This window comes from Coenobita brevimanus, chromosome 61 (assembly GCF_032717465.1).
Source record: "Coenobita brevimanus isolate Jiangsu-jjx chromosome 61, ASM3271746v2, whole genome shotgun sequence".
NCBI classification, from domain to species: domain Eukaryota; kingdom Metazoa; phylum Arthropoda; class Malacostraca; order Decapoda; family Coenobitidae; genus Coenobita; species Coenobita brevimanus.
The window spans coordinates 37307215-37420398 of NC_137014.1; the positions used below are offsets into that span (position 1 = coordinate 37307215).

At 40.3% G+C, this 113184-nt stretch overlaps 3 protein-coding genes, 1 non-coding gene and 1 pseudogene across 7 annotated transcripts; 1 reads left to right on the forward strand and 4 right to left on the reverse strand.

Annotated features, from left to right (window-relative positions):
* Window positions 1–12247: 12247 nt before the first annotated feature.
* On the reverse strand, window positions 12248–34459 carry LOC145403647 (kelch-like protein 28). Its single transcript, XM_080275334.1, has 10 exons — window positions 34420–34459; window positions 28040–28318; window positions 26270–26450; window positions 20033–20169; window positions 17698–17853; window positions 17329–17484; window positions 16326–16486; window positions 15942–16126; window positions 13195–13410; window positions 12248–12817 (listed from the first exon to the last, which is right to left on the reverse strand). Exons 2-10 carry the CDS (start codon window positions 28243–28245, stop codon window positions 12380–12382), a joined length of 1836 nt encoding a protein of 611 aa, XP_080131460.1. The 5' UTR covers window positions 28246–28318; window positions 34420–34459; the 3' UTR covers window positions 12248–12379.
* On the reverse strand, window positions 33350–33466 carry LOC145403834 (5S ribosomal RNA; annotated as a pseudogene).
* Window positions 34460–35792: 1333 nt separating the features above from the next.
* Window positions 35793–76571, forward strand: LOC145403827 (guanine nucleotide-binding protein subunit gamma-1-like). 4 transcript variants are annotated; one of them, XM_080275515.1, is made up of 6 exons: window positions 35793–35922; window positions 38365–38402; window positions 40188–40283; window positions 52298–52396; window positions 57689–57793; window positions 72608–76571. In XM_080275515.1, exons 3-5 carry the CDS (start codon window positions 40272–40274, stop codon window positions 57788–57790), a joined length of 213 nt encoding a protein of 70 aa, XP_080131641.1. In that variant the 5' UTR covers window positions 35793–35922; window positions 38365–38402; window positions 40188–40271; the 3' UTR covers window positions 57791–57793; window positions 72608–76571. The 4 variants fall into 4 exon arrangements, with proteins under 4 accessions (XP_080131641.1, XP_080131642.1, XP_080131643.1 ...); XM_080275516.1 differs by lacking the exon at window positions 57689–57793; XM_080275517.1 differs by lacking the exon at window positions 40188–40283.
* LOC145403873 (5S ribosomal RNA) lies at window positions 44357–44475 on the reverse strand. Its single transcript, XR_013898067.1, has one exon. It is a non-coding gene; the product is annotated as a 5S ribosomal RNA (ribosomal RNA).
* Window positions 76572–80583: 4012 nt separating the features above from the next.
* Window positions 80584–91215, reverse strand: LOC145403758 (uncharacterized). The gene is made up of 7 exons (XM_080275436.1): window positions 91136–91215; window positions 90531–90658; window positions 88522–88636; window positions 86905–87027; window positions 83995–84349; window positions 82806–83128; window positions 80584–80806 (listed from the first exon to the last, which is right to left on the reverse strand). Exons 1-7 carry the CDS (start codon window positions 91213–91215, stop codon window positions 80584–80586), a joined length of 1347 nt encoding a protein of 448 aa, XP_080131562.1.
* Between the last annotated feature and the right edge of the window lie 21969 nt (window positions 91216–113184).

The following is a 113184-nucleotide window of genomic DNA, read 5'->3' on the forward strand; positions in this document are numbered from 1 at the left end:
CGAAGTGGGTGGTTACTGTCCCCCTTGAGCAAGGGGACGGGTGTGTGGGTGTGTGAAGGTCCAGCCTTGCCCTTAGATCGGACTATATGAGCTCTCAGCTCCCTTCCGGGAGGGTAAAAGCTGATGATCACGACCATCAAGTGATCCTGACCGACCCGGTGAATTACACACACACACACACACACACACACACACACACACACACACACACACACACACACACCACTCGCTGGCTCAGTGGAAACGCTCTAGCCTAGCATCTGCTAAGACGGAGGTTGGTGCTTTGTTCGGGATGCGAAAAGTTTCACTGACGAAGTGGGTGGTTACTGTCCCCCTTGAGCAAGGGGACGGGTGTGTGGGTGTGTGAAGGTCCAGCCTTGCCCTTAGATCGGACTATATGAGCTCTCAGCTCCCTTCCGGGAGGGTAAAAGCTGACGATCACGACCATCAAGTGATCCTGACCGACCCGGTAAATTACACACACACATACACCAAACAATCCCAGGGAGGTTTAGAACGACAGTGTCTTCCCTCTCCAATACGGAAAAATCTGTCTTGAGATAAAAAAAAATAAAGTAGTCAATATAGCAGAAAAAAAAAAATCAGACTAAATGGGTTCGTTTTCCTGTAATATTTATCGTTTTATAAAAAATTCATCCACCTAACCATCATCCAGTCCTTTAGAGCCTTATCCGGAGCGTTGGGATCGGGGGCTAGGTTCCTCAGGTCATATATTTAAGGGGAGTGACCAGTCGCTTTTTCCTGAGCGGTATTTTGTGTCAGTGATAAACCCCACTCATTCGTCTGATTTAATTAAGTTTTAGTCTCAACAGATTTGCTACATGTACCAGCAGCAAGGAAAAGGTAGCCCCATTTTTTTTTTTTTTTCAGGCCAAAGATTTTGTATTTTTCATTGCTAAAAAAAAAACTGGTCTTGTTTTAACCCAGGAAGGGGCTAAATTATCCTTATTGGAAATATTATATATGTATGAGCGGCGTAACCCACTAGAACACCAGGCGTCTCTCATGTATATAGCTTCTCGTCTTTCTTGTGCCTAGCTTTTTAACGCCACTTTCAGTCTGCCTTTCCCCAGTTTGGCCTTGTCCTTCAAACGTAATGTGTTTATCTTTGTTTCCTGATACCCTCCATTGTCCTTAAAATATATCTTCTACCACCACCACCATCTCCACTAATAATAATACAGTAATGATAATAATAATAATAATAATAATAATAATAAATCACATGCTTTCCACGTCACGTCCGTCACTGCCCTTTCCCGCCCATAGCATTACTCACATTGACCTTCACCCACGCCCATTGCATACTCATACAGGCCTTCATACTGCCATGGTGCTTATGTCACTGCTTTTGTCGTCATCTTTTTGGTATATGCAGATTATGATAGCGAATGAACTGTATATAAGGCTATGTTTTAGGCCACTTTTTATTATATATTCATTTATTTATTTATTTACAGAGAGAGAGAGAGAGAGAGAGAGAGAGAGAGAGAGAGAGAGAGAGAGAGAGAGAGAGAGAGAGAGAGAGAAGATGAAGGAAAAGAAGAAAGAAGTCAGAAAATCTATTAGTTATACAAGTGCTGCAGAAAAAATATTGTGGCAAAGCTGGAAATAGGCTTTTATGATTCTGCTACGTACACCCGACTTTTCTCGAGTTGCTGATTTCAAGAACTGAAATTTTTTGGGCGGGTGTGTGCAACTTCCGCGCAGGAAGAGGAAATGAAGGGGGAGGCACATGACGGGCTGGGAATGAAGGTTGGTGAGGTGTGTGTGTGTGTGTGTGTGTGTGTGTGTGTGTGTGGGAAGGGAGTCGTGTCTATGTTTGTTGTGGGAGGCAGTTGTTGAGGGCGTTGGTGTGGATGTAAATATATTTGTTTGTGAGTGTGTATGTGTTTTTGTGGAGCATATGTGTTTCTGTGGAGTGTGTGTGTGTTTTTGTGGAGCGTATGTGTGTTTCTGTGGAGCGTATGTGTGTTTCTGTGGAGTGTATGTGTGTTTTTGTGGAGCGTATGTGTGTTTCTGTGGAGGGTATGTGTGTTTTTGCGGAGTGTATGTATGTTTCTGTGGCGTGTATATGTGTTTTTGTGGTGAATGTGTGTGTTTGTGGAGTGTGTGTGTTTTTGTGGGGTGTATGTGTGTTTCTGTGGCGTGTATATGTGTTAGTGTGGTGAATGTGTGTGTTTGTGGAGTGTGTGTGTTCTGGTTAGTACTTGGATGGGTGACCGCCTGGGAACACCAGATGCTGTTGGCATCCCTACGTGTCAAGTGGGGTTGGTGGAGGATTAGTGCCCCTCCCTGTAAAACAATTAACTCTAAGCCCTTGGCCACCCCGTTTGGGATAAATGGCGTCTGGCAATGAATGAACGAAATGTGTGTGTTTGTGAGGTGTATTTGTTTTTGTGATTACGGGTGTGTTTCTTCTTGTTTTCAGACCACTGAGTTGGGGAAGGGATCGTTGCTAGTTCGGAACAGAAATGCTAGTCGGCCTTTTTCTTCGAGCTCACCTCCATGCTCAGAATTCATTGTTTGGAAATACAAAAGAACACTGGAGGGAGGAAGGAGTGTTGCTGAGTGTAGATGGGAAAGTTTTGAGGTCTTTCTGTTCTTTTTATTTTTTTATTTTTTTTTGCCCTCCCCTGCAGGATCTCATCTAAAACAATAGGTGGATAGATAGACAGACGAATAGATAGATACATAGACAGGAACAGATAACTGGGAGGAAGGAAGGGTCGAAACTAAAATGGGACCTGTAAGCATTAAGTTGAGGTTACGCCATGCAGGACGTGGTGATTGATGAATATAAAAACAGATTAACCCCTCGAATCTAGTTGGTCTTTTATTGATTTATTCTTGTTGCTTCCAGACGATTTTATTCAGCCTCAGGGAGATTATCAACGTTTCATAGTTAGGTATAGCGTTCATTAACCTGTTTCGTATGGAGGCTGCTAGAACATAGAAAAAAAATCGGATTCAGCCGTTTAAACAGCTGGTGTGGACAGACCAAGAGGGTTGGTCATCTGGGTTTGGGTGGGTCATACCTAAACCATACAGTGCGGTCAGGAGGTCAAGCCTGTTGATTTTCAAGGCTCCATGTCCTCCCCATCACATGTTGGGTTATGGGCACAGTACTTCAATAACTACGTACGTTATGTGTAACCTTGTGACAGCGTTTCTTATATAACCATGTGCCAGTGTTTATGTAACCCAATGCCAGTGTTCCCTGTGCAACCTTCTACCATTGTTTATGTAACCTTGTACCAGTGTTTCTTAATCTTTTTTACGCCTTTTTGTACTGGTAATATATCCAGATTTATACCGATAATGATGATGAACTGAATGAACGGTAATGTGTTCATCATAAACTAACTTAATATGTCTACCCTGAAATATTATAATCACCTAATACTTTTCCATAGTGTCTTCGTAATGCAGTTCTTTATGCAGATGTTTAGCTTTTAAAAATGTTCATGTAGACTATAATACAGTACAGTATTTTCGTCTCCATCCTGTCCTCATGAGTAAACCAGTTCACACACACACACACACACACACAAATGTCGTCACCGGATCAGTGGGAATCTTTAGCTTCTTTTTTCATTTTTCTTGGCGGAATAGGAAACGGTGACGCTGCGTGGGTGGTGATGTGTGGTGGCGTGGGCGATATATCCTGAGAGGCAGTGTCCACCGCCCTTCACGCTCTACATGTGGCTCCCTCAAGGTCTGGGCTTTTAAAGTCTCATTGACACCCTATTTCATTATACCCTCGCTAAGGTGGATATTATGATTTACACAGTGTGTGTGTGTGTGTGTGTGTGTGTGTGTGTGTAACAAAACTTTTTCATCCGATCTTAACCGAACTTGGTGGAAGGGTTGAGAGTTAGCCAAGGGATTTCCCTAGTGCCTTAGAGAGCAATAGGTCAAAGGCCAAGGTCACAGGTCTGTCAAACTGACCTAGCAAAATTAGCATAAACTATTATTATCCAAATTCAACCAAACTCAGTGGAAGGGTTAAGGGTAAGGCAAGATCCAAGTGAGTCAGTTTTTAGAATATTCAAAGGTCAAGGTCACAGGGACAGTATTCAATCCTTGTGTCTGTGAGCAAAATAGCTCAAACACTTTTGATCTTTTTTGGAACAAATTTCGTGGAAAGGGTTGATGTTCAGCCAAGGAGGGTTGACCTACAGCTTTTTAGAACAATAGCTCAAATGTAAAGGTCACATGCCAAGGTCAACTTAGTTTTTATCTGATTTAGACCAGCCTTGTCGAAGGGTTCAGGTAATGTGAGAAGAGAGGAATTCAGTTTTGAAAAGTTATGTCAAGGTCACAGGAAAAAGACAAAGGTCAAGGTCGCATGGAAAGGTCAGCTTAAATAGTTTCCATCTGATTTAGGCCCAACTTTGTGGGAGAGTTTGGAGTGAAGCAAGGATGACAGAACTTGATTTTGAGAGCAGTCAGTTAAAAGTCAGGATCACGGTCATAGTCAAATATTCATCCCTTAGACCAGTTGGTGGGCATGCCAGTAGTGTACTGATCACTCCCTTTTGTTTTGTTTTAACAAAAATTGCACAGTCATATTCACTGAAAGATAACTCACAGGTCACAGTTGGTTGTACTGTAGTCTCTCCCAGTTTATAGTTTATTTAAGTTCAATATTATCCCATTCTGACCCTTTTTCATTTTGTCTGAGCTACCGCCACATGACTTTACCTGCCTATAGAATACGGCAACTCAGTTCTTGGTGGGATATACAGTACAGTTAGCAGTTTTTTTTAAAGGACTTAAGATTGCTGTAAAATGTCCACCATACTTTGTCAGAGATTTATATCGTGCAGATTCTTAACCACAGCTACGTCCTTTCCATAGCACTTTATTGTGACTGGCATCAAATTCTACAGTTAATCTTTTGTTACACTTCAGCATTCAAGATATAGAGAAGGCAATTTTAGGCCAAGTTAAAGTGGTTTGAGTATAACAGTATTTTAGTACAGAAACTCACTTAGGGATACACAAGGACAAGAGGAGGAATAATGGTCATGATGTTTTCTTTTGTTTCTCTGATTATGAAAGTGTTTGACCATGCCCATGTACCATGAGTTTAATAGTTTAAATGTTACAGGATCATTAAGTTTATGTGGAATGCTCTGACTTATTCTTGTATTCCAGACTTGAGTAGTATGAATTCTTAACACTCTGACTGCATTTTTTGTTTCATTACTAACTACAGTACAGTACAGTACTGGAAATTTATCGGTTATATATCTCTTCCAGGGCTCTACTGACAGCCTGAAAAGCTGACTTTCTCGCTTATAAAGTAGAATACATTTGTTCCATTTTTCCCTTCACTGAAAGCTCCAATTTGTGAGGTTTTAATGTTTATCACCACTTTTGCCCCCTGTCTTCTCTTTGCTTCTCCTTCAAGTCTTCAAAATTATCTGTTCCAACCCAAAGGCATCAGTCCATCCAAATATATACTCTGAGGATTAAATTGCTCTCATTCCATCAACTGCCAAGTAAGCTATATCTATGACACTGCATTGTTTTTACCTGTACAAGTTACAGTATTGTATGAAGGACTCATTGCCATAAGTTTCCTTGGTCTGTTACTAGGTACAAAAACAAATCAATAAATCCTTGGCAACTTCTATTTTCATTAACATGTGGAAAATAACAAATGTTATGTATTGCAGATGAACAGCAGGAATATGAAAAAATCCTTGAGATCTGAAATATTTTACCACAATAAATCAGACACACACTCACACACAGCACTGACAGTGGCTTGAATTCTGTTTGAAAGTGTATTGCAATGAACCTATATGTTAAATCTGATATGAATGAATTGCATAAAACTCAAATGCTTGAAGTTTATAAATATGCTGCCTTTATGTGTGTGTGTGTTCATTCATTATCAGTCTGACCATGTTTCCACACGGACTAGGAAGATCTGATGCTTGACTCTTTGCTCTCTTTTGATATATGAATCAGAGGAGCACCATAGAGTCTCCCACATTCTGTCATAGGAACAAAGAGGTGTTTGTAAAATAAATACTGAGCAGTGAGGTTATTATATCCCTATGGGAGTACAGATGGAAGAAGGGTCCACTCCATACTCCCACCCATATTGGTCACATTTTTAATATGCTGGGATTATACATGGAGTCTTCCTGTAACATTTTTTCTCAAGAGCACTTAAATCAATACACAATTGGCAGTCAGTGCTGTAGATAACAATGAAGGCAATGCACATAAAATTTGACTAGTGAGACTTACAGGAGTTCTGGTAACTGGACATTCTATGTCACTTTATCCATATTTAGGTGGTTGCTATGGCAGCTATATTTGATGTGGGTAGCTGATGATTGTGTTCTTTGGTGCGTTCATGTATAGTAACAGAACCCATCCCACCTTGGGGTTATTTTTAATCTGACAAGTCCCTTAATGGGTTGAAGCAAATCAAAATAATGTTAACATGGCAGACACAAGTATCTCTTACAGTAAATCAGAGATATTAGTCACCCTTTTGACACTTTTATGCCTCAGTAAGTTGGAGAAAGTTTGGCTGTTAAAGTTATATTGTCACCCATGAAATTAATTTAACAGTCTCTCCCTATTTACAGTATCAGTTATGAGTAAAAAGTTGGTATTATAGAACACATCCCTGACTTATAATATGGGCTGCCTCTGTCTCCATTTTACAAAATTTATGCATACATTATTCACATACTGTACAGTAATTGGTACTAGCAAACTGTAATAGTGGAATCTTGAGAGTGGTAACCATGCACTGTCAGATATACTGTATTTGCAACATTGTGACAGAATAAATCAGCTGACTGAACCCATGATAAGCTGAAGGAAAGAGTCTGATGTAATGTAATGTAATGCATTAATCACAAATGTGAAAATCAAACTTTCACACTATACAGTAGTTTCCAAGGATATGATAAAAAATAAATGGGTCTCAGTTATCCAGATATACCAAATCCACACTCTCTGGTAGTACAAAGTGTCTGTTTGAAACTTTTATTTGTTTGTCAGCCAAACAGGTTTTTTGCATTCATTATTTTTATTCATAAAGGTTGTGTATATGTGAAGCTACAGAACGTGATGAATTTTTTTTTTTGGCCTATCTGATGGAGCCAGGATTTCGAGGGCTTGAATGATGAGTGAATGGAAGCGTGGCCCACAGAATCGGGCAAACTTTGGCTGTCTGGACGTTGCTACTCCTCACCCTGCCCTGGGGTGGGAAAGGGGATCCGGATGATGATGATGATATATAGTCCAGAAGGAAAGTTTGCCAAAGAATGTACACTCAGTTAAGGCAAATAAGTTGGTTTACAGTCCAACAAACATAATAGGCACATCTTACATATTCTGATACAATACTACTCCTATTACAGGGTTATTAAAAGCATAATACAAATTAAACTGCCTTAATCAAATAAGGAATAATGCCAGTTCCTAATGTGGGTCCAAAAGGGGTAACATGGTGTTACCAATACCCAAGTTATCATGAATACAGTTATTTATTTAACTGTGGAATACAATATTTACAGAATGATAATTCTGTCAGTGTACAGACAAGAAATACAGGAATTTATAATTTCAAATAAAACTCTCATAACTTTGATAAATAATGTTTTACTCCTCTCTCTTATGGTTTCTAAGGGCAAAATATGCTTATGGATACCAAATTAAACATTAAGTTTATAATTTGTTGAAAGGCAAAGTAGAATACAGTACTTGGATTCCACTTTGCAAACTGTATATGTACTTATGCTATGGCAATGTTCAAACCTCGTTGTTGTTTGTTGTTGTTGAGTCAGGCTCATCTGGACATGAACCCAGTCGACTACAGGCTGAGTTGTTCTTTTTCTGCATCCTCCATCCTCTTTTAGGGGTTGGGGAGGCAACTGACAGATGTATAACCAGGCGGTGAATCCCTCTCCAACAACTTATGCTCTTTTCATAATATAAACATATAATATACAAACCAGGTTCTTATTTCTTTCAAGCACATAACTCTGGCCTTAAGAGCAAGTTTTGTTTCAGTGGCCTGAATACACACCAACTGGTGCTGTTCTGTACACATCCAACACAGTTTGTTCACATACCCACTATACATAATAAGAAGGATATCAGTACAAGATTAATGCAGTGATGCAGTGATAATGGCATTTTTATGTGACGTAAATGGCCAAACATAGATAAGGAGTGAAGTTACTGCGGCTCTTTGTTTTCCGAGCCACTGCAATTCACAGGACTGATTCCTCCATTGAGGTGGAGGTTGAACCATACCTTGTCTTCTTGATTAATGATGAATTGTTAAAGACTAGCATAACAGGTGTGGCCATTTCTACCACAACACAATCTAAGTGAACTATAACCCCAGGGCCCTAAAACTAAGGTATGCGGTCAAACTTGCTCAACCATAGTGCCACTAAAAATAGGATATTGGAAATTAATTCAACTTTCACACTACAATTAAAATATTCAGTCCATGGATACTTGATTGCCAGGCAACACCTCTACCAGTGCTCCACATTTGGCACACTTGGCTTCCAATTTGTCTGTTATTTCTGGTTGGGTTAAGAAAGGTTATTGTTTTTAATGCCTCAATACCTCAATTCCTTCATCTTTCAACTGGCCACGTTCTTCCAAGTGACATCCCTTTGCATCAACGTAAACAACTCCATCCTTCACAGGGCCAGACCCTGCACTTTCAAAAAGGAGGGGGTGCGTGATTACTAGCAAAATTACTAAAAATTTGAATTCATGCTGACTCAGTCATCAGTTTCTCAAAATATTATTAATGAGTCCCTTTCTTTCACTGAAATTATTCAATGATAACATTTATGTCACATATTTATTGCATATAACATGGTAACATTATTTTTTTTATTAAAAATAATCAATGATCTGCCAAAAATGGAGGGAATGCTCCTCTCCCCCAAGGCCATGCTTGCTTCATCTCTCAGTACCCTCAGATTCTCTTTTTCACACTCTGCCATGGAATAAGTCCCATTACAGAATTTCCTTTGCAAAATTAGTTTCTTAGAGAATGAGTGTGTTAAATCTGTTCACTGCTTTCCTAAACTCCTCCGCGCTGGGCAGTTTATACCACCATCGCCCTCTCAGTACGGGCATTTTTCCCAATATTGCTTGCGTTCAAACCTTAATATCTCGGAAAGTATAGCAGTTAGGGAAACAAGTTAAAATCCATATTACTTACCAACTCCTCTTCTTGCGAATAAAACCATCCCCAGGTCTGTAGCTGGTCGCATTGATGTGCAAGGATGTGAAGAATATACATATTTTTTGGCCGCGAGGAAGGCTGTATTCGTGCATGTGAGCATGGCACCAACTTTCGCTTTGCTCTCAGCGTGATAACTGCCCCATTACTAGATAAACTAGACATAGTTGCATCCAAGACATGCCCTATGGCACTATCACTTAGCTCATTCCCAGTATCCTTGGAAAGAGGCTTGGCAGGGGTGGATAAGGCATGGGGTCTACGTGAGACGGGAATGGAATCAGACGAGAGGCTTAAGAAGACATGGTCCTACACCTGGCAAAGTTACAGTGACAACTGAGGTATGCATGCCTTGGATGCCAGGAGGCTATCTCCACCCTTTGGTGACGAGATCAAAGGGCAGCCACTTCAAACTGTGGTGCGAAAACACTTGCGGTTACAGCCGTCACCCGGCGGCCATGATCCACCAATTTCGCATCAGATATAACCGTCACCCAGCACTTGGGGGGTTGAAGTTGAACAGTATTGACTTGTTTTCCTTTGTGGGGTGCACACCATATACATAACTTATAATTTTTGGCCGACATTTTCTTCAAGCTCTGGCATCTCAATATTTGCCACTGCATCACTGTATGGAACTGTTTTCCTCAATCTGTCTTTCCCTCTGACTGTGACATTCAGTGTATTCAGGTACTTCAAGATTAACATATCTTGATTCTGGCTCACTTTTCTAGTTTTCTTTTAGAGGACTTTTTGCTGATATTTAGCTTTTGGTGCTTACTTTTTTTTAGCACATGCATGTACACACACACAATATTCAAAATATAAATGGATGCTGAGAGAATCAAGCCTTACATAAATATGATTTGATACTCTGAATGATTGTTTTATGTATTAAAAAATATTAACAAGTACAGTACATATCTATCATGTATTTATAATAGTTCAAGTGATCATCTTGCATTTTTACAATAATGAGGCTGCGTTAAAAAAAATAATAAATAAATAAAATAAAAAATCAGAGTGGTGATAGGAGGCATAAGGATGGAAACTTAACACCAGACAGTATATTTGTCAGTGACTAAGCTTTCATAAATTACAAGAACATTGTAATATGGCAACTGCAACACACTAAGACATATGGTAAGCAACTGTAATTTACATATAGGAAGTAGTTGTGGTAGGTGGGGGCAGTCACCATCCACTCACTCAATGTAGTGCTGCTTTTGGTGTCTGCCCCTTCCTCTTGTCCTTCCTTCCTCTACTTTTGTTCTTTCCTTCATTCTTTCCACTTCCTTCTGCCTACAGGTGACTTTACACTCCCTCATCTGTCTTTCTTAATTTCATTCTTTCCTGTTCCTTCTGCCTGTGGGTGGGTCTACATTGAGTGACAAACCAAATGATTTCCTTTACACCAGGAAACCATTTACTATGCTGGGTGGTAACCATATAACCAAATTATGGCACCTGGTGGTTTAGTGGGTAATTAAGGCGCTCCAATCGGATTGAGCCTATGTAGGTTTAAATCCAAAGGATGGTTGGGGTTTATTGCTCATGTAATGCCACTCAGGAATGAGTGAGGCTGGTCACTCTCATCTTAAATGCCAGCAGCAACTTGCCTAACCCTGGGCTCCTCTGCTCCTCATGGAGCAACATAGGATTGGATGATGGATGGATTATATATATATATATATATATAGATATATATATATATATATAGATATATAGATATATATACTGTATATATATATATATATATATATATATATATATATATATATATATATATATATATATATATATATATACACGCACACACATTTGTTTACAGGAGAAACATGGTGGTTGTTAGCATTTCCCAAATGACATAATAGGTTAGCTTTGATTATATCACATTAGAATGATTAGGTTAAACATTCTGCTCTTGGCGACAAGGTGGCTCAGTGGTAGAGTGCCTGACTCGAGACCAAAGAATCAAGAGTTTGTACCCCACCCAGGTAGCTGCTCTGCTGGGAGAGATAGCACTCTCCTGTCACCAAGTGGGGCTACATGATCTATCAAGGTCTAGCACAGGGTTTCCCCATAAAAAAATTAAATTCAGACATTCTGCTCAGCTCTCTCTCCACCTTGTTTGTGGACTGATTGAATGGGAGCTCCAAGCACGAGAGTTCTCAGACTGTGACACCAGGACCCTCACTTACCCATATGTTCCTTAGCAGAAGGTCTGCTAAGAAATCTTCATCCTCAATTACAATGTTCTAGTATTTGTAAGAATCTTATCTGCATATGGGAATAAACTGGTTATGTAATATCCTCATGATAAACTAGGTATTCAAAAAGTTACAGAAATATCTTGAGTTCTTAACTCTCTGGAACATCAGCACATGAGAGACATGGCCGAGCATTTCTTTACCAAGAGACACCTGACACTGACACATGAAGGAACTGAAATAACATTTGAGAAATAATGTTAGAAACTATGTTTCCCTGACAAGTGTCAGACTCCAGCAGTTGGTGGTTTGGTCATCAACTGCTGGTGGGAAGTGGGCATCTCCTTGCAATGCCTATGGATAGTTTCCCCAAACAAAAATTACTTGAACCTTCTTCATGAAAGCCACATCAAAATGAAGTGACTTTTTTTTTTTTTCTTTTAATTACAGTACTTCAAAATTGTAAGGCATTTAAATTTTCACAATCAGTGGCAAACTCATAAAACTGTGTACCTCTTGAAAACAGTTATTAAAACTGAACTTGAAAGGTGTCTGAAGATTATGTTTCACTGAAAACATAAAAGGCAATCTACAGGTATTTTATTGCTTCATTATGTATTTTGATTATACTGCATGAAAAATCAATAACTTATGAAGATGATACACTTTTGTAAGTGAAAACAAAATTTTAGTTATAAAAATAGGTAAAATAAAAATATGTGATAAAAAGTAGCAGATACCAATATGCAAATTAAGTGCCAAAAATGATATAGGTCAATCCACCAGTTGGTTACAATTAAGAAGCTGTATCTGGACATGAGAAGACAGCAGTACATACAATATATGCCATACATATGTATGTAAAGAGAACCATTTTTGAACGTGGTAATGATGTTTAGTCAGTATTAGAGGTGAGGTCTTGAAGGGCAGCAGAAGGAAGGGTATGAAGAACATAAGTGTGGAAGACATGAGTGCCAGCAGTAAGGATTGAGTCAGCACCAGGTGGGGGACACCAGCCAGATCCATTTGTGATGAAGCATGAAGTACAGGCCACCTCAGAAGGCCGAGAGTTGCCCAAAACAACCAGGTAATTTGGGTGAGCTAGGGCTGCAAGGCATACTGCAGCCTCACTGGGCACATGGTAGTGGCCCAGTTTGGTCCAGCCCATGTTGGAGTCACGGTACAGACCTTCAGTTCCAGTCACCTTCAGCTGACCCTGGGCACTGGGACACTCTATTGGTCGTACACCACCCAGTACAAAGATGTTACCATCCTGACTCACTGCTGCTGAGTTGCATCTTCTTTCCTGCAGCTGGGGTCCTGCCACCCATACCTGTAAGAGTAACATCAGCTGAATGGGTATGCTGCAGCTGCAAAAACATAGCCACTGTCAACTAATGCACAGTACACACCACGAAGGCAAACCCCTGATCTCCCTGCATCCATCAGAAAACTCTCTCATAAAGGACAGGGGATCAGTCACACAACTAAACAAAATCATAGTTGTCTTGTTGTTGCTTTTGTGGTCCCAGTGAACAACTACAGGCAAAAGCTGTCCTTTTTCAGTTCAATCATCCTCCTGTCGATGCATAAGGAGGGAGGTAAGACATGTCTGAATAACCAAGCCACTGTGTGAAGGTATCCCTCTCCACCATCATAGTCAAGTTTAAAGACAACATACCACATATTCAACAGGTACACACAGCTCACCTCCTCTCTGATAAAGAAGATCTCCACAGCATCCAGAACTCTAAAGAAGAGACTACCAACTTGTGGCTCCTGCCATGGAGAGCCACCGATATAATACAGCTTGTCCTCAGATGCTGCCAAAGCTGCCCCTCGCCTCCTATTTGGCACAGGGGGCAGAGACCGCCACTGGTTCCTATACACATCAAACTCCTCCAGCTGGCCTATCTCCAGCTCAACCTGAAAGTAATGTCTTCATTGATATAATCACGGCAATACATATCTTCAGGAAAGTGTATGGGCTAATGACCAGAGTATAATGTACCGGTACTAAGGTGTGTTGAGTGCTGTGAAGAGTATGTACGAGGGAGCTAGGGCTACGGTGCGAGTGGATGGTGAGCTGAGTGAGTTCTTTGATCTCAATGTGGGACTGAAACAGGGGTGTGTAATGTCTCCATGGCTGTTTAATATATATATGGATGGGGTCGTAAAGGAGGTACAAGGTAGGGCAGTGGATGTGGGGGTGGCCCTAATGAATGAGGGTGAGATTTGGAAGCTTCCGGTGTTGCTGTTTGCTGATGATACAGTATTGTTGAGTGAAGATGAATGGGAGTTGCAAGGTTTGGTGAATGAATTTGGGACAGTGTGTAGGAGGAGGAAGCTGAAAGTTAATGTAAACAAAAGTAAAGTTATGGTGTTTGAGAGGAATGAAGTCACAGAGTGTGCAGTGAGGTTGGATGGTGAGGATATGGAGAATGTGAGTGCATTCAAGTACAGTACAATCCCAGCAATCCGGTATCCAGACAAACGGAAAACTCAGAACAACGGGAAAATTCAAGGGCTGGTAAAAATGTCAGTAAGTTATAACTGTGCGCCAATTTGAATGGACCGCCAAACCGCCGTTTGATTGTGTCACACGAGGCTGGGGGAAGTCAGACAAAGCGAGGTGAAGGCATTTCCGGCTGATGTAAATCCCTAGCAAATCCTCTTAACCACCCCTCCTCTCCCCCTCTTTCCCCTACTTGAATTCAGTCATCCTCCACACCTTCCAAAAATCACCAGTCTGCGTTTTGCCACCAGACAGTAAACAAGGTCTCTTGCTATTGTGTTCCTCTGATAGACGGTAATTTGTACACTCTAAAATGTCTAAAGTGCAAACTAAACGTAAGCGTATCGTGCTTACCTTGAAACAGGAGCTGGACATATGCAACAGACTTGAAAAAGGCGAACATTATAAAACACTAATGGCTGAATATAAATGTTAATAGGAATAAAAGTTTACTTTGTTGGAAGAAAAATAAATAAATAATATGCCTGCATTTCATACATACATCATTTATTTTATTTTCTGCAAACCAGCTGAGTGGCGGGTGAGGGGTGCAGTGATGGAGGTCAGGTAGGGAAGAAGAAGAACAGTCGGAAACGTAAACAAACTCACGTGGGGGCACAGGTGTTGTGATAATTCTACAGTGCAGTCTTAACACATCATCAGTTCACTAATAAATGTTCAAGCTTTTATTTCTATATTTTATTTTTCAATTTTTATGAGTACAGTACATATAATGAATACAGTAATTCGGTAAACAATGGACTGGTGTAATTTGCAGTACTGCTAGTTGCTAGACATTGCACACGTGCGTTATGACCATGGTGTGTGTTTACAAGGCAGTTTTTCAGGCGGAATCTCTTAGTGTAACCCCTAATGTGACTGGTGGGTACCTGAACTATATTTACTGCTGTGATAGCCTTTGTATAGATTTGACTTGAAAATCAGAAATACGGGAAAAATCTGTAACCGGGAAGGTAAATTCCCCAAGCCACCCGGTTAACTGGGATTGTACTGTACTTGGGTAGTGTGATGAGTAAGGATGGAACTTTGGGGAATGAAGTACGTGAAAGGGTACAGCAGGGAAGGAAGGTTGTTGGCACACTGAAAGCAGTGATGAGAAATAGGGAGGTGAGTATGGAAGTTAAGAAGTCACTGCATGATGGTATTGTGATCCCTACCCTGACGTATGGAAGCGAGGCGTGGACCTTGCAAGAGGGGAACAAGTCAAGAGTGAGAGCAGTGGAAATGAGTTACTTGAGAGGAGCATGTGGAGTGACATGGAGGGACAGGTTGACGAATGAAGAAGTGAAGGAACGTTGTGGGGTAGATGTGGATGTGGTTGAAAAGATTAGGAGAAATACACTGAGGTGGTTTGGACATGTGGAGAGGATGGAGAATGAAAGACTGACTAAGAGGGTGTATGTAGGTGAGGTGGAGGGAGGGAGAGGGAGGGGTAGACCGAGGATGAGGTGGAGGGATGGAGTTGAGAGGTATATGAGGGAGGGGGGGGTGAGTTGGGGGGAGGGGAGTCAAATGGTGGGTGACAGAGTGACTTGGAGGCGTTTTGTCTGCGGCCACCCTTTGCGGGATTAGGGCGTCGGGCTATAGATAGATAGATAGACTAAGGTGTGTGGTGGGGGTGACTGGTAAATGGAGGGATGGCAGGTGAGAAGAGGCAGTGAAGTGGGGATGGAGATAAGCTATTCTGCTCTAGCCAAATGTTTACATCCTGAAGTGACTAGTTTCATACGTTAACTTACTGTACTTTACCGTGCTAAGACAATGCACATGGCAAAAAGACTATGAAAATACTAAGCAAAATAAAACTAAGGCTTACATATACCAAAAGGAGCTAAATAAGATACAAAGATACATCAGGGAAAGAACAAGTGCATAATGTCCACACAAATGCAAGTAAAATTCTCTTCTAAACTAGTCTCACCTCATCATCATATCCCCCGGTGACATACAGCTTTCCTGCCAATGAGACCACTTTTGGCATGCATGCTGGGTATGGCATGGGAGCCAGAAGTGTCCATGAGTTGGAGGCTGGGTCATAGCGCTGTACATCCCTTTTGGGCTGGTGATCTTCCGGGCTCAGGCCACCCAGTACAAACAAGTATCCCCCTGCCATGAGGATAAAAGCTTGTCGTTATCCAAAATGCAGGACATAATCAATCACAAGGCCTTCTTAAGTGCATTTTTCTGAGTTATTCTGCTGTTCAGTCCACAGTATTAAAAAAAAAAAAAAAAAAAAAAAAAAAATGAGGACAAATTCACTTATATTCATGGTACAGCAACATACCCTAGCAATACCATCACAAACCTTCCACTGCCATTGCAGGTTTGATCCTTGGGACACACATTGGTGGGAGAAGGAAATGTGAACCTGCATGCTTTCCTTGGCTAAAGATATCCACCAAGTATACATGTGCCTGTGCGTCACAGCAGGCTAGCACAGTTTTCTTCCCACGCTCACGGATGCACCTGCAAGGAGTTAGTCTTTATATTAAAGCAAATGTAACTGACATAACCACAAAAACTATCATGAGATAAGCCTGCAGACTGTCACAGTAAAGGAATAAGCTTCCATTTACCTTAAAATGACCACTGATCACATAAGCATACGTAAGTTCTTTCACCTTAAGTAACTCTCCATGTACAGTATTGCCATTTTCAGCCATTTCCCTATTCAATCCCCTAGCACACGAATGTCTCCGCAGGACCTCACCCCATGTCTTACTTGGCCTTTCAGTAGTTTCTCTCTCTCTCTCTCTCCAGCCAATCTTTCTTCCTCCTTTCAGCATGTCCAGACTATGGTATCTCAACCTTCTGGTTTATATTACCTTGTGATGTTTCTTATGCCAAAATTTTTTCACAGCACACAATCTATCACTGTTCATCAGTCACAACACTCTCACTTCTATGAATTCCAATCTGCATGTTTCCTCATTTATAGGTTAAGTCTTGCTCCCACATAGCATAACATTTCTCACATATGTACTGAGCAAGCTATCCTTGGCATGAAATAAGTGCCCATTTATGGTTAGAAGTAATGTTTCCTAAATTTCTTCCAGCCATTTGTCATCCTAGCAATGGAACTGGCTGCTCCTCCTCCCATAGCCAACACATTCACCAGATAACAAAACTCCTTCATGCACTCCTAGTGGCCATCTCCTCCACTGGCACTTCCCATTCTGCTGTCCACAGCCCAGATACCACTACATATCGCATTTTGAGGATAATACTTCCCTCATTTATTCAAGTCTCTTCACATTCACCAGCATATTCAGTAAGTAAATGCAATAATGCAGGATTAATGAACTGACCTGATCCTGCGAGTCCTAGTGAGTGCATCACGAACCCTGGCAGCCCCAGGGGAGTCCCAGGGAGCTTGACCAGCCCGCAGTTCCTGCAGGGCACGCTGGAACTTTGGGTCATAGTTCAGATCGGATGACTCACGCAGGCAGCAGGTAACAAGTGACCTTGAATACAGCATACAGAGTCAGACCTCATATAAATTCATCTCATTCAAAGTTGTTCCTTTACTAAGTTGCTCTCAAATTGACAATTATTCTTCAATTAAATTTGTGATTCATCATGTGATTCTACAGCTCTGTCTTATATTAAACAAATTTATTCTGCTTAGGAGAGATCCCGAGGCTGTTGGGCTTAAATGTATAACTTCATAGCCTTACTCAACATCAGCTGTTGCGTCAGAATTAGCGTTGAGCCAGACCACAAGTGCAGTCAGAATATCAAGCTCTGACCTAACTTCAAGTCCATCCCAGGAGAGAATTTCACTCAGTCGGTCCTCACTCAATCCACGGAATTCCTCCGTTCTCACTATCTGTCTGGGTGAGGAGACCAGGGGGAGAAATTAGATAATATTTTCCATTCCATATGCTGTTACTATTATCCAATGCCTTCAGTACTCTATGAAATGCTGTTCTGATCAACTTACAAATGAAATGTTGAAGGCAATGTACAAGGAGATCCAGATGTCCAGCTCCTGAGGGAAAACTTAGTTTTCAGCCAGCTGGGTAATTCCATTTTATATTTGTGGTGGCTTTGGTAGACTAACGTCTTTCTAAACTTGATATTCACATTTACTGCAGAGGAAATATTTGTCTCCAACTCTGGTATACTGTAGAGTACCCAACCTATACTTGAGGTTCCACAGTCCTAACAGAACACATGGTGAATGCATTTCATATATCACCAAATGAGCACTAACAGCCACCATCCACAATAAATATAGCACATACTTGTTAGTGCTATCTGAATTAGGACTGGTGTAATGGGATTACAGGGATATTTTTATGACATGTTGGTGGGTCTACTGGATGATCAGTCATGAATATTTTAACAAAATTCAAGCCTCCAAACTGTTCCCTGCCCAAGCATTAGACTTACCGTGTGTCCCTTCAAACAACAGTCCAACGCTCTCACTTGTTCCCACTCATTTATACAAGAAAGGCTTGTAGCAGGGCTTGCCATTAACTACCGGTAATATCATCATCCAATCCTACATTGCCCCATGAGGAGCGTAGGGGCTTAGGGCTAGGCAAGTTGGTCCTGACATTTAAGATGAGAATGACCAGCCTCACTCATCCCTGAGTGGCATTACATGAGCAATAACCCCAACCACCCCTTGGATCTAAACCTTCACCAGCTCAATCTGATTGGGGCGCCACAATTACCCACTAAACCACCAGGCGCCATAATTTGGTTATATGGTTACCACTCAGCGTCATAAATGGTTTCCTGGTGTACAGGAAACAATTCAGCTTATCACTCAGTGTACAGTCACCCACAGGCAGAAGGAACAGGAAAGAATGAAGGAAAGAAAGACAAAAGAGGGAAAGTAAAGTTGCCCATTGGCAGAAGGAGGAGGAAAGAATGACATAGAGAAAGACGGAAGAGGAAGGAAGGAAAGGAGGGAGGAGAGGAAAGGGCAGACACCCGAGAGCAGCACTACATCAAGGGAGCGGCTGGTGAGTGCCCCCACCTACCACAAACCCATCATAAATTGTTTATTACTTGTATATGATGTAATATTGTTATCTGGACAGTAAGTCATTAGTCGTTTTACAATGGGGTTACATCAGGTCATGCCTTATCGTATAACGATTTTATCGTAAATCAGGAGATTGAAACCCATTATAAGAGGGGGGTTATGTCAGCTCAACTTCCTAAAGTCACCTAACCAAGAGTGAACCATAAATGACAACCCACCTTCATTCCTTCCTGTGTTGGTCCAAGTCGTCCCCCCCCGAGGCTGGGGGACAGTCTGTGCTTACAGGCACTAGTGGTCAGCCTCTGAGTCAAACAGAAACAGGTTAGGGGGAGGGGAATCCAGCCTATACCTGCACCAACCTTAGCACTGGGACCCATAACTGCACCAACCATAGCACTGAGACCTACACTGGCACTGACCTTACCACTGGGCACACAAATCCACAGTACTGTAGTACGATGTTTGGCTGAGAGGTGACGATAACGGGGGAACACACATGAACAAGTTGAAAAGACAGTTCTTTGGAGGGGTGGCGGGACCTGAACCATAACAATGCGCCGCACACCGGGAGAGCCATCTTGCCTCAGACAAGCGACGGTCCCCTTGCTTGTGCCTGGTGCTTTCCAATGGCAAAATCGTTATAGCGAGAAATTTATTGTAAATCGAATTTTGGGGTAGAACTTTTCTATTATCGTTGTAGCGAATTATCATAAACCAAATCATCGTAAAACGAGTAATGACTGTTTTTGAAAAAACGAGAGAAAACTGCACTAGAATTGGCTACAAAAGCAAGAGGGCATGGAGCTGATTAAAGAATAGATTTAGTTTTAACTCAATGAGACAAATCTGGATTTAGAACACCATGTGTAATGAAGTGTCATACAGATATACTGTATTAAAGAAACAACATATGCTGTATAACACCTAAGACTGTGGTAAATTAATACTCTTGCATTAAGGTACACTACCAATATAGAACCGATAAAGTATTGTACATTACTGGAAAAACAAACCTGTGCTTGAAGTGTTCGCAGATGAAGTCTTTGGCAAAATGTACAAGTCTTGGACAAGAAAACTGCTGAGCAAACTGGAGAATCCCCAAGCAGTTGTCCACATCAGTTCTCTCCATCAGGTACTGAATACAAAGTTCCTAAAATAGACAATCAGAATCTGTCAAGAGAATATCATATTCCTAGTTAACTGAGAGGCAAGAAAGTTTGATATTATTGGTGTTCTGACCTGTGCATTATCACTATAACCTTAGTCGTGTTCCCATACTTGTACAGTATGTACTTCACCCTGGACTAGGAAATCTACCTGGCTATTTTTACCCTTTGTAACATGAAAAGAAAAAGGCATTGTCAGATACACTAACCTATTATAGTATAAAAGCTACTGGGGCCTTAAACTGTTAAAGCGTACAATGAATATTTTGGTGAGAGTTACTGAAAGCTTGATCACTAACGGTGTGAGCTTATGTTGTATGTAGTTCAGCTTCATACCATGCAAGTGATATAAAGTGCTATCTTAAATGCTAGACAACTTCATGAGTTTTTGTCAGAAGAGCTGTTCTTTGTCTTAGCTGAACCTGAGAATGCCTTCAACAAATTATTCAGAGAGGCAATACAGTAGGCTCCAGGGAAGCTGGAAGCTGATGAATGGATTGCCAGAGTGGTCATGAAACTGCACAAGACGGCTAAAAGTTAAAGGAGAATGAGTAGCGAACTAAATTTTCTGTGAAGGAGGGACTTCATCGTGGTCTGTTCTGTCACCTCCTGCTCATTATGGAGTGAGGATTTGTCACTTGAGTTAAGAACTGGAGTGCCTTGGGAGCTGTTATATGCTGAATGCCTTATACTGACTGTCGATAATATCAAACAGCCGAAAGTCTGAGAAACAGAAGAGATGGCATGGAGGCCAAGGATTTCAGGGTAAATGTGAGTAAAACAAAGGTGATGGTCAGCAGGGTATGTGGAGAATGGCCATGTGCTGTATGTAGGAAAGGTGTGGGTAGTATCTCAATCAGTACAGTATACTGGCTGTTGCTGCTGCTGTTGCTGTGACCTCATACTCATCTGGACATGACCTTGCTGGACTGGAAGTTGAAGGTGCCCCTCTCTTTCAGTTCACCACCCTTTCTTTGGGAGGACCGGAAACTGTGGGGGGTATGTATAACTGGGGAACAGAGCTGCCTAATTATTTTCGTACCACAAAATGGAGGCATACCTCTCCAAGTGGTTACATGAGATGCAGCAGTGTGTGGGGAGGGTTGCAAAATATAAACTTCTGACAGTCACATGCTGTATGCATAGGGAATCACATAACTGCTCTTAGGATGAACAATGCTGCTGCTGTTGAGTGACCCGTCTGTCAAGCCAAGCAGACCCATGAACCTCAGGCAGGCAACCACCCCTCCAGGGCCATCCCATGCAGTAAGCTGACATTCCTATGTGGTGGACAATGCCTCGCCACAACAAGACACAGGGAAAGATGTGGAGGTTTGGTTTTTAGATTGATGTTGCATTTGTGTCTTTTCATCCAGTTAACAGGGGGCACCAAAGTAAGCTCTACATCGCCCCATAATCTGGTCATACAGTTACCACCTAGTGTTGTACATGACAGACTATGTTGGTGTTCCCCTGAAGACTGTTAAGGAATTTTGCTCTCTGGGTGATGTGAAGCCATGCTCCACTGCCAAAATCAGTGGTGTCTGGAAGAAGTTTAGGGAAAAGCTCCTTATCATGACAATGAAACGACTGTCACTTCAGACAAAGGGGTATTCTGTCTGTCTGAGAACTGTGATGCTGTATCGTTGTGAAACATGGCCTGTAAAGGATGATGATGTGAAGAGGTTGGGGCAGGCTGAGATGAGGATAGTGAGGTAGATGAGTAATGCCTCTTTAGGGCACAGGTTGGATAGATTTGTCCAGGGGAAACAGCATGGTACAAAGTACAGTACTGTATACAGTACATGTAAGTGATGCGATAAGAGCAGGATGATTGTCGTGGTTTGGACATAAGGAAAATCGAAGAGGTTAACTGGGTGAGGAGAATTATGGATATGAATTCAGCAAGCAGAGTGCCATGAGGCAGGCGTAAGGAGACATGGGGTGAGGTCTTACGGAAAGATCAGATTAAAGGGACTAAGAAGAGATGCTGCAAAAGACTGAGCAGCCTTATCAGATGACCAAAGATTACATGTGTCAGCATGGCCAAAGCATTTAAAAACATAACTGTATGTGTTCAATTTAAGTCAGGACTGAAAGCAAATTTTTCTTACCTGACTTTCAGATAATGTGGCGCTATATTTTTTCCAATAAAAATATAAAACTAAAACAAAATTAAATAATCACTGAAATAAACAATAATAAAAGCTTCATATCAGATTACATTACATTATAAAAAATATGTTTGTCAGAAGGACCATAAGGTGTTCATGGCATTCATGGATCTGGAAAAAGCATTCGACAAAGTAGACAGAGAGAGATTGTGGAAAGTTATGAGCATGTATGGTGTAGATGGTAAGCTGTTAGGTGCTGTCAAGAGTTTTTATGATGGTAGCGAAGTAGTTGTAAGGGTTAATGGGCATCTAAGAGAGTGGTTCACGATCAGTGTGGGCATGCGACAAGGTTGTGTGATGTCCCCTTGGTTGTTCAATATATATACTGTATATGGATGGGGTGATGAGAGAAGTAAAAACACAAGTAATGGAAAGAGGGATGGCACTGGTAATGAATGGTGATAGATGGAATATCTCAAATTTGTTGTATGCTGATGATGCAGTACTGCTTGCAAGTACTGGACAAGAACTCAGTAGGCTAGAGCAGAATTCTGCTGATGTCTGTGAACATCGTACCTTGAGAGGAAATGTAGAGAAGAGTAAAGTGATGGTTACTGAGAGAGAAAGTAACTCCCAATGTAATGTCACAGTGAATGGAGAGAGACTGGAATTGGCAAAAGTGTTCAAATACTTGGGTACAGTGATAGAAAAGAGAGGAAAATGTGCAAAAGAAGTTGAAAGTAGAGTGACACAAGGAAGAAGAGTGGTGCAATGAAGGCCTTGATAAGAAACAAAGGCTTGAGTGTTGCAGCTGCACAAGGCTTACATGAGGGAGTGTTAGTGCCAACTCTAACATATGGGTGTGAGACTATGGTGTGGCATGAAAATGAAAAGTCAAGAGTAACACCATTGGAGATGGGACTGCTGAGGAACGTATGTGGCGTACAGAGGGTGGATAGGATACGAAATAATGTGATTCGTGAAATGTGTGGAGTGAGGAAGTCGGTGGACACCAGAATCGAAGAGTGTGTCCTGAGATGATATGGTCGTGTGGAAAGAATGGATAACAATAGAGTGGTAAAAAGGGTATACCTGAGCGAATTTGAAGGAGGGAGGAGGCGAGGTAGGCCAAGGAGAAGGTGGAAAAATATGGTGGATGAGTGTGTAAGGAAGAGAGGTTTGGAAGTCGGTGAGGCTAGGGAACTGACAAGAGATTGAGCTGGCTGGATGAATTTTGTGAGGAGATGTGGGTGATCTGGGATTTTGGCACCCCTTGTGAGCATGGCAGCGTCTGGATTGACTCAATCGGATATGCTGTGTGAAGCTGCAGAATGTGGTGAATGTTTTTGGTGTATCCGGTGGAACCAGGATTCCGGGGGCTTGAATGATGAGTGAATGGAAGTGTGGCCAATTTGGATTGGGTAAGTTTGTGCTGTATGGATATTGCTACTCCTCACCCTGCCCTTGGGTGGGAAAGGAGGTCCGGATGATGATGATGATGATGTTTTTTTGTAAGATCCATCAACACTAAAAAGTAAGATCCAACAACTCAGGAAGTCTGTCTTCCGTAGCAATATATTTCATTCATTCATTCATTATCTAATCCAGTGTTTCCCCATGAGCAGCATAGGAGCCCAGGGCTAAGCAAGTTGGTCCTGACATTTAAGATGAGAGAGACCAGCCTCACTCATTCCAAAGTGGCATTATGTGGGCAATAAACCCCAACCACCCCTTGGATATGAGCCGACACAAGCTCAATCCAGTTGGAGCGCCTTAATTACCCACTAAACCACCAGGCGCCATAGTAGTAGTAGCAGTAGTTGTTCCCTAGGCAGTCTGGCTGAACAGCCCCGAGTCCCTAAGGAAGGCCACGGCCGAGACCGGGCTTTCCCACAGAGCTCTCAAGGAGTGTATATTGTGTTGTTGGTTCAGGCGATTGTGTGCAATGCAGTCTTCCATAATGTGCTTAGTAGTATGGGGTGCTGTGTTGCATCCTCGACAAGCATCTGCAATGGAGTCATCCAGCCTCTTCTGATAACTCAAGAGGGCTGGATGATGCCCATATCTCAGCTTTTGGCCAGGTGGACCCTGTCCTCATGAGGAAGATAAGATTCAGAAGGGTGAATGAGTGACTGAATGGAGTGGCAAGTGATCTGAGCATGGATATGCTTTTGGAAGCTGGTTTGAGGTAGGCAAGGGGGCAGAAATGACAGTATTTGTGTATGATATCATGTGCTAGGTGTTGTTTTGATGTTCCTTGGTGTGTGTGGATGTGCTACCATGTAGTGCAGTGGATGGTGTGGGTTTGTGGAGGCTGCAGCAAGAATTTGTGTGCCTTTCATGTCTAGATGATTCTTGACTTAGAGGAATTTGGTTTCTTGGTGTAGGTGGTCTGTTGGTGTAGAAGCTGTGCAGCCTGTGATTATTTTTAGGGCCTTGTTCTGTATGGTCTGTAGGGTGATGTAGTGTGTTTTAGTGAGGTTAGAAGCCTAAGCAGGGCTTGCATAGTTCATCACTGAACGTATATATTGTTTGTATACTGTGGTGGTGGTTTCTTTGTTGTGTCCAAATGTTGTATGGTTAAGTGACCTTAGGGCATTGAGTCTTAGTGTTAATTTATTTTTAATGTTTGTGATGTGTTGTTTAAATGACACTGATGTATTGTATGTTACACCAAGGATTTGGGGGGGGGGGGTGATGTAGGGAAGTGTTGTTTATGATGAGGTGTGGAATGTGACTATGTTCTGCTGTCCAGTTTGTGAGAAGGGTCACTGCAGATTTGGCTGGGGCTACTGTGAGTCTGTCTGTGGTGAACCATTCATGTAGTGTGTTGAGGTAAGGCTGGAGGATGTGTGCGGCTGTGTTTGCGTTTTGGTGTATACGTGTTATGTCATCTGCATAAGAAGCTATGTGTATTTGTGGTGTGTGGGATGTGGGTATGACGTGCATATATAGGTTAAAGAGTGTAGGGGACAAAACATATCCTTGGGGGATGCCGTTTGTAAAGTTTCTGATGTTCGATGACTGACCGGCAAATGTTACATGTGCATATCTGCTTGCTAAATAGGTTGCTAGCCATCATTTTGTGATACTGTGTATGTTTGTGTTGAATATTTTGTTTGTGAGGTTGGGGCAGGGGATGGCATCAAAAGCTTTGTTAATGTCTAATGTGACTAGGAGTGTTCTGTGTGGTGGCCTAGCTGAATTGATGCTATCAAAAACTCTCTGTGTAAGGTCTGCAAGAATAGTGTTTGTGGAGTGCAGCGGCCTAAAACCATGTTGTGATGGGGCTAGGAGGATGTGAGGTGTTGCTAACTATAACATATACCAGAAGTTCAGTGACTCTGGAGGGTGTGCAGAGGAGTGTGATGGGGCAGTGTGAGGAAGGTAACATGGGGTCTTTGTTGGTTTGGGGGATAGTAATGATGGTACCATGCTTCCTGATGGTGGGTATTATGTTGTGTGAGTAACTGTAGTTTGATATGTTGGTGAGTCCTTGTATGCTTTGTGGTCCAAGGTGCCATAGTTTGGTTATATGGTTACCACCCAGAGCATTTAATGGTTTCCTGGTGCACAGGAAACCATTTGGCTTGTCACTCAGTGTAGAGTCACCCGCAGACTGAAGGAAGGGGAAAGAATGAAGGAAAGAATGACATATGAGGAAGGAAGGAAAGAAGGAACAAAGAGAGGAAAGGGCAGCCACCCGAGAGCAGCACTACATCGAATGAGTGGATGATGAGCGCCCCTAACAAAATATACATACAGTATTATATATATATATATATATATATATATACATGTATATAAAGCAGATCAGAAAGATATCCATGAAAATTCTGATGTTGCAGATCAATATGTACAGGGTAGTGCAAAGGAAGTGCCAAGAACAAACTGATGGAAAACACAAAAACAATGTCCTTAAATTTACTGTATACATGCCTCTCTTCCATTGATAGGCCTTGCACAATACCTTGAGATCAGTCATGAGGAGAAGGTCACTGGCTCTAAGCACATCTTCAATATTATCTGAGTGAAGGAGAACAGTGCCAGTGTAAGTGTAGTCCAGGATAAGCTCAAAGGTGGCACGTGATAAGTCCAGGCAAGGCTCCTCAGTCTTCTGGCATCCCCCCTCTTCAAACTGATACAGTGCCCTGTCAAAGACAAATATTTTTTGCAGGGCATGGGGGAAAAAATCTACGATACGGCTCTTACATTTCCTTCAGGACTTGAATCAAAAGAAATGAAGCATCAGGTCCTGTCCAGTGTTTCAAGTACAAGGTGCTCAATCACAAATGCTGGGTAATGGAGTCACATCGCTACACCAATATAAAGACTGGCTTTACAGCCTCTGCTCTTGCTCTGTTAGTAACCTATTCTCATATGCAAGTAATTAATAGGTACAGTATTACTTTTTCTCCCTTGTCTCATACTGTTCATATCATTTACAAAGGCTCCAACACGCTTGAACATATCCGTCTTTGTTACCTAATGGCAGCTTTCCATGTTGCTCTCCCTTATCCCTGACATCATATTCTGTGACTATGTCCCAGGTCTTTTTCGGTCTGCCTCTCACAACCCTACCCCCAACATTCACACTTCTCACTTTCCACACCCAACTGTCATTTTCCATGCTCTCCACATACTCAAACCATCTCAATCTACCCCTCCTCATCACAACACCAGTATGCTCCAGTCCCATCCTTCTTCTCATCACATCAATAGTAAACCAAGGTCCCCGGGCCTCGCATTCACGGATGCACTACATATCCACCCAATCATTGTCATTTCTGTACATTTGAACCTATGAGTATCTTCTTCCTTTACTCCTCAGGTCTCACTACCATACATCATTACACTCCTAACACATTTCACATACAAAGATCCCTCAGAATGGAGGGAGAGCCCTCTCAATGTCAGGACAGGCAACAGCTCCCTGAACTTCCTCCAACCACTCATTACTCTAGCCACAGAGCTAGCTCCAGCCCCACCTCTAGCACAGAATAGGTCCTTCAAATAACATACCGGTAACTCTTCCACACACTCAAGAGACTCAACAGCAAAATCGATGCTATCAGACCTGACATTCTCAACATGCTCTCCCCAGCACAATGCACAAATGCAATTGGGATTACTTCACAGTCTACTTCTAGTACCACTACATCACCTAGGCACCCACTTATCACATATACTGTACTGCACAGATGGAGTTACTTACCACAACAGACATAAAACCTAAATAGTTAGTTACAATCAACCCTAGGAGGAACAAAGAATGCTGTAAAACTACATGCCCAGTAAAGAGCCCAAAAATCATCACTCCAAAGCCGGGAAATTGGCCACAAGTCCATGAATTCAGCAGTCTAAGCTACAACTCTTACACCTTATACAAGTCTCACTCTCACTCCTAATGGAATACCATCAGCTGTATCAGGGTCACTTCAGAGAAGACATGGCACCATTCTGATGCATTAAAAGTACAATAGTTAGCTGTTTGGATCCTAGTACCCAGAAGGATGACTATTACAGCCAAATGGCCAATGATTTAAAGGAGTCTAGCCAGTGTGTTACTGTGCAGATGATAATGCATCTCTGGCAAAAGGGTGGTGATGAAAGGTTGAGTGCTGGTGAAAAGATTTTTACAGTACAGTACTTCACTCTATCAGTTGGCAACTTTTACAATAGGCTATACCAAACAAGTACCAGTGCTAGAGATAACAGTTTGGTGTACACAGAAACTAACCGGAAATATGGGCAGCCAGATGCCAGTAGTGCCTTGCTGACCCTGACAGTGCCATCAAGGAGCCTCACACTGCCATCACACAGAGCCTCCAGGTGCCGCAAGGAAGACAGCTCTTTTAGGATCCTCGAGGCATGAAGCACTCCTGAGGTCATCTCCTGTCGGTCTGGGGTATTCATGCTAGCACTGCCCCTGCTATTACTGGCCATGCTGGGTCACTGGGGGGGAGGTGGGACAGTGACAGGCTGCGAGTGAGCTGGAAACACTTGGGTCCTTCTCATCCTGTAGGGATATAACATCCACGCTCTTAGGATCTCTCAGTGAATATCCTTTAAAATAATACCGTAATAATAATAATAATCAGTTTCAGTCTAAGATGTTACATTCACTCAATAGAGTATAATGTGAGGCTCACTTGTAACACTGCAATAATGATGAAAGAAATATATATGTACTGTACATTAACAAAGTTTAAAAAATGCATAAAACAAAAAAAGTGTGAGATTGAAAGTAGGATTACAAATATGGGTGATCATGTGTGTGTGTGTGTGTGTGTATGCGCCAACCCAAGGTCGTGCAAGCAGAGTGAAAGAAGAGTTCTGGGCAAATGTGGAAGCCTGCATGGCAAAGTTTGAGAGGAATGATTTAGTGTTTTTGACTGAAGATATGAATGGAAAAGTAGGGAATGTGAAGATGGATGGAGTTGTTGGTGAGTGGGGTGTGCCTGCAGAAGTGGATGAGAATGGCAGTGCTGTAGTGGCTATTTGTGTGAGGATGGGGTTGGTGATAGTCAATACAGTAGCCTACCCTCTTTAAGTGCAAAATGATCCACAGGTATACATGGCAAGTGATGAGAAGGGTGGGTGGTCAGCTGAATGAATGGAAGGTAGTGATTGACTATGTGAGTGTGGATGACAGAATGAGAAGGTATGTAATGGATGCAGGAGCATACAGAAGTTGGGGGAGTGAACTTTCTGATCACAGCTTGATGGTGGTTAAAGTCAAGGTTCAAGTGCAATGGAGGAATAGAAGGAGGGAAGGACAGGAGGAAGTAGTCCATGCAAGGATGGTAGAAACGTTGAAGAGGATGGAAAGAAGACAAAATATAAGAGAGAAGTGGAGGAATGATTGGGTAAATATGATTTGGGGCAGATGGGGGAAGTGGAAGGTGTGTGCAAGATATTCTCCGAAGAAATCTCTGCAGCATGTGAGATGGTGTATGGGATGAAGAGAACACGAAAGGGGGTGCAAAGAAGAGCATGACGGAATGAAGAGATGAGACAAGCTATGGTGCAAAAGAAGGAAGCATACAGGGGGTGAATGGGAAGCAGAGACATGGAGGAAGTTGAGAGATGGAAGCGATAGTAATATTGTACATGTAGAGAGGAAGAGAGAGGTGAAAAGATTAGTAAGCCAGAGTAGGAATAGAGTGGATGAGGAATTTGGAAGAAATTTGATCATAAAGTGAAGGGAATGTAAGAAAATGTTCTGGAAAGGGTTAAAGAGAGTTAGACAGGATGATAAATAATTTAGTAGGGGAGTGGAAGATAAAAATGGTAGATTGCTAGTGGAGAAGGGAGAAAAAGTGTGCTGATGAAGAGAACACTTTAAGGAACTATTAAACATAGAAAATGAAAGTAATGCATGTAAAAGTGGCTGGGGAATGGCTGGGAGAAGGAGGGAGGTGAGAAGAGAGGAAGAGATCAGTAGGATGGAAGTAGTGGAAGCAATGAAGAAGTCAAAATGAGGAGAGCCCCGGAATTGGTGGTGTGTGTAGTGAAATGATGAAGCATGGGGGAGAGATAGTAGCAGAATGGATATGGAAGATCTGCACATTGGCCTGGGAGGAAGGCAGAGTCCCGGAGGATTGTAAGTCATGTATAATTATTCACCTGTAAGAGGAAAAGGGGAAAAATAAGTGTATGTAATCACAGGGGCATTTGTCTTCTGAGTGAAAAGGTATATGGCAGGATACTTAATGACAGAGTTAGGAAAGTAACAGAGGATACGTTCATGTGAAGCTACAGAACGTAATGAATGTTTTTGACATATCAGATAGAGCTAGGATTCCAGGGGGAGGAATGGTGAGGGAATGGAACCGTGGCCAATTGGACTGGGCAAATTTGGGCTGTCTGGACGTTGCTACTCCTCATCCTGCCCTAGTGTAGGGAAACAGGTCTTGGATGATGATGATGATGATTAGTTGGAGAAGAACAGGGAGGTTTTTAGGAAGGGAAGAGGTTGTGTAGATCAGTTATTCATTCTTAGGTCTTCAATGGAAAAAGTTTCTAAAGAAAGGAAAGAAGTTATATGTGGTCATCATGGATTTGGAGAGCATATAACAGGGTGAACAGGCAAAGAATGTGGAAAATATTACGAATATATGGAGTAAATGGGAAGTTGCTGAATGCCTTGAATAGCATGTACGAGGGAGTTAAGGCTGCAGTACGTGTGGATAGTGGACTGAGGGAATATTTCTATCTGAATGTTGAATTGAAACAGGGATGTGTCATGTCTCCATGGTTGTTCAGTCTGTATATATATGGATGGGGTTATAGAGATACAAGTTAGGCAGTGGATGCTGGACCAGCCCTAAAGAGAGAGGGCAACATTTGGAAACTTCCGGTAGTGTTTTTTATAGATGATACTGTATTGTTAAACGAAGACAAACAGGAACTGCAAGGCTTGGTGAATGAGTTTGGGAGAGTGTGTAATCTAAAGGTGAACGTAGGGAAGTTATGGTTTTTGTGAAATGAAGTCACTGAATGTACAGTGAGGTTGGATGATGAGGTAATGGAAAATGTGAATGCATTTAAGTACTTGGGTAGTGTGATGAGTAAGGATGGAAGTTTGGAGGATGAAATGTTTGAAAGGGTTCAGTGAGGAAGAAAGGTTGCTGGTTCTTTGAAAGCAGTGGTAAGAAATAGGGAAGTGAGCATGGAAGTAAAAAAGTCGCTGAATGATAGTAATCGTGATACCAACTCTAACGTATGGAAGCAAAGCTTGGACCTTGTTGGAAGAACACAGGTCAAGACTGAGAGCAATGGAAATGAGTTATTTGAAAGGTTATCTGTACAGTACAGGAGTGAACCCATCCAACTTCATTCATTCATGAAGGTAGGATTTGTACGGTACAGTGGCACAACTATCTTCCATAAGTTTGATGAATGTATAGTTAAGAAATCGAACCATTTGAACTGCGCATGAGATATGGTTTTCATTGTACAGTATTTCGCCAGGTGTAAATTTTCTTTAGTCCATCCATTCATCAACTAATCCTGTCTTGCCCCATGAGGAGCCTAGGAGCCTGGAGCTAGGCAAGTTGGTCCTGACATTTAAGATGAGTGACCAGCCTCTCATCTCTGAGTGGCATTACATGAGCAGTAAAGCCCAACCATCCCTTGGATATAAACCTGCACCAGCTCAGTCCGAATGGAGTGCCTTAATTACCCACTAACCACCAGGTGCCATAATTGGGTTATATGGTTACCAACCAGGGTAGTAAATGGTTTCCTGGTGTACAAGAAGCCATTTGGCTTGTCACTCAGTGTAGAGTCACCCGTAGACAGAAGGAAGAGGAAAGAATTAAGGTAAGAAGGACCGAAGAGGAAGTGTAGTCACCCAAAGGCAGAAAGAAAAAGAAAGAATGAAAGACGGAACTGAAAAGGTACAGTAGTTGTGTCTTTGTACATGCCTGGCTGATTAGGGAAGACCTTTTGAAGTGTATAAGTTGGCTATACATGTAAATCCTTCATAATTTGATTATCAATCATCTGCAGCTTGGAAGGATAAAGGATACTATATTGGACTGAAAAAGTTTATATTCACACATTCCCTGATCATATATAGCCTATGGTACTCTAAAACTTGTTTTTTAACAAAGCATTTCAGGTAAATTTTTACTTTTGTATAACCACAGTTTTGCCTACTGTTTTCAGCATGTTTTTAACAATTTTGACTTCCCTTCCCATAAAACCACTAGCTAACTCAAAGACAAATGGTGGCCCCTTACAGGATTATGGCACTTGGCTATAGACCAGGGGTTCCCAACCTTTATTTACCCATTACCCCATTTTCCACACCTCTCTTTACTCATTACCCCTCATTGCTTATGTTTCCACAATTGCATTTTAGCTGCTTAACATTTTGATGCCTAGATTTTAGTTTGAATGTAGGACTTAATTAAAGGTTAGGCTAAAACCAAGAGGGTTATTGCAAGGAGTAATTTATTTTTATTATTAACACTGATACCAAATGAACATGACTTTAAACATTCATCTTTGAATTTTAGTATAGGTCCGAAGTCTGTCATAACTGGTATGATTTTTAGATTTTTTTTTTTTTGTTACCTCCCCCATTACCCTTCACAAAAGACCAAATTACCCCACTTGGGGTAATTTACCCCAGGTTGGGAACCCCTGCTATAGACAGATTGATAGATAGACTACCATTTTTCTTTGAATTACTCATTTTTGCAATATCCCTCACCTACCCCATTTTAAGTGCTATTGGTAGCCTACATGTTTTCCAACAGATATGTAGGTAAAATCATATCAAAATATTGGTGCATTAAAAACAGTGAAAAAATTTAATTTCAGTCTAAGTTTGCGGCCTATAACCCAATACTGTATAAGTCCAACTTGGGCATTCTTCCGTCCTAGCCACCTTGGAACCAATTCATATTCACCAACAAACACCAGCTAAGCTTTTTTTTTTCCCCTTTATAAATGTCGTGTCCTCTTTTTTTTATTGAAGGCTAAGGCGTTGCCCCTGAGTCAAGGACTTAGGTTTTGGAGCGTGTAGCACTTTATGACTGGGTGCCCTTCCTGATGTTTACTAATGACCCTTGGGTGGACTCGAACCTCTGACCCTTCTGTCAGAGCACTCTAACTCACTGAGCCAATGCTGTAATAGATTTAATAATTTTGAGAAACGTTTACTTGTTGGAAATTAATCTTAGTTTTATTTTAATGCTGGTCAGGAGAGAACACATTGGTCAGGTTTCGGCCAGTCGTAGCACAAGAATGCACTATAAGTTCTCCTAGTTTCTGATGTTCTTATGCTGTAACCTCTTGAAATCCAACCACCACGAGCAACAAGTGGGTGAAACTCGAGGGGGGTATAATATTACATGCTAACTTACTGTAATCAATTCTTTACCAAACGGGCACAGCCTTTCCATGTTTTCTATTTTCATTCATTCATCCATTGCCAGACGCCATATATCCCAAACGGGGTGGCCAACGGCTTAGAGTTAATTGTTTTACAGGGAGGGGCACTAATCCTCCACCAACCCCACTTGACACGTAGGGATGCCAACAGCATCTGGTGTTCCCAGGCGGTCACCCATCCAAGTACTAACCAGACCCAACGTTGCTTAACTTCGCTGATCGGACGGGAAGCGGTGTACTCAACGTGGTATGGGTTTTCTATTGAAATGAGTAATTTACAAGATACTGTACTTGTTTTTACTCCTGGATAACCACAGCTACTGGGCATTTTCATAAGCTTGCCTCATGAAGGTATAATTGAGGATTTAGAATGCATAAATATTTCGCCAATGTCTATGGTACCAAGAGCAGGCCATACCGGTATTTAATGTTCCTGATGAGCATTATTTTATTTGAAAGCTGGCTGTCAAACATAGGTGAAGTTAGGTTGGATTAGGCTTGGGTAAATCATAATTTTCCCATAGCTTTGACACAAGATACACTGATGCCTTTAGTCGTAACAATGGTTGGTAAATAGTGCGGCCACTCAGGGAGATCAACAGTAAACACTGCCGTGGGCAACCTGGCTGCTTCCTGTAATGCCCCCAAATTGGTATATTTTGTCTTTGTTCCAATCACTTTTTGCAGTCACAGTTCAACAGTTAACTATGTGTGCTCCATATGTACCAAAATTACTTCTCCCTTGAGACCATGAGTTTGTTATATGTACTGAAGATGGAACAGTGAAGAATTACTTTTATTATTCTCTTGCAAAATGCATGTAGAAGGCTCTATAAAAAAAATAATAATAATAATAATAATTTATCAACTGCATATCGTAAATAGTGAAGATTCAGTGGTTGTACATAAGCAAAATAATATCCATTTTCCTGGTTTCAGTTTGAAACAATATCACTCTTCTAGGATTCACGACCAGAGACTGTACCTCGGGACTTAAGTTATACATTTCCCCCATACTCAGATATCGCTTCCTGAGAAGAAGAAAAAAAAAAGTATTTCATAAAATGAAAAGGTAAATTCCCAAGGCAGGTCTATTGCAATATTCACAATCATCTGTTTGCGCCGTTTTTCCTCTAAAGTTATATCGTTATACCTGTTTCCCAGATATAATACGGTAGACCTGTAATACTATATATATATAACCAGTATTACCTAAAATGAATAATAAATACAATAAGCGTAGAAGGGCCGTGAAATTCCTGAGTAGTGTTTTGTTTACGCCTTCACAGCTGACTTTGGAAAATACTTGAGGGAGGCTTAGAATTACACAATATAAAATGTTTAAACGGTCCATCAGCGGTAACTTCTTTAAGTGCAATACTTAAACAAAAAAAATACGATTCTGATATCTGAATTATAAGAAAAAAAAAAATGTATAAAGACATAATTCATCATAAACACGAGATCACTACCTCTGATTAATCATTTGAAGGGAGCCAATAAGGGGAGGAGATTTAATGAGACGAAAAGCATTTGATACCGCCTTGTTGAGAAGAGCTGCATGTGGGGAACCTTCCCACACGTGAGAGTTGTACTCTGCAAAGGGGCGAATAAAATCCGTGCATTAAGTCAGCAACTGTGCGGGGGTACAGAAGGCACGGAGTCGGCTTAGCACACCTAATCTCTTGGAAGCAGCTTTTTACAGAAGAGGTAATAATTACGATCTTCCCAAGATAAATTCCGAGAGAATGAAACCCGAAGTATATAAGACAGTGCAGGATCGGGTTGGATGTTAGAGGATACTCCTGTGGAAGATTTTGTCGGGTTGATAGATCTAAGAGCTGAATTTTTGATGCACTAAAAACAAGATTACTTTCACCCCAGTCAGAAATATGAGCCATGTCAGACATTAGGTGTGCCATAGCCTCGTTCCTAGATTGTTAAGTAACTGCTGAGATGGACGCTGCTGTAAGGGAATGGAAAGGAGAAGGGTGGAGTCATCAGCGTATGAGTGGGTAGGGTTAGATGATGGAGACGTATAAGATAATGGGAGGAGTGTAATGCTAGTAGTGTTTGTGATGCATGAGGACACTGGTACAGGGGACCATAATAAGAAGCTTTAAAAACAGAGGTTGAGGTTGGATAAGAGGAATGCATTTTGTAATCGAGTGGTGAGCAGTTGGAATAATCTGCCTGCAAAGTGGTTAATGCTGAGTCTGTAATAAGTTTCGAGAAGAAATTAGAATGTGGGGGAATCAGGAACTAAAATTTGATTATAAAGCCCAAATTAGAAAAACCAGCATGACCAGCACACTGACCAAGAAACTGAGATGAATAATAATACAGAGCTGGAGTCATAGGCTTTATGGATATATTAAAACTCATTTACGAATGTCTCGGGCAGAACTTGATGAGATCAGTGAAAGTCTTCTAAAACACACAGCTCCTTATGTATACATTTCTTTGGTCATTGTCTGATATGATTTAGTGTTTTTCATTTGATGTAACTATTTTAATCAATAACTGTTATAAAGATGCTGATATTAGTGTAAAAATTTTTGAGTTTTGTATCTAAATGTATTGCTGGAATATGTTTACATTTTCGCCACCTTGAAGCTTGTATTTTCTAGGTCCTGGAAATTCTTAAATTTTCGCCCTGCACTAAAGAAATTAGCAAGTAGAATCTCCAAGATTCAAAAAATTACTCAGTAGGAGGTATGGAGTGTGTATGTTCACATTATAACACCGTTAGTCCTGAAGTATGTGGCCATTATTTGGCATTAATAATTTCAAGGTAATGATGAGAAACAGGATTATAGGGAACCAAGGTTGTATATGTTGCTTGGCTACGCCACTGTATTCTGGCTTTTTAGCAAATTAAAAGGCATTATTACGGTTTAATTCAGTCAAGCCCGGCAGGTATTCCAGCCTATTCTATGGCTTAAATTCGTCAAATAAGGGGGGGTCCCCTCAGAAAGGAGGAAAAACAGCCATGGTTTAACAGGCATGCCAAATGAGGAGTCAGGAAAAAGCACTTTGGTCGGAAATGTTACCAACAAATCAAATCTAAATTGAGATAAAATGAATGTATCAAAGGAATGCATGTGCAAAGGTTCTGAGGAAAGTAAGAAAAAAATAGGAACAAGATGTTTCAGGAAGTGAGAACAAGTTCTGAAGCACTGAATGTAAACAGTATGGTAGTAAAAGAACCTAATTTTTTGCCAAACGGGCGCGGCTTTTCCGTATTTTCTATTAAATGAGTCTTTCACAGGGTAATTAGCATCTCTCCTGGATTACCATACCTACTGGGGATTTTTTGAAACATACCTCTGAAGGCTGTTATTTAGGATTTTGAATTAGTAAATATTCTGATGACACTGTCATGTCCATGGCTGGATGTTAAACATGGCCAACACACGTTTTACTTTTAGCGCGATTTCCAAATGGTGTGTCCAGGATGTATGATTACTTTGGTGGAACTATTTGTTTTTTGCAATGGTTTATGCCAACTGCTTCCTTTAATTTAGGTTAGGTTAGGGGTTAAGTTTGGTTAGGTTGGGTTAGATTAATTTCTGCAACAAATGATCCCTAACCCCTGTAAGGGGTTTAAGTCAAATACAAAATCAAAACTTCAAAATTGAACTAAGTACTGTACGTGTGTTTTTCTTTCTTCCAACTAACCTTACCAAATTTAACCCCAAAATTAACTGTGAAAGCCACATACTGTAGAGAAGTGTTGTTTCAGCCTCAAGCAGGCTTGGCACTACTGGAGGTGGGTACCGCTGCCCTGCCTTGACCACATGCACTTTGTGAGGGATAAAGTTTTGCAGCTTGGAGAAAGAAGGAGTGGAATTCAGTCTTGACATGAGGACATCTAGAAAATGAGCGCTACTTTCCAGCATGGACAATCCTGGGCAACCTCAGCAAATGTTGTGTTGGGTCGGGTAAAATACTGAGCCCTCATTGGTTATTTTAAAGCACATGCCATTTGAGGGTAGTCCCTGGTCACTTTGGTTTCTTTCGGGCCTGGTTGGCTCTTGTAGTTCCAAGATGACTGTCAGGTGGCAGTACCATCGGAGCTCATAATTTTTTGCCGGTCGCAGGGTAAAGGTTGTGTGTCACTGTATGGCGAATTATTACACAACAAAATTGAAAACACCTTAAAGACACATTTGCAAGCAAATGTCATAGAGAAAGCCTCTCCTAATTTGAGAACTCTATGTCATAGAAAAGGCTGGACTGCCAGATGGGTTTGACTGTAATAAACAAAAACATTACTCTAAATCCTTCCCATAGTTAAAAAAAATATATATATATTAAAATACAATGACTGGATTAAATAAAAAAAATTCCAATAAAAACCTGTGTAGTGCTCAAACCAGAGAGTTCTGTGTAAGCTACATCCTTCTGTAAATACAGCTTAATGTCACTGTATCTTGACACTATTCTGTGAACTACTGTCTTTTTTTTCAAAATGTGAATTCTGACGATCAAAAGTGAAGAGTATACATTAAGCATTTTCGAGGCAAAAGATTTTGGGGGGCATTATAGGTTTTGCAGTCAAGGCCACCTTCCCCAACTCTATTGAACCCATTTTATATTGACCTCTCTGTGCGATAAATTGTTATGCGATAAGGTTTTCACTTGATGCAACCCTATTGTATAGCAAGACCAGACTGTATTAAGATGTATGCCAAATAGAACTGCTAGTAGGATGTGATTTGATGTATTTGTTTGACAGCTGTAGTGCAAGTATTCAAGGAGACTGTCACGGGCAACATAGTACTGTACCTGTATTTCCAAAATATTCATTGTCCAGAGAGGCAGAAGTTTCTTGTACTGATAAAAATGGTCCACTTTCCTTTTGCTCAGCCATCTAGCAACTGCTTCGTCCCCTTCCTGTACGGTGCTATCTGCATTCCTTATTACAGAAATACTGTAACTTTCTCTTCTGCATCTGTGATGAGCACTGCGTGTTGTGATTTTTTTGTCTGTCAAGTTGTTCAGCCTTGTAATTCCCATCTGAATGTTGGCTGTGGGTGATTCATTTGAATGTCTAGGCTAACTGTAATAGACAGTTAACTGTGCTGCATTAAAAAAAATGTTTGTAGTGTACAGTTTTAATGAATTTTCCTACTGAAAATTGGCTAATTTCAGGTGACTGGGCTGGTCGTGCCTTTGCATCATACGGCAAAGTAAGTGCAATTGTGGTACTTATTGTAACTTACAGTATAGTGTTATTGTTTTTGTATGGAACATTGTCAGTTCCATTCTTTAAGTGCAAATGATCTCACTTAGTTGAATGAAATAATGTGATGTTAGTCAGAATAAAATGCTGAATTTAAGAAGTGACACATAAAGGATTCAGCTCGTGTAGTGTACAGTGTGATGAATTATAGTGTGTGTGTGTGTCTTGCGTCTAATATGAAAATACTATCAGGATTGTGTGATATGTATTTGGTTAGAGATGTGAGTTGTAACTAGACTATTACATTGATTTTCAGTTTGGCTACAGTATTTCTTTTAACACTGTCAGGACACTGGTTTCACTTTTAACACGTTTTTACAATACAGCTTAGTGCTTAGACCACTGCATTTTTGAGGATGGGTTCAATATATTGTGTTACACTCTTAAGCTTGCCATTTCAGATACAGCTGCTCCATTTTACCTGAATTCAGATGATGCCCTTTAAAAAAAAAAAAAAAAAAAAAAAAAAAAGTAAACTTAGAACAATGAATGTGGCATCAAAATGATCAGCTGTGTTTATGTTCCTGCAAATAGGGCACACAACTAACTGAGGTAAAGAAAAGAAGATTGCATCTGATTGTATACATATTGGAGCACCTGTGTTCGAAGTGGGCTGTTTATACTGAAGCAGATAGGTGTTTCAGGTTACACACAGACCAATGCTGCCTTTGTCATACTGATACCACAATTCAGTACCCATGGTGACTTTAAAAGCAAACGGGTAAAGGAATACAGTACTTTAAACTGTTAAAACAGGTTTAGCACCAAGCTGCAATTTACTGGATCGTGGTATCGAAGTCAGCTTCTGTGCCATCATTGACTTGAAGGTATAAAACAGCTGGATGTACTGCGCAGTTAAACCTTTTTTGCCAGTTGAGCTATGACTGAATTCATTGGTTGGGTGAGGGAGAATCATTGTGGCCATTATTCTATCTAGCTGATAGTGGATTCGGTTCTAGGTTAAAGTTTTCCATAACTAGAGTGTTTATAGTCACATAGGGTACTAATAATACCCTGTTGACAAAGCTTTTATCTTACTAACATGACATAGTCAGGTTTGTCTAGCTGCTTAGTTCTTGTTTAGCATGTGACTTGAACTGCTTGGCAGTATTTATGTATATGTCCTCATAATACAGTGGTAAGGAGTCTACAATGTAGGATGAGGTAGTTGAGGGAAAGCAACATTCTTGTGCTGGAAATTCTTAGTTAGGCAGCTTGGTAGTCTTTCTTTGAGGGGGTTATATTGTTGGAAGACAAACCTGTCTTTTTTTGCTTCTAACACCTTTGCTATCCAGTCATCAGCTAAAGGTTTGAGTTCCCTAAAATGGCAAAAATGCCAAGAAAATATCAGCCTAATAATCCTCCATCATTTCTTCTCACATTGCCTCAGATTGTGGCTTGTATGGCACTGAAAGCTTTGAGTGAAATGCACAGGTTACAGTACCATCTTCAGGCTATGCACAGGTTACAGTACCATCTTCAGGCTATGCACAGGTTACAGTACCATCTTTCAGGCTAAAGTATTGTACTGTACAAACCTTGGGCTTATCAGGACATGGAAAGTAAACTTGTAACCATTATGCTGTACACACACATGCAGTGCACAGTAGCTCCCTTCGATGATGAATTCCGTGCAATACTATGAGTGAATCTGCCTGCCATGCTGGGTTGTGGTGGTGGGTACTGTGTGGGTGTGACTGTCACCCACCCACCCCTCCCCCTCCCTCCCCAGGGTAGTGCAGGTGTTTCTTCAGCTGAGTCCCGAGTCACCAGCAAGATTGTGCGAACAGCGGTGGAATACACACTCAACAACATCATGATGGATCAGGTTAGTTTGGATGTGTGCAGTGCTACCATCCAGGTTGTATGCTGGAATTTTTGCTAGTGTGTGTATTGTGTTAATAGCTGTGCATATATGTATGCTGATGGATGTTTTGCACCCAATATATTATTCTTATTTTGTATTGGCTTGTTTGTATATACTGGTACTATCTGTGATATTTCAGAACTATTGTTAATGTAGATTTTAGTGGTGATAAATATGAAAAATGGCTTTTTGTGATGCAAAACAGTAACTTTTCTTCCTGATATATCCCTGTAAGTGAGGTTTTAGAGGATACTGTGAAGCCAGATCATGTTGTTGCAGGCTTTACATTAAACTTATGAAGTATTAAATGGATCCCTTTTTTATCATGAGCAATGTAGGCAGTGGGTTTTAAGCCAGAAGAGCAAATTTACCGCTTACTTTTCACCCCAGAAGGTCTAAAATTGTGATATTGTAAAATATGAAATTCCTTGTCATGCAATACTTCTCTCAAGCCACTGTTTATTGAAAACAATGGGCATTACCTGTGTACATTCTTGCCCAAAGCTAAGATTTGTGGCAGCTATTGTTCTTGGTAATATGAGGCATTAAAGGAAGTGGAATGGCACCCTTGGATGAAAATATTTATTTAGTTGTTTGCTATAGGGCTGCATTGTTACCAGCAACAGGGACCTCAGGACCATGCCACAATCTTCATTTGCCATACAACCACATACTCTTTCGTAGTCCAGTTTATGGCAGGAAAGAATTTAATTTGATCTTGATTTTTCACAAGTGAAGAGGTGCTGGAGAGGAATGCCTTCTTGTGGTGGCACCAGTGCAACCAGGTGCCCAATTATTCAGACATCCCTCAGCTTCCTCCCATTCCCCCAAGAGGACGAGGAGGAACTGTGAAAGGGCAGCAGTCTGCAATCTGCGTGGATCATGTCCAGATGAGCCTGGACCACAACAACAAAAGCAAAGTGCAGTTAATCACTCCCCCCCCCCCACTTTATGGCTGGTTAAGAAGGTCCCCATACTGCCTTTTCATTTGTGTGTGGTGGTCAGTGGCTACTGTAACAGTTCATACTTGGATGCCTCCTCAACCACTTAATGGAGGTGGTGCCCACCATCCACTCTTGTTGTACTGCTGGTTTCGGATGACTCTGCTTTTAGTGACAAGCCAAAAAGTTTCCTTGGGTGGTAACCATATATAGTAACCAGATGACATTTGTTGGGCTAATGAATTAAGGCACTCCAACGGCATGGTACCTTGAAGGGTTTACAGCTGAGGAGTGGTTGGTGTTTATTGCTCACATAATGCCATTCAGGGAGGAGTGAGGCTAATCACCCATGCCTTAAATGTCAGAACTGAGTAGCCTAGCCCTGGGCTTGTACACTGCTGATGGGGCAAAAAAATATTGGATAATAGGTGGATGGATGGATGATCAAGTGTATGAATGTAAACTCAAGATTTCTCAACCCTTTGCCTCAGCTGCTCTTTCAAAAGCCAAATTTTTTTTTTTTCACTTTTGAAAACTAAAATCATACTGCAGCACCAAAACTGGGCTTTAGGTCATCCTCAAATGCCATGGGGTATATGAAAATGAAACTGAGTCAGATCATAAGTCTTAAATATTACCACAAGTGAGCTTTGGTCATATATTTTTACTGCTTGATGTTAAGCATTTGCTAATGCAGTAGTGATGAAATTTTCATTTACAGTACTGTACACCACACTGCACAATATATGAGCAGTCAGAAGATTTCTGAGGTTTTTAATGCATTTTCTTTGTATCTGAATTTCCTTTGCATTAGACTTACGCGTTTTGTTGAACAGTGTTATGCCAATTTTAGTATTTTCTCGATATAACATTCTTTAATAGAAAGTAGCTACACCTCAGGAATGGATGGCCTGGTGATAGAATTGTGGACTGGTATATTCATGGTTTTGAACTCAGTTCATTATGTTGTTGTGGACAGTTTGAGAATTTGAATTTCAGTAGACTAGATTTGATACATATCTGTGAACCATTGTGACATACTATTAGAAAGGAAATTACAGTATCTGAAATTCCATTAGTTTGCACTAGTTCAAACAGATACATTCTTAACATGTCATGGTATATTTGTTGTTGTTGTAGTCCAGGGCTAATCTTGACATTAACGACATGGATTGCAGTCTGAATTTCCACTATACTCCTCTCGAGGGATAAGGAAAGGGGGGGTGTTATATAACCAGGCAGCAGAGCCACCTAATTATATTGGTGCCAGCATGTGAAGATGATTTTAATCAAATTCAGTGCCAACATGTGAAGATGGTTTTACTGTAATCAAATTCAAATCCTCAGACTGTTTGTAGCCCCATCCTGGATTGAACTAAGTTCTTTTAGTCAGCAGTTCACCCTTTTACCACTTGCACACCACCTGCCTGTTCTGCACATAATATTGTATAGGGATTTTTTGCACATTTTGTACTGTACTTTGTTTTTGTATATCGAATTGTTTATATTTACTGTTGATATGGGACATATGTACAGTAAATGATCTTATATCCAACTTTCAGATGTTATGAGATTTCCTAATTGGATATAAATTGTACAGGCACTTTTTTCCCTTCTTATCAGTGTGTTTTGAGGTAAAAGATGTGTCTTGGTTGTACATTCATGGACAAAATTTTGAATTCTGTTCCTCTGCATCTACTTCATGCTTAGGGCTTGTCAGTCACTTAACCATTTTGACATGGTAACAGAGAGGATCATTTGTGATCAGAGAAACATACAAAGTCTCACTCATCGTAGGAATATTAGCCAGCGGAGAAAAGTGAGAAGTACAAGAGGTGAAATATTAGGTTAACTTTTGTCCGTGACTGTATATTCAAGGAACGTAGTGGGAAATTAAAGACAGTGACAGTGTAAATTATTTGTTACTTTCTTATGTTCTTTAGTTGTAGCTGTAGGTTTAATTTTACTCATCTTTAATTTGACAGTAATGTGTCAGCCTATTTCCACATCCTGAGCTAGTCAAAGAGGACAGCTGATGCTGTATACAGTAATCTTGCGATTATCAGCATGGCCATTACCCGGACCATCCATTACCCAGATGCTGTGATCTGGCTGTTCCAGTCCATTATTTGTACATTTTTTCCCACTATCTGAACAAAATGCTTGCGTCCGTTTCGAAATTATGGTTGCGCAAAAAATTTCCATCCAGATGGACAAGAACAGCCTGGTGGTGCCTCCATGTAGGGCTGGTTTGTTTACTCTACGTCCGCCAGATACCCCTTTTGCACGCTGTCAGTTCATGCGCATCGCTTGTGTAGTGAGCAGCTCTTCCCACGCCATTGTTATGGTGGCACATGTGGTATATCTCGTGGTGGTTCCCTACCTGCTTCAGGCCTTGCAGTTCCTTGCATGCCTCTTCCTTAGGGTGTGTGATGGCCACTTCATGAGGGAAAAGGAAGAGGGTAGTGCTGACCCTTTAGAAGTGAGAGATCCTGGGTAAGATTGTTGTGGGATGGTCGAATCTTGAGTGTTGACATTGATATTATTCTAGCTTACTGCTCTGTGCAATGATTTTTATTGTGTTTTACCATGATTTTATTCCATTTTACCATTATGTTTTGTGTGCCTGCTGCATTTTTCTTGATTATCCAATTTTTTCATGTTTCATGTCACTGCAGGGTGTGGCTCTGCAGTGGTGATTGCTTGTATGTGGTTGATGGGTCTGCTTGACCTTGGTAATTGCTTGGCTGTGGTTGATGGGTCTGCATGACCATGGTAATTGCTTGGTTGTGGTTTGTAGGTCTGCTTGACCAGTTAGAGTAGTATTAAACAACAGGAACAAGTGTTGAATGATGTACTGCAGTGGGCTTTTACACTGGTTTTCAAAGTTAGGTTATGTATGATTGAAGGCCAGGGGAGAAGTCCACTATCCAGACGGAGCCACTACCGGCATACGCCCTTGCCTCTATTCATTCACTCATTGCCAGATGCCATGTATCCCAAATGGGGTGGCCAAGGGCTTAGAGTTAATTGTTTTACAGGGAGGGGCACTAATCCTCCACCAACCCCACTTGACACGTAGGGAGAACGTCATGCCAGCAGCATCTGGTGTTCCCAGGCGGTCACCCATCCAAGTACTAACCAGACCCAACGTTGCTTAACTTCGCTGATCGGACGGGAAGCGGTGTACTCAACGTGGTATGGTCGTTGGCTTTTATGTTGGATAATCGAGGGATTACTGTATTATGTGTTGCCATGATTAATCCTTTTCCAGTGACTTCAAACTTAAATTGAGCTGTGTTAAGTCCTGATATGTGAGTGCTGTTTACCTAGACTTTTGAGGCCACATCCAGATTAGCGTAGGAGGTTCCCTAGCTTTTTTTTTTTTTTTTTTCCCACTACATGTACTTCAGTGTGTTCTCTGTATTCATACAATCTTTGATATTAACCAAAAGATTTAAGCAACATACAGTGCAAGACAGGTTATTTAAAACCAGAGATATAAGTAACATACAGTACAAGAAAGATAGTAAAAAAAAAAAAAAAGACCTAGATAGCATGCGGTACATGAGAGATTAGTAACATGGGCCTTGCATATAAAATACTGAAGAAGAGTTACTAGAAAACCTCCAAAGCTCATGAGAATACATTCTTCGTAAGTGAATGACTGTACATGTGAGTGCTGAACCAGCTTGTGTTCTTTGAGCACTGGTAGCAAGTGAAGTACAGTCAGTCTTCACATAAAGGATGCATATAGACAAAATTTGCCGCAAGTGACATAACAGCATAATACTGCCTTAAGTGAAATAAGTTTTAGTTAGACATAAGTGTGGTGCCGAAGCGATTGGTTGAAAACCCAGAAAGCACTTGTTTCTGTACTCAGAGCAACTTTATAATGAATTATGACCAACTTGAATTGGATAATAGATGTCATTTCATCATTGACTAAATGATGAAAAAACTCAGTGTGGACTAATTGTATCAGATATCATTGCTAGTACCTGCATGACTCCAGTACCACCACGTAGCATCCCTCACTGGTTTTGCCTTGCTGGTTAATTTAAAAGCTTTACTCATATTTTTTGTGTGTGAAAACTCTGTGTTGAAGAAGTATCAAGGTTTTGGTATGTTATTACGGTACGTTGATCATTTGTTTTTCATAATATTGTACCAGTATTTTAGTGATTATTGCTGATGAACTTATTAACAGCCTTTGTCTTCTTTCTTTCCTTTTTATATAAGTTTATTCTTCTACAATGTATGAACTGTTTGTTTGACCATTACTAGTATGCAGTACTGTATTCTGTCAGTATTAATAATGCAGTAATATGCAATATTAAGGACACTTAGCTTATGTTCCAAAAGCATGCTACATGTTGACATACTTTGTATAATGAACCCTTTAGCCTTTTTTTTCTGTATTGACTCATAGAAGTGTCATGTTATCATCACAAGTGGAAAAATAGGAGAGCGTTGAAAAGAGGATGTGCGATACAGCCTTGAAAAAGTGTGTCATGCTTTTTCTCTTTGTTGGTAATAGACGTAGCCTGTAAGATTTTTATAAATGCAGTATACAGTACCTGCGTGTGTATATATATGATTATTGCAGTGAAAGAGGTACATTGCTATTTTGCAGTGAAATACATTACAACTTTTCTCCTTTCCACTGGATAATTGCAGCACCCAAAGAAAGTTTGATTCCTGCCCTAAAATCTGTAGTCAAACGCTATAGAGACTCTCGGGTCAGTCACTGTCTGTAGCAGAGGGTGAGGCAGAATGCCACTGTGTATTGGGAAGTGCAACCAAGTCACTGTCACAGTAATGAAAATGAGTTTTCAAAGAATGCCCCCTTCATGTGAATCCCATTGATTGTGCCCATCAAACCCAGGAGGCTCTTCACTTTTTTTTTTTCCTTTTCATGGTACTGGTTCAGTAAGGCACCAGGTTTCGTGGCATCCAGATTGGCGAAATGCACTTTGGCGGCAGCAATCAAATATTCCCATGATTGCTCGTTTCCGAATAAAAAAACGCACTTTCGTGCCCTCTGGCGCCACAAGTTCCTGGTTCTCATCATGGCAATGCCAGTGCCAACACTCAGTTTCGACCTGTTTCTCACGTGTTCAAGGTGTCCGCAGTTGAGTTTTACACTCTTGCGTCCTTGATTAGTAATTGATGGAAATATGTCATCTTGTGCTTCAAGTGGAGCCGGAGGTGGACCAAGTGATACGGTAGTGGGAGTGGCGTAAGAAGACGTAGACCTGATATGGCAGGCGGTAAAGGAAAGGCCGAGCGTGACTGTTGCAAGGAGGTAAAAAAAACACGAGAATGATCTATCTATCTATTGCCAGACGCCTCAATCCCGTTTGGGGTGGCCATAAACAAATCGCCTCCAAGTCGCCCTGTCCCCCGCCATTTCACTGCCCTGCTCCCAACTCACACCCCCCTCTCTCATATACCTCTCCACCCCATCCCTCCATCTCATCCTCGGCCTCCACCTCACTCACATACACTCTCTTCGTCAGTCTTTCACCCTCCATCCTCTCCACATGGCCAAATGATGACAAGTTAAAAAATAAAATTGTGGCAGAATTGGAGAAAGATACTCGTAACTCTGAAATATGCAAAATGTATAATGTGCCACAGTCGACTGTGCATAGTAGGAGAAAAAAGCTGAGTGAACTAAAAGCCAATCGAACCCTTGCGAAGATGTATTTTGAACCAGGCACCAGAGGTAGACGAGTGAAACCAGTGACCAAGTACAAGTCAGTTATGCTAGTGGTTGAACACTATTTGTTACAGTGATTGAATAGGAGTACTTGGGAAGACGTTAGTGTGTCAGGACCCAAAATTCAAGACCTGACCTGCCAATTTTAGGATGTACTTAAAGTAGGAAACACACAAGGGGGTGAGTTTTCTTATGGGCACGGTCCCTGTTACCTTATTTCCCATAAGGTCAATGCCCCAACTCTGGCAAAATCAACTTTGGCGGCTCTTTTCACTGTCCCTATTAGCGTTCGAAACCTGGTGCCATATTGTACTTGCAAAAATTTTCAAAACCATGGGAAGTGTTTGTATGAATTATGATACACAGAGGAATTGCGGCTTACATGCAGCCTCAGCTGGACACCAATCTGAGATCCAACCTTAGCCTGATCGTACGTAATGAAATTTTTAAGGACAGTGAAAGTTGATTCTTCCTTGGGTACTTCCACTATCACCATATGGGTAAAACTAAGTGTTGACCATGCATTTCTTTGTTTTTTCCAGATATGTGTATGTGTAGTTTTATGTGATGTATGGTCAGGATAGTGTTATAATGCTTTTGATTTATTAAAAAATCATGTTTTCAGTTGTTCATTACATGTGAGTGTATGTTTTATGCCTGTTGTGTATGTTTAATTTAGAATTAGTTTGATATTGCATGAAAACACTAATTATAGTATACTATACTGTTTGGTATGTTTACAGGGATTGTTTTGTGTCTGTCACTGTGTACTGTGTTCATACAGGGAGGAAGTTCAGAGTGTGCCACAATTACCAATTTCCTCACCCCAATGTCCCTTCTTCCTCTGCCTCTCCTCTGTCTCTTCCTGTTCTCCAACCCTTCCATCTTGTCCAATTTATTCCTTCCCAGGCCCCCCTTCCCATCTTTCTGTCTGTCTGTCTCTCTCTCTCTCTGTTTGTCTGTCTGTCTGTCTGTCTCTGTCTCTCTCTCTCTCTCTCTCTCTCTCTCTCTCTCATCCCCATCAGCATCATTTAACGTACCTTCTGCATTTCCTCCTTCCTTTATTTCTTTCTTCCCTCCACACTCCCATTCCTCCTTATCTTCTCATAGATGAAGTAGAGAAAATAAGGAATTTCTTATGAAGTGGTAGTAAAGAGAAAGTAAAAGTAATGAAAGGGGATTGTAGGGGAATGGCTGGGAAGATCAAAGGGTATTGAGTGGGGGTAAGGGTGATGGAGAATGAGGGAGGAGCTGAGAGAGGGAGGAAGCAAAATAGGAAGGAAAGCAGTGAGATAGGGTTAGCTTGGCATGTGGATGAGGTTTTGAGGAAAGTGAGAGTGAGAGAGAAGCTGAGAGGGTGGAAGGGAAGTGGTTAGGGTTGGGAGGGGGGGTGAGGGAGGAACTGAGAGAGAAGGAAGAGGGCAGATAGAGTTTGTGAGGAGGGTGAGAGAGGAACCGAGAGAAAGGAAGGGGGTGGATGGAGTGGTGAGGGTGAGGGAGGCAACTGAGAGAGGAAGCTGTGTCAGGAAGCCTAACTCAGGGCCAGTGGTCAAAAGAGGGTGGCTGGAGTGGGATGTGTGCTTGTGCCTTCTTCAGTTACTGACATACTGATAGTGTTGGATTTATTATTTTATTTTTTATTAATTTTTTATTTTTTATTGAACTTCACATGGTTTAGTTAGATATTATGTCAGTGATTTCAAAGGAGAGAACACATTTATTAAAGCTGGAAGGACACCCAATAGAAATGCTGATTTGTATCAGTAATTCTGAAAGGATACTGATTGTGGTGTGTGCTTAAAAGGACCAGATTCAACATGTACTACAGCAGACATGTGAGTTTTGGGGAATATTGCTATTATGTAGTGGTTGTTATAACTTAATGCATGCTTTGTTTATGATATACAGGTACAGTTGTTACAAGCAGTGAGTGAAGGTAAGTTGACTTTAGTCTGTCATGCAAGTTAGCATTTGTTTTAGTGACAGTTTGATGTTTAAAGCATTTGTTTATATTGTATTGATTTTTTTTTTTTTTTTTTTTTTTTTTTTTTTTTTTTTGGGTGGTAGGTGGTGGCAACCATCATTCACTCACTTGATGTAGTGCTGCCTACTTCTTCCTTAGCCATTATCATTCTTTTTCTGTGCCTGCCCTCCGCTGTTCCTGTTTCGTCTCCCATCTTTCCTGTCACTTCTTATTGCTTTTCTTTCCTTTACAGGTAGCTTTACATTGAGTGACAAGCCAAATGGTTTCCTGTAAGCCAAGAAACTATTTACAGCGCTGGGTGGTAACCATATAATCAAACCATATGTGCTCCCTACGTGTCAGCAAGTGGGTTGGTGGAGGGTTAGTGCCCCTCCCCGTAAAACAAATAAGTCAAAGTCGAAGTGGCCATCCCTTATGGGATTATGGTGCCTGGCAATTGATAGACAGAATTTTTTTTTATACCATAGTGGACAGTTACAGCTGTCATCCCATGTAGATTTCACTACTATTTTGATTGCTGTGGTGTAATTTGGCTGTACATAATTCTCAGCTTCAGCTGTAGTGCAAGTAGAATTAAAAAAACAGCAGTAGTACACTGGTATTCAAACAGTATAATATTGCAGCCAGTAAATAAATATAAATGTGTGTGTGTGTGTGTGTGTGTGTGTGTGAGACCAGTACTACACTCTTCAAAGGCAGGTCTACATTTTGTTGCCAGTCTTAGTTATGAAATGCATTTATATGTTGCAGTGCAGTCATTGGTTAGTTTTAAGTAAGGATTTGCATTTCATATCCATAATATCCTGTGATTCGTGTATGCCTGTGCTGCTGAAATATGTTCTTTCTGATAATCATGATTATTTATCAGATGCACCTGGTACAGTAATCATTTGTATGTGGCAGTACCCTTTTTAGTCACAAAACGTTCCACAGATATACATGACGAATGATGAGAAGGGTGGGTGGTGAGCTGGATAAATGGAAGGCAATAATTGATTATGTGTGTGTGTGTGTGTGGATGAAAGATTGAGAAGATATGTGCTGAATGCAAGAACATACAGAAGTTGGGGATGTTGACTCTCTGACCACCACTCAGCGGTGGTGAGAGTCAAGGTTCAAATAAGCTCGATGGTTGGAAGGAGAAAAGGGCAGGAGGAAGCAGTCCATACAAAGTGGGTAGAAGAGTTGCAGGATGAAAAAAAGACAATATAAGAGAGAAGTGGAGAAGTGATTGGGTAGATACGATTGGAACCGATGGGGGAGTTGGAAGGTGCATGCAAGTTTTTCACAGAAGAAATCTGTGCAGCATGTGGGGTGGTGTGTAAGGTGAAGAGAAGATGAAAGGGGATGCAAGGAATAGTATGATGGAATGAAGAGGTGCGACAAGCCGTGGCGCAAAAGAAGAAAGCATATAGTTTGTGGATGGGAAGCAGAGGCATGGAGGAAGTTGAGAGATGGAATAGAGTTATATGTAGAGCAGAGAGGTGAAAAGCAAGAGAGACTAAGAAGAAAGGGGATGAGGAATTTGGAAGGAATTTGTATGTAAAGTGGAGGGAATTTAAGAAAAAGTTCTGGATGTACGTTAAGAGACAAAGACATGGTGATTAAGAAGGTAGCAGGGGAGTGAAAGATAAAAATAGCATATTGCTAGTGGAGAAGGGAGAAAAAGTAAGCGGGTGGAGAGAATGTTTTAAGGAACTGTAAAACATAGAGAATGAAAGTAATGCTAATGTAAGTGGCTGTGGAGTGCCTGGGAGAATGAGGGAGATGAAAAGGGAGGAAGAAGTCAGTATGATGGAAGTAGTTGAAGCAATGAAGAAAGTCATAATGGGTAAAGCCCCAGGAATTGATAGAGTGTGGGGTGAAATGCTGAAGCATGGGGGAGAGATAGTAGAGTGCATATGGAAGGTGTGCTGATTGGCCTGGGAGAAAGGTGGAGTTCCAGAGGATTGGTAATCAGGTATAATTATTCCCCTATACAAAGGAAAGGGGGAAAAAGAAGTGTGTGGTAATTATAGAGGCATTTGTCTTAGAGTAATAGGACAAGTATATTACAGGATACTTTTTGCAGAGTTAGAGGGAAATAATAGAGAAATTAGTTGGAAAAGGATGGAGGTTTCAGGAAGGGAAGAGATTGTATAGACCAGATATTCATCCTAAGTTGTTTAATGGAAAAGTTTTTAGAGAAGGGAAAGAAGTTCTATACTGCCTTGATGGATTGGCAGAAAGCATATGTCAGTAGATAGGCAAGGAATGTGGGAAACATTGAAAATATATGGAGTAAATGGGAAGCTGTTGAATGCTGTGAAAAATATGTATGCAAGCACTAGGGCTTCAGTGCATGTGAATGGTGAACTGTGTGAATTTTTTAACAATGTTGTATTGAAACAAGGATGTGTCATGTTTCCATGGTTGTTCAGTTTGTATATGGATGGATTTATAAAAGAGATACAAGGTAGGGCAGTGGATGTTCGAGCAGCCCTAATGAAGGAAGGCTGTGTTTGGAAATTTCCTGTTCTGTTATTTGCAGACGATATGGGATTGTTAGTGAAGATGTAGACCTGTAAGGCATGGTGAATGAGTGTGGGACAGTATGAAAGAAACAGAAGCTAAAGGTGAATGTAAGGAAGAGCAAAGTTGTGGTCTTAGAGAGAAAGAAGTTTCTAAATGCACTGTGAGGCTGGAGAGTGAGGAAATGGAAAATATGAGTGCATTTATGTTAGCTGCACAAGAAACAAAATAAACAGTTAGCTTTTATTCATTTGTTCTTTGCTGGGTACCAAGCCCTGAACTATCAGATGACAGTCATGCAGCTGTCCACTCTTCCAGAATCAGACTAAAGTAGCCTCACCTTATGAACTTGTAACCAAGCTGGCCTCACTGTTGGCCTGTAGGAGAGAGGATATTCGGGTACATAGAAACTTAATTTCTTCCAAAGCACATACAGCAGGGCCAATGTAATCTAATCGTTTTTCATCAAGCAGCTCTGAACACTGGTCTCAATCATATTTTGAAGGGTAAAACTGAAATATTTACTGTTATACCAGTACATTGCATCTCGACTTTGTCAACTGGTATGACAGCTGTACTATATTTACCCATTTTAACTTGCTTAAAATTGCCCTCTCTCTCCAGTTTGACTTCTGATCTGCAAGAAGAAGTTAACACTAGAACATAGTGGTAGTCATGAAGAGGTGTCATGGAAAGGATGTAGAGCTGTAGAATTGCCTTACTTTGCCATTGTGCTCAGGAAAATAAGCTACTAAAGGATAAAGATCTCTGTCAAGCTGAGATGGTTGAACAGTGAAATCTTCCTTTTTCACAGATGTCAAGCCACCAACAGCTGCGTGTGCTGGTGGAGCAGCTGCAGCGGGAGGCCAACATAGAACGGATGAAAACCTCGGAGGCCATCAATAACCTCAAGGTCAGTTACTGCATTTTTTTTTTTTTTTTTTTTTTTTTTTTTTTTTTTTTTTAATAAATTATGTGAAAGCAGTGTGGGTGGTTTTTATGGCATATTGCTGACTAGCTTAACATGCAGAATATGAAAATTTAATGTTCTGTATTGTATAATGAAATAGGCCAATCATTACAGTACTGTATATACTGTTAATGATAATTGCATATGTATGGGAAGAGGATACTCATTCAAAATCAGTAACTGTATTCTGTTTTATCGTAAAGTCGGTTATGTCAGTCAGGGTGTGTTTGCTACTCTACAGTCCATCATGGTTGCAGTCAGTGCTGGAAGGAGTGTCATAGTGTCTGTGGCTGATAAGGGTGAAAGTATTATGATATATATTATGTGTATTTATGTAACTTTCTCAGTTATTCTCCTATTACCTATTTGGGTATACATTATATCCTATCACTGTACCATACATCCAGTACAGCTCTAAAAAAGAAAAGAAAAGAAAGCAGATGAAGAAAGAAAAAGCTAACTAAATCTTTTAGATCACTTCCTGATTAACCTAAATTTGTTTGTCATAGGTTGTAGCGTTCTTTTATATGTTAATGGACCCTTAGCTTCAGTATTATGATGGCAACTTGGCAGATGACCTATTATGAGATAATGCCATGATCCATCACCTGACTCATCGGTAAAGAAGGAATTCGTAGTTTTTGATAACACCAAGTTAAGATGCCTTCTGTTTGAATACTTCATTTTAGGGTATGTAATACGTAGGATTTGGAATGTGTTAGGTATTTTCACAAATACCTCACATTTGTATGCTTGACTGGTAAGCATATCAGAGTATCAGTTTGTGAAAGAAATTTTGTATGTATTTACTGATTGGATGATGAATGGATGGATGTATATACTGTATGTGTTTTGCTGGTTATGCAGAATGATTTTTTATCATCTGGGATATGGCAGAGTATGCCAGTGATCTAAGATGAATGTTTGCTTGCATGTGCATGTGTATCCTTGCATGTTACAGTGCCTGAGGGAAGCTGCTGATTTCTATTTACAGTATATGGCTATATCTTGTTAACAGATGAATTATGAGAAACCTAAAAAATCATCAGTAAAAAAATGTGAAGATCATATATTTACTGTAATTTTCTTTTAATAAATCCAGATGTAGCTGAATAGAAGATTATCATGATAAAACTACAACAGTCAGTTTTTTATCTTTCACTGTCAAAAGAGTAAATGAGTGAGAACATGTTCATGTTGTAGAATATCTGTACCCTGGATGAATCATGAAACCTGGAGAGGTCGTGAGCTGTAGTATGAGATGCTTGTGTGTTTCAACACTATTTTAGAAGTGAGGTTCCTGTAGGTGTCTCAGACATTTCATAATAAAATTAAACATTATTTTTTCCTCCATGTCCAGGACCGGAATGCAGTGATAATTACTGTAGTTTCTTAGACTAGTTGGGCTGAAATGATTTATGGTTAGCAGCTAGGCTATACAAGTGCAAAAACTTTAAGTATGTTGCTGTGGTAGGATAATTTTTGGTATGCACTAGCAGGGGTACTTGGCATTGCTTCAGTAAAACCCTATGACTGTGCATACCTGAATTGCATGGGACTCTGGATGGCCACAACCCTTGTGAGAGAAGACCCCTGGGGTCCCATTTTACTCATTGAAACAGTGTTCCTCCCTGGAGGTCTATTTCCCCAGGGATATATTTCCCATGGGCCTATCTTCCCACTACTCACCCACCCACCAACTTTTCCCACCCCCCTTGCTAATCCACCCATCCACCTGCCCTGATGATCAACTCACTCACCTACCATCCCAGTCACTCTTCCACCACCCTTCCTACTCACCCACCCACTGTCATACCCATCCTGCCCACCCACTCACCCACCCACATTGCCCCCCACCACACCCACTCAACCCTGTGCACCCATCCCCCCCACCCTGCTCCACCATACACACCCACCTACCCAACACACCCACCTTGCCCCACTACAACCACCCAACCACTCAGTCCTGCTCACCCACCCCACTCACACTACCTACTCACCAGTCTCTCTACCCATCTGACGTGTTGTAGCTAATAATGATATGGTTGTTGAAGTATGAAACTTTTATAGTAATTGGCTATCATGTTTCCACCATGTTGACTTGAGTATTAATAATTAGTTCTAATCTTGCCCATCAAGGCCACCACTTTAGTAGCTGTAATGTACACATTTAAATTTGTGGAGAAAATTTACACCTGCACCTGTTAGAGCTGTTTAGAGAGTTCCATGTGCATCCCCTCAGTTTCTATAGAGGACAGACAGATGACAGGTATTCATTTTAATATGTATACAGTATACAGATTACTGATAAAAGGTATATGCTGTATTATGAAGCCTGCCCTCATTTATGACCCTTCTTGCCTTTGAATGCTGGCCAAGGATTACTGAATGAAATAAAAATTTGTTTAGAAACTGAACTACAGGCAGAGTATAGTCAGGCTGATGTTTTGTTAAATGTTCATATCCATTGGAGAGCTGAAATTTTGAAAAGACATTAACTGAGTATTGATTTCAACCTGATGGCTGTTGTTTTGACTTTTGTGAGAAGTTTTAAAAATCTCTTATTAAATACTGCCTATTGACACAAAAGCTTTATATTGGCTACTGCCAGATGATTTTAGCTGAGAGAGCTTCTAACACCTACAGGGTTAAGCATGGCTTGTGTTAGCTCAGTTTTACTCTTCAGTTAAAACCTGAAATACTAGTTGCAGTATGCCATGAAAAGGAAAAAAATATATAGCTACAAAGTAGTAGTCTCAATTTACCATAGAAAATGTGTAGCTACAAAGTAGTACAGTAGTTTTGGTGTACCATAGAAAAACTGAAAAATATAAAAAATTAGTACAGTAATTGTCATCATCATCTGTTTTCCTATATTCTTATAGGGTGGTGTTTTCAGGGATGAAGGATATCTGAATTACAGTCGCCCTCCTCTCTTACCGTGGTGCTTGAAGTATGAAGCTGCTTGTATAACAAGTAATCTGCTGTTTGGGCCTATCCCAGTACTGTATACTGTAGTACAAAAAAGCAGTTATCAGCCCACCACTCCTGCTGCATTTTATTACCTTTTGTGGTACAGAAAATTGCTGCTAATTAGTTATATTCTTTCCCCATCATACCCACGTATTAAAAATATATGTTAAGTATATGTTCCTTTCGTGTCAACAAGTGGGTTGGTGGTGGGTTAGTGCCCCTCCCTGTAAAACAAGTATCTATCTATCTATTGCCAGACGCCATAATCCCGTAAGGGGTGCCAATTGACTTCGAGTTATTTGTTTTACGGGGAGGGGCACTAACCCTCCACCAACCCACTTGACACGTAGGGAGCATGTATGGTTTGGTTATATGGTTACTACCCAGCGTTGTAAATGGTTTCTTAGCTTACAGGAAACCATATGGCTTGTCACTCAATGTAAAGCCACCTGTAGAGGAAAGAAAAACAATAAGAAGTGACAGGAAAGATGGGAGAAATAGGAATAGAGGAGGGCAGGCACAGAAAAAGAATGATAAATGCTAAGGAAGAAGTAGGCAGCACTACATCAAGTGAGTGGATGATGGTCGCCACCACCTACCACTTTAAACAAGTAACTCAAAGTTAAATGGCCACCCCTTATGGAATTATGGCATCTGGTTATAAATCGATAGACCTTATCCTTGTATATCTTTACCCATGAGTTAAGCATTGGGGGTTGGGTCACTCATCCAGTGACAGATAGTGATGTTCCTCAGTCTTGCAGATCTGTTGCCCTTCAGGATCTGTTAAACAGCCTGAACATGTGTAGTAGAGTTGTCCGCCAGTGTCGTGTATGCAGGCTGGCTGCTACAATGCATACGTACCTCATCCATATACCTGATCGTCTAGTATTCTTGGGTGCCAGTTAGGATGATGGCTATCTGCTGTGCACAGATTCAGATCCCAGTGGGTGGGGTGTAGATCTTTTGCTCTTATAATGCTACCAAGGGTGTAGGCTAGTCATCTATCCCTAAATACTCCAGGTACTGGTGACATAGACTGTGTCTCATACAGTTCAAAGTCATACAGTGGAATTGGCTGTGTTATACAGGAACCTTTGGTGATTGAGTTGGTTTTGTGTTTGTTCACCAATCCTCCTGACACAGGTTTAGTTCCATCTGAGACCAGACACTGAAGAGGATGCGAAAGTGTGTCTTTTCATGTGTTCTCACATGTTCATAACCTCTTGAGGTTTCCTTGATGATATATACAGTAGCATAAATAGAATCACTTGATTATAAGCACAACCACTACAACAGTTTCCACATGCACTTCTCACCATGTACTCCAAGAGTCTTCCATACCAATACGCTTGTGCAAAGTACTGTATTGGGTGGGGGGTAGGTTACCTCATGAGTGACAAATTGGTGCACTTTAAACATGCATAGTACAACTGCCCCCCCTTGTCGGGTGTGTAGTATGCCAGCTGGGCTCTACAGTATATAGGTACATATATACATACATACAAACATATATACATACATATGTGTATGCATATAAACAGTACATACCTGTCTCCTAACTTTTCCTTGAAGAGAAAAATGAGTCATATTCTACAGCTGTAACCCAAGCAAACATGAATAACTAGATGATGATGATGGTGATGGTGATAACAGTGATGATGATGACTTTTGGTAATAAATTGGTAATGTTGTCCATAGCAATAAATTCCCAGGTCATAGAAAACAACCATTATTATTATATTGCAGATCAGTCTTTCATATCTGAATATCTATGATCTGAAGTACAGTAATTTAGTTTGTAAATTATGCTAATTATTAATTCAGTTAATATTTTGCAAATACATTTATTAAATGTTCAGGATGATAAGTGCAGTGTGTGTAGGATGATATACAGTTCATATTACTGTATGTCTGATAATAAGAAAATCCTTGATTGTTTCTTTTGTATTGCCATGAAGCCTTTGAATTGGGTTCATGGAGGACTTCTAACTTTTTTTATTTTATTATCCCAGTTCAGTGACTGGTGGTTGTTGCATTGTATGTAGCATTTCAGTCAGTTCTAGGTGACAGAGGAAAGCAATGCTTTATTTGCATAGGATCAGTGATGTAACTTTTATGTTTTGAGCTTTGCTGTTGATAAAGAGAAGATGTATTGAGAGAAGACGGTAGGAGTGAACAAGAGAACTGGATTAAGAAAAGAAGGCCAGAGTAGTGTGGGAGGGAGGGTGCTGACCTCCTGTACTATACTTGTTGTGACAGAGGTACATCTCGGAACACGAGGCTGAGGACTACCTTCTGGTCGGCTTCGCCTCCCAAAAGGCCAACCCTTTCCGCGAGAAGAGCTCCTGTGTCGTCCTGTAATGTGTAAGAACTGCTTGCTACCTCTCACTGCAGCCTCTAGCTACCCGTCTGTATATATGTAGTCACATGTGGTTCAGTGTACTTAGTAGATGGAGTATTCTTTGTTGATCTACTGTTCATGGAGAGACAGTTACTAAGGCTTCTTGGGCAGACTTGCAGTTTTACCTGTTTCCTTGTGTTTTCTACTTGGGTTTAACATTTACTTACAGTATTTTATTTGCAGTATAGTTTTTCTTTATATTCTTCAGATCATATAAGCTTTTTTTTTTTTTTTTTTTTTTTTTTTTTTTTTAAATACTCTTTGGGTTCATGATGCATCCAGTGGCTTGTTGATGTTTGTTTTTGTCTGGTATAGTATTGCAGCCTTTTCTTGCTTTCATACTTTGTTTACTCTTTAACCCCTTGACTGCTAACAGTTGCCCTTAGTTAAGTAAAATCCTGTAGTGGTAGTATAGTACAGTATAATCCCTTAGTGTCAATATAGCAATAGAACTACCTGTATTAATAAGACAGTATTAACTGTCAGATAGCAAACAGTTTCTCAGTGGTTAGGAGAACTATACACTACTGTGATAACCACAGTCAGATTGCTAAGGGCATTCATAACAGTGAAAGGGTTAATCTGTTATTAATGCCTGTGATGATTGATATGATATACAGTACAGTACTGTAATCTTCATTTGTTCTGAACACCGAAGTGTTTCATTTACTTGCTTTTGTTACAAGCTTTTGTAAATAACAGCTTATGGAAAACCTTTATGTAGAATTTTCATACAAATTATAGTTTTGGTAAATAGTATTCTTACATTTAGTATCTGTTTTTTCACTAATATTCATTGCAGGTACTACACTGTTGATTTTCCGACACCCCTTGCCAGATTATTCATTTTACCAGGCCTCCGAGGTCACATATTAATTGTCACAGCACACATCTAACCCACTAATTATTTGCCTCCTCTGTCTGTGAATCATGGTCAAAGAACATTGGTTTTATAATGTCAAAAAACCTGTTTTACTCCCTTGATATGAAAGAGACTGTGTTGAAGTATGGATTTGTCTGATGGAAAATCAGTATCTTCCTGGGTTCTTGTATGATGTTGAAAAAATGTGAAATGTTTATTTTCAACACAGAGTTTTTAACATGATGTGATGAAAGAGCATATTTTTGAGTATGGGTATACTAATTTTTAGGTCAGTATTTACTTGTAGGTAGGACAAGTGTTTCAAGATTCAAATTTCAGGGTGGCTGCACTGCAGGATGAATAGGGGTGATGTGGAGGGAGAATAGCTGAAAAATGTTTGCACCTTATTTTTAGCAACCATAGCTAGAGTTAAAAAATTCTGGGCAGTCAGCCCAGAATTGCACAGAATCAAGGGATCACAACCAGAAAATGCATTGTAAGCAGTTAAATGATAGCATGCCATAACAGCATCCTCTCTGGGTGTCCAGTAAGTTAGTGTGGTAGCTGTGGGAATTTCATGTATCCTCGTGTAATTTTAGCCGGAGTAAACTAGGTGCTGGACCATCACCAGAAAATCGATGGTGTACATTTATGGAAAAATGAAGCAAAGGCTCTACCTTAGAATAATGATGATGCACCAAAAAAGAGTTAGAGTTACGCCTTGGTTAGCACAGTGTTTTAGTTTTGTGTTCTTAATACCTTTCTCAAAATAAGGAAGATATTTTATGGATGGCATTTTTTTTCATTCGTGATTTTTAAACTAGGGTGATAATAAAGGTGATTGATTTTGTAATTGGAAAATACTTAAGACATTATTATTGCATAATTGAAAAGAATATATCAATGATTGATGGTTGCAGGATATAGTTTGTACTGTATGATAGAGCTTTTCACTAACATAGAGCACAGGCAGTGGAAAATGCAGTACTGTACTGTAGTTTGTACCATACAATACACTTCCTTTTATTACATAGAAATTGTATAACATCCCATAGATAAAGAATACAGGACTGTAGCATATCTCTTGGAGACAGGCTCGTTAAGTTCATATCTCCTGGAGACCGGCTTATTAAGTTGCATGTTAATGGCATACTTGGCATTTTGGCTTAAGCATATTGCAAAAAGTTGCTGTAGTGTTTTTAGTGTTCTGTAGACAGTTCCATTCTTGTGTGGCCTATGGCATTCTTAGTTGCCAGAGGCTGCTTCAAGGCTGTTGCTTGTCTTATTACTATACAGGCATTTTTCATTTTATGCTGATTTGTCTAATGGTGCCTGTGTTATTCATCTGCAGTTACCTGACACTGATTAATGGTGATTGTATACTGTGTTACAAAAAATTAGAGATTGAGAACTGTGCCAGTCTGTTTTATAAAACCTAGATATACAAGGACAGTCTGGTCACAGTTAATGATATTGTTACACGCTTTACCAAAGATCTGCTCATAAAATGAATCTTTGTAACTTTGCATGATGAAGCTAGTGCATTAACCCTTGCAATGCTCATTGCTTCCTGAAGAATTTATCCGGTAATGCCGATGATTTTATTGAGGGAACCCATCACTAAAGGGGATGCTTGCCTAGTGGGGAATTAATATAAAATTGTGATAGCTATACTTCTGTCTTATTTAGCAGGGGGATCTCCATTCTTGATTAATTATCATCTTCAAGTGATTTAATTCAGCTTGGGATAGACTTTGAACTGGCCAGATTAGATATAACACTTGATTAACTCTTTCACCATTAGGGGCTCTCATAGTTTGAATATAATTGTTGGGTCTTAGCAACAGTAAAATAAAAAAAGGGTAATATTATGTGAAGGGATTAAATATCATTCTGTGCATTATTGTAATAATAGTTTAGTAAATGCAACACTTAAAAAGGCAAAACCATTAAGCAGGTATTCTTTTTCATCTGCTGAAAATTACAGTATGGTGAACACAACTGAAAATCTTGTGGTATTAATGTTTTAGAAGGCTGACCACCATCCACTTGAGTTACTACCATGAGAGTGTGAGAGGGATAGTGGCTGCAAGTATGGTAGCTAGCCACTTAACCCCTTCAGTCCAGTAATGCATTTTTTACATTCCTGATACCACCAAATGATTGTGTTCAACTTTGGATTTTGTGTGTGTGTGTGTGTGTGTGTGTGTGTGTGTGTGTTGGGGGAGGGGGGAGTTAGATGTAGTCTTCATTCACCTATTCACTGCAAGAGGTCTGTCCTAAGTTGCTTAAAATTGTCTCTTGGTGGCAGGAATAGAACATGAAAATACAGTAGGTACATCATTGGCTTGAAGTGGTTAGTCATTCACTCTGTAGTTAGACTGCAGCCACAGATGCACATAGTTCAAGCTAAGATTGTCATACTCACAGATCACCACTGTACTGTATTGCAATGATTGAAAAGGAATGGGTGTTGTGGATCATGAATCCCTACACCCTCAAAAGTGTTCCCTCAAAATTATCAGGAAGCTTTGGATCATGGCCCTGTTCCTGTCCAGGGCTTATTAAATTGAACCAGACTCGTGTGGTTGTGTGGAATTTTGGAGTTTTAAATGAAGGATGAAGAAAATAAAGGTAATGAAGATGTCCAAGGAAGGAAAGTATGACATACAAGTAATGGCATTTTGCAAAATGAATATGAGAGTAAAGTGGTTGAATGAACAGTGTGGCATATATACAAGATATGAACACTTGCAGGTGAAGAAAAGGGGGAGTTGCTTTGTTGATGAATGTTGAAAGGTGGAGAGATATGGATGGGTGGGAGTGTATCGATTCAAAATCCATGTGTGCCAAATTTAAGTGGGAGATGGGAAAAATGATTCTGATTATTGTGTATGTACTGTGTGATGACAGTGGCATTGAAGGAAAGACAGATTTTGGAACCTGCTAGATGAGATGATAGGATGCATCACAGAAATTTTATGACTCTAAAATTTCTTTGATAAATGAGGTGAGTGAAAGAATTGATGTGAATTTTGTGAATGACATACGGATACCCTTCATTTATTGATGGTACGGCTGGCACTGTGTTGTGAAATGGTTAAAATATAGTGGAGAAGACAGTGAACAGTTTGTGAGAAGTACTTTATGGGTGTTTGGCAGAAAGCCTGAGTGAGTGAAGTTGTACCGGTGGCTGTGAAGAAGACTGTGATTGAACTTGTGTACAGAACTAAAGGTGACTGAAGTAAGTGGAGGAATTATTATAAAATAAGGCTGCTTCATATTTTAGGAATGGTACATAGTAATGCATATATAGAAAGCTTGGCAAAGATTGAACAGGATAGTTTGAGGAGTTGTAGAGGATGTATGGATCAAATATTTTTGGAAAGGGGGATATAGGAGCAAGCATGTAAGCAGGACAGATATATCCTATTCCATCATCATGTCTGTGACCCTGTCACCTCACCTTCTGTTTAAATCTTGTGTGAATTTTTGTTATTCTTTTAGTTTTCATTTTAAAATGTTTAGTATTTTAATTCATTCAGAGGGTGAAACTAAAGGGAAGGATGAATTTATGATACTGTACAGTATTGTATAATATTTACATAGGCATTATGTTGTATATATTCAAGAATCCTTTTAGGAATGTTGTACATTTGTCTGTCCTTTCCTCTCCTCCTTCCTTCTTTCTTTCCTTCCTCTTCTGTATTTCTTTACTTCATTCTTTCCTTATCCTTTGCCTACAGGTGACTTTACACTCCCTCTTCTGTCTATCTTTCCTTCATTCTTTTCTCTTCCTTCTGCCTGTGGGTGACTGTACATTGAGTGACAAGCCAAATGGTTTCCTGTACACCAGGAAACCATTTACTCTGCAGAGTGGTAACCATATAACCAAATTATTGCATCTGGTGATTTAGTGGGTAATTACGGCACTCCAATTGGATTGAGCCAGTGAAGGTTTATATCCAAGGGTTGGTTGGGGTTTATTGCTCACATAATGCCACTCAGGGATGAGTGAGGCTGGTCACTCTCATCTTAAATGTCAGGACCAACTTGCCTAGCCCCGGGCTCCTACGCTTCTCATGGGGCAATGTAGGATTGGATGATGGAGGGATGGATGGATTAAATTTGTAGTTTACCCCTCTTAAAAGCAGGTTATTTCAGTTTTACATATTTATTTCACCATACTGAATATACTTCTTCCATTTTAAAACACCCATGGAAGAGGCTTTGAGCAGTGTTTGACACCACCTTAGTGATGATGAAATCATCCCAGACAGAAGAGGCCTGAGGAATTGTATTGTGCTTTTTCCCCAGTTATAAGGCCTCACAGGGCATGATAACCTCCCTTCAAGGTCATCGGTTTGTTGTATGCGGTCCATACGAAAGCTGGACAAGAAATCTGGTGTCAGTCAGAACAAAACAAAGTAGAATTGCACTGGCTGAAGAGGGCACTAGATGATTTTATTCAGGTGTAGGCTTTGGGAATAAAATACATTTTCTTTGCAGCCTGTGAGTCTCACCAAATCTGAACAAAGCAGTCTTTTTGTTGCATTAAAAAAAGACATACCTAGGTTAGTGGGGTAAAATGAGTACATAAATAAATTCTCTTCTGCACCTACTTTTACGGGTGCCAAGAGTTGATTGAACCACTTCAATTTATCACTAGTAGCTTTCCTCCAACAGCCAACTCATTTTGTTGGATACAATATTTGACAGGCATCTTGGTTCCATGCAGGATTTAGATAAGAGAAAAATATGATAAACAAGTTTGGGTGTCTAATAAAAACCACACTGTTGTATGTACGTACAGTATATACATGTGGGGGGCGCTCACCATCCATGCACTCGATGTAGTGCTGTTCTCGAGTGCCTGCCCTTTCTCCTCTTCCTTCCTTCTTTCTATCCTTCCTCTTCTGTCTTTCTTTCCTTCATTCTTTCCCTCTTCCTTCTGCTTAGGGGTGACTCTACACTGAGTGACAAACCAAACGGTTTCATGTACACCAGGAAACCATTTATTACACTCGATGGCAACCATATAACCAGCTTATGGCACCTGGTGGTTTAGTGGACAATTAAGGCGCTCCAATCGGAATGAGCCAGTGCAGGTTTATATGCAAGGAGTGGTTGGGTGTCATTGCTCATGTACTGCCACTCAGGGATGAGTGAGGCTGGTCATTCTCACCTTAAATGTCAGGACCAACTTGCCTAGCCCCAGGCTCCTACACACCTCAAGGGGCAACACTGGATTAGATGTTGAATGAATGAATGAAATATGTTTTGTTTCATTTCATTTATGAAGGCCCCAACGTGCTTGCATGTGTTGGCCATGGTCACCTAATGGTGGCTTTACATGCTGCTCGATCTCTGGAAGTCTCCCTATTCAGTCCCTTATCCCAGAGGTCACACTCAGTGATCTCGTCTCAGGTCTTTTTTGGTCTGCCTGTCGCAACCCTGCCTCCAACGTTCACATTTCTCACCTTCTGCACCCAACTCTCATCCCCCATCCTCTACACATGGACAGATCATCTCAATCTACCCTTCTTTATCACAGTACCAATACACTTATCCCATCCTTCCTCTCAACTCCTCCATTGTAAACCTAGCTCCCCCAGACCTCACATTCAAGGATGCACTACACATCCACCTAATCATTGTCATTTCTGTACATTTGAGCCTGCGAATATGTTTATGAAAAAAAATATAAGTATTGCTTGTAGTGCAGAGTATTATCCATTTATTCTTTTTTTCTTTCCTTTTTTTTTGTACAATATCTGTTTAAAAAAAAAATTATATTGTAACTCAGTATGGTAATATGACAGTGCTCAAACAGAAAATTATTCCTGGTAATAATGGCCTGGGAGGAAGGTAGAGTCTCAGAGGATTGGAAGTCAGGTTTAATTATTCCCTTGTACAAAGGAAAAGTGTAAAGTGGAGGGACTGTAAGAAAATGTTCTGGAGAGAAGTGAAAAGAGTAAGGCAGGGTGGAAGTGAAGTTAGCAGGGGAGTGAAAGATAAAAATGGTAGATTACTAGTGGAGAAGGGAGAAAAAGTGAGCAGATGGAGAGAACACTATAAGGAATTGTTGAACGTAGAGGATGGAAGTAATGCGAGTATAAGTGGCTGGGGAATGGCTGGGAGAAGGAGGGAGGTGAGAAGACAGGAAGAAATCAGTAGGATAGAAGTTGTGGAAGCAATGAAGAAAGTTAAATCGGGGAAAGCCCCAGGAATTGATGGAGTGTGTGGTGAAATGCTGAAGCATGGGGGAGAGATAGTAGTAGAATGGATGTGGAAGATGTGCAGATTGGCCTGGGAGGAAGGTAGAGTCCTGGAGGATTGGAAGTCAGGTATAATTATTCCCTTGTACAAAGGAAAAGGGGAAAAAGAAGTGTGTGGTAATCATAGGGGCATTTGTCTTCTTAGTATAATAGGAAAAGTGTATGGTAGGATACTTATTGACAGAGTTAGAGAAAGAGCAGAGAAATTAGTTGGAGAAGAACAGGGAGGCTTTAGGAAGGGAAGAGGTTGTGTAGATCAGATATTCATTCTTAGATCTTTAGTGGAAAAGTTTCTAGAGAAGGGAAAGAAGTTGTATGCGGCTTTCATGGATTTGGAGAAAGCATATGACAGGGTGGATAGACAAGGATTGTGGAAAGTGTTAAGAATATATGGAGTAGATGGGAAGTTGTTGAATGCTGTGAAGAGTATGTACGATGGTGCGAAGGCTGCAGTGCGTGTGGATGGTGAACTAAGTGAATTTTTCTCTTTGAAAGTTGGTTTGAAACAGGGATGTGTCATGTCTCCATGGTTGTTCAATCTGTACATGGATGGGGTAATAAAAGAGGTACAAGGTAGGGTAGTGGATGTTGGAGTGTCCCTGGTGAGAGAGGATAGTGTTTGGAAACTCCCTGTACTGTTGTTTGCAGATGATACTGTGTTGTTGAGTGAAGACGAAGGGGAGCTGCAAGGCTTGGTGGATGACTTTGAGAGAGTGTGTAAGAAACGGAATCTAAAGGTGAATGTAGGGAAGAGTAAAGTGATGGTCTTTGAGAGAGGTGAAGTTAGTGAATGTACAGCGAGGTTGGATGGTGAGGAATTGGAAAATGTGAGTATGTTTAAGTACTTGGGTAGTGTGATGAGTAAGGATGGAGGTTTGGAGGGTGAAGTGCTTGAAAGGGTACAGCAGGGAAGAAAGGTTGCTGGTTCTTTGAAAGCAGTGATAAGAAACAGGGAAGTGAGCATGGAAGTGAAAAAGTTACTACATGACAGTATTGTGATACCAACTCTAATGTAGGGAAGTGAAGCTTGGACATTGTTGGAAGGACACAAGTCAAGAGTGAGAGCAGTGGAAATGAGTTATTTAAGAGGAGCCTGTGGAGTCACGTGGAGAGACAGGCTGACGAATGAGGATATAAAGGAGCGTTGTGGTGTGGATGTGGATGTGATAGGAAGCGTTATGAGGAACACACTGAGGTGGTTTGGCCATGTGGAGAGGATGGAGGGTGAAAGACTGACGAAGAGAGTGTATGTGAGTGAGGTGGAGGGGGGAAGAGGGAGGGGGAGGCTGAGGATGAGATAGAGGGATGGAGTGGAGAGGTATATGAGAGAGGGGGGTGTGAGTTGGGAGCAGGGCAGTGAAATGGCGGGGGACAGGGCGACTTGGAGGCGATTTGTTTGTGGCCACCCCAAATGGGATTGAGGCATCTGGCAATAGATAGATAGATAGATAGACAAAAGAAAAGGGGAAAAAGAAGTGTGTGGTAATCATAGGGGCATTTGTCTTCTTAGTATAATAGGAAAAGTGTATGGTAGGATACTTATTGACAGAGTTAGAGAAAGAGCAGAGAAATTAGTTGGAGAAGAACAGAGGGAGGCTTTAGGAAGGGAAGAGGTTGTGTAGATCAGATATTCATTCTTAGATCTTTAGTGGAAAAGTTTCTAGAGAAGGGAAAGAAGTTGTATGCGGCTTTCATGGATTTGGAGAAAGCATATGACAGGGTGGATAGACAAGGATTGTGGAAAGTGTTAAGAATATATGGAGTAGATGGGAAGTTGTTGAATGCTGTGAAGAGTATGTACGATGGTGCGAAGGCTGCAGTGCATATGGATGGTGAACTAAGTGAATTTTTCTCTTTGAAAGTTGGGTTGAAACAGGGATGTGTCATGTCTCCATGGGTGTTCAATCTGTACATGGATGGGGTAATAAAAGAGGTACAAGGTAGGGTAGTGGATGTTGGAGTGTCCCTGGTGAGAGAGGATAGTGTTTGGAAACTCCCTGTACTGTTGTTTGCAGATGATACTGTGTTGTTGAGTGAAGACGAAGGGGAGCTGCATGGCTTGGTGGATGAGTTTGGGAGAGTGTGTAAGAAACGGAATCTAAAGGTGAATGTAGGGAAGAGTAAAGTGATGGTCTTTGAGAGAGGTGAAGTCAGTGAATGTACAGCGAGGTTGGATGGTGAGGAATTGGAAAATGTGAGTACGTTTAAGTACTTGGGTAGTGTGATGAGTAAGGATGGAGGTTTGGAGGGTGAAGTGCTTGAAAGGGTACAGCAGGGAAGAAAGGTTGCTGGTTCTTTGAAAGCAGTGATAAGAAACAGGGAAGTGAGCATGGAAGTGAAAAAGTTACTACATGACAGTATTGTGATACCAACTCTAACGTATGGAAGTGAAGCTTGGACGTTGTTGGAAGGACACAAGTCAAGAGTGAGAGCAGTGGAAATGAGTTATTTAAGAGGAGCCTGTGGAGTCACATGGAGAGACAGGCTGACGAATGAGATTATAAAGGAGCGTTGTGGTGTTGATGTGGATGTGATGGGAAGCGTTATGAGGAACACACTGAGGTGGTTTGGCCATGTGGAGAGGATGGAGGGTGAAAGACTGACGAAGAGAGTGTATGTGAGTGAGGTGGAGGGGGGAAGAGGGAGGGGGAGGCCGAGAATGAGATGGAGGGATGGGGTGGAAAGGTATATGAGAGAGGGGTGTGTGAGTTGGGAGCAGGGCAGTGAAATGGCGGGGGACAGGGCGGAGGCGATTTGTTTGTGGCCACCCCAAACGGGATTGAGGCGTCTGGCAATAGATAGATAGATAGAATAATGTAGAGGGTGTCCCGAGACTGTATTTAGATTATTTTCACAGGTTATTAAATAACTGGTGGCAGCATCTTATGCGCAGCCACCTTCCTTCTCATCTTGTGAGTTTTCACACTTGGCGCTTTCCCTTCGTCTCACTCCTGTGTTGGAGGGGGTTTAATGTATTCAACACAAAAAAATAAAAAATAATAATTTAGCAGTTTTACTGTACTTCATTTAACATATTACAAATCTTGTACTCTATAAAGCCCCTCCAAATCATTATTAATACACTATTCTGACTGGATGAGTGAGTGGAAACACAAGGTAACAGGACTGGCGGTGCAAAGTGAAGCATTTACAGGTTGCTTTCTCAGAAGAGATGCTGCTCATGAGAGCATTAGTACATGTAACCAATGGTTCTTAGTACTGTACAGACTGAGATTTGTAATACAGTGCACAGTGATTCTTGTTGCCCATATAACTATGTATTAGGAGGGTACACTACCTCAATTCTTTTTACTCAAAACAGAATAGACTGAAATAAGAAAAGATCCTTATTAAACCTGCTACTGTACTTTAATCTGTCCATTGATTAGGCAAAGATCTTCATGAGATCAGATTACATCTGTACTAGAGGGTACAGCTGGCATTAATATGTCCACAGAATGTCTTTGTTACATACTGATTTGTCCCAGATTTTAATAGTACTGTTAATCAGGTTTATGGTTGATTGGCAGGCATACCAATTCTGAGGTGTACAATACTGCCCTTCAAGCTAAGCACAGCACTCGGGATTTTTGCCAAATTGTCCAGTCATCCAAACAGAACTTACTCAGAAAGAATTGGATGTTTTCTGATGGTTCATGATTGCCATATGTGAGGACATTTTGAAATCTGTGGTAGCACACACCCTTCCAGTGATTGAGTTTAACCCCTAAATGCCAGGCGTTGGTATGGACTGATGCAAAAGAGGTGGATGGAGGCCACCAAGTGTCAGTAGGAACCACAATTGTTTTCGTGCCACAGTTTGAAGTGGCCGCCACTTGATCTCATCACCCAAAGCTAGGGAGAGAGGCCCGCCAGCTGAGTCAACTATACCTCAGTCGTCTCTGTGACTTTGCCAGATGTGGGACAGAGCTTTCTTAAACTTCATCTGTTTCTGTTCCTGCCCCATGTGGACTTTTGCTTCATCCATCTCTGCCAAGCCTCTTTCCAAGGATACTAGGAAAGGGCTCAGTGATAGTGCTATGGTGCGTGCCTTGGACTCCACTGTGCTTAGTTTATCTGGTAATGGAGAAGTTATCACGTTGAGAGCAAAGCCATAGTCTGGGCCATGCACACATGCACAAATACAGCCTGCCTCTTGCGCCAAAAAGTACTCCTCTTCCTCGTGTCCTTTCTCATTGACATGACAACCTGCTGACCTGGGGATACTTTCTTTTGCAAGGAGAAGACTTGGAGAGTCTTTTATTTGTTTCCCTAATTGCTGTAGTTTCCTGGTTATTATGGTTTGAAAATACTGTTTTTGGAAAAATGCCCATACTGAGAGAACTACTACGTCATAAATAGCCTGCTGTTTAGGGGTTAAGGGTATGCTGGTCACTTTACTGAAATCATAACTTGAGCCATCATAGCCAGAAGATTGGTTGGATTACACATGAGACACCTGCTCATCCAGTCTACCATTACCTAAAGGTGTTGCTGTGAAAGATGAGGTCATCATCCTTTCTTAGCATCACACACACAGTCCCATCATCAGTAGATATCCCTAGCAGGCCATCTCCATTGTACTGCTGATGTCTTGTCTGTAGGCCCACTGCATTACAGAAGATTGACCCTAGAGGGTGACAGTATTATGAATGCCACCAGATTGCCAGTAGGCATGTTGATTAAAATGCTGCGTTGCAGTATCAAACCAGTAACTGCAACCTGAAGGTCTCTGTACCATGGACAAAGCCCTGTACCCCATCCTAGATGTTATAGAAACTAAATGCATAAGTCTGGGGTTTGGATACCATGTATCCTTTGAACACAAACAAACAGGCACTTGGAAGACTGTATATGCAGTGCAACACATTAATTTAAAGGACCTCATTGTAGGACTCCTATTCATATTCAAGGAGACTCCAGCATGTAACACCAGCATTTATTATGTGATCATCAGTGCCACAGCCATGGTTTGCATGAATCATCAGTGAACACCATACTATAATTGACTTCAGATGATAACAGAAACATCCTTTGAGTGGCTACATTGCAACCAGCTACAGTCTCTCATATACTGTACCATTATTGTCCAACCAGTTGATGGATACAATATTCACAGGTAGGCTGTCATGGCAACTGATCCCTCAGGGTAGAGACCTTCCAGTCTATCTTATGAATCACCATAACATTCTAAACTCTAGTATAATGAACACTCCCAAGTATCCTTCTCTCTACAAGCACTGAACAGTCATTGCTTCTTTGAACATTTTTTTTCTTGTTTCTCCATACCATGATGCTGTATACATAACTTCACTCCTTACACAATATCCTTCAGTTGATGTCCATTACTGTATCAGCTTCCTTGTGAAACTCTAAATGACCTTTTACATTCATCACAAGATCTGTACTAGCTCTTCCATTCAGATTACATGTACCAAATGCTAGAACTCCCTGGCATGTCCACTGACACCATCTATAGTTGGTCCAATAATCTGTCTTTCCTTCATTACCTGTTATCACATGGTGCATGTGCAATCATCTGAGTCACTTTCACCAACTCAGACTTCAGTCTGCCTTACATATGTATTGAACTCATACATTCACATCACTTTCTTCACATCCATTAGTCATTAGCAAACCAGGTCCTTTACTCTGTCCATATGTACACATACCTGATAAATATCATACTGTGGTATGCATATCACACATCATTCATGTACTACAATTTCTCTTGTTTTTGTCTCATACAATATCATTAGGGCATGTTATCCTTCCATAAACACCTTAATTATCTCTACTCTTTTGCATTCTTCATTCGCACTTCTAACATTCCACACAGCCACATGAGCCTGCCTAGCGTACTTAGTTGTGGACATGCAAAGGACCCTGCTTCATGGGGTTACTGCACTGATACATACAACCTCCTTCCTTGACATGCAGGGATACGTGGGCAGTATTTCTTCCCAAACCCAAGGAGTACCAGAATAGAGGTTCTAAATCTGTATAATGGCTTATAAATGTGGAAGTCTCAGCTTGGAATTTAATTCACCCGGCCCACAATTCATTGTGGAAGGAGTGTATGTGATTGTTTGCATTTGTTTATTTATTTATTTATTTGTGAGTCTGTGCTTTGATTAAATCTTGAACCAGGAAACAGATCATCTTCAAACTGTGTACAGTTGTTGGGTATGTGGAACTGAGGAAGTGAGTGAATTTTAGTGAAAATCCACCAGGGGTAACAGTGGGAGTGGGGGACTCCCAGGTTTGGGGCCTAGTGTTAAAGATAGGAAGGATATTTTTTCAAAGTGCTATAGGAGGCAAACGGTGAGAAATAGACACATAGTTACTCTTAGTCTTAATTGCTAATAGGAAGTCATATATGGGGATTCTGTCGGCATCATTACATTTTACCTTGGGTAGCCTTGAAAGGTCAAAGTCAGGGTCACCTTTTGACTGCTTAAGTCAGCCAGACGTTGAGAGATAGGCACATCATTACTATTAATCACTAATAGGAAGCCATATATGGAGATTCTGTTGGTTCCATAAGATGTGACCTTGAATGACCTTGAAAGGACAAACTCAGGGTCAATCATATTTTAAAGTTTTAAATCTCAGAAACTGCCATTTCCTTTGATAATACTGTATTTGCTATTATCAAGTCATAAAACTTCATTTAACCCAATTTCCTTTCACTGTAAGTGACTTCAACCCCAGTTCAGCCTGCACGGGTGGTGTGTTGTGATTTCTGGTCGCTTTGTTCTAGTTTGTACTTGTGACTGAAGTCTCTTGTCTCTGCCCAGATATGAATGTTTATATAGGTAGTTGCCAAGCTTGTAGCAACACAACCCTTACTGTCTTGGTAGTAACTCATAGATTGTTAGCTTTCAGCTTTCTGCAGCAGCTGGGTGTGTATTTAAATATATATACTGTATATATATATATATACTGTCTATATATATATATACAGTATATATATATATATATATATATATATATATATATATATAGTCTTTCTATATATATATATACTGTCTCTATATATATATATATATACAGTATATATATATATATATATATATATATATACAGTATATATATATATATATATATATATATATATATATATATATATATATATATATATATATATATGCAAGCATGTTGGAGCCTTTAAAAATGAAATGATGAAACGATATATGTATATATATATATATATATATATATATATATATATATATATATATATATATATACATACTTATATATATATATATATATATATATATATATATATATATATATATAAACTAATGGGCTGTTATTGACATAACACTGTATTTTGTAGGAATTTTCTACAGCAAGAAGTATTAATGGCTACGTCATAATATAAGGTGAGGAGACTTCTTTAACCCAAGTGGTGAAAAAACAGTACGGTAACTGCTGTTAGCCATGATAAAATTAAAGTATATCCTTTGGATGAAGGGTGGTGAATACAGTTTTGTGGTGTTAATCAAAATACAGGGAAGAAGTGCATCTTCAGGCTGAAGGGTTAATAGTTTTGTGTTACTGGAATTAGTGTGGTTTATTGGTGTTAAGGAAGATAGGGTGAATAGGTAACTCAGGATGTGATGTTACAGGAATACGTGCGGGAACATCAGAAGGATGACTACCTTTGCCACCCAGCCAGAAACCCCAGGGCCAACCCTTTCCGAGAGAAGAGCTTCTGCCACATCCTTTAGTAGTGTCCTCCTGCCACCATCAGCACCACCAACACCATTGCTCGCTGTTCTTAGGCTCATATTGTTAAAACTTGAGGAGAGGCATTTCCTACCATGACATACAGTAATTGTATCATTCATAAGACAGTGGAACACCAGGCCTGTGAATGTTGCTTTAGATATGCCATTGTTCACTGGTATATCAGTATGAGGTTCTCTTGGAGATGTGAGTGTTATTTATCTTATAAAATTTCCTTGCAGTGCGAAGAATTCTGAAGGTATAGTAACACTCAGGTTTTCTAAAAAGCAGTGTTATGTGCATGGTGAAAGGAGAAAATGCTTAAAGTTTTGGAAATATGATCCTAATTTCAAAGGGGCTTAAGCTCAAAAGTAGTTTTGTGATGTTGTATAGTCTAAGATAAAGTATTTTCCAATGGCAGTTAAAGTTTGAGTGTTGTTCTATGTATAGCATAAGGTGAGAAAATCATTGCGGGTCAGTCTGTTTTATGGCCAACATTGAAAATGAAGAAAATATATAAAAGCAGAATGTATTTTATCAGTATTTTGTTTCATAGTACAGTACAGGTTTTTCACAGTGTATTAAATGAAAATGTGCAAATTAATAAATTTATGAAGAAAAGAGTTGTGGAACTAGCATGATTAAAAACAATTGAATGAAATGTGCCTGTAGCAACTCTTTTAGCTATACTGTATAATTAGATCAGGCTAAGGATTAATGAAATAAATGCTTTAAAAAATTCAGTTTCCATGGTAAGTATCGTATGTATCACAACTATCACAACTACTGCATTCTCTGATATTTTGATAATGCTTTCGGATAAGTAAAGGATATTTATTAATGTTACTATGTTACTACAGTAGACCATATATATATATATATATATATATATATACACACACACACATAAATAGATAGATCAGTGTATGTATACTAACTCGGGTAACACACCTTCTCTTATTTTAGGATATGATACATTAACAGAAGCTGCTTGCAACTCTAATTCTCATACATATTCAGCAAAGATCATGAGGAATACTGTGCATGATTACAGACTTATTAAATCTCAACAGACTGGTAGCTTGTAGATGAACTGGAGATAATTTGAAATTTATGGGGAATTCTGAAATTAATATGAAAATACTCTGCTAAGGTACAGTATGTGAAAAGTATTGTTTGTTAAATTTTGTAACATTAGTGTGAAGTCATATTGATCGGAGTTCCAAGATGAGCATAGTTTCTTCATGATCTTGTCACATGTGTAGTAAGGAAGAGGCTGGTCCTGGGCATGTATGTGTGTGTGTTTGTGTGAGAGGTGACGCCTCCCAATGTTACACTTGTTACCGTTTTCTCGTCAACGCACAAAGCTACTCTAGGAGGAGGGAAGGGGGGCAGATTAGGTCACAGGGCTGGGAATTGTGGTGGGACAGGGCATATATTGAAGAACCCCTTGTTACATGTCCTTGGTAGTTTATTGCATGAGTTTGGTTCTTTTTGTGTCCAAAACCGATACAGAGTATGCTGATACCTTTCTTCTCAGTGTGATTCTTGCCTCATGAAAGGTATAGTGTATGAGCTGTATTATTTGTGGTCTTTTTTAATTATAATTTTATATCAGCCCAAAATTGTGAAGTGAACTGCTGATGGCTGTTATGTTTAAAATGGAATATACTGCTAAGTAAAATATTGAGGTTTATATTATTTGATTCCAGACACTGGTAGATTACAGGTTACTTGGAAGTCCAATTGTTATTTAGGTTATACCATAAGTTATGTAGCTCATATCACACCCAGTCTTTGTCAGCTGTAGTGGGGATGAGTGATGCAAAACTTTGGCTGAGAAATGTCTTAAAATGAAGTTATATTAGTGTTATTTTGTTTTCATGTTCTGTGTTTGCTTTAGTAAACTTACTTTTATTCCTTAGACTGATTTAGCGAAGGTCCATATTACATGTGCATTATTGTATTGTATGTCATATTGTTTGCCAGAAACTGTACGGAGTCAGTCTAGCTTCAGGTGCATCAGGTCACAAGTTTTGAAATATCTCTTGCAAATACAGTACAGTATATAGACTTATGTTGTGCTAACTATTCATAGGGTATTGTAATTACCTGATGGCTGTGTATCTGTGTATGCCAGCTGTATTGCTAATTTCATAGTCATGTGTCAGTAACTGTTAACCCCTTGCGGAATGCAAAGCTTATTTTAAGTTGTTGCAACCTGCACCCATGCCTTGTATGGCCTTTTGGTCCTTTTTTTCTTTTCTTTTTTCTCTCCAAAAAAAAAGATTTATTCTTGGCTGAAATTTCACATCATTGATAGGGCATCTTTTACCAAAATAATGCCGTATCTAAATACAGCATAAAAGATATATTGCAAGCACTCAGAATATTGTACCATGATAACAAGATTAAAATCCTGGTATGTGGTGGAACAGTGAGTGGCTGGGTGGTGGAATGTTTAAAGGTGTAAGGCATAAGCTGGGAAAAATTAGTGGGTTTGTCCTCACTTGCAAAAGCTCACCAATTCGGAGATGAATTAAGTTTTAGTGACCGTACTGAATTTCTGAATACTGTATTACCGAACCTTTTGGAGGTAACAGTAATTGGAATATGAGGCTTATTAGCATTATGTTGCTGAAGGGGCTAACCTGGTTATGCTGTCTGCTAGTTTCAGTTCGTTGATCTGGAAGATGTTGAACAAAAAAACACATATGAAGTAGAATATTGAAATAGCATTTTTTTTTATGAGTCTGTCAGAAGCTCATTCAACATCATTTTGACCCAGCTTCCCTTTGAAGAGAGGAGTTGAGATAGAATCATACTCCACTGCAAATGACTTTTTTTTTTTTATCTTCTTTATGATTAGCTGGTGTTTTGATATAAGTCAACTTTCCAGCTGTACATTGAAATTATTGAAATTTTGTAGGTGTGAGATAGTTTCACTTAAGAATCCATGATGTGGATGTTCTTTTTTCATAACACTGATCTCTGTATGTGTGAGCTTTAATTAAGTAATTATTTTTGGTTATGTTAAAGCTCACACTGGATATCATTTCAAAGCTGTAGCCTACAGTAGTTAATTTTAATGTATACTTTTGTCCAGACCCCGCCATTCTGGTACATCTGCTACCAGCGGTTTGCCAGTTCTGTACCGGCTTCTCTAATTGCTGTTGGTTTTCTGTAGTAGTTTGCTTTAAGAATTATCATTTTTTATCAGGTATATTATTATGTATCCTGGTGCTGTAGTAGCTGTTTCACTTTGTTTCTCACCTGTTTCCTGTGACCCCACACGTGCTTCCTAACCCCACACCAGCTTCCTCTGAAACCCACACCTATTTCCTTTTAATCCCACACCTGCATCCCTTAAATCCCACACCTGCATCCCATTATCTCACACATGCTTCTTAACCTCACATTTGCATACCACAGTTACACTCTATCCTCCTAACCCCACATCTGCATCCCATAACTACATATCTGTTTCTTAATCCCATGTATTCTTCTTAACCTCACACTTGCTTTATAACTCCCACCTGCTTTTGACCTCACACCTGCACTGTTGACCTTCTTGACCCCTTGCTTCTGGTTGTCATGACCTCACACCAATAGCCTCAGCCTTACAATCACTTCCCATAACCCCACACCTGCTAACAGTCACACACCTGCAACCTAAGCCTCACCCCTGTCTCCCCCTGACCTTGTACTTGTCAGGAGGTTAGTACTGGTCTTCACTTTAGAGTTGGCATCTGTGAGGTCCTGTACCTGGAATGTTGGCTACTTAAAACTATACAATACTCTTAAGGTGGCTGTAGTTCCCTCCCGCACAGTGCTGGTACTGTATTAAGTAAACGATCCCTGCCACTACTGTCTTTCTTTTACCCTTCTGCCAAGATGTACTGTACCTTGTAAGGTACAGGATTGTACTGTGTTATTTTATTTGAATTCACACTGTGGTGACTACGGTATATGACTGTATGCTAGGTTTGGAGTTTTCTCTGTTGTACCTAATTCTCCTTTGTACCTCATTCACCTTGTAATATGCATTTTCCAGGTCCATATGTGCCATAAATACTTTACGGTCTTTTATACATACTGTACACTCTTCATTATCTGTCTTACTACAAGTAACAAGTACTGTACTTGATCTGCACTTCCCCTGCCACTCTTAGAATTGCCTTTTTCATCGCACCAAGCATTGTAATGTCTTCCTTACCGTCTCCATCATATATAAATGTATACATTTTATAGTGCACTAAAAACCAGTTCCATATTACCCCTTACAGATGTGTGGGCTGTAGACTTGGTTAATGTAGTCCAGAGCATTTCAAGGTGGAAGATCAGCCTACTTGATTAGTTGTACTACGTCACCAGAACATATCCAGTCTTCTCATTGGATAAGGCAGGACCTTCACTGTTATGTTCTAACCATTCTGTACACACAAATATCAACTCCTTTTTCATTTTTCACTTTTCATCATTCATCTTTTCCTCCTATAGCCATTGTTTCCCCTCACTCTGCTATTGTGTGCTTTCCTCCATACTTAGCATAGTTTCCAGTACCTTAGAATCTGTTTTTCTCTCAATCATATTTCTGCTCATATACTATGGAACATGTCATAAATGCAACCCTTCAGTATACTTAGTGATATTTGCAGGAGAGTAATGAAAAGTATAGGGTTAGTTTAAGGATTTAGAGAAGGACAAAAATAGAACTGTACATACATCATTTATTTCTGTACCAAGTGACCAGCACAGGGTAAATGAAGCCAACACTTTATACAAAGTTACTTTTTAAGTAATGCATTTAATCATAGCAATTCAGTTTACACTAATCTAACAGAGATTCATATATTGTCATCATCATCATTTGGACCTCCTTTCCCACCCTAGGGCAGGGTGAGGAATAGCATCGTCCATATACATTTGTAAAATATTATTGAGCATGATTAAATTAAGATAAACAGTGTTAGTCACCATAAAACAGGAAAGTGATAGTGCATTGATAAATAGTGCTGTACAATAAAATACAAACTGAACAAGGAACAGGCTGAGGAGGATGCAATTCAAGTCTCCCTGATGTCACACCAAATAGTCAGCATCTCTAGTTTGCAAAGGGACCACAGTCCACTGCAACTACTGTACTGGTAGTGGATTTTTAATACAGTACTGTACATTAGTTTTATAGTGTGTAGAATTTCATCGAGTTTCATATGGATAGGAAATTTTTTTTTATTAAGTTCATTGTCACTGGATCCACTGGGTTCACTTCTAGATGAATCTGGAGCCACAACATAAACATCAGTGACGAACAGCAGTAACAATATTACACTACTCTACCAGCAAAAGCAATACTGCAAGGTTATATTTATACTGTCTCCCTCTCTCTCTCTCTCTCTCTCTCTGTATGTATGTACTCATGTAATGCCACTCAGGGATGAGTGAGGCTGGTCACTCATCTAAAATGTCAGGACCAATTTGCCTAGCCCCGGGCTCCTACACTTCTCATGGGGCAACGTCGGATTGGATGATGGATGGAATGTATATATATATATATATATATATATATATATATATATATATATATATATATATATATATGTATATACAGTATATATATATATATATATATATATATATATATATATATATATATATATGTATATATATATATATGTATATACAGTATATATATATATATATATATATATATATATATATATATATATATATATATGTATATACAGTATATATATATATATATATGTATATACAGTATATATATATATATATATATATATATATATATATATGTATATACAGTATATATATATATATATATGTATATACAGTATATATATATATATATATATATATATATATATGTATATACAGTATATATATATATATATATATATATATATATATATATATATATATATATATATATATATATATATATATATATATATATATATATATATATATATATATATATATATATATATATATATATATATATATATATATATATATATATATATATATATATATATATATATATATATGTATATACAGTATATATATATATATATATATATATATATATATATATATATATATATATATATATATATATATATATATATATATATATATATATATATATATATATATATATATATATATATATATATATATATATATATATATGTATATACAGTATATATATATATATATATATATATATATATATATATATATATATATATATATATATATGTATATACAGTATATATATATATATATATATATATATATATATATAGTATATATATATATATATATATGTATATACAGTATATATATATATATATATATATATATATATATATATATATATATATATATATATATATATATATATATATATATAGTATATATATATATATATATATATATATATATATATATATATATATATATATATATGTATATATAGTATATATATATATATATATATATATATATATATATATATATATATATATATATATATATATATGTATATACAGTATATATATATATATATATATATATATATATATATATATATATATATATATATGTATATACAGTATATATATATATATATATATATATATATATATATATATATATATATATATATATATATATATATATATATATATATGTATATACAGTATATATATATATATATATATATATATATATATATATATATATATGTATATACAGTATATATATATATATATGTTTATACATACATATATATATATATATATATATATATATATATATATATATATATATATATATATACTGTATATATAATGTATGTTGTATAATTTATATAAGTACATGTGCAGTGATTAAGGCTGCATAACAGATGTTGAATGAACTTTGGCACTTGGCGATGGTCAACAAAGTATTGATATAAGTAACACTTATGTCAGCAGTAAAAAATTAGAATTACATCATCCTTGTGACTTTACAGAAGTTTAGTACGGTTGTAAAACAAAGAATGGTGTACAGTTGTGGACAACAGCATCCTTCCACTTCTTAGTTGAACCAGTGCAAAACTTTTACATTAAACTAAAAAAATATTGTCAGGTTTTGAAGAATATCCATGTTCAAACAGTAGTTGCACACTTTCTCTTAACACTACTACTTGTAATGAAGTGATTCAGTAATTGCAACAGTACATTGGATAGTATGCTTATGGAATTGTATTACTGTAATGCAATGCTGCTTAATACTAGATCAAGTGGAGACTTTTTTTTTTTTTTTTTTTATATCAACAATATACAGTATTACAGTACTGAATATCAACTGTCACATCCAGAAAGTGTCATTGTATCTCCATACAGAATCATTATCAGTACTGCCCATAGTAATGTGAACTACGAGGAGAGAACAAAATCATTAAAGAATATTGGCAAGTTAATGTCACTTCAGGTTAACAATGAAAATTTTCAAGGCTGTATGCAGTCTTTGTAAATAAACATGGTACGTGTACAGTGTACTGTATATCAAACAGACCTGCAGTAGTGCCTGTGCAGTATTATTTTCATATATACTGATTTTTCATAACCAGTATTATGCTGTACTTGCTCTGGTGATTGACAGGTTACTTGTATGTCACTCCTCCTCACAAACTTAACAATGAAATAATAAATAACTTGAGTCTTCCTGAAGTATAGAGTGCCTATCCAGTCTGCAGAGGCAAACCAGCATCTCAACAATGGCCTTTTTAAAAGTCTCGGGACCAAAGAATGCGGTAATCCTCATCACCTTGAATCAAGAGTCAAGTGATAACCGTAGTACATATTCACTATGGCAGTAGAACATTGAGAGGCCAAGGCATTCTCTCTTTGTAGGGTATGCCATCAGGGAAATGTCTGTGTATATTGTTAAAGACATCAATCATCTCTTCTGGCGTGTTGGGGCAGGAGGAGTAGAGTTTCTCACATTGATTTGTGTCCCCGCTGTAGCCCATGTAGGCAGCGTGAGTGTAGGGGTAGAAGGAGTAGCTTGTCATCAACTGGTCCAGCAGTCTGGTGGAGAACAAGGAATGATCTTTCACACTGTTCACATAATTCTAATAAAATTGGATTTTGTGTACTGTAATGCTCATATTGTGCTGGTGAATAACTAGCAATGTACATTCCTCATTTCCCCAGTATACACATATTGTGATTATTGCACTACTTGTGGGATTAATGCCCAGAATGGCCATGGATGTTCTTAATGGTTTTGTTCTTTGAATATTGGCATCATTTCGTTTTTGAAGGCTCCAACATGCTTGCATGCGTTGGCCTTGGTTACCTAATGGTGGCTTTCCATGCTGCTCAGTCTCTGGCAGCTTCCCTATTTATTCTTTTATCCCTGAAGTCACTCAATGACCTTGTCCCAGGTCTTTTTTGGTCTACCTATTGCCACTATACCCCTAACATTAACACTTCTCACTTTCTGCACCCAGTTATCATCCCCAATCTTCTCCACATGCTCAGACCATCTCAATCTACCTCTCCTCATCACAACACCAATACATTCCAGTCCCGTCCTTCCTCTCAACCCTTCCTTTGTAAACCTAGCTCCCCCAGGCCTTGCACTCAGGGATGCACAGCACATCTACCTAATTATTGCCATTTTTCTATGTTACCTGGAAAATGGAAGGGAGACAAAGAAGGCTAGGGAAGAGTGGAAAAATGGGATAATTGCAAGACTTTACAAGTGAGGATAATGTGGTACATATGATCTGAACACTTTTAATGTGAACTGAGAAACTGGAAGAGGACTTGGAAGCAGTGAAAAGAAAGAAAGCAAGAGAGGTAGAACAAATAATCAACCAAGGTGTAACTGATAGCCTTATAAAACTAGGTGAAAAGCCAACAAGGGAATTCAATAGTTAAAGAAGGAAAACAAGGAATTGAAAAGTAAGCTGAGTGAAAGTGAAGACAAGACTGAAAAAGTAAATGTGGTATTAGAGGAAGTGTGGATGGTGCAGGTTATGTGGGTGAAAAAGGAACAATGAAGTAATGAAACAGCTGCTTCAGGAGAAAAAAAAAGGGGGGGGGGGACAGAAAAGTGAAAGTTCTATCTATCTATCTATAGCCCAACGCCCTAATCCCGCAAAGGGTGGCCGCAGACAAAACGCCTCCAAGTCACTCTGTCACCCACCATTTGACTGCCCTCCCCCCAACTCACCCCCCCCTCCCTCATATACCTCTCAACTCCATCCCTCCACCTCATCCTTGGTCTACCCCTCCCTCTCCCTCCCTCCACCTCACCTACATACACCCTCTTAGTCAGTCTTTCATTCTCCATTCTCTCCACATGTCCAAACCACCTCAGTGTATTTCTCCTAATCTTTTCAACCACATCCACATCTACCCCACAACGTTCCTTCACTTCTTCATTCGTCAACCTGTCCCTCCACGTCACTCCACATGCTCCTCTCAAGTAACTCATTTCCACTGCTCTCACTCTTGACTTGTTCCCCTCTTGCAAGGTCCATGCCTCGCTTCCATACGTCAGGGTAGGGATCACAATACCATCATGCAGTGACTTCTTAACTTCCATACTCACCTCCCTATTTCTCATCACTGCTTTCAGTGTACCAACAACCTTTCTTCCCTGCTGTACCCTTTCACGTACTTCATCCCCCAAAGTTCCATCCTTACTCATCATGAAAGTTGAAAAGAATAATTGTAAAAGATTACAAAAAAGTAAAGGATAGTGAAGGTTGTTGACAGTCTGGCTATATAGATATGGATAGATAGCTAAACAGATAGGTGGGTAAATAGAGGGAGAGAGAGAGGCAGTTAAACTGAGCACAGTATATGCAAAAAGAAAAAAAAAATATAGGAAGGTTTTGAAATGAGGTCACTGCATTAAGTGCTAGTTGAATATATGAATAAATGCCCAAAACTTTTACGAAAACAACTTTTGCATGGTGTCACCTTAAGCAAGGGATTATGTTATAGCCACTGTGCAAAGCCAGAATAAAACAAGAAAATTTTCTGGATGATATTCAGAGTTAAAAACACTGACCCCATAAATCTAGTTGAAGTGAAGGTTCCAAGAAGGTCATCGATAATGCCGCGTTTCTTCCTTCTGCTCTTGCTGTTGTCATCAATAGTACTGCGTTTCTTCCTTCTGCCCAAGCCATTGAGAAAGCCCAAAAACCCACCACTTCTCCTTTGAGGCCGCCGCCTTCGCAATCCTGGCCTCCTCTGTCTGAAGGCGCGGTGGGGAGCAGAGCTGCGGGCAGAAGTGTCAGAAGGGCTGTGGCGGAAGTTGGGGATGAGGTTCTGGAAGGAGGAACCCCCTAACAAACCCTGTAGGCCACTCTGCCCCCCTGATGCTGCCCCAGTCTGGGTGGAGTGAAAAAGAAGGTAGCTTAGATTAGCCCCAGCAATCTGGAAATATCTTCTGTATTTTTTGTACTATCCACAGACAATTTTTTTCCAACTGCGAGAGATTTCTCACAGTGAAGTAGGAGTTCAGTGCTGACTGCATTGTTCAGCTTGGAAAGTGGGCTGCCATGGGAACTATTATATGCTGATGATTTAGATACTGTGTGAGTGCCGGAAGCATGGAGAGTCTGAGATATTTGACTGCTGCAGGGAGAGGATGGAAACAAAGGAACTACAGGTTAATACAGGAAACAAAGGATATGGTCAGTGGGTGTGAAGGAGGCCCATGTTACCATACCATTAACACACTTTCATACTCCACAAGTTTTGTGAATCTTTTTTTATCATGTCTACTCTGTACACTCACACACATTCCTCATTACTCTCATTTTCATTGCTATTACTCAACCTTGCACTCTTATGCTGTACCAGTGTCATACACCTGTATGTTAAAATGGGCTTCAATGCCCCTGCATGCAGTCCCTTTGCAGTCTCCACACTCAGGTTTCTGTGTAATATCAAGGCCATCATAGCACCAGCCACCTTCCTTTCCTTTGCCACTGTAATTTTCATGTATCTAGCAGTAGCCAGAATATAAAAGTAAGGCAGAATATAGTAAGAGAGTGCTGTCTGCAGTGACAGTAGTGCTGAATTTTCACAAGGACATTGACAGTTTATCATGAAGCACCTTTTGTTCTTTGTTCTCTACAAGTCATAACGATGATAAACCACCTAAGTGCCACATTATTCCTGAAATGAGTTAATATCTTACTGGAACCTAAGTGCCATATTACTTCTGAAACAAGTTACTACAGGTATCTTACCGGAGATCCAAAGTTGGGGAGGGGAGCACCTGGATTAGGGAAAAGCTGAATCCCTTGTTGCAATCCTTGTTGAAGCCCCTGTTGGAACCCCTGTTGCACCCCTTGAGGAATCCCCTGTTGCACTCCTTGTGGAATTCCCTGTTGAAAACCTGAAGGAAAAACTTGCTGTATCCCTTGTTGCACCCCTTGTTGAAGACCGGAAGGAAAAACTTGCTGTAGCCCCTGTTGCAGCCCCTGTTGGATAACAGAAGGGTCCTGCACAAAGCCTGGGAAGCCCTGCTGGATGGTGGATGGGTCTAGGATGAAACCCTGCTGGAAATTTGGGTCGAAGCTCGGCTGCGCGGCCACTGGAGTGCTGAAAGGGCAATACAATGTATATGAAATACATTGGGAGGCAGAATGAGCACAAATATCAGGAGGGGACGGAAGGATACTCAAGATCACAACCCTGGCAAAGGGATGGCTGACTTTTTTTTTTTTTCTATCTATCTATCTATTGCCAGACACCTCAATCCCGCTTGGGGTGGCCACAAACAAATCGCCTCCAAGTCGCCCTGTCCCCCGCCATTTCACTGCGCTGCTCCCAACTCACACCCCCCTCTCTCATATACCTCTCCACCCCATCCCTCCGTCTCATTCTCGGCCTCCCCCTCCCTCTTCCCCCCTCCACCTCACTCACATACACTCTTTGTTAGTCTTTCACCCTCCATCCTCTCCACATGGCCAAACCACCTCAGTGTGTTCTTTTTATAATAGAACGGAGGAAGGAAAAACAAATGAATAAAAAAAAATTATAATCCATTCACCAGATTACTAGTGTCATCCATTCATAAAAAATCTGTAATACAGTAGTTTGATTTGAAGAGCTGTAGGTTGAAGTTTCTGACGAAACAACTCTGGGGATGTGAGTTCCAAAGAGATGCAATTCGGGGAATAAAAGAATTCTGATAGGCAGAAGTTCTGCAATATGGCAGGGTGACAATCCAGTTATGTGTGCTACCAGATGCCAGTGTAGTGCGGGGGAAGGCATAGAGAGCTGGCACAGTGGATGCAACTTCGTCTGAGCATTTGCCATAAAAGTATCTCAAATAATGCAAGGGAGGCAACATTCCTTCTTACTTGTAAGGGAGGTAGTTTATTTGTACCAGCAGGGTTATTAATAATTCTAACGGCTTTGTTCTGAATTTTGTCTAGTTGTTTTAGTGCAACACCAAATCCATTCCACAAGGGTGAACAATATTCCAGCTGAGAGCGCACATGACTCTTATAAATTATAACTAACTGCTCGTCAGTGAAGAAGTTACAGACTCGGTACAATAGTCCAAGTTTCTTCGAGGCAGTTTTAGCAAGTGATCTGATGAGAGGTCCAGCTGCGGGCATTGTTAAGTGAAACACCGAGAATTTCAGTACTTTTAGAGATAGGAATATTAGTAGCACAGAAGTTAATATGGGAATCTGGCAATACCTGTCCATTAGTAAACTGTATATATTTGGTTTTACTGGCATTAAATGAGACAAGGTTATTTTGTCCCCATTCAGTGATCTTAGGTAAACCTTGATTTATGGAGACAGCTGTATTGAGTTGTGAATTTGAGATATTAAACTTTGAAAATGTGTTTTTAAGTGTGAATGACTTGTGGAGTGTTGAGTCATCTGCATATGAATGGATGGGATTATGAGTGACAGGTAAGGGATCATTAATATGAATTAGAAATAGGGTTGGAGCCAGAACTGATCCTTGTGGCATGCCGGTATTAAATGAATGGAACTTGGAATATACATCTACTTTTATCTTTCTGTCCATGAGATAAGAGGAAGTCAGAGAAACAAAAGACTTTAGTCCATAGCAAAGGAGTTTGGATAGCAGGGAACGGTGCCATACTCCATCAAAAGCTTTAGAAAAATCAAGGGCTACTGCATGAGTTTCTCCATGTTGGTCAATTGATTGATGGATGGTATGAGACAGATTAAGTATATCAATGGTGGATCTTCCGTGCCGTAAACCATACTGTTTATCACTAAGTTGTTGGATTCAAGATGTTTATCTATGTGCTTATTAATTACAATCTCAAATACTTTACGAAGAGAATATGTGATAGCTATTGGTCTGTAATCAGAGAGGTTAGAGGAACTTCCTTTCTTTGGAACTGGGTGGATATTGGCTTCTTTCCAAGAATTACGGAATGAAGAAGTACGTAAGCATAGTCTGAATAATAGCTAGAACAGAGGCAAATTCTGAGGAGCACATTTTAATATTAATTGGGGAATTCCATCAGAGCCTGGAGCTTTGTTGGCTGGTACGTTGTCTAGGATGGATTTTACGAATCTAGTCTGTATTTTAAGTGGAGCAATTTCGGGAGAGTTAAGTTCTAGTACAGTGACGTTCTGGCTGACTTCCTGTGAGGAATTATTTCTGGCAAATGTACTGGCATAGATATTTTACCATGCGGGTCATTTGCAATGTTACCATCTGAAGAATTTAGTAAGGGAATGGGTGATGACTTGTTAAAGTTATTATTGAAAGAATTGAGAGCTGACCAGAGTATTCTGTTGTCGTTAGGATTGTTTAATAATTTAGATGCTTGGTTGTGAAGATGGTTTGGTTTAGCGACATTTATTACTACTTTTGCATAGTTTCTAGCAATTTTAAATTGATTGAGCGATTCAGATGTTTTTTTTAAGTAAGAGTTATATGCCAATGACATTTCGGCCAAACCATTTTGGGGAGTCCGATCTTTTAGTGAACTGTTGACTTGCTAAGAACAACTAAGTCATAAATGCAACAATATGCTGGCTCATTTGAGTAGCAAAGGTAACTGAATACAAACAGCATTGTTAGTACTGAGATTCAGATGGAGCGGTCTCCCTCCCCTTCATCTGCCTGTTGTGTGTGTGTGTGTGTGTGTTTACCTTGTGGCCTCGCCAGTCTGTGCAGTGGCTGCAGCTACTGAACACATGAGCCTCTGGATACAGTCAAATCGATCCAAGGCAGGAATCGTTGTCCGCAGCATCTCGTCCACATTTTCTAGGGCCCTGTTGGAGGCGGAGACCAGTGTATACAAGTTAGAGTAATATTCTGATTGACTGGAAATTTTTTAGCACTTTCTTAGTGCATTCATTTATCTAACAGTTTAATATCTATTGGTATGTCACTGATACACACTATATCGATATAAAAACAACGAAGATAAAATAGGAAAAAATATTTAGTAGGAAATATATATCGCTAAGGAAGAGGTTCTGTGAAGCCTCCTATATATCTCTAGAAGGGGCAGATTCAGCAAGTTGATTAGACAAGCATGGACATGTCGCGAAAACATGCATGGTAGAGTACGCTACCGCATAAGATTGAACCGTTTTGTTAAGTCACTTTATTGTAGCCTATAATCTTAGGAGAATGCTGGTGTCGAAGTGGGACTCCATCGCGTAATATATAAATGGACGGCTCCACTGCCTGGTTATACAGTACATACGTCCCGCAACTTCCTCCATACCCCAAGAGGAGGAGGATGGTCTTCAGAAGAACAACTTCAGTCTGTAGCCCAAGAGCCTGGGGCCACAAGAAGAAAATTCTACCATGACCCTAGCCAGAATAAAAACGATCTTTATTAAGAATAAGTTTGGTTGATCAAAATGTCATCCAAAGGTAATGAAACTCACATTCCAGTATATCAGAAAATATAAAAGTGGCTCCAGATGCTCTTTCGCATTAACAGTTCCGTGCTTTTGCGTATTCATTCCACAGTGTGTCAAGGAAACTCATACTTTTGTGTCAGGACGTCAACAGCAAATGCTCAGAAAAAGTAAGCTGAGGACGCTAACTGTTGACACTGGGTCAATGTCCAGAATAACCACTAAGAACATTCTTGCAGCAACACTTCCGAAGCAGCTTAGTTTGCTGTGAGTTTAATTTTACTGGTAAAGGAAATACAATCGGAATTTTTAATACGACAACGTAGACGGGATCTACTTCTTTGACCAGACGTGCACAACACTGCACTTACCTGTACGCACTTTTGATGTCACTGACCGTTATATAATTATTATTTTTTTCACTGGATAGGATATTATACTGTATGTGTAATTGAATTTGCTGTTACAGGAGACATTTCACCTGTATATTGGAACTAATATTTAATCTGCATGAGGTATATTCCTGTATTTGTCTTTTCCCCGGCGAGACTATCATTCAGTGCCAGTCCATGTTGCCACTCGGACAATCCTGTAGACTGCCAAAATTTTGTAGAGCACTTTCTGCTTCTGTAGGAAATGAATAAGTCATTAGTCAGTGTGTCACACTTGAACAGTTGTTAATGTCAGTACTTGTGTCAGTCTGTCAGTCTTGTTCAGAATACATCTTTAAATGGGTCACTTACTGATCTCATGCTTCGTTTAATTCATGCAACATGCAGTTATTTCTGCTGACTACTGGTTAATTAGTGAATTGGCGTCTGTCTACTTAAAGCAGTAGTATTAGTGTGTGAGGTGTCAATGTGTGAGGCATGACAGACGGGCACAAAAACTGACGATATTCCGTCAACAGATGGCCTGAAGCCGTCGAATATCTGGCGGACGACCCTGTGGTGCGGTGCCTGGCTCTCCCGCCCCCTCGTCTTGCCATCACCGTCTGGGCCGACCACACCTGCAAGAAAGGTTAGGTGAGGCCGTTGCATTGTGTCGTGAACCTACCCCAGGATGGCGCGGAGCTGAGGACCGAACAGGCCACCGGTGCCCTCTGCCACGGCGTCTGCCAGCACGTCGTCCACACCGTTGCCTACCACCGGCCATGGCACCACAGGGAAGGAAGGTATGATTTATGGCCTATGCTCAACTAGGCCTGGATTCACTAGTAATCTTATGATCTATTCCCTATCATAACTAAGATTTATTTTCTCAGGGAAGACAAAGAAATTACTGAAAAATCTTTCCCTGTCCTTCTCGAAAATACAAATATTACGATAGGCAATTAATCGTAATTGTTCGTTAATCTTTTGCCGTGGATTCTAATAGTAATGCATCTATATTATACTTTAATCACACCATTTTCCCGATCCACATTCGTACAAAGGAAAAAAAATTGTTTACTTGAATATGCCACGTCTATAATGTATTTGTGTTGTTAAAATTTCAGTTTAAGAATATAACGAACTAAAGCTTTACTCTTGTCTGTTTGTTATACACACAGATATCTATATCTATCCATCTGTCTGCCTGCATGTTTATCTGTCTGTCAGTGTATCAGTCAATCCACCTATCTATCTATCTACAGTATCTAGATTGATTAATTGATTCTGGAACCACTCAGAAAATTGTTTTTTGACGACTCTGGTTAGGTTATGAATATGATGCTGCCGTCCACACGTCAGTGATGCAGTGTCAACCCTAGACTGACACGGCATCACTCGGTTGTCATGGTGCGCCACAGGTGAGCATGACCCCCCCTCTCGTCCTCTTTCCACACAGCGAGGTAAGCCCATTATCTGTAATTTATCTCCTCACAGGGATCCACACTGCTCTCGCCCAAGGATAAAAATGACGGGATTAACTGTAAAGATGTTAAGATCAAGTTCGAAGAGGAGACAGTAACGCTGTTAGAACAGGGCGTTGTGCCTTAAACTTGCAAACGGATAGCCAGTGACTGGGAGAGTTGAGCATCCTCTTATAACCAGTGATCAGAACCTCGACTCCTATCTTCCCTCTTCATCCCCATTTTTGACATTCTTGATTAAAAAATGCAGCAAGCTGTCCTAAAAATTTCCCTCTGCATAAAAAATTACAATACATGCAAAGTACTTGTTTTAATATGAAGTCCATTAGATGCCAATAAGTGTATATCAGTTTTTAAAGAAGAGAACTAACAATGTTCCCCCTCCCCTTGCCGCCCGTCCCCCCCAAAAAAAAAAAAAAAAAAAATCCCGTGACGTTTTGATGAGATGTTCCGGATCATTTAAGTTTCATAAATTTCAACAACATTTGTTACTTCCCTTTCACTTTCCTTTCTCTAAAACAACACCTTTCCTTGCGTAGACCTTACCCGTTTTCCCCTCACTGAGATCCGCATGAGGCTACTGCCATCAATTATTTTTGTGTATCCTATGACTTTCTGTATATTCCTTTCCAACCCCCCAAATTGCCGCACCGTGTCCTTGGCGCAACACCCTTAACAGTTTAAGCGGGTTTTGTTGAATTTGGGGAAAGAGTAGAAGTGGCGGGCTTTGGCATACAGTTGAATCCACACACACACACACACACACACACACACACACACACACACACACACACACACACACACACTTTCCCTCAGCGTTCTTCTCCGACTCGTTCCTTTAACATCTTCAGACAGGACTTTTTTCTTTTTTTCTTTTTATTTCTATCTTCAAATGAAATTATTCAGCTCAGCATACATTTTTAAAACCGGATGTGTTAGACACATCTTTTTAAAAATCGTTTGATGCTCTCTAGGTTAAACTGATTTTGCCGCCATCACACTAAAGGGTTTGAATTCCCAGGATAGTACAAGACAGAACTAATCTCACGGCCGGAATTAGTCTCACGGCCGGAACTAATCTCGCTGCCGGAACCAATCTCATGATTGGAACTCATCTCGCTGCCGGAACTAATTTCATGGTTGGAACTAATCTCACGGCTGGAATTAGTCTCACCGCTGGAACTTTTCTCACGGCCGGAATCATTGACCTTGAGATAGTAGTATACCCTCGTACTCGTTGATTTGCTCGCTGTCTCTCTCTCTCTCTGTCTCTCTCTTACGGGTGAAAGCAAATACCTCTTACATGATGATGGGACGGTAACACTGTCTCGGGCTTGAGAGACAGGCAAAAAACAAAAAATGCTGATTGTCACGCTATGTAGTAAAGAACTGCATCCTGCTTTCTTTTACTCTCTCTCTCTCTCTCTCTCTCTCTCTCTCTCTCTCTCTCCATTATTTGTTCATTGTACTCCCATTACTCTGGTTGTATGAAATTTTATATATATATATATATATATATATATATATAGATATATAGATATATAGATATATAGATATATATAAATATATTTATATATATATATATATATATATATATATATATATATAGAGAGAGAGAGAGAGAGAGAGAGAGAGAGAGAGAATCAATCTTACCTATACTCCCGGCACTTTCCGTGTCGCCTGCCGCCCCCCTCATCACCACCATCACCACCGTCATCACCAACACTCTCCATCGCCACCGCATCTGTCAAAGCAGAAAACATAAATAAGTAGATTAATAAATAAATAAATAAAACTCGAAAACCAAAAATAAAGACATGCACTGTAACTTCAAATGTACTCTTTCTGAACATTTTTTTTTCTGTGTATGTATTATGTTGATAGTTATGGACGCTAGGAATGTGACAGTGATGAGGCAGCAGATTCATGGTTTATGCCCTCCACTGTGGGTATAGTACAGGATACTAGCAAGTGTGTGAAAATTGTTGAAGTGTGGGGTATGGCATTTGTGATTTCTGTTTATTATGATAGTTGGTAGATTCGTACACGTTAGAAATAACATAAAGCATAGGAGAGGATAATCTCTACTCTGCTATTGTAATGTCATGATTTTGGATGGTAGGTTGTGATGAGTTAGTGGACATAATGCCAGACTAATGAAATTTGTCTGTGCTGTAGTCAAAATTTTATATCTTAAACAACGAGGACGTCTATACAGACCTTTCTATAACTTGTAACAGATAAGGAACATCTGCGATAACAATAATAATAATAATAATAAACACTAGCATAATTATAACTACGGCACTAAAAAAAAAAAAAAAGTAAAATCAGATGACATGCCTCGCGTCGTAAGCTCTCTCCGCCGCATAGCATCCCCAACCAATCAAGAGAAAGTGCCACACACCGACATTGCCCAACACTGCCATACTCCTCCCGGGGAACGAAAGGTAAGGGAGGGAATTCCTAGGTATGAAAGTGAAAGGAATGACCCGGATGTGACGTCACTGCTAGGCTGGGCGGGAGATTTCAGGTGGGAGGGAGGGATGCTGGGTGACGCAGAGGCGGATATAACCTAGCAACTTCCCTTCACTGGCAGTAGTAACTCTGAAAGGTTACACTAGGGAAAGGGCATTTCGTTTTGTAACCGCTTCTTGAAAATACTTTCCTGCTCCCCCCCCCTTCTCTCTCTCTCTCTCTCTCTCTCTCTTTCTCTCCCGTATATATTGCCTAGAGCGAGAGAGAGTGAAGAAGTATGAGAAGAAAAGAGCGAGAAACAATTATCTCTAAATGGTAAAAAAATAAAATAATAATAATAATTATAATAATTCGTCTGACTGCTATATCATGCGAAAGTTGAGGTAATGGTTAGGATGGAACATAGGACGTACAAAAAATACAGTCAGCAATGAATCCCTTATTACCTCGGTGCATCCGAGGCGAAGCTAGCGTAGTTAGAATCATATAAAGAACATAAAAACTAACCTAAACCCCTCGTAGGATTTTCTTGATACCAAAAGTGTTCCGTGGAAAGTAAAGTACCATCAAGTTGACCCGTGGGCACAAAAAAACGGAAAGTCCACTGATTCAGAGGCGGATGTACACGCGCAGTCTCCCCTTCACTTGTCCTACACTGACTGGTTACGTCACATAAACACTGAGGAAGCGTTAAGGCGATGATCAGACGCAACATTAATAAACAGTAAGAGGCGGGAAATTCAATGAGTCAAAGGTGTACATAGCCAAGATTTACCTTTCACTTGCGTAATAGCTAAGATTTACCTTTCACTTGCATAGTTTATTTATTTATTTATTTATTTTTATTCATTTTCCCACAATCTGGCCCGAGTTTCTTCCTTTTGGAGTTTATTTCACGTAAATCAGTGTCGGAAAAGGAATGCCGTGGCTCTACATCCTTTCCATAGCACTTTTTCATGACGCGCATCATGTTCTAGTGTTACTGTAATGTTGTAATTTAGCGTTGAAGATGAAGAGAGGGCAGTTTTGGGCCAGGTAAAGTTAAAAAGAGTATAGTCATTTTACACTAAATTTGACAGGACGTTAAAGTAAAAATGATGTTATACATACTTATTGCGGAAATCTGTGTGTGTGTGTGAGAGAGAGAGAGAGGGGGGGGGTAATGAGTCAGAGGCGGATATACACAAACATGTCACTCTCGCTCGTCAGGGTATTACTTCACACCAATTTTCATAGCGAGATGGGGTTGGCATGTACAGAAAATATAATACAAGGAAAATACTATCCACAAAAATAAGAGCGAGAAATCCAGTGAGTGAAAGGCGGATATACATAAAAATATTCCCTTGATGTTCTGGTTGTCTTAAACAGAAAATATAATGCAAATAATAATAATAATCATCATAATAATAATAATAATCATCATCATAATAATAACTAATAATAATAATCATATTAATAATAATAATAATAATAATCATAATAATAACTAATAATAATAATTCCCAACAGAAAAAAAAAGCGAGAGTATAACGAGTCGGAACTGGATATTCACAAAATCTACCCGTCATCCTTAACATTTTTGAATGAGTGGTTTGGTTATCTTGTTAAAAAAAAGAAAAAAAGAATGGTTTTCGTGTTGACTTAAATTTCGTAGCTCTTCTTCCTCAGCGATTTCTTTTGCTCTTTACACCTGAATATTTACGCGTGTGTTACTGATACAATCAATGTCTACAGTATATTAAGATGAACCTGGTGTATGTTTATCATAGAATTTTTAATATCAGCTTGGTGTGCATTAGTAACGTAAAACTGGATATTAAAGTATAAGTTGTACACACACACACACACACACACACACACACACACACACACACACACACACACACACACACACACACACACACACACACACACACACACACACATTCTTTACTTCGGTATTGCGTGCTATTACCGAACATGGCTGTATTTATGGATAGTAATATAAAGTTGGTGTCGGCTGGTGGAGGGAGAAAGTAGGAGACAGATTCAGTGGACGTTAAGATAATACTAATACTTTGAACCTTTTGTAGTGCTAATAAACGTGATAATGTGCATTTGAAAGTATTATTATTATTATTATTATTATTATTATTATTATTTTATGCAAGGAAGAAGGAACCACAGACCAGAAGCATGCATTACTCCAGCGTGCACCCACCACATCAGTAATGTTCTCACGCTCTTACTGGGCTTAATAATTCGCAAATGAAGAGGTACTGATAGATAGATAGATAGATAGATAGATAGATAGATATTTATATATATATATACTGTATATATTCCTGGTATTTGCAGACGATTTTTTTTCAGTTACAACCCTGAGTGGGTTAATCAAATTACCTAAGCCCTCCAATTTCAGTTTTTCCCAGTGTGAATAATATCGTTTCGAGGGCATCTTATATAATAATAATAATAATGAATAATAATAATAATAGTAGTAGTAGTAAACGTTGCCGGACTGAAAAAGTTAAAAACGTTCATGAATAAACCCCTGTTTATGTCCCTTCCATATTACTCTATTGTCTTCATCCATTTAATATATATATATATATATATATATATATATATATATATATATATATATATATATATATATATATATATATAAAGAGAGAGAGAGAGAGAGAGAGATCGGACTTAATGGTGAAAGGGACACACACCTTCATTCCTGAAGGGTTTACTGTGGCGTGAATTGACTATCGCTCCGCATTGATAACTAAGCTAACAAGAGAACCCAAGAACACGAGATGTGCTAGTCATGAAGAAGTGCCGGGGAAAGGATGTAGAGCCACAGAGCCATGAGAAATAGTCTTCAGAAACTCGAAGATCTCCCCCAACGTGAGGTGAATGATGTATAGTGTGAAGAAACAAAACAAGGAACAGAAAACGTGGGGTGGGAGATGTTGATTGTTTATGTGCCAAACTATGGAAAAGATGGTGAGAGAGAGAGAGAGAGAGAGAGAGAGAGAGAGAGAGAGAGAGAAACCTAGGTAAGTGAAAACCCCGAAACGCCCATAGTACTGCAATACTGTAATTTCTCCCGCCGTTCACTTTTCACCGTTAACCAGTAAACCAATGCATACTAATCTGTTCACACACACACACACACACACACACACACACACACACACACACACACACACACACACACACACCTTCGTAGCCTGCATACCGTCGACCAGTAAAATTAACGCATACAAATTTATTCGTACACATGCTTCCCCTTCACTTCACACACACACACACACACACACACACACACACACACACACACACACATGCTATACGAGTACATACATCTCGGGTCCCTTCTCCTTCCCCCAGCTGGGGTGAAAGTCAGGACAAAGACCCACCGCCATATGTGTGTGTGTGTGTGTGTGTGTGTGTGTGGTTATTTAGGACTGGGTTGGTGTGTCTTGAGTTTTATTTAGTTATTTTTTTTTTCATCTGCTTGGTTAGGTCTTGCTTCTTTGATATGTGAACGCATGTGTTTGGAAGGCATATTTGGTGTGAGTGGAAGGTAAGCATGTCGAGTGAATGTGCTGTGTGTGTGTGTGTGTGTGTGTGTAGACGGTGAATTTGGCGAGTGAGTGTGGACATTCCAAACTTGAACGCGTCTTTGGATCGGTGCTTAAGTTAGCGTTAAAATCACGTAAAAGGACAGACGCGAACCTTTTATTGAGGTTTATATCAGACTTTTTTGTTCATCGTGGGAGTCAGGTGAAAACTCACTGTCTGTCTGTCTGTCTCTCTCTCTCTCTCTCTCTCTCTCAGTGGATTAAAACAAGTCTAAATAAATCCATAGTGTTCAATATCTTTTAACTCTTAGGCTCCTGTGACTCACTCTCAGTTAAATAAAATGTCTAGCAGGAATAGAATACTAGAGTTGTTCCTGCCATGAGAGGGTTAAGCATATAATCTCTGCTGGCTATAATTTCCGGGTAAAGCTTTCACTGCCGCAATCCGCACCTCAGAGTTATACGCACGACAGTTTGACATACTGGTCTCTTCACTACCATTACGCATTTACTATTAATTATTATTATTATTATTATTATTATTATTACAGTATTATTATTGCCATTTCCTGACGATTTTATTTTGCCAAGGATAAACTTCAAGAACTGGATGGCATAGTAGTGGGAACAAACTCCTTCACTACAAGTCTTTCCTAAGCTGAATAAAATCGTCTGGTGGTGGTGGCCTGAGTGAAAGATAAACCACGTCATCGCAGTGAAGGGGCTGGGGATGAAGGGTAGAAATTTAAAATACTATTGTGCAGAACTAACGATTAATAAAAGAAAGAAAAAGAAAATGGACAGAAAAGAGAAGAAGAAAAAAAAACGAGGATGCAGATGCGGGTGCGTAGGAGAGACGGGAATGCACGAGGATGGAAAGTTGCTGACAAAAACACTGAAATCTGAAGGTGGTAGCTGCTGGGGGAGTGGGAAGACGATGGTAAGTGTTTGTAAGGCCGACACTACCCCAGCCTCCCCTCAGCTGAATAAAATTGTGTAGTAGTGGAAGGGGTAAGTTGAAAAAAAGACATTGAGGTGAAGAGATTGTCGTGTGTATCTGTTCCCCTCACGACGATTTCTCTCTCTCTCTCTCTCTCTCTCTCTCTCTCTCTCTCTCTCGGCGTCCGAAGGGAGAGTGTAGCAGAAGAATTGGGGAGGAAATTTTTGAATTCGTACCTTTGGCGCATCCGTTTGTAAGCTGCTGTTCAGATGAAGTTAATAAAATAATAGGAATAACAACGAATTATGAAGGCAAGGGCAGGTAGACTGAGAACGACGTGTACATTAATGCATTGAAACGAGAAAGTGACGTTGATTTAGAATGACTTGCGAACGTGTTATGACGGACGCAAGATGGGATTCAAACCTCATTCTTTTTTCACATCCGCTATAGTATACCTATGTAATTAAGCTCATCAACGGTAATTATACTGGAGAAATGAAAAAAAAAAATATGGTGAAATGCAACCAAAAAAGTGCATTGTTAGAGATGAGAAATTGAGATGATGATGATGAAAGTTTGTTGGTGAGTGAAAATATGATGTTTGGGTTGGGAGCGTGGGAGGAGAGCCGGATGTGAACCAGTATAAGGAGAGAGAGTGGGGGCATCAACACTCACCGGTTGGGCTGTTGTTCTCTGCTGTATGTGAACCAGTATTAGGAGAGAGAGAGAGAGAGAGAGAGAGAGAGAGAGAGAGAGAGAGAGAGAGAGAGAGAGAGAGAGAGAGATCGGCTCTCACTATTTCGGCCTTTATTCATTACTGTGGACGTCACGGATCTAACTTATTTACCATTGTGTTATGCTTTCCACTTCCCCGCTTTGCATAAGAGAAAATGGTTCACTCTTATTTATCCGTCATTGTTACCCCATTCACCTCTCGTTTACATACGAGTATATATAGGCTTATTATGAAATGTAATTAAAAATGCAGTGTAGTTGATTTGTGGATATTCATGCAGTTTGTATCAGACGTAGCAATGCTTGACTCGGGAATATTCACCTAGTGTATATGTTGATTTGTTTAGAATTATCTGTGTTAGTTTACGAATTCTAATACTTCCTCCGCATCCTGTAAGAGGCTGTTCCAAATCAGAGAAACCCAAGGGACTTTTTATTTTTTTATTTTGTATTTTTTTCATTCACTTTTTTTTTTTTTTGTCCCTATTCAGCAACGTTCTTTCCATCTACGACACGCCACTTTCCTAATAAACACCATCTTGTCCTGGCTGTTTCTTGGCCTACCTCCTCCCCCTTCTTCATCCAAGCACCCAACTTCCATACCAGCACGCACTCCTAATTAGTCTCTCTCTCTCTCTCTCCCTCTCTCTCTCTCTCTCTCTCTCTCTCTCTCTCTCTCTCTCTCCCCATATGGTCAAGTCACCTTAACGCACTATTCCTTGTAGCCAACCACAGTCATTTCCAAACCGCATAAACTTCTTCACTAAGTTGACATTATTTTAGTTATCTGTTGCTATCTCCAGACGATTTTCTTCAGCTCAGGAGAGACATTTGGAACTAGAGAAGGTAGATACAAGTTTTATCAGCCCCTTCACTACGAGACCGTCCTTCGTAAGATGAATAAAATCGTCTGGAGAAGTAGGAATGAGATTTTAAGAAGTATCGGGTTGAGGGAGTGGATATGGTAAATGTTCAATTGTCTGACCGTCTATATTCACTTCCTGCATATTACCATGGTGTTCGTCCACGTTTCGCTGCTGTACGTCAGGGTGGAACTGGGCTACTGCGGTGTGGCACGTTTTATTACTCAAGTCACGTATTTTATTTTTTTTTTTTTGTCACTTTTTATTCATATTATCTTCTGTCTTTATTGTTATGATTATTTGAATGTATTATCATTTATTCACAATTAGACGTATCAGTTTTTTTCCTGTTTGTTAAGTTGTATAATGTAATGTATGGAAAGTGATTCGTTGGTAAAGTACTGTATATTATGGTTTACTGTTTATGAAATTCCGTGTATTGATGTATATTGTTGTCAGTGTTGCTAATTCTTTGTATTGATGCATATTATTGTCAGTGTTGCTAATTCTTTGTATTGATGTCTCTCGTGGTCATTGTTGCTAATTCTTTGTGTTGATGCATATTATTGTCAGTGTTGCCATGGAGTGAGGTAGTGGTGGTGTGGCACTGTGATCCACTCTCCCTGCCCTACATACATACGATGGGGGGGGGGTTAATTACTCCCACTCCCCTCTTTCTCAGTTGTTAGGGACCAGCGCTGTATTTTGCGTTGCTTGGGGATTCTCTCTCTCTCTCTCTCTCTTATAAATTTCTTAACACATCATCCTTTGCGATTGTGTTTACTTTTCAGGCAGGTACCGGGAGACAGGTTAATTAATCTTAGTTGAAGTGAGGCTAATGGTAGAGATAATGAGGGCCGTTCAAAGGTCAAAAAACTATCGTGACCTGACCCCTGGAATCCGAAAAGTCTCCTAAAAATGAATTAAATTGTCTGGGGATAGAGAGAGAGAGAGAGAGAGAGAGAGCAGAGGGATGTGGGGGAACAGACAAGTGTGTAGAAGGAGAGGGGAAGGGAGGGGAAGAGGGGCAGAGCAGAAGTGGTAGGGTTACGTGTATGGTTGGGAGGGAGGGGGAGAGAGAACAATGGGGCAAAAATAGGGTTAAAGAAAAGGGGGAGGGGGAAAGCAGAGGAGGGTGGGGGGGAGAAGCAGAGGGAAAGGCAGAGTGGGGAGGGACAAGCAGAGGGAAAGGCAGAGTGGTGGTGGAAAGCAGAGGACAAGCAGGAATTTGAAAACACTTATTGATATTAATAGATACGTATAATACAATAAAAATGCAAATAAATTTCTAAAGGGTATAGGAGAACAAGTAGGAAGGGTGAGGGGAGGGGGAGGGGAGGGAAGAGGTGGGAAGGGAGGGGGAGGAGGCGGTGAGGGCGGGAGAAAGTGACAGGAGGCGGAGGGGAAAGGTGGAAGGAGGGCGTGTGGGGGAAGGATGGGGGTGGGAGATATCATGAGGTAGATAGGTAGGTTAGATAAAGACAAAGAGTGAGATAAACGGATAAATACCGGAGAGAGAGAGAGAGAGAGAGAGAGAGAGAGAGAGAGAGAGAGAGAGAGAGAGAGAGAGAGAATATCTTAGGAGAAAGAGGACGTTGCTCAATACAAGAAAGAAGCTGAAGAAGCAGGCGGATACGACCCAACGAAAACATGACGCAGGAAGAGAACACAATATTTAGATCAGAATTGCAGTGAACTTTGGAAGATGTTTAGCACCTCTTTATTAGCGATTTATTTTGTCTAGCACTGTGTTATTAGCGATTATTTATGTCTAGTACCCCTTTATTAGCGATTTACTTTATGTCTAGCATTACCGGTACTTCATTAGCGATTATTTATGTTTAGTACCCCTTTATTAGCGATTTATTTATTTTTGTCTCGCACCTCTTTATTAGCGATTTATTTTACATATCCTGAAATTATCATCTGTGTTGTTTATTTAGTTTCAGCATCGACGTAGTTTTGAAAAATTAAATACAGGATAATTTTGATGTGTCGTAGGTAAAAGTCATCTGGAAAGTGGTTATGAGCTTCTATAGAGGGTGAAAATTATGGTCTTTTTAAGTTATTTGATACTGGTAATTAATCGAATATCAGTCACACCACGTTATATTCTCGCTTCATTTATCGTAACGTCAATAATCTCCATAAAATCGTGTAACCGAGAAAGCGCACACTAAAAAGCGCTCTAATGGTGCGTAAAACAAACACGAAGTCACACACACACACACACACACACACACACACACACACACACACACACACACACACACACACACACACACACACACACACACACACACACACACACACACACACACACACACACACACACACACACACATACACAATAGTATATGACAATGGCAGATGTTGCGTGGGTTAATACTGTGACATTGTTGGTAGGTCAAGTGTAACAGTGAAGGCAGTCAGTCAGTCAGTCACCCAGTCACCGCTCTCAGCACTGCAGGAAGCGTCACAGATCCCGGGATTGACAGTATTGTGACTCGGAGCGGTATTTATCAAGGATCTTACCCATTTTACAAGGCGAATATGTCTTCTTATCGGCTTACTGTCGAAATCGCGTTTGTTTTTTGTTTTTCAATGGCATATTCACTCAGTGCTTGCGAAGTGTATAACAGATGTATGAGTGAAGACAAAAGCATTCATTTTTACACAGAAATTAAGCTTAAGAAAGTTTATAAATATGGGACCCGGGTCATATACCCGTTGTCTTGAGAAAATTCGTAGTATTTCTTCCTAAGCCATTTTTTCCCTACTTCAGTCTGATATTTGCTTGTATGGAACTTATGTCGTTCTAATATCGACATAGTTTGCATCAGTTACATATAAAGGGATACTACTCGTAAGACGCTGGCCACTGCAGCAACCATGACACAGGGCTGGTCGTGCAGTGCCCAGTTAAAACGCGAGTGTTCACCATACCACATATATCTCATGCTGAAAGATGCGCTGAAACCATTATACCACTTCATTTATATAACGTATGCATTGTAAAATTTTGTTGTATATCTCAAGACGATATTACTTACCTTTTGATAGAAATTCCGAACAGGAGGGTTTCGATATAACCTCCATTAACGTTTTCACTGCAAGAACCACAAGCTGAATAAAATCGTCTGGTGGTAATCAAAATAGAAGAAATTTGTCTCATAGTAAAGGGTTAGTAAATTTTGTTGTCACCTGGAGCGAAGGGAGTCAGAGATAGCCTAGATGATAATGTGAGGCGGATGGGAGGAGAGGGAGAGCGAGATGGAGAGATAAGGTGCACGAGGTCTGTGTGTAAGGGAGCTTGGGGCATCCTGGGAAGAGTGTTTTTGAGTAGAGAGAAATGCCTGGAAGTCCTCTTGTCAAAGCTACCCCTCACTGAATGCGGCTTCAGGAAATACGTAAAGGGGTACCTTGTGGAAAATTAGCTTATCTTTTTCGGAAAATGATATAGAGTACAGAAATCGTACTGTAGTTCCGTTTTCCATCTGGGATTTATATACCAGGTTGACAATCGTTGCGTTTACCAGTCATCTGTACTGGGTTCGATCCCACAAGGAGGGGGTGGGCGCATGTAAGAGTAATTTATTTTTACATGTTCGCACTTTGTCCCTCAGTGATGTAAACAAACCCTCAGGATCACCACCCCAACAGAACAAGTACCATCATGCACTTCTAACCCTACACTCCTAATGCCTCCCACATTTCGAACGCGTGGTACAGGATGAGGTGGAACAGTTGCCCTTGAGGACCCGGGAAGCGCGATTTGAATGTTTGAAATTACCTGCCCATGTCAGAGATGGGTATGCAAGTCGGTCGCTACAGATTATCGTTTCATCAGTGTACTTTTACCCCTAAAGTATATCAGAAAAAAGATCTTTAGTATATTGCCGAGTGATTACAGTAGAAAAAATAAAAGGCCCGAGAAAGACTTGAACCTCAACAAATAATTTATGTGTTTTCTGAGTCTGGAAATTTTTTGATGGCGCCTTGGCGGTTGAAGTGCCATTAGAGTGAGACCCACGACCGGTGGTGTAAAACAGCCGCGTCACCCCGTCACCCCGCCACCATGTGCAGCAAGAAATAACGTGACAAATGGGCTGAACAAGAACTTGGCCCAACCTCATCTACCAGCGACCCTGGCCCTGGCACACTCAGCAACACTTCCTTCTCAACTCGGACAATGGGCTGCCTCACTTGCCATCGGGAATTACAGATGGGAGAGATTGTATTAGCCATAGATGCTTTGTATGTGGAAGAAAGTAACTAAAAGGGTCAGGAGAGGGTCTGACAAGCCATCCTCCTTGTGTCAGAGTAGGGATGTGGCCACTTAACTATGCAGGTGGTAAATGGGTCTTTCTTCTACACTAACTTTTTATCTCGAACGAAATAAACACTCTGTGGCAGGACGGATACTTACCGTAGGCATTTTATTATGGCTACAGATTTAACAAGATTGGCCACTCGAGCTTAGAATCAGACTGAATCACAAAAGACCTACTTCATTTGTAAAAGAAGGCGGAGTAAAGATGGTGATGATGGTGATGATAATTTTACCCGTTCACTACACAAAGGCTAAGAAGGTGCACAAGAAGCTGCAGGAATAAAGAAGGAAATGGGGAAAGGGGACATGGAGGTAGTGTCATGATTAGTTTTAAGCTTCGTGTGAACAGTTGCAGCATATTGAAGCCAAGGTGAGGATGTAAGCCCCAGTGCAACACAAAACCCATGCCTGCATCGAGCTAACCCTTCGTATGCCACTGATCATAACACATTTTGGTGTGACTGTCACCAAGCGATTTGTTCATCTCATAAAAACCCCTTGCAAAGGCAGAGAATTAATTATGGTATCCAGAACAATGCTAAATCTACCAGAAACATCCCATTAAGGTGAATATATAACACCCATCAATTAGTACCATATAGTGTCCCCGAAATTAGGCCAAGAATATACAACTATTATTTTAGCAGATAGTGAAGTGACGTGGTTGTGATGCCGCCAGTGCAGTGAGGCGACTGTTTTCTAATTAGGCCACTGTAGCGAGCATCATTCACATCACCATGGCGTTAATTGTCCTGAGAAAGTGGCAGGAAGGTGGCACAAGATTACGGCTTAATGACAGCGCCAGTAATGTGGGTTGGTGTGGACGTGAGAGGCAGCGGGTGTGGTGTAGCGTCGCCGGATAAGAGATAGACTGGAAGAGCACTGACGGACGTGTACATTACTCCTCTAACCTCATTATTTATTTTCCTGTTGTATTCTTCCTGCTAATAGACGATTTTACTGAATTTAAAAGGGACCCTCTTGTAGTGAAGGGGTAAATGAAGGCTATCTCAAACCCCTCCAATTTTTTAAAAGTCTCAAACTGAATAAAATCGTCTGAAATTTGCAAGAGTAAACGAAAAATACTTCATCGGTGAGGGGGTTAAGCATACAGTCCTCACAGACGAAGGTGAATTCAGGTGTTTAATTTCTGAGGGGGATTTATGGAACAGGTAAGGACTGTATTTCCGTCTGTTAAGGAAGCTCCCTAACACCTTTTCCTCAGCGATCTATTTTGCTTATTACACCGCAGTGTTTTATTGTGTATTAACCCTTGTACTATCGCCATACTCTGCATAAATAACTTGCAAAAGGATATTACCCAGCCATATCCAAAAACAAATAGCTAAGGAAGAGGTGCTAGGGAACCTACTTATCTGGCAGGAATACGGGCCTAATAGTTTCATGTGCTAAGCCTGTCACTTTAACCCCTTTTCTACGAGGGCGTAAAACACACACACACACACACACACACACACACACAGTCATGGTTGGTTTACTTCTCCATCGCCTGCTCTCTCGACAAAACATTTGTACGTGACTTAGGATGAGGCGAACTAGTGTGTTTTGTTCAGCGCCATCAATAATAATAATAATAATAATGAATACAGTGCTCATTTCCATCTAGTACTGTTTCTGCGCATGATTTCACTGACGATCAAACGTTTGCGCATGACTCTATATCAGCGGCTGGAGTGTGTATTGTTCCGCGTCATCCGGGTCCCGTTGCTGTCCACTGACCTTCACAAACGTTGCTGGTGAAAGCCTGCCACGGTATTTATAACGAAGATTAAATGGTTTGCCCGATAAGTGAGTCTCCTTGGTTGTTTATTGTTATTGGACTCTCTCTCTCTCTCTCTCTCTCTCTCTCTCTCTCTCTCTTTCTCATTTTGCACACAAATTAGTTTCAGAATATTTGTAAATATAGTACGTACACACCACTGCTGCTGCTTGTTGTGTAAACTGATGCACACACACACACACACACACACACACACACACACACACACACACACACACACACACACACACACACACACACACACACACACACACACACACACACACACACACACACACACACACACAGGCCCAGTGACACCAATACCATCACTAACATCACAGCAACATCCACTTCCTACACCACCACCACCACCACCACCACCACCACAACAGCAGCAACAACAACAACAACAAAAACACCCACTCTCTGCACCACAAAATCCATCCTCGACACCACTATCACCACAACAACCACTCTCACACCACCACCACCTCCACCCTCCACATCACCATAACTTCACACCATTAGCACCACCATCTACACCACCACCACAATAACAATATCCTCCACCTACACCCCTACAACAGCAACATCCACTTCCTACACCACCACCACCACCACCACAACAGCAGCAACAACAACAACAACAAAAACACCCACTCTCTGCACCACAAAATCCATCCTCGACACCACTATCACCACAACAACCACTCTCACACCACCACCACCTCCACCCTCCACATCACCATAACTTCACACCATTAGCACCACCATCTACATCACCACCACAATAACAATATCCTCCACCTACACCCCTACAACAGCAACAACCACTTTCAACGATTCTACACCACCTCCACCACCACAACATCCATCAAATACAGTACCTCCACTACCCCCACCACCACCAAAACATCCACCACCACCCTGTACACCACCGCAATGTACACCACCACCTGCAGCGTGTACAGCACTTTCTCCGCCACCCTGCCCTCTGGTGGTTTTCACTGGGCTGCCTTCCACACATTACCTGCTCTCCTTCGTCCCCGAGTATTTAACCCTTCCAATATCACTACGCAGTTTTGGTCCATTGCTGCCACCTCCAGACGATTTTACTTGATTTACGAAGGATTGGGAATGAAGGGGTTAATGGAGGCGATATCCAAGCCTTCCAGTTCAAATAATCTTCTGTACTTTTTTTTTTTCATTTTTTTCTTTTTTCCTTTTTTTTTTTTTTTTTTTTTTTTAGCAGACAATGAACGTAGGAAGGAAAATTAATACAGGGAACAATTCCGTTCACGAGACTGCAGTTGTCTTCCATTCATAAAAAAATCTGTAACAATTAGATCTGAACAGCTGTGGGTTGAAGTTTTGGGGGTAGCTAATCTGGGGAAGCGAATCGCAAAGAGAAGCGGTTCAGGGAATAAAGGAATCCTGATTGGCAGAAGTTCCGCAGTAAGGCAGTGTGACGGTCAACTCTTGGCTCTTGAGTTCTAGCAGATGTCTGTGTAGCCCGGAGGAAGGCGTGGAGAAACTTCATCTGATCTGCCACCTCGTTACAAATGTTTCCTTACCATCGCGACCATTTAATATATCCAGTGATTCTCCACGGCACGATGCAAACCCGTAGGCGTCTATCTTTTCTGCACTCTTGGCATTCTATCAAACACCTTCACTACTAGACGCCTTTCCTGAGCTGACTAAACTCGTCTGGGGATAGGAGTAACTGAGTAGAAATAAGGTAGTAATATTTGCAGGTGTTAAAGGATACTAACATGCAGGGAATCTCATGGTGGTGGGATAATGAAGTGGACAGTGCAGATTCCATGGAGACTTTCCTTTCTTGCCGATGGATAAAGGCAGAGTTGTGTGGTTTTCTTTCCTCCTCTCTCCTCTTTTCCTTTCCTCCTACTGTTCTTTCTTCTCTGCTGTCTTCTCCGTCTCTTCCTTCTCCCCATTCTCCTGCTTTCTGTCCCTTGCTCTTACTCCTCCCCATCATGTTTCTTCTCCTCTTTCTCCCCCCTTTCCTCCTTCTCCTCTTCCTCCAGTCAGTATCACACTTTCATTTTTATGTTTGTCGGTCTTATTAAAATTTCCCTGCTTTTTATCCCTTCTTTGTCTTCTCCTAGGTAGGTCTCCTCCCTCTTCCTTCTCTCCCCGTCCTCCGTTCCTCCTCCCTCCCTCACTCTTCCCACCCCACACACGCGACAGGAGAAAGTTTCTCTCTCTCTCTGTCTCTGTCTGTCTGTCTGTCTGTCTGTCTCTGTCTCTGTCTCTCTCTCTCTCTCTCTCTCTCTCTCTCTCTCTCTCTCTCTCTCTCTCTCTCTCTCTTTCTCTCTCTCTCTCTCTCTCTCATATACTGTGAATTGGTAGCAGTTTAACCCTGTGACCCTAATCAACAGTCAGTAATATAAAAGAAAGCCTATACGGTTCCCTAACTAATGAGGTTTATTGCTCTGAATTGTATTGTGGCTGAAGTGGAGTTATTAAATCAACCGTGGACGTGATCAAGTACCTGAAGAGGAAAAAGAAGAATAGAAAGAAAGGAAACTGAAGAAGAAAAAAGTAAAAGAAAAGAAAGAAAAGAAACAAGAAGGAGAAGAAAAATACAAAGAAGATAAAGAAAAGAAAGAAGGAAACGGAATTTGCCCTCTGTTAATTCATCCGTTGCCAGACTCCTAATCCCAGAGTTGATCCAGGTTAACACTGACAATAAGACCTCCAAACTCCTCTATCTCCACTCCCTCCTGTCAATCCAAGCAGCTTTCCATCATGCACTCATCCACATCATCAACTTCACAGGTAACTCGGCTGTACTCTTTTCACCTTAACCTGGCCCAAAATTATCATTCTTCAGTAATCTTAATAATCAACTCTGTAATGTGATGCTAATGTAGTGGTATGGAGAGGATGTAGAGCCGTAGCATTGCCTTTATCTGCCACTGACCTGCGTGAAATAAGCTGCAAAAAGACGGAAATCTGGACCAAGTTAAGGTGAAAGAACTAAAGCTATCTGATTATCCATCTTGGCAATCGTCTTATCTTAGACTTCAACCAACTTTCTCGATTTACACTACTCTCTCTCTCTCTCTCTCTCATTCTTCTTCTTCACATAATCCTTCTCACCATCAACATGTTTATTAACAGAGTTCTTCCAAATTTCTCGCCCTGTCTATCCTACTCCGCCATCATTCTTCTCCATTCTCTCCTGCCAATCCCAGCCACCCTCCCTCATGTACTCCTACGCCTCGTCACCCATCAAACAGCCAATTTACTGCGTGTGTTAGTCAGGGTCTACATACAACGCTAATGGTCTGTTCCTACTCAGTTTCCTTCCTGCTGCCTCGCTCCACCCACCCTCCCTCACTTCTCTTGTTCCTCTTCCTTCTCTTCCCATCTTCATTTTTCCTCCGCCTCGTCTTCCATCTCCTCCTCCTTCTCCCTCTCCTGCTTCTCTTTCTCCCTCTTTACATTGTATCTGTACTGTAAGCCATATGAGCATCATGTGATAAGCTCGCCTTTTCAAGTATGATTGCTCTTATTTACCGATAATCCTAACATAGTCTAACCATCCTCTAACAGACTAACCTAGCTAAGCATTATTGTAACAGACGAACCTAACTAAACCTATCTGTATGATCCGTCTGTTACGGTAAGGCTTAGTTAGGTTAGTCTATTAGATTTGGGAAAGAATAAGTGCTAATTAACGACAACATTTCTGAAATTTGCGCCCAGCCCCGCCGCCCTCACGCCAACCCCACGCCTGATATTCACACTGTTAGATACACGGGTTTTATCGCCCAGGTTTAAGAGGTGTCGAAGCGATGATGGTGGTGTCAGGGGCTCAGCTCTAGGTCGTTTGTGGCATACTGTTCCAAGGTCACCTATGTAGTTTTTTTGCAGTGTTTGTATTTTCATCAATGATACGAGTACATTAACTTCCCTTCTCTGTTGAGCTGAGGAAAAACGTCTGCCGGCAGTGGGTTGGCCAGGAAAAAAATAATATCCTTGGACAGTATGGCTTAATCTTTTAAAGTTATCTGAGGCTTAAGTACCTCATTGTAGTTAGTCAGACAATTTCCTTCTGCTTTGGACTGAAGGTGTTAATGGCACTTTTCATCTGGCAGTCCTTTTGGCATATGCAGATAATAGATCATTTATCATGGCTAAGTACTTTGAAATTTGTATCGTTTTACCATGAAGTGTTAACTACAATATATCTTAATTCAACGGTTTAATGTACAGAAATTCTTAACTAAAGATTTTTTGATAGATGTAGTTCATTTTTAAAAGTTAGTTTCGTGTTATGCATAAATTTAGTAAACCTATGTATAAGAAGGGTTCCCTTTCAAGTGGTGAATACTGCCTACTGACCCTATATACTATTTCAGTCCAGTTAACATTCCATCCCACCTTTTACTCTCGCCTACAAGAGGGAAAGTCTGGCGAAGTCTCCTGGAGGTAGAGATCAAAATTGGTCCCGGGTCCGAGACGTATGCCTCCGCGCGCCTCACTCCCTCACACCACACTGGCCCGTCTCTCCTCCACCCGCCACATTTGTACGCCACTTCCATCTCCACCTCCAGCCCGCGAAAGTGGACTAACCGCTCTCACTCGTGGGATTTGTACCGCAGGAGTTAGCGATGGGGGACGACGGGGAAATGAAAGGTTAAAGAGTATGAAATAGGATAACTTTAAATATGAGTTCGGATAAGTGATGGGCCTAAACGCGAGGAAAATTGAAAGTTGTCGAACCAGGAGAGATTTCTGACTACATTTAGCCTTGACAGGAGCAACGTTTCTCTCTCTCTCTCTCTCTCTGCCAACTCGAGGTAAACTGGTTAATCGTATGGGAGAGCTGCTTTATTGAGGGGACCTGTGAAGAAAATGGAAAATGAGAATTTGACTAGGAGAGCGTACGAGTATGTGAGTGAGGTGGAAGGCGGGAGGGGAAGGGGGAGACTGAGAATGAGATGAAGAGGTAAATGAGTGAGGGACATGTGAGTTGGAGAGAGAGTAACCTGATGGCGGAGGGTGGAGTAATGGGGCGATTTGTTTGTGGCGCTGCTTTCGGGATTATTTCATTCTTGCTCATGGTCTTTTAAAAGGACTGAATTAGGAATCTTTTAAAGTTAACAAGGAGGGGGAAACTCCGGGTAGGGATCTAGAAACTTCATGATTGTGAGCCGATACATAGAGGACGTTGTGCTGAGTGCCCTGCCAGCGAAACCCCTCTCACAGGAGCCCCGGGCACTACTGGGCTAAGGCGTCTGGCTGTAAATAGAAAAAGATAAATTAAATAGATAAATTAGATAGATCAGATAGATAGATAGGTAGCGTTTGTAAGACCCCTTCAGTTCGACAAGTCTCTCCAAAGCTGAAGAAAATTGAAGGAAAAAAAAAAGTACAGGAATCGTCCCTACAGTGAAAGCCTTAGTGTGTGTGTGTGTGTGTGTGTGTGTGTGTGTGTGTGTGTGTGTGTGTGTGTGTGTGTGTGTGTGTGACGATGGTAACTTGTAAATAACACGGTCGTTTTCGTACATTTTATTATTATTATTAATTTTATTATTATTGTTGTTGTTATTGTTGTTATTATTATTATTATTATTATTATTATTATTGTTACTTTTTTTTTTGCCTGTTTGACCTGATGTGTGTTTACAGTTCAGTGACCCCTCTTATGAAATTCTGACTCCCTGACTCCCCCCCCCCCTTGAAAGTAGGAAAATGAAGAAGGAGAATATTAACTCCTGCAGCCTGAGGACTTGTTCTGATTTGGTTAGCATTAGACTTTTACTCACCTGTGGCGCCTCATCGTAGTGAAGGGGTTGATGAAGGTTGTATATTAACCTGTCCCTTCCAAAATATATCGCAGTGTAGAGTAGAATCATTGGAGAAAGCAGGTATGATGATGATGATGATGATGATGTTGTTGAGGAGGAGGAGGAGGAGGAGGAGGATTACGATGATGATGATGATGATGATGACGGAAAGAGAGGTGAGAATGGTAAAGACAGTATAAAAGGATGAGGGAAGATACGAATATAAATGATGATGATGATGATGGTGATGATGAAAGAGTAGTGGGAAATGGAAGAAAAATGCATGAAAAAAAGGTGGAGAAGAAAATGGAAAACAGAGAGAGAGAGAGAGAGAGAGAGAGAGAGAGAGAGAGGATGTGGCATGGCGAAGGAAGTAGAGGGAAAGTGAGAGAGAGAAAGCGAGGAGGAAGGGGAGGGGGTAACAGACACTCATGTGATAAGAGGAAGAGAGGGAAGGAGAGATGGAGATAAAGGGAGGGAGGGAGGGAGGTGGAGATAAAGGGAGGGAGGGAGGGAGAGATAGAGATAAAGGGAGGGAGGGAGGGAGGGAGAGATAGAGATAAAGGGAGGGAATGAGAGATGGAGATAAAGGGAGGGAGGGAGGGAGGGAGAGGAAGATAAAGGGACGGAGGGAGGGAGATGGAGATAAGCGGAGGGAGGGAGGGAGATGGAGATAAAGGGAGGGAGGGAGGGGGAAGATGGAGATAAAGGGAGGGAAGGAGAGATGGAGATAAAGGGAGGGAGAGAGGGAAGGAGAGGGAGGTAATGGGAGGGGAGGAGAGATGGAGATAAAGGGAGGGAGAGAGGGAAGGAGAGGGAGGTAATGGGAGAGGAGGAGAGATGGAGATAAAGGGAGAGAGAGAGAATATAGTAACAGAGGGAGAGAGGGAAAAGAAAAAAGAGGGAGGGAAGGAGGATGAAACGGAGAGGGAAAGGGAAAAGAGGAACACTGAAGACGAGGAGAGAGAGAGAGAGAGAGAGAGAGAGTCATAATAAAAAAATACAAAAACTAGTTAAAAATAGATAAAAAGAGATGAAGGAATGAAGTCTACGTTGAACAGAGTGAAAGTGTGAAAATAAACAAGCCAAAAAAAGTGAGGGATAGAAAGGGAGCTCGTAAAGAGAGAGAAAAAAGTGCTTACATTAGAGAAAGTGGAAGAGAGAGGAAGCAGAGTGAGGGAGGAAGCGAGCAGACCCGTAAAGGAAGGAAGATGTTTATGTTGTAACCTGGTATGTTGGACCTTATTAGCGACGAGAGAGAGAAAGAGAGAGAGAGAGAGAGAGAGGAAACTTTACAAATCTTACGATACGAGCGAGATGATCTGATCTTAATTTTAACAGAATAACTTTCCCCTAATTACATAATCCTAAGAAAACCACAGTACAGTATAGGAGGTTGTCTCTCTCATCAAACTCTCTAGCTCTAAGTCATACAGGAAAACAGTGAGAAGCATGTTTTTGCAGGACTGAAACGCCTGAGGGAAGTTTCAGAGGATGGTAGAAAGGGGTACGAAGGATGAAATGACAAAACCCGAAGAACTGGTAAGCTTACATGAGGAGAACGATCATATATTACGAGTAGTTTTCAATTCTCTTGTAAGGACAGATTCATGCGTTTTATTTTAATGGTAAGTTTAAACGGTGAATATTTAACTTCAAATGTGCTTACTGAGAATTCCAGTGTAGGCGCGTTCGATAAAAACACGCTTAGAGTTAGGCAAGTAAAACCATCTGTGCTTAGGAATGTTTTATTGATTAATTATAAACTTTTTCTAAGCTTGTTACGTTCATATGTACGACCCAAAGAGCTTTGAAATGTAGCTCTAAAACATATATACCACCAGTGATATGTTTCAGTAAGGCACACGGAAATATAACAAGCTTGTAATAAATAGGGACGCTTCTCACTAAATATATAATGACATCTTAACTATAGCTTAAAATGTAATCGCCTCGTACATAAAAATAGTCAGTATATTATCTAGGTTCTTTTTGGTTATAGGCGGTTAAGTAGAATGTATAAACTTACTCCTACAAATATGCCTAAGGTAATGTCTTTCATATTTCAGGTGGAGGGGCTGACTCGCGTATATACTGTATATCACTGGTATTAACAAACCTTTAACTGATATTAACTAGAGTAATATCTCAAGGTTAGAAACTTTTTTTTATATTTATTACTTAGGGTACTGCGAAATTGTCCAGTACGTTATAAAGAACACATGAAGAACACAGAGAACTTAATGATAGTTCACTAATTTATTTTTGGGTAAAGTGTAATCGAAACCTAAAATGCCATATTATTAAGAGAGAGAAGGTGAATATAAATCCAAATTTTTCACAGCCATCGATGAAATATTTGTGTACTGTGACCGTCATGTGTACCTAGCCTGCATGCCACGTTACAGGGCGCATCCAGCAGTGACGTAGGAAAACACAAGATTTTGCCCTCATGGTTTTCACAAATGTCAGTAAAAATTTGTGAGGTTTCTCTTCCCCTTCGCGATTTCAGTTTTGATAATACGAAACTTAATCTTGTTAACGTGAAAACACTGTTGTGTTGTGACCCCTGGCTAAACCGGGCGTGAATCCAGTGAGCAAAAGAAAATATGCCACTTCAGCCGGGCGCTCTCAGAGATCTTTTGTTTATATTCAAGGTTTGTCTAAGTTATCTGAGCGAGGTACATGAGGGAGGTGTTGCGGAAGAGGAAGAGGCATTACGGTGGGGGGGGGGGTGACATTGAGGATGAATTGAATAGTTTGTGAGTTGTATTTTTCGCTAGTAGTGAAAGTGCGTGAAGTAGGTCGTGGTAAGGAAACGACAATACACTGGTGGCACACCGGGTTGTCTGTGAGCTGTCTGTTGTGATGGCATACGAAACTGCAAGATGTGAGTAAATGTGCTGTAATGATGGGATTGGAGTAGTGTGAGGATAGAGTGGACTGTTGGCGACTTGTAGATTGTTTTGGTACCGACGTGTATGAGCCGAGTAAGTGCTGTGGTGAGGGGGCGTTAATAAAGTGAGGGCAGGGAGGACTTATTGATGAGTTGTATTCTGTGTTGGTACTGAGATGGAGTAGGGTGATCGTTAAGGATGCTGTCTGGTGCGGGCTGACAACTAACAAAGATCTGGTTACGAGTCAAGGAACCCAACACATCTCCTATCAGGTAGAGTGTTTGG

What these genes read in the sequence shown, in the direction of transcription:
- LOC145403647 (XM_080275334.1), bottom strand. Translation starts at nt 28,245, where the DNA reads ATGGCCAGTAATAGCAGGGGCAGTGCTAGCATGAATACCCCAGACCGA. An exon ending in TCCTCATGACTGATCTCAAG is followed by an intron (nt 20,170 to 26,269) that starts GTATTGTGCAAG and finishes TGTCTATTTTAG; the next exon opens with GAACTTTGTATTCAGTACCT. An exon ending in ACTAGGACTCGCAGGATCAG is followed by an intron (nt 16,487 to 17,328) that starts GTCAGTTCATTA and finishes AACTCCTTGCAG; the next exon opens with GTGCATCCGTGAGCGTGGGA.
- LOC145403827 (XM_080275515.1), top strand. An exon ending in AGGCCATCAATAACCTCAAG is followed by an intron (nt 52,397 to 57,688) that starts GTCAGTTACTGC and finishes TTGTTGTGACAG; the next exon opens with AGGTACATCTCGGAACACGA.
- LOC145403758 (XM_080275436.1), bottom strand. Translation starts at nt 91,215, where the DNA reads ATGGAGAGTGTTGGTGATGACGGTGGTGATGGTGGTGATGAGGGGGGC. An exon ending in GGAAAGTGCCGGGAGTATAG is followed by an intron (nt 90,659 to 91,135) that starts GTAAGATTGATT and finishes GAAAAGTTCCAG; the next exon opens with CGGTGAGACTAATTCCAGCC. An exon ending in CCGTGAGACTAATTCCGGCC is followed by an intron (nt 88,637 to 90,530) that starts GTGAGATTAGTT and finishes CCTTTCTTGCAG; the next exon opens with GTGTGGTCGGCCCAGACGGT.